Source organism: Mustela lutreola, chromosome 4 (genome assembly GCF_030435805.1).
Source record: "Mustela lutreola isolate mMusLut2 chromosome 4, mMusLut2.pri, whole genome shotgun sequence".
In the NCBI taxonomy this organism is placed as follows: Eukaryota; Metazoa; Chordata; class Mammalia; order Carnivora; family Mustelidae; genus Mustela; species Mustela lutreola.
The window spans coordinates 85,297,241-85,418,317 of NC_081293.1; the positions used below are offsets into that span (position 1 = coordinate 85,297,241).

Sequence of the window (121,077 nt, forward strand, 5' to 3'; positions counted from 1 at the left end):
CTTGCAGGAATGCCAGGGAAGGGGCTGTGGGCTTTGCAACCCTCTGGACTGTTCTGGGTGATTTGGACCCATGCCTCTCCTGACAGGTTGCTTTCTTTTTTTTTTTTTTTTTTAAGATTTTATTTATTTATTTGACAGATGAAGATCACAAGTAGGCAAAGGGGCAGGCAGAGAGAGAGAGAGAGAGGAGGAAGCAGGCTCCCCGCGGAGCAGAGAGCCCGATGTAGGGGTTCGATCCCAGGACCCCGAGATCATGACCTGAGCCGAAGCAGAGGCTTTAACCCACTGAGCCACCCAGGCGCCCCTGACAGGTTGCTTTCTTAACCTGGGATGATGGGGCACCCTGTTCATCCCCTCCCACAGGTCATTAACTTCTTCAAGTCTGCTGGAGAAGTCGCTGTTTTGACAGTCATTGTAACTGTGACTTAATCGGCACGATTTCCATGACTAATTCCACGTGCAGAGGAGGGTGCTGTCACACCTCTGACAGGGTTTCTCCCTCCGCAAGGGAGAGCCACCCTCCCTCTCAGACCTCCCAGGAGGGGTGGGACTGGGGTCCTGGACAGGTGCCTCCTGTTTACACTCTCAGGGGACAGCACAGACCTCCAGGACGGGAGTGGGGAGACGATTTCAGATAGAAGCCCCGTGTGCCCCAGCCAAACCCATCATGCCTCAGCTGCCCGTTGACAACAGGGTGCTAATAAGGGACCCAGCTCACCAGGGGGGTGTGGGTGCTCTTGAGCTGATTTTATGTAGCAGGACACAAGTGCTCAGTATTATTACAATAATAGGAAGAGAGCCACCATTAGCATTTTTAAGCCCTGGGGATACTTGAAAATCAGAAACTCGCAGAGGTGCTGATAACGGCCCGCCTAAGAGCTAGAACACAATCACCAAGCTGCCGGCATTTAACTCATCACTGTGCACAGTAATTTGGATTACATCAGTCTGAAAGGGAGCTGGGAATGCGGAAGGGGTGGTAATTAAAAAAAAAATCCTTTTCTATGTGTTCATTTAATCAACAAATATCGGCAGAGTGTCAGGATTTGTTCCTGGCGGGGGGTGAAGGTACCCTGTGGCGCAGCCCGCCTCGGGGATGGGAGGGAGGGAGGAATTGGAGGTGGGTGGTTATTCGGGAGCCTGGGGAGAGCCAGCAGCAGGATCCTGGGGCAGATGGACAGGGGTCAGGGGTTGGGGAGCCCTAGCACAGGGCCTGGTGCCCTGTGGACCCCCCAGAATGTTCGTGGAATGAATGAACTAAGCAAGTAAGAAGAAGCAACAGTCAGAAAGTCCATAGAGAGCTGGGATAGGTTCCGTCTAGTAAGAGGCAGCAAAACTCAGGAAAATCTTCGCATTCCGGGATGTGCAGCCTCGGAGGAACAGCACGATGGTGGCAGACGAGAAAGGAAGTAGGGCCAGGCCTTGGAAAAGGAGCAGACCCAAGTAGCTCCTCTCAGCCACAGTGCTGAGTCCTCTCTGGTTCAGGCAGGCCTCCTCCCGCTTCCCCAGCAAGTGATGTTCTGAGCTGTTCTTCCAATTCCGTCCTTGCTGTGCGTTTTAATAAATATTTTTCCCACTTCATCCTTCCAGCCGTGATTTGGCCGTTGGCACTGGCCCGGTTTTTCAGATGATGAACCTAGGCTCAGAGAGGTTCAGCTGCTTCCCCGAGGTCACACAGCAGGTGCACATGAGAGCGAGGAGCAGGAACCAGGTCTGTCTGACTTCAAAGCCTGGGTTTGGGGTTTGCTATCCTTCATCAGCGCATTTCATAGACTCATAGAACCTCCAGGCTGGGAGGGATCTAGAAGATCCTACAGAGGAGCCCTCTAAGTGGGGCGGGGGTGGGGGGGATCCTTTTCCAGACTTCAGCATAAATTGCTTATGCTCTTGCTCCGGAAAACTGCAAACAAGGACAAAAAGTGGGGAGAGAAGGAAGACAAGGAAAAAGCGAGGGAGGGAGGGAACGAAAGTCCCCCTTCCACGAACATACTGAGAATCTCATTGGCAGAAAAGCCTGGCATGAAGCTGTTTTGATTTCGGCAAACCTGAACAGTCTGCACGTTATGTTGAGGGTCGTTCTTGCGTCCAGTTACATTTGGAGGGGGAGCCCCGTCGCCTGCTTGGGGCCGGAAGTCTCGGGCGGCCCTGGCCAGGCTAAGCTTTGTCCTGGCCTCTGAGATGTGCTCTCTTGTTCCCAGGCCATGCTTTGCCTCCTCTTGACAAAGGTCCTAACTGGCTGCCCTCCTTGTGGAGCTTTTCTCTCACATCTCCCCAGTTTGACCCCACGTCAGTGGCAGCCTGGGGGACCCCATCCCGCCTGCCCCGGCTTCCTGAGTGAGACCAAACCCAGGGAGAAAGTAGGAAGCGGGCCGCGGGCAGTCTCCCCGACGCTTTAGAGACCACTGTACAGCTTCCCTGGATCTGGCACCTCCGGGAGACACCACTCCGAGAGCCTGGGGTGGAATGGGGTGCAGAAAGGTGACTCAGTTACTTGGCCTAGTGTTTGTGGGGAGACCGCTCTGGGACCTAGAAGAGTAGCAACTCTGTCTAAACCTCGTGGTTTGCACATACGAGGGCTTTTGTTCTGTGTGCCAAGGAGCTTCTCTGGGGTCCCAGAAGGGGTGGGGGGGACATGGCCTGTGGGAACTCCACGGCCTTCAGAAGAGCAGACACGGCTGTGACCGGCCATGGTTGCTGCCAGGCCCCTCCTGATGCCTGAGAACGTGCCCGAGGACGCCAGAATCTAAGGGCGCAAGAAGGAAGGCTTCCTGCCCTCGGGTGGCTTCGAGTCTAGGCCAGGGACAAATGAGAAGACACGGAGGGGCTAAGCTAGGTGTCAATAACGATAAGGACAGTAGAGATTTTAAAAAGGGAGAGACAGGTGTGGACGCGGGTAGCAGGAGCAGCTTCCGGCACGAGGAGGGGCCTGAGGAAGGTCTGGGACGGATCCGGGTGGAGAGTGGGGGAGGCGGACACGGGAGGGCGAGGGCAGAGCTGAGGGTAGAAGAGCCGGAAGGATAGGAAGTCCTCACCAGGATGGGATGGTCACAAGGGACCGTGCTAGTCCTCACCAGGATGGGACGGGTCACAGGTCTCAGAGTAACTCTGTGTCTTGTGTGTCCTGTGACCTCACCACATACCACAATGTGTCAAGCTTTCTTGACACGTTCAGGGAAATATGGCCCCGTTCTCTGAGCACAGCTGATTGGGGTGGGGGCAGGGGCACCGGACCCCAGGTTGGACTTTTGGATTTGGAAACCCAGAGTGGTTCCCATGAGTTTTTCCCCAGTGGCTGAAGCTGTAAGAGGCAATGTTTGGAAGACTGGGAGAGAAGAGGCAGCGGGTCTGAAGCAGGGGCGGGTGAGTGGAAGAAGCTGGTGAACACATTCAGGGGGAGCGGGCCTATGGTTCCCCTTCCTAAGCCACTTAGGTCTCAGGAAAGAATGAGGCTCAGTGAGAAATTTGCCCTGAATCATCGACCAGGAAGTCATGAAACCTGGACTCGGACTCAGATCTGTCTGATTCCAAAGCCCAGGGTCCTTACTCGCGCCCCCCAGAGCGTCCTTTGTTAGTCATCTAGGACTTTCTAACGAAGTTCTACAGACTCGGTGACTTTGACAATGGAAACTTACCGTCTTGTGGTTCTGGAAGCTCCATGTCTGAAATCAAGATGTTGCCAGCACCCTGCTCTCTCTGTAGCCTTTGGAGAATTCTTCCTCACCTCGTGGGGCTTCTGGTAATGGGTGCAACCCTCGCTACATGACGGCCATACTTCTTGGTGGGTGTTTCTCTGTCCCTTCGAAGGACTCCAGTCCTACTGGATCCAAGGCCCACCCTTGTCCAGCAGGAGCTCGTCTTGACTTGACTGCGTCATCAAAGACCCTATTTGCACCTCAAGTCCCATTTGACACATCTTCAGGGACACAGTTCTACCCCATAACCTTCCTCCAGAGGATGAGACGTCATCGCTGGTGAGGGAGCCGAGACCAAGAGATGCAGGGACTGACCCAGGTGACCGGCCGTCGGGCTGCAGGGGCCGGTGCTGGGAACTCTCTCTCCCCTCTTTCATGTCACGGGTAAAGCTGTTCTTGTGGCCACAGAAGAAAAGACACAGAAGATCATGTAAGCTGGGGAGGAAGGAGCCAAAAGCAGATGTTTAAATCCTCGATGATAATGTGAGAAGGTGAGTGGGGGCCAGAGGTAAGGAGAAAAGAGGGGCTGGCAATGAGATCACAGCGACCCACCTGGCTGGACGGCTCGTTTGTTCCGTACTAAGGGGCTCATGCGTGTGCGGTGCACGAGGACGCGTCTGCCACACCGTCTGCTTTTGAGGGGAGGCTCCGCGCTCAAATGCGTCTGAGCCCTCAGACTCCTGCCTGCCGTGGTTTCCTCCTGTCTTCCGTTACATGTCTTCAGGTAGATCGTCTGGAAGATCACTGTGCTTTACAGTCATTCAAGAACCAAGATTTTTGGCCTGCTCCTTGGGTTTGGAGATGGGCAGTACGTTATTAAGACCAACGTCTTTTGGGAAGAACCAGAATTAACCAAGCAAGAGAAGAAAAACGTGACGAATTAGGCTAAACGTGATATGACAATTCAGTTCATTTCTGGAAAGCCCTAGTAAATAGTATCTTTGAAATGGACTTCAAATAGTATTCTGCACTAAGATCTTATTCTTTATATAGAGATATAATATTATATACACCAAAGGCCCTCGGTATGTGTGTATGTGCGAATGTATGTGTGTGTGTATCTTTAAATGTGTGTGTGTATGTAGGTTCTTTTTTTTTTTAAGCTTTTTAAAATTTAATCTATTTATTTGAGAGAGAGAGAGAAAGTGAGAGAGACCATGAGAGGAGAGAAGGTCAGAGGCAGAAGCAGACTCCCCACAGAGCTTGGAGCCCAATGAGGGACTTGATCCTGGGACTCCAGGATCATGATGAGCTGAAGGCAGTTGATTAACCAGCTGAGCCACCCAAGCTCCCAGTAGGTTCTAAGTATGTATTTGTGTGTGTGTGTCTGTGTGTCTGTGTGTGTGTGGGTGTGTATATCGGCCCTAAGTATGTGTGTGTACTTATATACATATAGAATGGTATATGTGTGTGAATTTATTTACAACATTGGGTGTGCGTGTAAATACACACGTACTATATACATACTTCTATATACACTTCAGGTTCTAATTAACAGGCCTTGGTTAAATGTCCGTCACCTTCAAGATCTCCAATGTCACTTTAGTCTCAAGACAACAACATGATAACCAGGAAATGCCCTGGGAACATAGACTATTACACCATCTGGGTTTAGGAGACCAATGATATTTGTAGGGAGCAGAATCGAGGGGAACCCCCCAGAAAGAGGAGGTGTGTGTTGTAGCGTTCTGTATGAAGCACAGTTGGGTGCTTCCCACAAAATGTCTTCCCAGTCCCCCAATTTTCTCCCCGGTTTCTGACACCAGTGTCGTGGTACTTCCCGTTCTCCACCCTCGTAGCCCAGGTCTGCAGCCCAGACACTCTTGCTTTTGGAGGTGCCCCTGCCCCCATTACACCAGGCGTGTTCAAATACCCCCCATCCAGTTATCAATTTAGCTTCTTTTCTTTCCAGATTCTGAGGACAATCAAGTCTCCTCTGGAGTAAACGAGCCCGTCTGGAATTCCGTATTTGGCGTTCACTGACTCGCCTCTCCCAGCGACCTCTCAGTACCGAGGGGGCATCGCAGACCCAGCTGAGCTTTGATTCCTGGATCCCCCTTTCTTCTCTCTCCTGTGACCTTCGCCGCAGGTTTGCTTCAGGACCCAGCAGGACCACGTCCTCTCCTCTTTGAACTTCCCTCATCCTGCTCCAGCCTCCGAAAGAGCCCCCCTCTGAACTCTGAGGGTGCCTCTGGTTTGGCACTTTCTTTTCTATTCCAACTAGATGGGTATGGAGCGAGCCTCTGATCTGGACTACCGCCGCGCTTTTGTGCCTCGCTAAATCTCCTGCCATGACGTTTATTTATAGCTGCGGATACCCAAGCCCAAAGACGCGCAGGGAAAAGTCAGCACTTACCTTCTTTCACTGAATCAAGGTGCACCGGGATTTTAAAAACCTGTCTCTCAGCTTGCCGGCGCTCAAGCCCTCTAGCCCTCTCTCCGCTAACCGAAAGAGCTGAAAGAGTGTTTTAAAACCCCGAAAGAGGACAACCATGAAACGAAGCAGAGCTTTTCAGCACTTCCCATGAAGCAGGCGGCACCTTGAACGTTCAAAACACTCAATTATTTCCTAAAGTGTTTTCTACACGCCGAGTCCTCAGACGGAATATTTATTTTGACTTCCACTAAAGGAAAGGAGAAAATAAGAAATCAGAAAACCACAGCCCCTTCCTTTCTAAGAGACATACCTCCTTCCAGCACACCTAGGTACATTAGTGAGTCTTTCTTTCAGAATATAAAATAATATATAGAGAAAAGAGGCAACTATTAATTCATCGAGGACTGACTACCCCGTCTGGATTTGACCAAGACTTTTGTTTTTCTCCCCCATCCTCGTGGACAGCCAGCTTCAGCCATTGCGCTTCGACATCGTAGTCTGGACTGAATTCCTGCAGGACCCTTGCGTGGTGTTTGTACCTGGTTGTTTTCATTGTTTCCTTGGTGCCCTTGGTCAGACTGGATGGCTTCAGACTCGTTATTCAGAGGCTTTTGATGATTGAAAACAAAACATAACAAAGCACTGTCTGCTTGGCTGTGCCCACGAAAGACACGGTCTCACGTCCTTCCTCTTCCAGCCCCGGGCCCAGAGCGGGGCTCATCTACCACACGCCCTGCCCAGAGACCAGCAATCTTTGGGGACTAGGCAAAGGAGCCAGCTGGTGGCCTGTCCTCCAGGGGGGGCTTTAAGGAGTTCCTAGTTAGTGGGTCTACAGTACCCCAGAAACCGAAATTGTTTCCCCAAATGCTAAACAATAAGACATTGCTTCACAGGGCCTGGGTCCCTTAGTTATTTTACGGGAAATCCAACTCCAGCAGCCTTACCCAGCCATTATCACTTAATTACCAATATAAATCTCACTAGCAACTTCCATAACTTCATTTGCAAATGAATGCGCACACCTCCTAAATCATCCCCTCCTTTTCTCTCCTGAAGAAGGAAGAAGGCTGTTCCTGATGGGAACTGGGAGAAACCCCACGCCGGGCGCACTTCGCGGAGGCTCCCGGGAGCCCTGCGTGCCGTTGGGCCAGCGTGGACCTGGAGCACGGCTGGACGGGCGCCCGGTGCCCACTTTCCGCTCACACCCATAAATCCCCACCGGCCTCAGCTGAGGGGCAGGAGCATGGCAGGAACCTGGCTCCCTCTGCTTCAAAGGTTCACAAGCCACCGTGAACTTCTAAGCGATCTGAGGCCAAGTTTCCGGTATGTAATGAAAACCGAAACCTGGTTTTGGGTTTCCTCCCCAAATTCACACAAAGCTGGTCATGGTGAGAGGCATGTGAAGCAGCGAGGACAAGCAGCCCTGGGGCTCGACGGAGTCGCGCGGCCTCAAGTTCTATTTCGGGCTCTGCCACCAATGTGTGTGGCCTGAGGCCCGTCCCCCACCCTCACTCCCCTTAGGTAACTTTCTCTCGAAGTGAGAGGGTGCTGTTCACTCGACTTCTTCTGGGACCTGTGGGCGACACAGTGCAGAGGACTTGGGGGTAGGAGCTCCCCATCTGAGTCTTACTTACATGAACACACCCACCTTAGGGACGTTGTGACCATCCTGCCCACACCGGTACTTGTCCGTTGCCCTCTGTCTGCAGCCCGAAGCTTTGGTCTCATTTCTTCTAGGCCGCAGCTTGGATTTCAGGCACAACTTCTACTTGTTTGTCCTTCAGCGTCATGGAGACGAACAGAATCATGCGTCCTTCATTTCGAGGGCTCACCTAAATGACCCCCCAGATCATTCCCAACACGGGGGGTCTGCGAGTCTACGAAATGTCATGGTGGAAAGAGCACGAACCCAGGCTTTGAAGGTGGGCATACCCGGTCCCAGCTCTTGGCTCTCGAAGCTGCGAGCTGTGTGACTTCAGGCAAGTTGCTTAACCTCTCTGAGCCCAGTGTCCTCATCTGAAAAACTGGGCCAATGCCAAGTACCAAACTGTTGCCACGAAGATCATTAAAGTGCTTACAAGACACAGAACAGAGTGTCTAGTGTATGGTGGATGCCAATGTCAACGTTCAATTCTGCTTTTCTTTATTCACATGCGTCTCTGATGGGTCAAAAATGTAGGCCACCGTACATTTGAATATTGTTTCTTTCTTCTCATCCAGGGTCCCACTTCGGAAAGAAGGAAAGAAGGAAATAAACAATAACCCTCAGAGGCCTTGCTGAAAGCATTACCCATCCATTGAAATGTACTTTCCATTCAAAACTAGGTTATTAATTATTCATTCCTGTTGGAACCGAAATAAGAACGGAGCTCACTGCCTACGACCCAGAGCTTGACAGGAACAGGCCCCGACCGCTTGATTTCAATCGTTTCCTGTGATCTATGTAATATATCCCAGATCTGAGATTTGCAGTGTTGAGAATCAGGCAGACTTTAGACTGAATGACTGTCAGTAACGTTCAGTAGATGCCCTGGAATGACTGTTCACTTTCCTCTCATTTCCATTCCAGGCAGTGCATTTCTTGGGGATTATTTCGCTGCATGGGTGGCCCACGTCCCTTGGCCTTCAGCCTTTTGGCTCATTCCACTGCTCTGGGCAGGCAATAACCACCCAAAAATGCAAGCTTTTCTTTCATGCCCCAGTGGCATGAGTAACATCATTAACTCTTCGAGGCTGAGGTTTGGGATTACGTAAAGACCTTACACCCTGCTGTGTTAGCAGCCGGAATACCAGAGTAACAAAGTGTTTGCAGTCTGTTTCTCATGCCAGAAATGTGGTGGCCCTAATAAACAGTCCCTGAGATATTTTTTCCCAGCGATCACATTTCATCAGGATTGTGGATTTCAAAATGGAAGCTAAATCCTCCCTACTTGTAGGTCCAGCAAGAAGAAACAAGGCAGGAAGAGCGCGGGCTCTGAAACTCATCGGACTGGGGAAATGCTGCTGACATGTCCCCAGGAGTGAAAGGACAGGAAGAGCACAGCTGTGTGGTATGGTGTTTCACAGGCTCCTCTGTAGATGAGCTTTTGAAAGGGTAAAAACCTTGCAGGACACTCGTGAAAGGAGACACAGTAACACATTTCCTATGGGCCTCAGGCCAGGGCTGGAACAGACCAGAGACGACGCACCTGCACTGTGGATCCCGCGCGCCATCTGGTGGCTCCGTGCTGACATTGCAAGTACCGTCTGGGCTTGTGCCCCACTGAGGCTTCACTTACACAAGGAGCCCTTAAGCAGGTTTCCAGGTTCTGTTGGGAGGTGATCACCTGGGCCCCAAAGGAAGACACCAAGGGCCAGGTGTTCTGAATTCCATTCTTTATTCCACAACAGGACACGGAGGCCCCGGGTTCTCCTGGGAAACAGCCATCCCCTCTGAGCCATCCGGCCCTTCACGTTCTCCTTCCTATGTCATGATCACCCAGGTCTGGGCACAGGAGTCCCCACTTGCCCCTGCCCGGAACACACATATGTCCTCATCCCTGGCCTTCTGGATCTCGCACTTTCCAAGACTCGGTCCACAAGCATCTTTACATTCTCAGAAGACCTGTCTCAGTTTTTGCTCACCCTAGTGTTTCCAAAGCATAGTCCAAGAACACTGGACTTATATCAAGAACTGCAGCTTTGGAGTGCCTGGCTGGTTCAGTCGGAAAACCATGTGACTCTTGATCTTGGGGTTGTGAGTTCGAGCCCGTGATGGTTGTAAAGATTACTTAAAAAATAAATAAATACGCAGTAGTGCAATGGCAGGGTCATAGGGAAGTTCTATTTTTAATTTCTTGAGGAATCTCCATACTGTTCTCCAAAGAGGCTGTATCAATTTGCATTCCCACCAACAGTGTAAGAGGGTTCCCCTTTCTCCACATCCCCTCCAGCACATGTTGTTTCCTGTCTTGCTAATTTTGGCCATTCTGACTGGTGTAAGGTGATATCTCAATGTGGTTTTAATTTGAATCTCCCTGATGGCTAGTGATGATGAACATTTTGTCATGTGTCTGATAGCCATTTGTATGTCTTCATTGGAGAAGTGTCTGTTCATATCTTCTGCCCATTTTTTGATATGATTGCCTGTTTTGTGTGTGTTGAGTTTGAGGAGTTCATTATAGATCCTGGATATCAACTTTTTGTCTGTACTGTCATTTGCAAATATCTTCTCCCATTCCGTGGGTTGCTTCTTTGTTTTCTTGACTGTTTCCTTTGCTGTGCAGAATCTTTTGATTTTGATGAAGTCCCAAAAGTTCATCTTCGCTTTTGTTTCCTTTGCCTTTGGAGACATATCTTGAAAGAAGTTGCTGTGGCTGATATCGAAGAGATTACTGCCTATGTTCTCCTCTAGGATTCTGATGGATTCCTGTCTCACATTGAGGTCTTTTATCCATTTTGAGTTTATCTTTGTGTACAGTGTAAGAGAATGGTCGAGTTTCATTCTTCTTCCCTATGACCCTGCCATTGCACTACTGGGTATTTACCCCAAAGATACAGATGTAGTGAAAAGAAGGGCCATCTGTACCCCAATGTTTATAGCAGCAATGGCCACGGTTGCCAAACTGTGGAAAGAACCAAGATGCCCTTCAACGGACGAATGGATAAGGAAGATGTGGTCCATATAACACTATGGAGTATTATGCCTCCATCAGAAAGGATGAATACCCAACTTTTGTAGCAACATGGACGGGACTGGAAGAGATTATGCTGAGTGAAATAAGTCAAGCAGAGAGAGTCAATGATCATATGGTTTCACTTATTTGTGGAGCATAACAAATAGCATGGAGGACATGGGGAGATAGAGAGAAGAAGGGAGTTGGGGGAAATTGGAAGGGGAGGTGAACCATGAGAGACTATGGACTCTGAAAAACAACCTGAGGGTTTAGAAGGGGCGGGGGTGGGAGGTCGGGGTACCAGGTGGTGGGTATTATAGAGGGCACGGATTGCATGGAGCACTGGGTGTGGTGCAAAAATAATGAATACTGTTATGCTGAAAATAAAAAATAAATAAATAAACAAATAAATAAATAAATAAACTTTAAAAAAAAAAGGAATCATACCCTTAAAAAAAAAAAAAGGCATCCACCTTGGGAAACCAAGTGATTTTCCAACTATTATACCAAGTTTAAAAAGATGTTATTGTGGACATCTGGACATCTCAAGAACTTCAACATTCTGAGATCTTGGCAGATTTTTAAGAAGGAACTACCGTTTGCTATAGTTGCTAAACTTTTTTGATATCAAAACCATTTCCCTGCCTCCACCCTTGAAGTGCTTCTTGACATCCTGCATTTGACACAATAACTTCAGGGAGGAAATGGTCTAACCTACTCACTTGATTAGATACCCATCCTTTCACAACTAAAAGACATCTGTGTGAGTCTCCTCCAGCTGTCATAACAAAAGTACCACACACAGGGGTGGGGTGGGGGCTCACACCACAGAAATTTATTTTCTCACCGTCCCAAAGGCTGGAAGTCTGAGATCAAGGTGTGGGAAGGGTTGGTTTCTCCTAAAGGCCTCTCTCTTTGGCTTGTGGACAGCCATCTTCCCTGTGTGTCTTCACGTGGTCTTCCTTGGGGGTGTGTCCGCGTCCTATTCTCCACTTCTTAGAAGGACACAAGTCCTATTGGATTAGGGTCCAGCTTCACAACCTCATTCTAACTTAATTACTTTTCTTTAAAGATCCTATCTCCAAATACAGTCATATTCTGAGATACTAAGGTTAGGCCTTTAGTATATGAATTTTGAAGGAGGACACAGTTCAACTCATGATAGCATCTTAGTTTTATATCTATTGGAGAAAATTTGTATATTGATGGAAAATTATGCATTTGGAGCAGAGACAGCAAACTAAAGCTAGGTGGCCAGATAGGGACTGCCACCCATCTTTATAAATAAAGTTTTATTGGCACAAGGCTATGCTCATTCCTTCACAAATTGTATATGGTTACTTTCATGTTCAAATACCATATGGCTTGCAAAACCCAAAAATATTGACTATCTGGCCTTTTACAGAAAACACTTACCAACGCCTGGTCTAGAACACATTTCTTGGGGCTATCTAATTCTAATTCTGTAGGGGCTCTCCCTCTTTCCTTGCTCCTGAGCTATTTAACAACTCAGTAAGTTGTAGATAATAGGTAGCAATGCAAAATAATCTTTGCTTTTGGACACAAACAAGCCAGTTCTGCCTCCCCTTGCTCATTCCCTTCAACATCCCTCACCTATAAAAGTGATGGTTCTTTGGATTCTCTTTTGATCTGGTTGTGACATCTTGCAGTGCCCTCATTAATCATGAGTTAAATAAAATTTTAATATATGGCCATTTATATCTGAATGAGCATCATAATTTTACCTTTTTGAAAATTTTCCTTTAACATGTCAATGTGATTACGCTTGGCTGTGATAATAGCATTAGAATTATGAAGGATGATGGTTTTGTTCTCAGAAGATGCATACTGAAACATTTGGGGGGGTTTATGGCACCCACAATTTACTTTCAAATGTTTCCGCATATATGTATGGATAGATACATGTGTGTGTGTACATGCTTACACATGTATAAGGTGTATGGAGGGGAGGACAGAGAGGAAGAGGAAGAAGTTATGATAAAATATTAACAGCTAAGGGAAAGCCACATCATACGCTAGAATGGTATACTACTCATTTAACTCTTCTGTAGATTTGACAATTTTCAAAACAAAAAATTGGAGGGATAAGATTATGTCACATTCTCAGCTCAGCATGGAGTCAAGCTCACGTCCTATACCTGCGGGTGTTTCTCCAGTTCTTCTGAGAGCAGCCGGGTCTGGACCTTTCTTACCTCTCTGACTCTTTGGTGTCTGAGCCACAAAGAATAAGCAAAGGAAACATCGATATTTCAGTTGTCACAGGGCAGGGTTTCTTTAGAGTCCTAATGGTACCAAATGAACAAGATACTAAGGTAGAGTTTTATACCTAGGTTTCTCACATTGCCAAAGAATTCCTTTAAAATAAATAAGTATTAGGGCACCTGGGTGGCTCAGTCGGTTAAGCGTCTGCCTTCAGCTTGGGTCATGATCTTGGGGTCCTGGGATTGAGTCCTGCATGGGGTGGGGTGGGGGGTCTCTGCTCAGCAGGGAGTCTACTTTTGCCCCTCTGCCTCTGTGCTCTCTCTCTTTCTCTCTAAGTAAACAAACAAACAAATAAATATTTTCAGATGAGCTCAGGATCTGAGGACCACTTAGAGGACATTCAAGTTCAAGCTTTGGGTACAACTTTTGGGGGGTGGGAGTTGAGGTTTTTGTCTTTCAATTACTGCACAGAAATTGTATGAGCCACCCCCCTCAGGAATGACATCATGGCCTTAACACAGTTAGGGACCCCATTTATTGTCCTGTGTCCGCTGCTTGAGTCGGGACTGTGAAATTTGGAGCGTCTCGCATACTTAGAGCTCTGAACGGCCAGGTTACAATGAGGAAAGAATGTAAGCGGCATTCTCAAACATTGTGTCATTTAGCATGAAGGTTTGGGATTGAAATTTTCTGCCTGAGGGAAGCAGAAAAAATGAGTTTTTGCAGAATGCTGTCTGTTTCTAAATCTAAAAGGCACACTAAAAATAGCTCACGGGATGGAGCTGCCCAGTGGGAGTTCCTGCTCCGGGAATCTGTCCTTCAAAGCTGCTGCTTCCAACAGCCCCGAGAGGGTGTGTGAGCCACGATGGGGTTCTCCTGGCTGCCTTTCATCCGCCCACAAGGAAGCAGGGGCTGGAGTGGACGGAGATGCTCTGTAATCGAAGGAGCCCTTGGGGAGGAGACTTTCCACCTCTGTCAAATGCTGATGGTCCTTGAGGGAGAGGCACGGTGTGGGCTCAGAGACCCGACCACCATGAAATCCACAAGAGGGAATGGGCTTTGGCCGTACCGACACTCACGGTGAAGAAAACCGCCTTTTCTTTTCTATCCCCACTGAAAACGTAAATTTCCCCTGGGTGGCTCAGTTGGTTAAGCAGCTGCCTTCAGCTCAGGTCATGATCCCAGCGTCCTAGGATCGAGTCCCACATCGGGCTCCCTGCTTGGCAGGGAGCCTGCTTCTCCCTCTGCCTCTGCCTGCCACTCTGTCTGCCTGTGCTCACTCTCGCTCCTTTCTCTCTTACAAATAAATAAATAAAATCTTTAAAAAAAAAAAAAAAAAAGACAAGGATTTCTCTTATCTGGGTTATCACCATATCTGGGTCCTATGGATCTAGTTTTGCCCACGGCAGTGCTTCTTACTTAATGGACTCCGCGGTCCTTCTTCTGTAGGCCGTTTAGATTAGATTGTTCTGTTTTTAAAATTTCCTGTCTGCATCAGGATGGCCAAGGCCACGGTATATTCATTTGTCTAAATCTCCATGTGTTTAGTGTAGTGTCATTCCTGGAAAGGGGATTCAAGAAATAGACTTTGAGGGTATATATCCTCAGAAGAATATTTGAGGGCATGTAGTCCCTTAAAAGCAGGGACTCAAAGAGCTGTCCCCATAGCCATGTTCACAACAGCGTTGTTCACAATGGCCAAGGGGAGGGAGCAATCGGAGTGTTCGTTGACAGACGAATGGACACATAAATGTGGTCTATCCATACAATGGAATACGAATCAGCCTTAAAGAGGAAGGAAATCCTGACCAGGCTACAACCTGGAAGGACCTTGGGACTATTCTGCAGAGGGAAATAAGCCAGTCACGAGGACATACGCTCTATGATTTCACTCCTAGGAGGTTCCGACTTCAAATTCAGAGAGACAGAAGGTGGAATGGTGGCCACCAGGGGCTGGGGGCTGAAAGGTGAGTTATTGTTCAATGGCGACAGAGTTTTGGTTTTGCAAGATGGAAAGGGTCCTGGCGGTGATTTTTTGCACCACAGAGGGAATGCGCTTCATGCCAGTGAAATGGACACTGAGCAAGGGTGAAGATGGTCCATTTTATGTTTGTGGGTTTTGCCCCGATTAAAACAGGAAAAGAAATACTTTGACTGTTAAATGTCGAATTAGCGAGCTCGTGACTTCTGCGGCACCTGTGCGGTCCAGCTGTCTCAACAGCATCACACTCATGCAACGTGCAAATCATTCGACACTCCCTCCTCCCCACAAAAAGCCCTACCATAGCTTCCCACCTGGAATCAAGTCTGAAATTCTGAGCACAACCTTTTGGGCCGCCTGGCCTGGCCTGGTCTTCCTGGCCTGCCTCATGGCACACAGGCGTCCCTCATCCTTCTGTCTTTGCTCCTGCTCTCTGTGGTCCCACGGTTTCCCTGTCGTTTCCCCTGGGGGAAGCTTCCATCAGCTCCTCCCTGGCTAATTCCCCTCATTCTTTCAGTATGGGCTGACATGCCCTTTATCAGGGAAGCCAGTCCTACTCCCCAGGCCAGCTGGGGCCTCTGCCTCTGGGCTTTCTGTGTACTTTTGGCTTGGTCTTGTATCCTACTTATCCTACCCATTGTTAATTGCTGGTAAAATCATTCAGACTGTAAGCACCACGAGGACAGAGATATGGACTGCCCCTGCGGCCTGTCCCCGCGGCCCGTCGCAGGCACCCAGACATTTGCAGGATGAACGAGCCTGAGGTCATGTTGTCCTTTGTGACGTGGAGACTTTCTGCCAGCCCCGTCATCAGGGGTATGACATATGCTAAGACCCCAGGCAAAGTAAATTCATGTCACGTGCAGCCCTCGGGTCATCCCCTAATGCAAAAACGGTCAAAGTCACAAGTGATAGCGAGCTCTGCCATCATTCCTAACCAAAGGGGATCGAAGTTTACAGACAAACAACTGTCGTCAGGTGCTCAGGGCTCGGCCCTGCTTACTCACACGGACGTGAATACTGTTCATAATGTCGGCTCTCGATATACAAAGAACTAGATGTGTAGATTTGCCAATACCTAGATATTCGCACTGATGGCAAACAAGCTCAAGGACTGTGTCTTCCCCCTCCCCCCACCCCCCAGGCAACCCCGGCACCTGCTCTTCTTCCCAAAAGGAACTGGGTGTTTGTGATGGGGTGGAACGTTCTGGAACAACTTACTATTGTTTTGTTCCCACTATTTCTTTGTCCTTTTTACCACTCTGGCTCACACCTCTCCTCTCCCTTCTGCCCCACTCCACCTGCTCCCAAAGTTTTCTTCCTCTTGGATCAGGCTTCCTGAAGTTAGAACATTCAGTCTTTTTCTGTTCTCACCATCTGCTGCTGGATAAGGGGTGGAATGCTGTGTGCGTGCGTGTGTGTGTGCGCGCGCATGCATGTGTGCGTGTGAAGGGTAGAGTGGTCTTCAATTTTTTAAAAAATATTTTATTTATTTATTTGACAGAGAGAGACACAGCAGGAGAGGGAGTACAAGCAGGAGAGTGGGAGAGGGAGAAGCAGGCTTTCCACAGAGCAGGAAGCCGGACACGGGGCTTGATCCCCAGACTCTGGGATCATGATCTGAGCCAAAGACAGACGCTTAACGACTGAGCCACCCAGGCACCGCTGGTCTTCAGTTTTGAGGATGAGGAAAGAAACAGGAAGACAGCCTCCAAAGTCAGGTCTCTGGGTAGAGCATCTTAAAAACAATTCAATCTTTCACGCCGAAAAGATCACCCCTCCTGCTAACATCTCTCCCATATACTCTTGTGTTAAGTGGCTGCCCATCCCCCTCCACCGGTCCCTTGTCTTACAAACACTCTGCTCTTGTAGCCACAGAGAAAAGAGGGGAAGACACACCTGAGAGAGAAACCACACTGACTTTTATAAACTGTTTAAAGGAGTATATAGTGGATAGATGCTGGATAAACTTATCTCAATTGAATGGCTGATTGAGAAAAATAAGTTACATAACACCTATTTCTTATAGACTCAGAAACACTGTAGTATTTATTGGCCAATGAGAGCAATGCAGAACTTAAAAAATAAAACTACCGATCATTAGGAAGACATGAGATTATCAACTTAAAAACACAACAATCTTTAAAATGAAATTCTAACATTCAGCAAATACTTTTTTTTTTTTTTTAAACTTAGCATTGCATTTAGTAGACGATGTTTCCAGAAGTACTTGAGTGTTTGGGAACACTTGTGTATCCATCGGGGGTCTCCAGAGAAACAGAACCAACAGGATATATGTAGAATATATAGAGAGAAAGGAATTTTTTAAAGATTTTGTTTATTTATTTGACAGAGAGCGAGAGAGTAAGAGCACAAGCAGGGCAGAGGGAGAAGCGGTTTCCCTGACAAACAGGGAGCCCGATGTGGGACGTGACCCCAGGACCCCGGGATCATGACCTGAGCTGAAGGCAGACACTTAACTGATGGAGCCACCCAGGCGACCCCAGAGAAAGAGACTTGTAAGTTCTTTCACGTGATTCTGGAAGTTGACAAGTCCAAGTCTGCAGTGTGGGTCAGAAGGTGGGAGACAAGAGGGCCCGTGGTGCAGACATAGTCTGAAGGCTGTCTGCTCCAGTGTTTCTTCCTGCTTAGGGAGACCAGTCTTTTTGTTCTAGTCAGGCCATCAACTGATTGGATGAGGCCCACCCACAATCTGCTTTACTCCAAGTTCGTCCACCTCATATTAATCTCAACCAAAAACAACTTTCATGCTGACACATCAAATTAACCATCACAAGTTGTATGTGCACACTGACAAAGAAAGAGAACCCAGCAGAGGACATATTTCAGTGAAAGAAAAAAAAAGTAGGTGCCCCACTGCCCAAGAACTAGGACCAAAGCTGGGACCTGCAACGTGGAGGTGAGTGACATCTCTGGCATCTGTTTCATGGGCTGTAAACCATTCCTGCCCTAACCAAACAGGAAAAATAAACCCCACAATATCCTTGCCTGAAATCTTGAGGACTGTCTCCGTAGCTCACCTTAAAAGCTTTGTCCCACCCCCAATGAGGAATCAGCAGTATCTGCTTAATGGCCTCTGGCTCTGAGCCCAGGCACCAGCATTTAAATCCATATGCCAAACCCTCTCTAAGGACACCTACTTATCTATCAGGGAAAGGAAATTCCCAGCGTTTTGAGAAAAAGCTCCTTGGGTAGCAGCTACTACTGAGGAGAATTCGATTGGCCTGGTATGTGCAGGTTCAGCTGAATGCAGCCTTTCGATGCTTATCACCAAGCAGCAAAATAAAGTCAGTCCATCAGGGGATCTCACCTCCTTCCTTATTGCACACTCAGCGGTGAAAGCCCCTCCCACGCTCTCATGTTGGCGTTGGCCTTGACGTTGGCCAGAACTCTCTCTGCCTCAGTCTCCCTGCAGTGACGTGCTGCAAATCCTCCTATAACAGGATCCTCAGGTGACGGTAGACCCTGCCACCGCCTCCCCGGGGCACAGCAGCAACAGAGGGAGAGATGCTGACAGCAAGAGCCAAGCTTGAGAATTCTGACTTTTTTTTTTTTTTTAAGATTTTATTTATTTGACAGAGATCACAAGTAGGCAGAGAGGCAGGCAGAGAGAGGAAGGAAAGCAGGCTCCCTGCTGAGCAGAGGGCCCGATGCAGGGCTCGATCCCAGGACCCTGAGATCATGACCCGAGCGAAGGCAGAGGCTTTAACCCACTGAGCCACCCAGGCGCCCCGAGAATTCTGACTTTTGCCTTGGAAAAGGGGTGAGCACACTTTGTCCTGCTCCCTGCGCCTGCGGAACTCCTAGGGATGCCGGCCGGGGAGAAGCGCGGCCTCAGTGGGGCGTTGGGCACTCAGGAGAGCAGGGAAGGGTGCTTCTGTAGAACGCCTTCTGTTTGCAGAAAACCAAAAAGGAAAGGATCTAGCAGTAGGAGCAAAGACAATTGTTTTTCTCTTTTTTTATAAAGCTCTTAGATTGTGTTTAAAAGATAAACTGATGGAAAATTTCACGGCCCTCATAGCATCCCAATGTTCCATTGGGACCTTAGGGGAGACAGACAACACATGGCATACTGGAAGTGAACGTATTCATCCTGGGGACTGCTGTGAATACGGTCACATCTCCTTCCCTCCCCTCAGTGAGGCCAATGACTCTCTCTCTCTCTCTCTCTCTCTCTCTCTCTTTCTCTTGGTTCTTCATGCTTTTCCTTCTCTGCATCTTCAAATGAATGAGGCAGCCTACGGCAGAGGCAAGACAAGGTCTGTCTCTCATCGGTTGATTTGCTAAGTGTCCAAAGGATGGCTTGTCCCCAGATAGTGAAGTTTTCTTTGTCTCCCTTCTTCCCCTAATTTCCTGTGAATATCTACCATGGGAGGTAGGAAGTGCATGAGGGAGCCATTCTCAGCCAGCTTGTGGAGCTTTCCAGAAAAAATATGGACCCTGTGCCCCATGCTCTGAGTTTCTGGTTTGATTGCTCCAGAGTGAGGCCAGGCGTCCTGTGTAAGCAGGCTGCTCTTGGGGTCCAAGACGCCTGGTGATTCTCCTCGGCACCAAGCTGAAAGCCAACAGATTCTGGGGGAGACCCACACTAGGCCCACACTTCCGAGAAAGGCAGAGCTGGAAGGTATGTCTTCATGGGACGCCCAGGGCAGGCCCCTCCTGAACTTCGCCTGGACCATGCACTTGAGTATGAGCTGAGAACAAGGGAGAATGATGCCCAGGATGACCGTGTCATCTCCTTTTGAATGGGGCCATGAGTCCCAGGGCTTAGCACAGTGAATGTGTGGTTGGAGGAAGAAATGACTGTGGCACTTGGTCAGAAAGTCTCAGCCCTGAAAGAGCGAGAGGCTCGGAACTGATAGAGGCAATGACAGGAAATAACATGCAGCCGGGCGGGAGCTCTGCTGCAGGTACGAGTGTTTGACTGCGAGGATGGAGAACTCAATGAGAGATGCTCAAGCAGACAGGGCTCATTATTCTCATATAACAGTAAGTTGAAATAGTTACTTTCCAGCAGTGACTGAACAGCTCCGAGGAAGCCAGGTTCTTCCCAAGCTTTCTCCCCTGCCACCTTTAATGTGGGGTTTGTCACCTCGCACCTGTTCTCTGATGGGCTTGACAGGGCTCCAGTGGTCCCGGGCGCACACTGTGTTCAGGCGAGAAGCAGTAGAGGCAGGCTAGGGCAGTGACAGTCTTTCTTTTTTTTATCAGAAAGCAAAACCTTTGGGACTCCTGGGTGGCTCAGTCAGTGAAGCATCTTCCTTCAGCTCAGGTCATGGTCCCGGGGTCCTGGGATCAAGTCCCGCATGGGGCTCCTTGCTCAGCGGGGAGTCTGCTTCTCCCTCTGCCCACCGCTCCCTCTGCTTGTGTGTTCTCTTTCTCTCTCTCTTTCTCTGACAAATAAATTAATATAATCTTCAAAGAAAGCAAATGCTTTCCCAGACATATAGCTAGTGGACTTCTGCTGAGGTCTCTTTTTCAAGGACAAGGACACAAGCCATTCCCCATTCCCTAACTCTAAGGAAAGAAAAGTAGGGAACAAGATTGCACTGCTGGTTTCCTTAAGCATAAGCTTAAGGGGTGGGCGGGGGGAGGTTAACACACCATCATCCAGAACAAAATCAGGGTTTTGTGAGCAAGGAAGAAGGGAGGATAGATATTATATAAACAGCTAATGGTATCTGCCACAGATCCCCAAAGGGAATTCGAGGCTTCTGGAAATCCCCCTTCACATAATCCTACTCCTGGTCCAGCTACAGCAATTTTCTCCATGGTGATTCTCTGAGGACTTTCATGGGACACATCACAAGGCAAAAAAGTAAAAAAATCTGAGACAGAACCTCTCAAGAAGCTCCCTCCCATTCTGAGACTCTCCGAGGTAAACGGCTAAAGACTCCAGCTGACATCTTGCCAGTGGTGGTTCTCCTTTCCTTCTAGATGTGTCTTCCACTTTGCAACTGTAAACATCAAGGATGCAAAAGCACACCGCCTTGACAACGGGACCGTCTTCTACCGGAGAAACGTCAGCTTCTAACCAGATCTGCCCATCCATCCCAGAGTGTGCGTGCATATGAGATGCAGGCATTTAAAAAAAGACTTTTTCAGTGTGTTGTGAGCCCTGTGTACCTACCTCTGGAAGGCTGTTCATCTTTCTCTGTTTTCCATGGCTGTCTGTCACGCACAGGATTGGGGAGCTCTGGCTCACTGGGTCCAGGAAACACCCGGAAAGACCCAGTTAAGTACCTGCAGGAACTTCAGCAGCAGCAAACAGGGAGTTGGCACCAACACTCCTCTAAGGAAGAGACATTTAAGAAAACATTGACCTGGATGACTTTTCCTAACGGGCACTTTCCCATTCACCTCTCTTCGTTTCTTTCTAAAGAGGAAGCGGTATTCATTAAATTGGAAACAGGAGAAGAGTCAGGATTAAAACTCAGAGGAACTGCCAAACCATCCCATTTATAAGGGCACTATTTCAGCTTAGAAGGGAATCCAGGATATCCATCTTTAGAGAGCTCATGGGAAGATTTAAAATACATGGCATCGGCAACTAATGCCTAAATCTGAATGATTTGTGTGTTGCAGCCCGTTTCGTGAGCGCATAAGCAAGGGGGTCATTGGGCTGTGAGCAGGGAGCACATCCCGGGGCCATCGCCAGACGCTTGCATCCACCAGACAAAGCAGAGACAGAGTCTCTTTCTCAGAAGCAGACACGTTCATCACTTGAGGAAACAGCAGGTGGCAAGCTTTGGGTGTAAAGGATGCAAAACAGAATGCTGAATACGTGAATCTTTGAGCTAAGTAGCTAAGAAAGCAGGAGAGACTGTGACACTTGCCTCCACTGGCACCTGCTTTTGTTCTTAAGATAGCTGCTAGTCATAAACTCTATTCACTTACGGATAAAGCAGGGAAATGGCAAGGATTAGGGACAGCAAAGGATTCTAAACCCCATTCTATCACTCGCAACCGACCATTCACCTTTGCAAGGATGAGGAGGGGTGGGTAGCTAGAGATTCTGGGTCTACTCTACCAGAGCAGCGATTTATTACACGTTGATCCAAGCGACAAGGACGTCAGCTCGCTGAGGCTCATGTTTCAAGAGTAATTGTGTCACTGCGAATTTTCTGACCATTGGATTTATCCGACTTTCACCACAAAATACTGAATTCTTACTTATCCAGCCAGGTTCGAGCACTCACTGCAGGGTTACTATGTTTCTGGTACTTTGTTTGGTGTGTAGGATACAAAATGAATTAAAACGCAGCCCTATTCTTAAGGTGTGCATAGGCTATGGCAGAAACAAACACGTTCATCCATTCACACAATAGTTCACTGAGCAGTTGCTTCAGACACTAGCAGGGGCTGTGAGACAGTTAACCTGACACGTTCATTGTGTACTTTTCTCTCTTGATGTTTTAGAGCAGTGTGCGTGGCTTTGAGCCAGCTCGGCTGCTTTTCTTGTCATGTGACTTTGGGGCAAATTCCTTAACCTCCCCCATTCTTGGTTTCCTCTTTCTTAAAATGAGAAAAATAATAGCACATCATTTATGAGTTGTCTTGAGGGTTAAATGTATTAATACATATAGAAAAATATTACCACGTCTTCTTTATAGTAAATATGATGGGTAACTGTTAGCCACTATTATTGCTACAGTGGAAGGTTTGGAGAATACACAAGTAGAAGCTGGTATAATTCGGGGCATTGGGAGGGGCTTATTGGAAATGCCCTGTGATTTGGGTCTTCATGGAGGAATTAGAGATGGTCAGCCTGTTAGTAAGCATTTCTCTCTTTTCTTAAGGATTTATTTATTTGAGAGAGAGGGAGTGAGAGTGCATGCGTGCGAGTTGGGGTGGGGGGAGCAGAGGGAGAGAGAGAATTGTAAGCAGATTCTCTGGCCAGCGTGCAGCCCTACTTGGGGATCGATCTCATGACCCATGATATCATGACCAGAGCTGAAATCAGGAGTTGTGCCCTTAATTGAGCCACCCAGGTGCCCCTCAATAGCGTTTCTTGAGCGTGAAGTAGGTAGAAGAGCACATGCTGGGATTAGTGTGATTAAAGACAATAACATCATACCTCCTCCCCACCACCCCTGGCCCTCAAATCTCTCACAGTGGGAGGCGGCTGGAAACATAAACCTGCAATTACATCACGACATGACAAAAGCAGTGTTAGTGATATGGGAGGCTGCTCTGGGAATTTGGAAGAGGGTCACCTACCTAAGTTGGGGGTGGGTGTTGGTGGTGGGAGTGAGGTGTTAAGAAACGACTGTTGGGAGAGGTGACATTTGAACAGTGTCCCGAAAGGAACTGTGTCAGTCATGTGGAGTAGAGGTAAGGGCTCTCTGGATGATGGAAGGGCTTTTGAAAGGGCAAAGTGAGAGCACGTGACCTGTTTTAGGGACTTCCAAATCCAGGTGTATATGAGGTATGTGGGAGATGGGGCTGGAGAAGTTGGAAAGGGCCACCTCACAAGGCATCTTGGATGTCACGTTAAAATAGTGAAACATGATTCTGAGGGCTGTGGCCACCAGTGGTTTGGTTTCAGGAAGAGCATCTTGGTAGCAGCATGGAGCGTGTATTGGAGTGGAGAGTGATTTAGGCGGGAGGCTGCTGCTGTTATCTTAGTAAGAAAAGAGAACAGTCGAAAACGAAGGTATTGGTTGGGGACAAAGGAGTGGGGACACTAGAATTTTAGAAATACTTGGGAAGAAGTAAGGATGCTGGGGGGATGAAGGCAATGGCTTAAGTTTGTAAAAGTGTAGAGTCAGACTGATGCCTGGGTATGCCAATGGAGACGTCTGGCAGGGAGGTGGGTAGATAGGTTGAGGGCTCAGGAGAGAGATCTGGGCAGGAGATACAGATTTTTTTCTGATCATTAGCACGTAAATAGTAGCCCAATCTCTAGTTTTAATGAAGTTACTCCAGTAAAATTTATAAAGTGAGAAGAACAGGGGCCTGGAGATGTAACTGTGGAAACACGTCAGGAGGGGGAAGAGGAGTCTTCCTTCAAAGAGGGGGAGAAAAGAAAACAGGAAGAAGTTACGTCATGAGAAAATGAGACCTGAAGGAAGACAGCGCTTCAGGAACAGGAAATCCTCAACCATCAAGGACGGAAAAGGCAGCTCTGTTGTTAGGAGACCACTTGCCCACCATGTTCCGTGTGGCTGGGACACGGGGCACAGTAGGGGGAATTCGGTAGGAGGCTGGTTGGCTTTCAACAGAGGCTGAGAAGCCTTCAGTGCACGTTCTGGAGCCGGGCTTTATTCTGTAGGTAACAGGGCACGAAACATAGGCCAACTTATGAATATGTTTCTAATAAGTCATTTTGAAAAACGGAGGTAAAGCTTACATGCCCTGAAATGCCTAGATCTCAAGGATTCATTTCAAGGAGTTTTGACAAGTGTGAAACCTGTGTGACCGACACCCTAATCGAGAAAAATATTTCCATTACCTCAGAAAGTTCCCTGGTGCCCTGTTCTATTTTAATCTCCACTTCCTGTAGGCAAGTACCATTCTCATTTCTACCCAAAAGATTACTTGTGTCTATTCTTGAACTTCACATACATGGAATCATGCAGTATGTAAACCTTGTTCTCTGGCTTCTTTTGTTCAACATAATGTTTTTGAGATTTACCCATGTTCTTGCACGCATTAGTAATTTGCTATGGCTGAACAGCAAACATTATTATATGGGCAGATCACAACTTATCTGTTCCTCCATCAAGGGACGTTTCAGTTGTGATAAACTTTTGGTTATAATGACTAATGTTGGCAACAACATTCCTGTACAAACATTTCTGTCGTAATATGTTTTCATTTATTTTAAGCAAATCTCCAGGGGTGGAGGTATAAACATCATTAAAGACAACTTCCCAAAGTGAGTCCTTGGCTCTTTCAATCTTTGAAGTTTTAGCTATTCAAAGGGTGTGGAAAGGTATCTTTTTGATGGTTTAATTTGCATTTCTCTAACAACGAATACTGAACACCTTTTCAGAGGTCTGCATTTGCATGTCTTCAATTGATAGTTTTGTCCATTTTTGTTTATTAGAGAATATGAGAATTGTATCTTGAAGGCAATTGATATTTATTCTGAGTGAGTTTACAATAAAAGCATTTGTGCATTCTGTCAATGAAGAAAATGGACAGAAAGATGGGAAAAAATCTTGCATCCATGGTGTTTAGTAACTTTAAATTTAGATAACTTTAAGTAACATAAAATCCAAAATATAAAATGACTTTATGTAAAAGTAACCTTAACTTTAAGTAGCTTTAAATTACACCTTATCAATTATGTTTATTACATGTCAAACTTTTTGAAGGTGGGGTATTATTTTCTCCATTCACTATGGGAGAGATCTCTATGGTTAGAAGGCAAAGAAAACCCAAGTCACAGATTCAGTTTGCCTGGGAACCAAACCAGTAAGATCCATGCTAACCTGAGACTTTTTGTCTGTAGCAGTGGATGCTGTCACAAACACAGAAAATACATGGGTGGTCAGTTTTTGGGATTGCACAGGGGAACACAAGCACTGTGTAGAAACATCTGCATTCTACAGTCAGCTTTGGACACTGACTGCAAAGGCCGCGGGCCTTTTTTTTTCAGCCCTGCCTGTCCCTAACACATAGCTAAAGTACTTTTCAGGGCCAGACCCATTGTGTCAATCTCTTTGGAGGGGCGGGGCGGGGCAACCTGTACCTTTTTGGAAAATAAGCTCTTAAGTGGCTGAGAGCTGCCTCAGGTGTACCTCTGGCCTGAGCTCTCAGGAACACCTGCTTGATTTAGGGTCCCGGCAGACCAATCTTCAATTAGGAACCGGTGGAGCTGGAGGGCGCACTACAGCATCTTTTAACAAGGGGCACCTTCTAAAAAAACAGTGAGGGGGACGCGCTGCAGGCGGTGTAGCTGACACGTGCCCAGGGCGCGCGCGGAGCGGGATGGGGCGGGGCTGCAGACCCCTCCCAGCGGGCGCCCGGGCACCGCGCACGCGCACGCACTCGCGCACGCCCGTCGTTTGGGCGCCGGGTGGCCGCGGCGGGGCGCGCGCGGCAAATGGAGCGGGTCCTCGCAGAAACGCTGCTGTCGCAGAGCCGGGACCCTCGGGGCCTGCTCGGAGCGCTGTGCCGCGGGGAGGCGTCCGCGGAGCGCGTGGAGACGCTGCGCTTCCTGCTGCAGCGCCTCGAGGACGCGGAGGAGCGCGGTGGCGGCGGGGGTGCGGGCGCGCTCCCGGAGGCGGCGCGCGAAGTCGCCGCCGGGTTCCTGGTGCCGCTGCTGCGGGGCCTGCGCGGGCGCCCTGCGGGCGCCCCGGACCCCGACCTGCCGGCCCGGGACCGCCGGCGCGTGCTGAGGGCCGCGACCGCCGCCTTGCGCTCGTGCGCCCGTCTCGCCGGGGGCCCGCAGCTGGCGGCCGCCCTGGCGGAGGAGGCGCTGCGCGACCTTGTGGCCGGGGGGCCCGCGGCCGGCGCGGAGGCGGCGGTGGAGGTGCTGGCGGCGGTCGGGCCCTGCCTGCGGCCCCACGAGGACGGGCCGCTCCTGGAGCGGATGGCGCAGGCCGCCCTCGCCTTGGCGCTGGGCGCCGACGGGGAGCGGGACGAGGCCGGGCCGGCGGAGGACGCGGCGGCGCTGGCGGCCGGGAGGCTGCTGCCGGCGCTGGGCCAGTGCGGCGGGGCGGCGCTGCGGGCCGTCTGGGCCGGGCTGGTCGCGGCCGGAGCGCCTTCGGGGCCGGGGCGCGTCGGGCCGCGGCTGCTGGTGCTGAGCGCCCTGGCCGAGAGGCTGCTGCCCGAGCCCGGCGCCGACCGCGGCCCCCGAGCGGGCGAGGAGGACCCCGACGCGCGGCGCTGCTGGCGCTTCTGGAGGACCGTGCAGGCGGGGCTGACGCAGGCCCCCGACGCGCTGACGCGCAAACGGGCGCGCTACCTGCTGCAGAGGGCGGTGGAGGTGTCGGCGGAGCGCGGCGCGCCCTGCGCCTGCGGCCCCCGGGAAGGAACCGGTACTGCCCTCCCCGCTTCCGTCCCATCCCCTTTGGCCTTCTGGGGAGGTGGGGGGGCTCCTGCTTCCGAAACCAGCTCTCCGCCCTCCGTGCCTGTGTGTGTCCGGTAACCCCAAAGCCTGGAAACCTTGGGAACCTCACCTCGGGGTGGTCTCCAAGCAGCACGAATCTCGGCAGCTGCGAACAGTCCGCGCTTCCTCACCTTTCTGACCCAGAGCGGGGCGCGGCCCTGAGCCGGGGAATGGTGAGGGACGTGGCTGAGTCCGAGCAGGGCTTGACAGCCCCAATCTGAGCCATCTCCGGGTAGGTCCCTGCTCACAGGAAGGAAGGGCTCGTGTCCATCAAGTTGAAAGACCAGTGGGTTGGGTTGTGCACGGTGCAATTCTGCCCTAGGAATCATCACACTCCGGAACTTTCCCTTGGTAGTTCTCTTTGAAAAATGTTTGGTCCTTAAGTAGTCCTTTGGAGGGTGTTTTTGCTATTGATTTAATAGGGTGAGTCCAGTTTTAAGTAATTTTTAAAAATCTTTTGAGACTGCTTCCTACTCCTTGATGACAAAACGAGAGTGGCCCAGCTACCAAGGACTCCCTTCAGTGCGGTACTGTGGATTGGTTTGTTCGCTGAAATGTGGTAAAGTGCCCTTCAGGCATCTTTCTGAGCTGTCCAAAACCAAGATAGAATGATCCAAAATTGTCCCCATAGAGGGGCGCCTGGGTGGCTCAGTGGGTTGAGTCTCTGCCTTCGGCTCAGGTCATGATCTCAGGGTCCTGGGATCGAGCCCCGCATTGGGCTCTCTGCTCGCTGGGGATCCTGCTTGCCCCCTCTCTCTGCCTGCCTCTCTGCCTACTTGTGATCTCTGTCTGTCAAATAAAATCTTTAAAAAAGGAAAAGAAAAAAAGTTGTCCCCATAGATAATTTCTGCCTGCTTAACTGTACCCCCTCTTACTGGTAAGGGGTTTTTTGTTTGGTTGAAGTTGGGAGTAGATCTTCATGTTTGTCTACAACGTTAGTAAATATTTTGGCAGTCCACAAAGTAGTGCTCATCCCAGGAGAGTTTTCACCGGAGAACACTTTTTAAATGACCAAAATTGAAGTCATTTATTTTAGAGTCATTCTACAGAGTTTTAAAGATGAGCAGTGGTCTCTGCTTCTTGCCCCCTCAGAAAGCGACCATTTGTACCTCTTTTAGCTGATTATTTTGGACTTACCTCTGTCTTCCCGTAATCTGGGTAAATCAATATCATTTGCCACAGTTACACTTCAGTTAAATGTAAGTTCAACGTTTACAAAGTTATGACTGAAGATGTTCACAGATGACCCATGTAGTAAATTATGATTTTTTTCCCCTTCCTGCAGGTTTTTTTTTTCTGGAATTAGGTCATTTACAGATTAGTTTGGTTCTCTCTATATTTATCATGAATTCAGCCTTGAAGTGTTAGCTCATCCTCTAAATCTTTCTTATACAAAGTCCAGTCATTTTCTCCAAGACGTCTATCCTAGATTCCCCTTATAAGCTCAGCCTGGTGTGTAGCTGCCAGTTCTCATCTCTGCCCTCACCTGATGCCTGGCTTGGAATTCTTGTTTCCTGGAGTTCAAACTTCTATCTTTTTTGGTTTTCTCACTCGTTTTGGTGTAGGCATCATCCAGAGGTAAAAATTTTTATCAGAGCATGTCTGATATGTTTTTGAAGATTATTTATTTTAGAGAGCGAGAGAGCATGAGAGCTGAGGTTGGGAGAAGGATAAGCAGACTCCCTGCTGAGTGTGCCCCTCCCCCCACCTGACCTGACATGGGGCTCCATTCCAGGACCCCGAGAGATTATGACCAGAGCCTAAACCAAGAGTCAGATGCTTAACCTTCCAAGTCACCCAGGCGCCCCTGATGTGTTTTTCTTTCTTTTATTTCCATCTGACACTTAATTTCCATTCCCTGAAAATCCCCAGCTGTTCACACAGGTTGTCTACCTTCTCCCCTAGATCCTTTAACATGTGAGTCCTAATCCTGTATGAGTCCTCTGCACAAGCCATCTCTGAGTTTTGTTTTGTTTTTTCTTTTATCTCTTATCTGTCACTCTTATCTGTAGAGTGAAATGGATCTCTGTGTCTAGGGATGGGCGCCCTCTTCTCTGAGGCCATTAGTGTTGGGGATTGGGTCACGCGAGTTTATGGTGAAGCTGGGTTTGGGTCTTGCTGCCATGGCCGTGGGGTGTTGCTCCCTTGGGTTTAGTGGGAAGCCAGGAGTCCCTAAAGGATTTTCCTCTGTTTTCTTGTCTTCTGAAGTCTTTGATGCTAACAACACAGTTGGGGTCCTTCCCTCAAGGGTAGACGGCTGATGTCCGTTACTTGGTACAAGGCTTGAGATGGTCGAGGGGGTGGTACTTTTCATCTCTTCCGCTCCATCCTCTACTTAGGCCTGGTGTGCCTGAACCTCAGGCTTCCATCCAGCTCCCTCCTCGGTGGCATATAATCTTGTGTCCTACTTGGTGAAGGGTGTAGAGTTCCCTCACTCTCTCCCATGGTGGCTGCATTCTGCTTCTGCCTGTAGTAGGACTTGACCGCTGGTTCCTTGCCATCCCCCGCGGCAGCAGACCTGCTTCGTATCCCCCGCTCCGCCCCCCCCCCCCCCGCCCCGGGGATTCTGCGCATGAGGGGTTTCCTCCTGTCGGTGCAGGGTTGGGCAAGCAGGTTTTCTCTCCATCTCCCAGGGCAGCCAGTGTTTGCCTGGTGTCGGGACAGGGACAGGCGTGGGGATGTGGCAGGGTTTCCTCCAGGGGCAGACGGCTTTGGTCTCCCGTTTGAGGAGGATCTTGGGGGCAGACGGCTTTGGTCTCCCGTTTGAGGAGGATCCTGGGGGCAGACGGGCCTCAGCCCTTGACCACCACCTTGTACTGGTGTAGGGCTGGGCTGGCGTGTTTCGGTTAGTCCTGCGGTCCTCTCAGACCTGCCCTGCACGCCTGTGCTCCAGTCTCTTGCCTTTCCTGCCGTCTTCCTCAGATCACTTGGGGGGATGCCTAAGGAAGAGAGCTGGTGAGTGGTCGCTGACTCCCTTGGGGTTCCCGGGGTTCTAGGCTGTCAAACTAGCCCACACCACGCCTTGGAAAAAACTCAACAAACCTTCATTGGGTTCTTTTTTTCTTTTTTAAAAAAAGATTTTTAGATTGAGAAAGAGCTTGAGCAGGGGGAGAGGGAGAGAATCAGACTTCGTACTGAGCATGTGGGGCTTGATCCCACGACCCTGAGGTCATGGCCTGAGCGGAACCCAAGAGATAGACACTTAACCAACTGCGCCACCCAGGTGCCCCTGCTTCTTGTTTTTTTCTAAACATTTTTGGTGACCACCTCTTCTTCCTGCTCTTGGCCAGAGATAGATTGAGTTAGAGTGTCTTGTGTATTCTTAGAGAGAGGCCTTCTGCCCTGTGCAGTTCTGATCCCCTGGAAGCATTGCCATCTCAGGTGTCAGGGTTTAGGACTGTGTGTCCAATCTTTTCTCTTTGTCCGTATGGCAGGAATGTTCTTCTGTAAGTGGAAACTGAGACCAAGCTTGTCTAACTGCCTTTGTTTTCCCATCACATTTATTTATGGTTCGATGGAGGTAGGGGTGGAATTCTAGCTTAAAAAACATTTCCATTCAGAATTTCGAAGGCACCGATCTATTATCTTAGGAGCTCGAGCTTCCGGTGTTGCTGTCGAGCTGTCTGAAACGTTCCGAATCGTGTTTGTTTGTACATGTTCCATTTCTTCTGCATGGAAGTTAGTCCCGGGCGCCTTCCTTCTCAAGTGTCACAGTTTTGGTACCTGTCAGTTTTCGTCCTTGCCCTGGGCACTCGGTGGACCTGGTCAGTCCGGAAATCGTGATCTTCAGTTCTGAGAACTTTTCCTGAATTACTTTCTTTGCTCCCTTCCTTTCTGCTTTCGGTTCTCTTGTTGGATATTGAAGCTCCTGGACTGGTTATCAAAGCATCTTTTCTGTCCTGTTTCCTATGATTTTGTCTCTTGGTTCTAGTCCCTGGGTGACCCCCGTGACTTTATTTCCAGTCCTTTCTTTGAGTTTCTGGGTTTTTCCTATCAAATTTTTATTCTCATGTGATCTTTTTTGTTCTTATAATATCCCCTTATTATTCGTATCCTGTTCTTATGACAACATGAGGTCTTCTTCCTTTGGCATATTTTTGTTCTCTCCAAATTTCCTCTGTTTGTTTTGGTCTTGATCTTTATGTGGGTGTTTCCCCAGATGGCTGGTGACCTTAGATACCTGCTTATACTTAAGAATAAGGAACCAGTGGGGGGCCTGTGTGGCTCAATCGGTTGAGCTTCATCTCTTGGTTTCTGCTCAGGTCATGATCTCAGAGTCGTGGGTTTGGACACTGCTTTAGGCTCCATACTTGGCCAGGAGTTGGCTTGAGGATTTCTCTTCTTCTCCCTCTGCCCTTCCTCCTGCTCACTCGTGAGCTCTTTCTTTCTCTCAAATAAATAAATCTTTAATAAAGAAAATGAATAAGGAACCTCAAATCCGAACACATAAGTGATTCTTGCTGACCGTGAATTTCATGGCAAGGTGATCTGGCCGAGCCCCACCGTACTGGGTAATCTCTGACAGTAGTATTTTCACGTCTTCCCTCTTGGACTGGCCAGATTCCACGGATACCTTCCAGTCTGTTGCTGCATAGTGAAGGCCAGACCAGCATCCTGGGACCTGAGGGGCCCTGGTGGTGGAAGGGGCAGGTAGAAGGGGTGGGGGTCTCAGCATCCAAGGTGCGTACATGTTCCCTTACTCTCGACCCTAGTAGGGTCCAATGCATCTCAATCTAGAGACCCACAAGTTTACCTTCTCCAGAGAATAAATTCCAGGCTTTTTCATGCTCCGAGCACAGGAAAGGGCACTGAGGATCTGTTTCTTAACACACCAAACAAAATTCTTTTTAGTTTAGCCTTGCTTTTCCCCTCCACTTATGGAGCAACTTTTGTTCCTTTGGTCGGGAGAGCTGAGTTCAAGTGTAAATTGGGTTTCTTTTTGGCTTTCCATGTGCCACCTTACGTTCACTTTTCCTGAGTACGCTTGGTTTTTCTCTGATCTTCAAACTTAGTTTCACTGGTGTTGGCTTCTGGGTTTTTGCCATTCTTTTGGGTTTTTGCCTTTGAAAAATCCTTGACTATTATTGGAGGTTCTTCAGGAGAGGAAGTGGGGTTTAAGTGTTCAAATCTGTGACTCTTGCTGAGAACTCTGAAACGGTAATCTTAGTTAAAACGAAAACAAAAAACAAAAACCTTTTGAGATTCTTACTAGCCCAAGCCTACTATCTAGGCTTTGATACAGGGATGCCCTCCATTATTAGAGGATACAGTATTGGCTAATGGTGGCATTATTTTAAAAATGTCTTTAAGAAACCTATGAAATCTACAAAAAGAAGGAACTAATTTTCCTCTTTAAACCCTATCAGGCCCAAGTCTGTTTTGGTGGTCTGAGAAGAAGAAAGATGAGCTGCTAAAGTTTTGGGAAAACTATATTTTAATTTTGGAAACTCTAGAAGGAAATCAGGTAAGAGTTTTCGTATTTTATCAGATCCTGTGTAGATGGAGTTTTAATTTTTTTCAAACAGTCTGTAAAAGCAATGCAGAAAGGCTAATTTGGATAAAGCATAATAAGATACAAATGTACTTTGTTTACTGGCATAAATTTAAAGCTGAATGTTAACTCAGGAATTAAAGCATACTTTTAATTGACTTAAATTGTCACTTGAAGAGTTTTAGTCTTACTTGTTCTGCCCTCGACATTTACTTCTGAAGTGAAGTTTTTAGTTTCTCAAACTAAACATAAACTTTGAAAATTATGAGTAATCTTCAAAGAAATACAGACTTAGGAAAATGTTACTTAAGGCAACTTGAGGTAGATCCTTAAGTAATGTGTTGGTATTATCAGGCCTGCCTATTTCCCAGGGCAGTTGAGGATTACATGACATAACGCTTTATGATAACACTGTACAAATGTGACGTTACTGTCACCATATTCTAGGTCCTGCTCATTGCTCATTAGCTTTGCCACACACAGCCTCGTAGCCGGAATTCATAGGATATAAAAAGCGGAAAAATCAGGCACCTTCTGTGTAGTAGGGCTACTGTTGTACAGTAGATGAAAATAAGTTTCATCTGAATTTTTGAAGTTTATCTTAATTTTTAAAGGTTTTTATTTCATATGTTTTTTGTTGTTGTTGGTTTTGTTTTCAGATCCACGTTATAAAGCCAGTTTTACCAAAGCTAAACAGTCTGTTTGAATATGCAGTATCAGAGGAAAATGGTAATGGCTACTTGTATTTTGATTTGTATAACGTTTATAGCTTTTTTCCTCCTTGATTTTGTAATTAATTCAGTGCATTATAGAGAATCTGGAAGAACCTTCAAAGTGTAACAGGAGATATGCATCTGCCGCCACCCAGAGAACAGCTGTTCACATTCCAGATTCGTGCCTTCCGGACTGATGGTTCCTAACGTTCTGGCTTATCGAGCAGTGTGTCCAGATGCGTTTACCTGTATCCTGAAGTAGGCTTTGAGAACATATCTATAAATGCGCAGTTTGCCGTAATTTAGCGATATGGTTAATTTTGTAAACTTCTAATCATGGAGCATTTGAAACACTTACAGAAGGGGAGGAATAAGTAAAGCAAGCCCACCGCCCAGCTTCAGCAGGGACCAGCCCATGGCCGGCCTGTGCCTCCACCCTCTGTACCCTCCCCCACCCCCTCTGCCCGCCATGGAACCTGAAGCACACCCCAACCCTCACAGCAGACTCTGTTGTCTGAAGTCATTTGAGTGTGCACCCTTCACAGATGAGGGCTCTTTAGGAATGTTTTGATGAAGGTATATTCTACATTTTTCGTAATGGCTCTTTGGTATTATATATTAACTTCTCTCCATTCTTACTCTCTCTCTGTTTCATTGTTCATTACTTTCTTGGGATTTCAGTTATTATTCTAGATCTTGGACTTTTAGGAAGATTCCAAGATACAATTTTAAGTGTGGCTGTTAAGCCTTTAATCAGTACTGTGTTTTGGGAGCTTCTTGAGAGAAATAGAAAGAAACTGGAGCTTCCTAACATTATTTCATGAGACTGGGCTTGTATCAACAAAACAGCTAAATGTAGTTTTGTGTGTTTGGTTTGCATATGAATGATGAGCTGCTGCACTATCGTGTTTACCCACGAGAATTAACCTGGGTAAATGGATTTTAGTGCCGACTCCAGATAATTACAGCTTTAATAGTTTGACCCCTCAGGAGCTGAGCTTTCCCCAGTAAGTCCTGTAGTTGTTTTCTGATACAGTGGGATTTTTCATAGACTCTGTCATCCCCTGGGGCTAGAATTTAATTGAATCCTGTTGTGACTTCACTTATGCATTTACTAGTAAAATGATTCTCTTATTACCACGTATTGCCCACGGCTCTTGGCAAACCAAATCAAATAACAGTGACAGGTTTGGAAAAACTGCCATTGCCAAAGCATTGAACAAGCAAGCATGTTGGTGTGAATGACAAATAAAGGACCAGTTCATTTCTAGAATGCCGTGAGTTAAAAATGCTGAGTCAATTTTTTCTAGAAGAATTAAAAGATATTTCAAAAGCGTTAAAAAAAAATACCTCTGGGGTACATATTTATTCCCTTTTGGGTTTTTCCCCACTCATTTATATATTTAGTGAGATTCACTTAGGGTCCAAGATATGCTAAGTGCTAGGGATAAGGGGTGAGATAGTTTTTCAGTAATTTTTGTCTCTTTTCCATGAAAAAAAAAAAAGTGGTAATGATAAGTTTTAGGAAGGTACCGCATGAGGGATGGAAATGGATATATGGGGAGCGGGGCTGTCGGGGCAGGCGCACCTCAGGAGGGAGCGCGGAGCTGAGACTGCAGCGTGTGAGGGAGCCCTGAGCTGGGACAGCTGGGCGAGGCCGAGGACCCGAAGGCCCAGCGTGGCCCAGGGTGGTGGCGTTGGCCTCGTTCTCAAGTCGCTTCATGCCTCATTCAGATTTTTGTTCTGAGAGTATGAGGAGCCAGTCAAGGGTATTAAGCAGAGGAGCGACAGTTTCAGATTCCCACGTGATGTGTCTCCACAGGGTGCTGGCTCTTTCACCCCTCCTGGCACATGTGCATTTATAAAAGAATGTTCGAAAGTGAGAATAAAATCCTGACCAGAGAAGGTGTCATCCATTTTTTGGAGCTGTATGAAACAAGGAGTCTTCCTTTTGCACCAGAGTTTTCTGAGGTAATGACAGCCTTTTTCTTCCCCCTTGCTCCCTGTGTCAAGAGATGAGAGGTGGGGGCACCTGGGTGACTCAGTGGGTTAAGCCTCTGCCTTCAGCTCAGGTCATGATCCCAGGGTCCTGGGATTGAGCCCCGCATCGGGCTCTCTGCTCAGTGGGGAGCCTGCTTTCCTCCCCCTCTCTTTCTTCCTGCCTCTGTGCCTACTTGTGATCTCTTTCGGTCAGGTAAATAAATGGAATCTTTAAAAAAACAAAAAACACATGATCTATATTAAAAAAAAAAAAAAAAAGATGGGAGGTAAAGACATTTGTTGCCTCTCTACGAGGGCGCTCTCAGAGCAAGTGAGCTTTTATAGATGAGCATAATGATGCTGTTTTCCCAGCGCTTTTCACTTGCTTTTTTGACCCAATACCTTGTCATATTTTTGAGGATAGAATTTTTTCCCGTTTTGTTTTCCAGACACAGGGGCTTACGTTTTCTCTTGACTATCTCTTGTTTTTCTGTGTCACTATGCTTATGTTCTTCTGTGTATTTCTCCTTTGGGCTCCTTTCTCCTTGCTGGCCCTCTCTGATCTCTCTTCCTCAGTTTCCATCAGGTGGTTACTTGGTTGTGGCAGTGGAATTAAGGTCCCCTCCACGATGAGCCCCGAGTTAGCCTACAGTGGAAGAGATCAGCTTTGCTCAGAATAGCTCGTCTGCAGTCCTGTTGATATGCAGCTAAAGCAAGCCGACTTCCCAGAGTTGCAGCTGTAACTGAACGTCAATCACATTTTTTTTTGTTTTAGTTTATTATTGGACCATTAATGGATGCACTTTCGGAGAGCTCTCTGTATAGCAGGTAAGCAAACATTGTGTTATCCAGCAGCCATGTAGTAATATGTCCTCGATACAGAAATGTCATGTGTTCATGACAGGCTGTTAATGCATTTGGTACACGACACGTGTACCGAACAGACATTCAGCTTTTTCTTACTATGAAGTCCCTTGTGTGTGTGTTCGTCTTCTTGCTCTCCTTCTATTGCTTGTATCACATGTTCCTTCTTTTTTTGTTCTGGTTTTCTTTCTCACCTTGAATGCTTACACGCTTGGGGTTTATGGAAGGCATACCTCGCCATGGTGTGCTTTCCTCTTCCTCTTGCTCTGATTCACACTCTCTTAGAAATTGTGGTGACTTTGGCTGACCAACGCTCTAAGCGTTTTTTCTTTTTTTTTTTTTTAATAAACTTTTTGTTTTGACTTAAAACTTGTGAGGATAATATTCCTCACATGTATTTCATCCACGTTCCCCCGATGTCACCGTGTCATCGTGTCTGTTTAATCGCTCTTCCTCTCCCTGTGGGTGGACGTTGGTTTCCCAGTTCTGTCTGCTGAACAGACTTACCCACCTGTGTCTGCTGCAGGGTCTGTCTGTCCATCATCCACCTCCATCCACGTGAAAACCCACAGGTTCACCTCTGTGGGTCCGATTCCAGTCCAATGCTGCAGAGCTCACTGACTTCGCGGTTTCCCCACTGACAGGGGCTGCCGTGATTGTAAATATGTCACTTCCTGCCCCTTCTCTGCAGGCAGTTAGACAGTGAGGATGGTTGTGCCACAGCCTCGTTTTCTGAGCCTTCTCCATGCTCTCGAATTACCCCTTCAGGATGGTCCCCTGTCTCTGAACTTCAGGGATCTTTTGGACCCTGATGAACTAAATGTGTATGTGCCAAGTCTTCGGTTCAGTATCTCTAAACAGACAAGCCCCTCTCCCCCCACTGCCAGTTCCTTTAAAACTTTTTAAATTAGTTTGTGCTAAGTTTTACTAATATTTAATCCTATATAATAAATATCAAAAGAGCATAGCAACACTTGATTCACCAATTAGTTTTCAAATAGCTCATTACTATCGAAAAGTTCTGTGAAGCAGTTAGACCGTAAAACCTACTCGGTGCCTCTCAAGGAGGCGACAGACACATTTATTATGAAATGCCTTCAGTTTCCTCACACTCTAATGAATTCAATTAACAGATAATGTTCCTGGTGGAACATATAGCAGGAGAAAATATGACTTGATAGACGTTGACAATTAAATGTTTTTGCAGAATTCATTAATTACTCAGATATGTTTTTCTATGAATGAGATTTCCTTTATTTAATACTTAAAGATTTTAAATCGTTGGATTATGTGTTGCAAACAATAAGATACGTCTGAAAATGATCACTTAGACTTTTTTAAGATGATGCTATTTTAGCAAGATTCACAGTGTGTGTCAGGGAAAGTATCATAAAAAGGAAATCCGCGTCTACTTAGTATGTTATGATATTAATTCATGTCTGTTTTCCTAGAAGATTCTGATGTTTTTGTATTCAGAAGGATCTTCAGAATTTCACTGATAAATAAAATGCAGGTTTAGAAAAAGATGATCTGATTGTTGTTGAAAGACTTTTGAGCCATAGTTTACTTAGTTTCGGTATGCTTACTTGTAAATTTAAAAACTTTTTTTTTTTTTTCCCCTCATTTGTCTATAGGTCCCCAGGCCAGCTGATAGGAAGTGGTTCTCCACTGGGATTGAAATTACAGAAGTTTTTAGTCACTTATGTTTCTCTTCTTCCAGAAGAAATAAAGAGTATGTGTCAGTAAAAAATTTTTTAATTTATTAGCTTTAAAAATTTTAGTATATTGGTGATAAGCACTATCCTATGACTATTATAATCAGTACTTCAAAATAGTTTTCTTTTTCTGGAATATATCTATTTTTTTCAGAATCCTACAGGTGTTCATTGTAGTTGGGTACAACTTTTGCCTTGACACATAACACATATTGCCAGTCTTGGCTCGAGGAGCGCGGACGTCATTTTAGAACGTGTGCTGCTGTTGGCCATCTTTTCTAGTTTTCCCTGTTCGCTTCCCCAAAACTAGTAAAACTGGTTGAAGAAAGAGCGACCTGGGTTCAGGAAAAAGTTGGAAACAGAATATCCATTGTGGCAAAACTGCCCCACTATAGACAGGAACTTGACAGGTAGAAGAAAAATACTCCTGCTTTATGTAGAGCTTTTATCTTAGAAATACCCACTTCTTTGGATTGGTTGGTGATTTATCTTCCTTTCTGGTGAGTTAAGTTGGTAAGCAGAGAGCAACACCAGTGTTACTTTGTTAGTTGAGCAGCAAAAGGACTTAACTCTACTTCCTGGGTCCTTTCTTCACTTGTGGCTTTGTGGCTCATAAAGCGACACTGGGTATGAAACTGACACACATTTCCTTTTGTATTTCGTCTGCAAACAGGGTGAAACAATGACCAACAGTAATGTCTGCTCAGAAGTCAGGGATAAAAAAAGCAAAAAGATGATCTGCGTATCCCAACTTTAGGTTTCTAGAAAATTGGCTCATTCGATTACTTTTTTTAAAAAATTAGTTCGTGGAGAAGATTCTCTCAGAAGTTCTGTAGTTTGCCAGAAGACAGAAGCGTATGCAGTCTGGGGATTGCTTTGCTGAGCATGTTGGCCCATCCCAGGTCAGCAGTGCGGAAAGAGGGAGGGTGCTGGGAGCGCCCCGAGGGTATGGGTGCCTGCTGTCCTTGGCCATGGCCAGCATGCAGTGGACGCTTGTAAGTATGTTGAACAAATGTGAAATGGAAGCATGGCCATCCCCATCTTCCCTGTGCCATGAGTGAGGCGTTAGGCAAAGTGGAACTTAATTAGTCCAACAGAAGAGAAGGCAAGTACAGTGTTTATTCAGTTTTTTACTTAGTAGATTTTTCAGTCAGCAGTTTCCAGTGAGTATCTTAAATGTTTTGTGCTAGGTATTTGGAAGATATAAAATATATTTTATATATAAAATATAATTAGATAATATAAAGTATTGTTTTATAACTATACATAAAATAAAACACAAGCTCCTTTCAGGAGCTTCCAAGGATTTCTTGGGTCATTCTACAGTGATGATCAGAGGAAACAGACATTTCACTAATTATGTGACTTGAGGGTCTTTAAGAAGTCACTTACTAGCAGAGAAGGCAGAACAGAGAACCTTACCTTGGTATCTCAAGATGGAAAATTAGTGACCAGATCCAGGGTGAGTAAGAAATGGCATATGTGATCTAATGTTACTGTACGCAGATATGAGAGGCCATCTATCATCAGTAATTCTTACCCTGTTTTTTTTTTTTTAACCTCTCCCAACAGAGGACTGGTTTCTAACACTAGAAAAAATTGCTCTTACACTTTAAACTTTTTCTTTTTTTCATAGCTGTGTGGTTATAAGAATCTCTGCAATATAGTAGAGTATGTATTTTATGGGGCTGAGATTGAAATAGCACTGATTTTTTTTCCCCCAACAGGTTTGTTGAGCTAGAATTCACAGACCACAAAACTCCTCCTTTTAAAGTGTTTCTTTCATTGGTTTTCCGTGCATTCACTAAGTTCTGTGACCATCACCACTAATTCTAGAATATTTTCATCACTCCCAGAAAGAATACTTTTACCACCCATCACTGATCCCTTTCTGTTCTTTCCCAACAGCTTCTGTCAGCTACTAATCTCCTTCCTCTACAGATTTACTGATTCTAGACATTTCCTGTAAGTGGAATCCTAGGATATGTGGCCTTTTAATTTATGTCTGGTTCATTAGCCGTGAACGAGTCATCCAGTAAGGACCCATGTTTCAGTATTTCGTTCTTTTTTATGGCCAAGTAATACCCTACTGTACAGATATCACACATTTTATTTATCCGTTAGACATCTGGAAAATACTACACTGTGAATATTCATGCACAAGTTTTTGTACGAACACGTGCTTTCCGTTCTCTTGAGTGTATGCCTAGGAGTGCAGTTGTTGGCTCCGATGGTAGTTCTCGGTGTAACTCAGTATAACTGTCTTGGTGTAACCATTTTCTACACTGGCCGTGTCGTCTTGCATTCCACGAGCAGTGTACGAGAGTCTAGTTTCTCTTTCCATGCCAGCACTTGTTAGTGTCTGTGCTTTTGGCGAGAGCTGTCCTCATGGATGTGAAGTTCTATCTCTCCTTTTTTTTTTTTTTTTTTTTTTTTAATTTAAATTCAGTTGGCCAGCATGAGTTCGCCTCATTAGTTTTTGGTGTAGTGTTCAGTGATTCATTAGTAGTGTGTGACACCCAGCACTCATCGCCACACCTGCCCTTCTTAATGCCCATCACCCGGTTACCCCATTCCTCCACCCACCTCCCCTCCAGCAACCCAGTTTGTTTCCCGGAGCCCAGAGTTTCTCCTGGTTTGTCTCCCTCTCTGATTTCTTCCCTTTCCGATTTCCCTCCCTTCCCCGACGATCCTCTGCGCTGTTTCTTAGGTTCCACGCATGGTTTTTGATTTGCATTTCATACCTGCTGACGGTGCCCAGCAGCTTTCCATGAGATTCTTGGCGAGAGTGACATTTTAAAACCTTCTCTTTCAGGTAGTTTCCTACTAAAGTTTATTCAGAAGATGACAAGCAGACATTGGTGTGCCATTCCCATTTTGTTTCTGTCTAAGGCTTTGGCAAATGTCCCAAGATGTAAAGCCCTGGGTATAGAAGGGCTTCTTGCTCTCAGGTAATCTACTCTGTGTTCACACACATTCGTATGTTCACATAGGGTCGTCTGCAGTAACTTTCCGTCAGTAAATTTTGTTTTCCCCTCTGCGTTAGCCTATAGCGAGTCGTTTTAGTTAATATTGGCATTGGGATGTGAGCTTGCTCTTTTGAGCTCGTAATTTGGTATTGAGAAGTAAAAAGTTAACTTACACGGTTGGACTTATTTTGTTTTATGAATTACTAATTTAAATATGTGCCACAATACATGCTATTGGATTTTGATAATTTTAAGACCCGGCCAATAAGGTTTTCTTACATTACATTGATATGCAGAAAACTAGAGATGAAAATATCAATCAGTAATAATGATTGCAAAGATTTTCAAAAAATGTAAAACTCTTATTTTAATAGTATCTTTATTTACAGTTTTTTGGAAGAGATGTATTTCATATTAAAATCAAGCTCTACCAGAGAGACCTTAAGGAAATAATAGCTTTGAAAGTGTACTGACAGTGACTCTCTACATTCGGAGTTGTAGAAACTCTAGATGAGCTTGTCAGTATTTACAGGTTACCAGAACTGTCTTTGGGAACATGGAAATGCACGTTTCTGTTTTCTGACGTCAGGGACGTTCTGCAGTGCACAATGATCACCCACCAGATCCTGCTGAGAGGGGCCGCGCAGTGCTATCTTCTTCAGACAGCCATGAATTTAGTAGATGTGGTAAGTTGGTCTTTTACTCAGGATACTTCAGTTTATGAGTCTTTCTCCGTGAATAAGTGTGCAAAAACGTGTCAATGGAGCCGTGGGTCTGTAACCAACTTCCCTGGTAGACAACAGTTCACACATAGGGACAGCTTATTGCTGGCGGAATTAAACCTGTCTTGGGTGAGTGACTCCCCTGGGACAGGACCCATGGAAGCTTTTGCCTGATTTCCTCTATACTTTTTCTGCACATCTTCCCAAAAATTGATCTTCAAGAAGTCTGTAGTATCTTTTGTTTTTTACAGAGCCCCTTTGCTACTATTGCTGGGAATAGGGGTCAGCAAACTTCTGTGAAGGGCCAGAAAAGTCCTTTTTAAGTTCGTGGTGTCTGTTATAATTACTTAAAAGCTGCCATGGACAGTTTATAAATAAAGTGGCTAAAATAAGTTAAAACTTTATTTACAAAAGAGCTGAGTGGTTTTGCTGACACCTGGCCTAGAGCAAGGTATCTTAAGTCAAGATGTACAGCCTTAAGGGAATGAAAAGACTTCTATGGTTTTCAGAAGGCTGGGGGTTGTTTTCATGGCTTTGAAAGTAAGCTTCACTTTTCGACTTAAGTAACTTCTTATCGAATGTGTTTTGTTTTTGCTTTTAGACTCTGACCATCTTGTCTCTAAGACAGTAATCTTTTTTTTTTTTTTTTATAAGATTTCATTTATCTATTTGACAGAGAGATCACAAGTAGTCAGAGAGGCAGGCAGAGAGAGAGGAGGAAGCAGGCTCCCTGCTGAGCAGAGAACCCAACTCGGGGCTCAATCCCAGAACTTGGGGATCACGAACTGAGCCAAAGGCAGTGGCTCCAACCCACTGAGCGACCCAGGAGCCCCTAAGACAGTAATCTTGATCATAAGGAAGATAGACTTAGAAAATAATCTTTCACTTTATATACTAACATATTGATTGCTTGTAGTCAATATCTTTTCTAAAGTCAAATTTTTTTTTAAAAAGCTTTCTTTTGATTTAACTAATAATATTCTACTTTAAGTGGTATGTTAACTTGCTTTCACAGTGATTTCATTTTATTAAAAATTTTTAAAGGAGTCATTTTTTAAACTGCCCTGACACCGTCCCTCTCTTCCTCCCTTATAGGAGAAGGTGACCCTTTCAGATGTTTCAACTTTTCTCATGTCTCTGAGACAAGAAGAGTCCTTAGGACGAGGAACCTCATTGTGGACAGAGGTGAGATGGAAAATAATAATAATAATGTCTTTGAAAAGTCATAAAAAGTTGTTTTCTAACTGAACTCACTAGTCACTTATGTAAAATATAACCTTTGTTACCTACCAACAGAGGTTTTTAAATATTGTATATTTGCTTTGAGTGAACCTAAGTAATCATGCTGCTGAGACTCTTACAGGGAGACTGGACAGTGTTTGGGATAGAGACAGACTTAGAAGAGAAAGGAAGCGCTCGTGGGCAGATTGCAATTCTGGATGAGATAGATCAGAAGTGAGGAAGACATTAGACTCAAAAGCAACGACACGGACCTCCTCTTGCTGTTTTTTTTTTTCTGTCTGTCCATGGCACTTTATCACCCAGTTGCCTGAGTCTGACATTTTGGTAATTGCTGATTCTTCCCAACTTCCTGCATCAAACCCATCATGAAATCCTACACGTCCTTCCTCTCCTGGAGAGTGGAGACCCTGCGATGGCTCTGCAGGCCCCTGGCCTCACAGGGCTGCTCTTCTGTGTGGGGTCATGTGGGGTCATCAGGGGTCTGTGTCCTTCCCTCTGGAGCTCTGGTCACGCTATTTCTGTTGGCTCTTACCCCTCGCAGAGCTGGTTGGATCCCAGTCTGTGTCCATTGCAGGTTCTGTGGTTTTTGAGGACAGGGAGCTTTTAAAAAAAGAATTCTATTTCTCCACTGCTTAAGAGATCACAGAGGGCATAGATGTGATTATTTCTTTTCGAAGGCAAGTCCGGGGCCGCTGTGTGGCTCAGTGGGTCAGGGCCTCTGCCTGGTCCTGGGATCGAGCCCCGAATCGGGCTTTCTGCTCAGTGGGGAGCCTGCTTCCCTCTCTCTCTCTCTCTCTGCCTGCCTTTCTGCCTGCCTGTGATCGCTGTCTGTCAAATAAATAAATAAAATCTTTAAAAAAACAAAACAAAGTAAAAAAACCCAGAAGGCAAGTCTGGATGCACAGAGGGAAACGAGAAATCAGCTTGAACCGTATTAAGATAATTCAGGTGGGAAATCATAAGGGCATAGAGTAGTAGGGTAATGGAGGGAATGAAGACAAAGAAAATCGGGGTCTTTAAAAATGAGAATTTTAATTTCTTAATCATAATGTGTCAATTAGGTGGAGTCTGAAAAATAGAGAATCATATAAAGAAAATAAAAATCACCTGTGATATCTACAATCAAACTAAGTCCAGATTTTTTTGGCTTAATTATTAAGTTTTTCGGTATACATATTCTCAGTCTTGCTTTCTCACTATATAGGCTTACATTTAAAGTGATAGATTAACATGTATGATTTTCTAAACAAAGCAACCATTAGTTATACTGTTCAGAATTTTATTTTTCATTTTCACATACGTTTGAACATTTTAACGTGTTGCTAACTCTCCACTATGTAATATTTAAAAATTCAGTCGATGAAACATTTTAGAATTTATTTAATCAGTTCCTTTTGTTGGACATTTGTCTCAGATCTTAACATTTCATCTGGAAATACGTGCTGCTAAAAGATAAAGACTTTGAAAGGGCCTAAATAGACTCTTATCACACCTACAAATGTTAACGATCATTTCTCAGTTTCAAATATTTGGTGTTTAACTTGCTCCAGATGTTCAGTATATGTGTTTGTTCTTTGCATTTTGTTCATATATTTGGCTTTAAGTATTCAGATGAGGTCTGTCATTGCATTGATAGGTCTAGTTTGCAAATTGTGGTTAATCTGGTGTGTGGCACAAGCTGTGAGGTATCATTGAGAAAGTGCATGTGGCGATGTTTCAGACGATGGTTGGTCCCCACCAAGTGTAAGCACGCTCTGCCGTTACGGTCTTGCCCCCTCGACCAGCCAGATGTTGTCTTCTTGTTGGTCAGCAGGCAGCCCACTTAGATTTCCTAATTTGCTCTGATTTTCTCTCTTCTCTAATTCAGTAACTTGTCTTCATCTTTTTCCTTCTTTTTAACTTTCTCTTGGTATGTTTGCTTATCTCTTTATGTCTTCCTCGTTTGAAAACTATTTATTGGACGCCTTATACACCACAGTCTCTGAGCTGAGTTTTGGGAATAGAAGGTCAGTGAGATAAACATGGTTGCCGTCTTCAGGAAGCTTATGTCTAGTGGTTCATAGCTGAACCCAAACTTTAATTCTTTGGTTTAAAAATAGAAGCAAATATATATATCCCCTAGTGTGGACTTGGCTATAGAGTCTAACTTGCAATGTAGTAGTGTTCTCATTATTGTGTAAATCTCTATATGTTGAATCATGTAAGATCACTGATATTCAGTCCCTTTTAACCCAAGGAAATGGCAGTTTCATCTAGCTCCACCTAAGTAGGTTTTTAAATTAACAGACTTTATTTTTCAGAGCAGTTTTAGGTTCACAGAAAAATTGAACAGGAAGTACAGAGAGTTCCCACACACCTCCTCACCGCCTCTGTTACTAAAATTTTGTACTAATGATTGATGAGCCAATATTGATACATGATAAGTAATGTCCATAGTTTACATTCGAGTTCGCTCTTTTTGTTGTATATTCGATGGACTTTGACAAACATATAATAACATGTACTCACCATTATAATATCACACTGGTTAGTTTCACTGCCCTAAAAATCCCCTGTGTTCCACCATTTTGTCAGTCTCTTCTCGCATGCCACACCCGCCCCCCAACCCTTGGCAACCCCTGATGTTTTCTCTGTGTCCATGGTTTTGCCTTTTCCAGGATGTGGTATAGTTGGAATCTTACACTATGAAGCGTTTTTGGATTAACTTCTTTCACTAAGAAATATACATTTAAGGTTCTTCCACATTTAAGGTTCTCCCATGGCTTTTCATGGCCTGATAGCTCATGTCTTTTTATCCTTGAATAACATCCTGTTTTCTGATGCACCACTGTTTCTTCATTTACTTCCTGAAGGACATCTTGGTTGTTTTTAAATTCTATCAATTATGAATAAGGCTGCTATAAACATGCACATGTGGATTCTTGTATGGACATAAACTTTCAACTCATTTGAATAAATACTAAGGGGCACAGTTCCTGGATTAGATATTAAGAAAATTTTCAGTTTTTTAAGGAGCTACCAAATTGTCTTCCAAAGTAGGAGGACCATTTTGCATTCCCACAGCACTGAAGGAGTGTTCCTGTTGCCCCATGTCCTTGTCAGCTTTTGGTGCTGTCCGTGGTGTGGACTTTAGCCATCCTGTGAGGTGTGTAGTGGTAGCTTGTTTTAATTTGCAATTCTTAGGGACCTGTGACATTGAGCATCCTTTCATATGCTGTTTTCTCTTTGTATATGTTCTTTGGTGAGGTGTCTGTTTTTATCTTTTGCCCATTTTTAAAAATCAGATTGAATGTTTTCTTAATGTTAAGTTTTAAGAGTTTTTTGTATATTTAGGAGACCAATCCTTTTCCAGATATGTGTCTTTTACAAATAGTTCCCCCCCAGTCTGTGGCATCTTCTCATTGTCTTGGCAGAATGCAAATAAACTTTTGAGATTTGCATTTTAATGGGAAATCAAGGGAACCTGTCTCCCAGAGGCTGCGAGGTAAATGCCATTTTAAACCATAATTCTGACATGAAAACTCTTTGGAGAGAAAACCTTCTGAATCCTGGGACAGATTTGATAGAAGCAGCAAGTATGAATTTGAGTTTACTTGTCAGTTTTGGTATAATAGGACGGTGCTTGTGAGAAATGCAGGATTTGTAAAACCTCATGCGTTTCATAGCAATAGTTAAGAAATGTAGTGTGGCCAGTTTGACAGAAACAACAAAGAAAAGGTCTATTCTGTCGAAAAGGTCTATTCTGTCAGTCTCCTGGCTGACCTCACTGTTAGATTTTACAACTCGGTGAAGACCAACGTGGAGCAGTTTCTTTACTGTTACTGAACTACTCGTTCGTTGGCAGTGATGGGATGTCAGTTTTAGTCTTAACGGATTCGTTTGTTCGTCAGGTTTGTCTCTGGTCAAGTGATGCATTATTGTCTCCTTGAATGTAATTTTGGTGAACCCCAATGCAAGGGATACTTTTTAAAAAAATTCTTACTTTTTAGAAAGACTTACTTCATAGTTATTTGCTTCATATTTAAATTCATATGTTGAATTTGTAAAGTAAGAGATATGCTATAAAAAGAAAACTGAGGGGGCGCCTGGGTGGCTCAGTGGGTTAAAGCCTCTGCCTTCGGCTCAGGTCATGATCTCAGGGTGCTGGGATCAAGTCCCGCATCGGGCTCTCTGCTCAGCAGGGAACCTGCTTCTCCATCTCTCTCTGCCTGCCTCTCTGCCTACTTGTGATCTATGTCAAATAAATAAACAAAATCTTTAAAAAAAAAAAAAAAAGAAAAGAAAACTGTGAACATAATTCGATTTCAAAACAAAATTCACAATTGTGATCAAAGATGAATTCTGTGACTTTTAGATTTGCAAATCTTCTAAAAAAGAACGAAGAAGGACTAGTATTCCTCTTTTAAGTTAATATGTTTTTAAAAAATGCACATGTGATAGAAAGTACACTTGTGAGGAGGGTAGAAACTTTAATTATAACTAATACAAAAGCAAACATACCTTGTTTTAGTACAGGAAGCAGGAATAAATTTCAATTTTATTTTAATTTACAGTTGTAATTTGGTTTACATAATGTGTCATTTTTCACAGAGATGTTCTTTAGAAAATCTTACCAAAATGTGCACTATATATTAGGTATTTTAAAAATTCTTCCCTTTAAATGAAGTTTATATATTCATGTATAGATACGCACACACGTATATATACGGATACACATTTTTTTTTCTGTCTGCACTTTCTGTAGAATTGTCATGACTAAATGTTCTATTACTTTGTTGTGTTGAGCTTTTTTTTTTTTTTTTTTAAAGATTTTATTTATTTGAGGGGGCGGGGCATGAGCAGGGGGAGGGACAGAGGGAAAAGCACACTCCTCACTGAGCGGGAAGCCTGACCAGGGACTCTACCCCAGGACCTTGAGACCATGACCTGAGCTGAAGTCAGATGCTTATGTGACTGAGCCCAGCAGGCGCCCCTGTTGTGTTCACATATTTAAATTCAGTTTATCATGGAGGAAAGAAACTTGGCTTAGGGAAATCAGAAACCCTTTGCTCAGTTAGGTTCTTAAAATAAAGTAATGACTCTTTTCTTTCCTAGCTCTGTGATTGGCTGCGTGTTAATGAAAGCTGTTTTGGGCGAGCCTCAGCCTGTAATCCCACTGGACTTCCAGAGACACCATCTTTAAATGCTTACGTGAAGAACCTAGTTCAAGAGTATATTACGTCACCTGCTGGGGAAAGTAAGTCTGAAGTCATTTATATGATTCACATCACCAAATTACTTCCAAAGAACTTTTGACTAGTTTTTCCAATCCAGATATAAGCTTAACCAAACATGTGCCGACTTACTGATCCCAAACTCGTACTTTCGGCCAAATAATGTAAAGAAACGGAATGTAAAAACACATTTCCTACCTTGTACTTTATCTGGTCTAGGACTTGAGATGTTAAACTACTTCTGTATGTTTTAAGAAACCAGTAAGTTGCCAGAATAGGAATTGGACAGAGACAAACTGATTCTATGATTATTGAATCTTCACGGGCTAGATACCGTGGATGTGTTCTTAAAGCCTCTGTAAGTGGAAGTATTTGTAGATAAATCACTGCATCTTTTGTGTGTTTGTTTTCAGAACATCACATGTAGTATAAACTCATGTGAAAAGTAGTTTTAGAGAAAAATTACATTTGAAAGGATGGTTTTGTTTTTTTCTTTTTACCAGATACTCAGTCAAGATCCATTTTCCAGCTTCTTTAGGGAAATGGGTAAGACTGCACTGAGGGAAGAACTATTAGCAGATTCATTAATTAGGGTTCTTTTTACATTTCTAATGCTGCTTCTTCATTAAAGCCTTTAGTTGATAATTTGCATCTTTGAATTTAACATGTCTTAAATTTCCCAGCTTTGTCTCAGACCGAGTCATTTTCATGTACTGATTTCTCTAACCTGATCCTAGAATAGGCTTTAAATGATCAGATAATTATTCTTCTGAAATACATGAGTTTATCTGTTTTTCCTTCTTAGAACATTTCTCTTTCTTGTTTTATTCCCCTGTAATGAATTCTCTGTGCTGTTACTTGGGAGGATTCTTTTGTTAGGCCTATAAAAGTAAATAAATTTTCATCCCTACTAGACTAAACATAAAGTCCCTAAAATGTCTTCAGAACTTGTTTTGTAATTTAGAGTATATCAGCATCAGAGCTGAGTAAATATTCAAAATCATATGAAACAATATTTTTAGAATTTTTCTGTAATATTTCTAGGGCTTAAAATACACGGTTTAATAGGCTATTCTAAATTTTTTAAAAAATTAAAACTTGATTTTCGGTGCAAAAGAGGTGTTTGTGTGTGTTTTAATATTTTTGTTTGACTTTTAATGCCCTTGGCCAAGTGCCTTTATAAAGTTTAATTACCAATTACTGGGGCAGTTTTCAGAGCAAGTTAATAAGTTCCAAAGCAAACAAAATTCAGCTTGAGTTTCTGAACATAAAAGTACTATTCAGTTTTGTTTTTATATAGGGACTTAGTGGCCAAAACACTATTTTCAGTCAGCTTCTACATCTAAAATAGCTTTTTCTCTGGGTTTTGGCATAGTTGGTGCAGATAGATTTTGCACTGTCGATTCCGCAGACATATATCGAGTATTTTCTAAGAGCTGGGCACGGAGTCACAGAGATAAAAACTGTATCCCCTGCCCTCAGAGAGAGCGTCATCTAGCAAGGAGGTTGATGGGTAAGCAGATAATCTTAGCACAGTGCCTCAAAAGATGTAATAAGCACCAGTCTGGGGAACCTCTGTAAGCAGTGCCTGCTTGACATGGGTAGACCAGCAGAAGTAGAGGGAGGTCACCCAATGGGTGACATCTGACCGCTGGGTAGAAATGAAGGTGAAAAGTGGGAAGGAGTGTCCCACAAGGCTTCCATGAACTTGCATCCAGGGAGCTGAAAGTAGGGAGGCGTCTGTCTGTGTATTTATGTATCTGTCCTCTGTCTGTTGCATGGAGCCCAAGAAGGAATGGTAGGTGGAAAGGGGGATATGGGGCACATACACACACATAAACGTGCATACACACAACCTGTTGGACACCTGGTACCAAAGACAACAGAACAAATGAATAGCAGCAAAACCCACAACACAACCAGCATCACCTGTGAACAAACAGATGCCGAAGACCTTTCGGGGCAGGCTTTCTGAATCACGGAAAGTGAAACACAGTTTGGAAGTAGCCCTGAAGGCTGGTCAGACCTTGGAAGTGCTAAGATTAACCAGAAAGGGAAATACATTTGAAGAAATGTATACTTAAATCAAGCGGTCCCATGGAAAGGACATTTGTAGTTAAATGATATGCCTACTTAAAATGTAACCAAGAGGGTGCCTGGGTGGTGCAGTGGGTTAAAGCCTCTGCCTTTGGCTCAGGTCATGATCTCAGGGTCCTGGGATTAAGCCCCTCATCAGGCTCTCTGTTCAGCAGGGGGCCTGCTTCCTCCTCTCTCTCTGCCTGTTTGTGATCTCTCTCTGTGTGTCAAATGAATAAATAAAATCTTTAGATTTCTTGGTTACATTTTTTTTTAAGAGATACAGACTAGCCCAGAAATAGTATGTTGCAGTTGTACAACACGTTTTAAAAACAGCGTTGAGGTGTGATTGACTTGCATCACACTGTACATGTTTAAGCTGAACGTGTGATGGGTTTGGACCTACGTCTGTCGAAACCCACCAGCATGGTGACGTAACGCGCCTATCCTGTCAGGCTCAAAAGTGTTCTCATGACTTTTCTAATCCTTCCCTCCACTTCACCTTTCCTCCACACCCCAGACAAGCCCTATGTTCTCTAACATCACAGACTAGTTTGCGTTTTCTAGAATTACTCTCAGTGTTTGAACTTCATGGTAGCAAGATTTGACCATGATTTGGGGCTAAAATTCATTCAGGTGATCAGTCATAGCCAATGATTCTTTTGTCTCTTTTAAAACCATTGTTGCCTCCACTTCTCTAGCTTCAGTGAGTGAAATGGGGAATTCTCCCTCAGTGGTTTGCAGACTATGGTTTCCAGACCAGCAACACAAGCATCACCTGCATACTCTTTGGAAAACAAATTCTCCAGCTCTGTGCCAGGCCTGTTGAATCAGACTCAGGGAGGCGGGTGGCGTTTACCCTCTGTACTGGCGAAGCCTCCAGAGGATTCCGCACCAGGCGCAGGTTTGAGAGCCACACTCTGTAAAATGGACTTGCTTCATGTGGTGGCCAGGTCCTCAGGGAGCGCCCTGGGGCAGGTGCACCTGCCGGAGCGTGGCTTACACTGGAGGAGCAAGGTGCTCTGTTGTTCTGGTCTGGACCCGTGGCATCCCTTGACATCAGAAGTCATTAAAATTCCATTAAAACTCCACTCCGCTTCAGATCAATAACCTTCCCTTGCAGTATCCAAGGTGAGCAGTAGCCTAGGATGTCAAGCAGGCTCCGTGTTTCTAGAATGCTGCTGTGCTTTGCTGAAGGAAGTGAGAACCGTCGCGTTAGCCGCGTTGAGGACCCGCTGTGTGTGCTGGTCATTCCCACACGCGTTGTACTTGAGGCTGGGGCTCCCTGCTGCCATGCTGTGGGAACGCGACCGGAGTGGCATGCGCCTCCCACCCCCAGCTCCTGCGATGTCCAGGGTGTCTGCTTGCAGGACAGCCCGTGAATGACAGCATCTTAGTCTGTGCCTATGAAGGACATCGTATAAGTGTGTGGTAGGAAGCGGTAATGTGAGGAAAAATGTTTCCAAGAACAAGTTTCAATAACTCGTCTTTACGACGCTTACAGATTTAGCCTACTCCATTTTCCGGGATAAGACCGACACTGGGATTTAAAAAAAAAATATATGAGCAGATTTTTTTACTGATGGCAACAAAGTGGCTTTTATAGCATTTAAAAAATAATATAAAACATCCTTTTGTTGTGTTTTTTAACTGGGTTTGTCTTCTGTAGTATTCCATTAAATTTATGTTAAAATATATGAAATTACCCCCAAAATATATTAGCATATTTAAGAAAATGGTTCAAGTATTTAAACTACTGAGCTGGAAAACTAGATCTCTTGCCTAAATTTTTCTTGGGAATTGAGGTGAGAAGTGTCATCTTGCTATAATAATAAACCATGAATGAAAAATCCGTTCATGGCTTATTTTTGTTTAATTGGCTTTTAGAGATGGTAAAATACTCATTCTATCTTTTAAACATGTTCTGTTTTCCAAAACTTATTCTAGAAACTTTTGAGCAAATTTAATTTTTATAATAAACCCAAGTTATAGGTTTTATTAGTTTTATTTCACAGAAGATGAGCTAAACTTTCTTTTTTTGTTGTTTTTGAGGTTTTTGTTCTGTTTTATTTCTTTGAGTGTAGCTGCTGCATAGTGTTATGTTAGTTACAGTGCAGACCTGAGAGGATAAACTATTGTCGCAGGGTCCCACAGCAAAGGAGCACAGGACTGGGGCTCAGACACGGGTCCAAGGCTCCAGAGCCTTTGGGCCCGTACCCATTCCATCCTCCTGCTGCTTACATTTTAGGCAATTTTCCTTTCTCAGCTGAAATAACTAGACTTGCCTCTTAATACCTCACCTCGAATCTCCTCTTGCTTCCTGTACAGTCCCTCTTCTGCATTGTACCCGGAGAAGTCTTTTTAAACTACTAATTTGATCTACAGATGTTTCCTTTTCTTCGCTGAGCCTTCACTTTAACCTGAAGTGGCTTCCCCCAGCCTGCAGGGTCAGACAGGAATTCTCTGCATGGCCCGCTGAGTCCCCTGGTCTCTTCCCTGGGTGTCTGTGTCACCTCGACTCTGGCACTCCCTCCCACTCCCGTGCCCTGCTGCACGGGCATCCTTCTGTCCCCTGGAATGTGGCATGCCCCGTTCTCTAGAGGACCTTCGGTGTGTTCTGCCTTCCTTGGGGAAGCCTTGCGGCCCTGCACCTGCTGTACTCCTTGCCAGCCTTCGTGCTCAGCCCAGTTGTCCTTCCTCAGGGGACTTTCTCTTATTCCCCAGACAGATGAGGGCATGGCCTCCTAGTGCGCACCCCCCCGTTGTGCCATTTTATACCGCTCACTACCGCAGCCATCGGAACAGTGAGCTATGCCCGGGAGCGTGCTTCTGCACACCTCCATGCTTCTAATTTGATATTGATAAGGCATACCCATGTAGCTGTTTCCTTCTTGAAACATCATCTTTGAAGGATTTTGTTAATGCCTTATAAACCTCAACTCTTGTTATTTAAGCAGGAGAAGACTGCTTTATGCCTGACTGGTTTGAAGCCAAGCTCGTTGCTATGATGGTCTTGCTGGCTATAGATGTGGAAGGAATGAAGACACAGTACAGGTAAGTGTTTCCAAACTTGGAAAGAAATCTTTTTTTTTTTAAAAAAAGCCTAATCAGATGTATGGTCCCTGTTCAGACTTTTCTATGATGGGTGTGGAATTGACACAGTATATGAAAGGGAGAAACCAGAGCACTGGTGGTAGGCTAGAGAAATGTCTAAAATTAATAATAAATTGGTAAGAATAGGGACTTGTTAATCTTTTGAGGAAGGCTCAACTGTTAGAGAAAAACTATATATACTAATCACTGGTTTTATAAAAGAATATATATATATTTTTTAAAGATTTTATTTATTTATTTGACAGACAGAGATCACAAGTAGGCAGAGAGGCAGGCAGAGAGAGAGAGAGGAAGGGAAGCAGGCTCCTTGCTGAGCAGAGAGCCCGATGTGGGGCTCCATCCCAGGACCCTGAGATCATGACCTGAGTCGAAGGCAGAGGCTTAACCCACTGAGCCACCCAGGCGCCGTGCCCCTTATAAAAGAATATTAAAAGAATAGGTTATAAGATTCTAGCATAAGATTAGGTAAAGAAATTCAGGAATTTGACCCATTTGTAAAATGTATAGTTTTTTTAATGTAATAAAGATAAAATTCATTCATATTTCAAGAATGTGCACAGATCAGTTCTCACCAGAGTATAATTGTTGCAAGAAGCAGCATCATTTACTGGTCTATTTGCATATGTGGTTGGTTTGATTAACATCAAATCTCTTCTGTAGACAGAATTTTAGTATGAAAGTTGGTTATGTTGGTTTTTTATAAACCCTTAATTTCTTTTTATTTTTTATTAGCATCTCATTTCCTTGACTAGTACACGTTTTGGTTTGTTTCTCTTTTTGTTTTGAATTATGATATCAGGGTCTCAGCACTTTAATTTACAAATAAATTGGGTATCGGATTTCCTTCCTACTTGTGCCTGGAGTCGAGTGTGATATGTTCTTCCCTGTGCTTCCTTCGCGAGCGCACGGAGAATCTACCGAGAAAGCCTAGACTGTGAGGTCAGCGAAGAGCTGGAGGGCAGATCAGTCCCAGTAGGCACCAGGTGTCCGCAGCGTCTGTGCTACCGAGTCTGTCCAGTCGCATCCAGTAGCTCCCCAGTTCCACGAGTTAGAGATGGAAAGTAATTTCTTCATGCTTTTGCAATGCTTGATTTGGGCATGTCTTTTAATACCTAGTGAAAAGAGGAGAACACAGAATGTATTAAGGATATTCTTAGACCCTCTCCTGGACTCCCTTCTGAAGTTGGGCACCAATGCCTACATGCCCGTGCTGAGAGCGGACAGATGCCTCCAGTTGCTGTTGAAGCTACTGCACACTTGCATGTTGACAGGTTCCGGTGCCCGAGATGGTGAGGACACGCAGTTTCTGTCGGTGTCTTGCTTGGTGCATGGTTGGTGGTTAGAATGAGGAAATTCCTGACCTTTTAAAACAAAGGATTCCCCCACGCATTCTGCAAACATTGACCAGGTGTCCCCTGGTGGTGCTGGGGAGATCGCGGTACAGGCTCACGGAACTGGCATCTAGTGTGCACTAGTGCTGGTTACTGTTGTGGATTGTGATTTTATTTCCTTTTGTTTGTTTCTTCTTCTTCTTCTTCTTTTTTTTTTCCATTTACGCTCGCTCATTAATTTCCAGACATGAAGCTGCTCCCTGTTTCATGTATGGTTAAGCAGGATCCGTTTCTAATGACCACCCTGCTAGACGTGGCAGAGCGTAAGCTCAAACACGATGGTGTCATTTCCCAATGACTTGTTTTCGAATACGTTCGTCTCTGAGCCCCTCTTAAGTGGCATGTACTTCCTGCAGAAAGTGGAGTGGTGGAAGCATTGAGCTCTTTGTTCTCTCCTTAAACCGAGACTCTTGTGCGACAATAGTGGGAAACCATGGACACTAAAGACACTCTTCAGTGAAGAGACTTGACTCCCAATCCCGTCCCCCCGCTTCCACTTGGAATTCTAGAAAGCTGCTGTTTGAGAACCCTAGGGAAGCATCAGTATTAGGCTCACCCTGAGGATAACACTGATGGGATTCGATTTTAATATAGGCTTAGGAAATGTTCAAGCCAGTTTCCAGATTCTGATATTTTTAAAAATGGCAATGGAACCCAATGCTATACATGTAACAGTCACTTTTCATAAGGTTTTCATCTCCTTAAGGGCACAAATATGGGTTCATTTGACATGCTTTGACTATTTTCACTAGGGTTAGTGCTTTCAGGAGCAGTACTGGGTCATTGGTGCCCTTTGGAAAATTGTGATATTTGACACACACACACCAGTGTGTGATGGTTATACATACGTTATGATGCCAAATAATCAAATACCCATTAACATATTATGCAGCCTAAGAGCAAATTACCTGTTACTCCTCAGTTCCCTCCTTTTGCTTCCTTATTTTGACTTTTGTCTTTTTCATGTCTGTGCACTTTAAATAATGGTTTTGCTTTATCTGTTGATATTCCTCAACAACGTAGAGTCTTGTTTTCCTGCTCTTGAGCTCTGTAGAAAACTTACTTCACTGTGGGAAGTCTGCTTTTCACACTGTCACGTGTTTCTAAGATTCATGCACGTCCTTTCTTCGACTTCCTTATTTTCCCTGTTGTATAATCTTCCTTTGCATGAAGACACCACATTTTCCCTGGTGCTGGACTTGGGATTGTCATTAATTACTGTGACGGAGCGTGCTGCCACGAACACTTGTCTGCATGTCTTCTGGGCCCAGGTGTCCAGCACGTGTGTTGGTTCCTAGGGTCTGCGCGCATTCAGTTTTATAAGGTAATGAAAATTGTTTTTCCATCTTTCAGTTCCAAAGTATGTACACATGTTATTCTTAGCAGCAGCAAAACCCAAGAGTTCCTCTAGCACCTCACGCAGGCCTTTTCATGTCCCCAGATAAGAGCCAAGGGCAGACCTGTTGAATTTTGATAGCCGTTGGTGTCGGTGTGACTGGTAAACCATGTCACGCTTAATTATCTGTAAGAGTTCTCCATCCTGAAAGATGTCTTTGATGAGAGAAGAGGAAAATAGCAACTAGTTATTTCCCTGTTATAAATGAGGAAGCAGTCTGGGAATTAATTACCAGTTCCAAGGTCAGTGAAGACGTACCAGGTAAAGTCAGAAATACATTGAGGTTCGGCAGTATGCAGCTGTTTAGGGCAACTTTGCCTTGTTGTGTTTGAAATTCTTTTAATTTTCGGTATTTTATTATGGAAATCATTAAATATATAGAAAAATGGAGAGATCATAATAAATCCCCCGTTCCCACAGCAGCTTCAACCTCGGTCTTTCCTGTGTCGTGCTGAGAGAGTACAACTGTTGTCATTTCCATTTGTCCTCCTTTTTTTCCTTAACCTATTAACCTTGGAACGGCGTGTGGGCACGTGGGGAGAAGAGCTGTGGGAGGAAGAGGCTGGGTGTGCGGACTGTCTGTCCAGAAGCCTTTTCCCCTTCTCTTCCCCTTAGCCTGCACCAGTTACTGTGCTGATCCTCAAGGTTTGAACTTATTTCCTTCTTAATGGGGGGCAACTGTGGAGAGCTTTTAAGCTGAGGCTGAGGAATGCATTCAGTGAAGAAGTGCAGATGGTCTGTATGTCAGGCATTGTGTTGAGCACTAGGGTGTCTGCGTGGAAAGATAGAGGAGATCCCTGTCCTTGTCGAGATCGCCTGTACTAGGGAGGACAGGCGTGTGGTGGGCAGAGGGTTGCTGAGCAGGGACTGTACAGTATATGGTAGTCGGACAGGTGTTGGGGGAAAACAAGGTAGGGAAGGGGCAGGACGTGCTGGGTGGGATGGGGGTGGAGGGTTACAGGTCCACTGACTGGTGGAGGAAGACTTCACTATGAAGGGAACAGCCCGTCAAGCAAAGACTGTAACTGCTGAGGGACAGAGCCCTGCGCACACCCCCGGGAGAGCTCCCGGCTAGTGAGGCAGTGCCCTCGGGGGAGCTGGCTGCTGGGCAGGAGTCAGGAGGCATCAAGGGAAGAATACTGGGACTTGAACTTTGAGAGGGAAGCGGGGTCAGTTACGTAGGACTCCCTCCCTGGGCCAGTTTAAGGTGCGGCTCTTACTAGGCATTGGAGCTGGGGGTTGCTGATCTCTGAGTTACGTTGAGGACAGTCCCCGGGCCCTGGTGTTGAGAGAGCACCAGCTGGGCGGGGGCTGGGCTGCGGAGACATGCTCCTAGGCCTGCACGACTACTAGCTGTGGGTGCGCTGAATGTTACTAGGACTTTGTGTTTGGACCGTTCGGCCAGCAAGACTTGCTGATGGGTTTGGATGTGGGCTTTGAGGACAAGAGAGAACCCAGAGGTCACTCAGCTTTTGGAGAAGGTGGACAGGTGGGAGTTGCCTTTAATGGAGACGAGAAAGACTGGAGTCAGAGAAGGTTTTGGGGTAAAGATAGGCAGTTCAGCTTCCGGGAGATTAAGTGCGGGGCACCGTTAGGTGTCCTGGTAGAACCGGTGAGCTGGTTTGGGCCTCTGAGTCTGGAACTCGGGGAGAAGCGTGGGTTGGAAATACAGATTTGCGGGTCCTAGCCTAGCAGTGGTATTTAAAGCCACGACTCTGGATGAGAACACCAAGGGGGCCAGTGTAGACGGAGAAGAGGTCCAGGTGCGTGGGGAGCACCCGTGTCTAGGGGGTTGGGTAGGAACTGGTGGAGGACACTTGGGAGGAATTCACTACAGCATGAGAAGAGAAAAACCAGGAGAATGTGCTAGTCTGGAAGCCAGAAGGAAGGAGTGGTAACGGCACCAGACACTACTGGTGAGCCGAGGGTGGTTTTGGCAACATGGAAATGGGGGGTCACCTTGACAGAACGTTTTGCATGGTGGGGGGCAGCTCAGGGGTGGCAAGGAGATTTGGAGTCTGGGCACGTCTTTCAAGGGGTATTGTGTGTGGGGGAGCAGAGACAGGGGACTGCTGCTGTGGAATGGGAGAAGTTTTATTTCCTTTGGGGGAGAAAATAGCGGTGTTTTGTGCTGATATAAACAAATTCGGTAGAGGGGAGTTTTGAAGATATGAGGAGGGGACGTCTGCTTCCAGTGGCTGAGAGGAGGCGAAAGTGCTTGGGGTCCGGGGTACCAGCGGAGGGTCTGGACTTCGATGGGGCGCTGAGGGGGGCCACATGTGGGTGGGTGGGCAGAGGCCGGCACGGCGACCGTCCCTTCCTAACTGGTGTTTTCTGAGCAAAAGAGGGAGCCAAGGGACGGGGGAGCACATTTGCCTGGGAAGGACGATTAGTGGGCAGACTGCGGAGCTGTTGCAGGCTTGTGGGGGAGTCCGAGGGTGCACAGGGAGCCGGGGTGAGAGCGGGCCTGTGGCCGTTCGCCTCCAGCCTGATCTGTCAATCTAATCGGATCGGACTCAGGTTGAGATGCTCCTTTTGGTGCATCCATGAGACGCATGAGCCGAGGAGCTGTCGTGAAATGCTGTGCTAGCTGTCCTTTTTCCAAACCTCGGGGTAACTGTGTGCTGCTTATTTTTACGTTTGTGGTAATGCTCCTCTGGTGGCCTTACCGTGTCCACTTGGCCTTTCCTTCCCGAGGTAGCTTTTATTCTTTTTAATTGTGGCAAAATACATGTAACCTGAAATAGACACTTGTCCCGTTTCTCAGTGTCTAGTTGGTGCCGTTCCCGTTGTACATTCACATCGCCGCCATCGGTCCCCAGAACTTCTTGTCGTGCCAGACTGAGCCCCTGTACCTGCCGGGCGCTGGCTGGGTCCTCATCCCCCGCTTCCCCAGCCTCTGGCAACCGCTTTGAACTTTCTGTCGCTGTGAATCGACTGTTCCAGGGACCTTAGATCCGTGCGATCATGTGTGTTTGTCGCCTCACACTGGGCTTACGTCACAAACTGTCATGTCTTCATGGTTCATCCGCACTGCGTGGTCAGACTTGGCTTCCTTTTGGAGGTGAATAGCCCATGGTACGTGCAAGTTTGTGCAGTCACCGTGGGGGACTCGGGCTGCTTCCACTTTTTGGCCGAGTGAGTAAGGCTGCCTTTTTTTTTTTTTTTTTTTTTTTAAGTATTTATTTTTTACTCATTTGACAGAGATCACAAGGAGGCAGAGAGGCAGGCAAAGAGAGAGGAGGAAGCAGGCTCCCCACTGAGCAGAGAGCCTGATGCGGGGATCATGACCCTGGGATCATGACCTGAGCCGAAGACAGAGGCTTTAACCCACTGAGCCACCCAGGCACCCCAATAAGGCTGCTTTTGAACATCGAATGTACAAATAGCTCCTCACATCCCTGCCTTTAGTTCTCCTTTTGGTTGTGTACCTAGAAGTGGAGTGGCTGGATCCTGTGGTAATTCTGTGTTTAGCGTTTTGAAGAATCGCCATACTGTCTCCTTAGCGGCTGCGTGCTTCCACGTTCCAGTCAGCGTCCAGTCAGTGCGCGGGTCCAGGTCCTCCGCGTGCTCACTCGCTTGTCCGTCTGTTGGTCGTGGCCATCCTGATGGTGCAAGGCGGGATCTCGTTGTGGTTTTGACTGAGGAGACAGCTTTTGACCAATTCTGGTACCACTTTCGGGATTCTGGTTGCTACGGTTGCTTATGGGAGGCAGAGGGTAGGAAGCAAAAACATTTACCTGCTTCTGGTTGAAGCTGTCTGCACAGTCTGTGTGTTATGAGGAGCTGCTCAGTCAGGGGAGGTGGCAGTGACTGCAGGCCTGGGGAAGTCTTCTGGATGGGGCGGCTGACAGGAAGCACCGTGAGAGCGAGGAGGACGGGAACAGCCCCTGCTGTTCCACTGTGTATTTTTTCCTGTTTTGTCGAAGATTATTTGCCCGTAGAGTTGAGAGTTCATATCTGGGCTCTCTACTCTGTTCCACTGGTCTAGGTGTCTGTTTTTATGCCAGTACCATGCTGTCTTGGTGATCACAGCTTTGTAGTGAAGCTTGAAATCAGGTAACGTGATGCCCCTAGTTTTATTTTTGTTTTTCAACATTTCCTTAGCAGTTCGGGGTCTCTTCTGATTCCATACAAACTTTAGGATTATTTGCTCCAGCTCTTTGAAGAATACCGGTGGAATTTTGATCAGAATAGCATTGAAAGTATAGATTGCGCTAGGCAGTATAGACATTTTAACAATTGATCATGAACATAATGTGTCTCTCAGTTTATGTAGGGTGTCTTTGATTTTTTTCATCAGAGCTTTTTAGCTTTCAGCATATAGATCCTGTCAGGTTTTGTTAGATTTGTGCCCAAGTATGTCTTTTGGGGGAAACCACTGGAAGTGATAAATTTTTAAAAATTTTTGGTTTTCAGTTCTGTATGGCCAGTATACAGAAATGTGATTGATTTTCGTGTGTTGACCTTGTATCCTCTGACCTCGCTGAAGCTCTTGTTATGAGGGTTTTTTTGTTTTGTTTGTTTATTGTTTGTTTGTTTTAAATAGAATCCTTGGGGTCTTTCTTTATAGATGGAATATTTAGATTTCTAGAATTGTCCACGGTAATCCCTTCTCCTTTTAATGTGTGCAGCGTCAGGGGTCTGTGATAATTCGTATCCTCTCTATCTCTGCCTCTCTTAAGACCAGCTAGTGGTTTATGAATTTTACTGACCTTTTCAAAACACCAGCTTTTGGTTTTCATTGATTTTTTTTTTTTTCAATTTCATTGATTTTTGTCTTTGTTTGCTTCTGTCTGCTTGCTTTTGGTTTATTTTGCCTTTCTAAGGAAGAAGTTAAGGGAGAAGTTTAGGTTGTTGATTTCAGATCTTCTTTTTGAAAATGACCTGTAGTGCTATACATTTTTTCAAGTTTTGCTTTAATTTAATCCTAAACTTTTGGTATGTTGTATTTCAGTTCAAAGTATTTTCTAACTTTTCTTGAGATACTCGCTTTTACTCTCGAATTGCTTAGAAGTGTGTTTAGAGATTTCCTTATCTTTCTGTTATTTTTCATTCGACTCTAGTCAGCATACTTTGTAGAGTATCCGGTTTTGAAACTTCATTAAGAGTTATTTATGATCATGTGTATAGTGTTCCATGTGTATTCGGAAACACCTTGTACTCTGTGGTTGGGTGGAGTGTCCTATAAATACCAGATCCAAGATTTTCATGGTATTTTTCAGTCTGGTTTCAGTCTTGTTGTCTTTCCTTTTTATGCAGTATCCTTTTTTATTCCGGGTTATTCTTCTATTCTGAAGTCTGGTTTGTCTGGTAGTAACATAACTACTCTCACTTTGTTTTGATTAGAGTTTGCATAGTAGTATTTCCTAGCTTTTTACTTTTATTCTATTTAGATTGTTGTATTTGAAGCAAATTTCTGATAGCATGTAACTGGGTCATGATTTTTTACTATTTGCATTTAATATAATTACGTATATGTTTTGATTCCAGTCTTTTTTTTTTTTTTTTTTTTTTTATTCCGTTTTTCATTTCTGTCTTTCCCTCTCTTGGCTTGTTTTGGGCAGTTTGAACATTATTTTGTATCCCATTTTCTTCAAATAAAGATTTATTTACTTAATTATTTTTCAGAGAGAGAGAGAGACAGAGACAGAGATCACAAGTAGAGAGGCGGGCGGAGATGGGGGGGTGGGGAACAGGCTCCCTGCTGAGCAGAGAGCCCGGTGAGGGGCTTGACCCTGGGACCCTGATCTGAGCCAAAGGCAGAGGCCCAACCCACTGAGCCACCCAGGAGCCCCAGCTGTATTCCATTTAAATTTACCTATTGTGTTTTTTACTAAATATCTAATACTGTGTGTGTGTGTGTGTGTGTGGGTGCGCGCATGTGTGATTGCCTTAGGGACTACAGTATGCACACCTAACTTTCAATCTGTTTGGAATTAATGTTTTACCTCTTGAAATGAACGTAGAAACTTTACCACTGTATGGACTCCTTTACCCTTTACCCCCTGTATTACAGTTGTCTTAAATCTACATTTGTTGAAAACTAGCAATGTTACAAGTTTTACTATCATCAAAGAGATTTTAAAAATCACAAGAGAAGAGCCTATTGTATTTGCCTAGATGTTTGCAGTTTCTTTTGCTTTTCTTTCATCCCGGACACGCCCTGCTTTCCTGGGACACCTATGCCTTACATTTGAAGAGCAGCTTTTACCATTTCTTTTGGAACAGGTTTGCTGACAGTGAATTTTCTTAGTTTTCCTTCATCTGAGAATGGCTTTATTTCCCCTGAGGAGTATTTTCACTGGATATAAAATTCTGGTTTGATGGGTCTTTTCTTTCAGCAATTCAAATCTATTCCATTCGCTTCTGGCTGCCGTGGTTCCTCATTAGAATTGTGTAGTCATTCAGTGTGTTCTCCACCTACGTGATATGCTGTTTTCCTCTGCTTCCAAGACTGTGTCTTTGTGTTTAGTGTTCAGCGGTTTGGTTACACTATGTCATGCTGCATATAATTTATTTTATTTTGTTGATCTGTTTTTAAGTTCACTGACTCCTTTCCTGCTTCTCCTTTCTGTTGCACTTTCGATTTGGTGAGTTTTTAAAATTTCAGTCCTTATAGTTTTTATTTACAAAATTCCCATTTGGTTTTTGTGTGTATCTTACGTTTCTTTGTTTTCCTGTATGTTCCGAGAGGGTGTGTTGATTGATTGCTGACACGTTTTCACCATTAGCTCTTTGGAATCGGGTTTTCCTGGGGTGGGCATCATCTCACTGTTGGCATTGGCCGGCTGTCTTTCCCCTTGTGAGCTAGGAATTTTCTGATGCTCCACGTGCCCGGTTATTTTGGATTGGATCCTAGATATTTTGAATTCTATGTCATGAGACTCTGGGTTGTGTTTAAATCCCGTGGAGAAGTTGATTCTCTAGTGTAACAGATGCTCAGCTTAGGGTTAGGTCTTCATCCCCGAGGTCCCAGCTCCTGTGCATGTTGCTTCCGCCCTCAGTGTGCGGGGCTGTCTTGACCCACACCACCCGTCATCTCTCTGGGGGCCAGTGTGCAGCCCGGGCCGCTGTCTCCCTTCGATCAGTTTGGAAAGTCTTTGGGGCAGGTCCAGGCATAGCGGCTTGCAGGGAGCCAGGTGCTTGACAAACCACGCTCTGGGGCCCTTTTCCCAAGTGTCTGCCCCTCCAGAACCTCTTAAAAGCTCATTGTCTGCTTTTCTGGGGTTCCTCCTTTTCCAGTGTCTGATCAGAAAGTTGGGGCCCATTGTGCTGCCCACTTCCACGCTGCCCTGTGCTGGGTGTCAGTCTGTGGAGGGCCGGGCGGATGCGCTGCTGTTGGGTGTTACGCTCTCTGAACCTGTCGGCTGCTTTGTACCTTTTACGGTCTCCGCGTAGACGCTCGGATCTTCTGTCTAGTTTTATAGGGAGAGGCTGGCTGCCCCTGTGCCATTTCAGCCAGAACTAAAACTCCTAAATGATTTTTAAGGTGGATTATAGATTGCCCTATGGTACTAATGACTGTTCATTATTGGGATTCATTTTTGGTAAGTGATTCACGGCATATGCCTCACAGAGTTCTACTTTTACCAAAAAATCCGGCATATTTTGTACCAGGTAACTTAAATTTCTGTCATTTCAGTTATACACTTTTTCCCCCCATACAGATGAGGTGTTCACGCTTCTCCAGAGCTTTGCCATGTCTGCTACCGAGAGCGTTTCTGATTTTATCCTCCGACGGCTTACCATGAATGAACTTAGTAGTGTAAGTACTGATGGAGTCACTTTCCCTTCTTCTCATCCGTATTTGAGGGATTACCTACTGGCAGGCACTGTATGAAATTGAGAAAATCAATGTGATACTTTCTGGAGAAGCCGCCTTAGGAGTCTCCTCGTTCCATTCCCCCGGGTCACGCCGAGGCCTTGGGAGAGTCAGGCAGCTTTTCTGAGTCTCAGCTTTCTCGTCCACAAAGTGGAGGTAATACATGCACTCCGCAGGCGCCAAGAGGTCTGCGGGGTCTGACCTCACTGGGGTGCTTCAGGCATTCAGGCATTTGGTCCTGGCGTCCAGAGAGTGGGATTTGGCAGGGTTGAGATGGGACCAGGTGTCAGCTCGGGTCTGTTTCTAAAGCTCCGTAAGCGATTCCGAAACACAGAGTAGATAGTAGTCGGTCTGCAGGGAGTGTCCCTTTCTGTCGTCTGTCATCTTTCTGTCGTCTGCACTCTCCATGTGCTTAGTTCCCTCTAGGACAGCTGAGAACACCCAAAACTAATAGAGCACTGCATGTTAACTGCCCTGGAAGTTAAAAAAAAAAAAAAAAAGAATTTTCCTTTTTCTCAAGAATATTTTCAAAATGCTGATCATTATAGAAAAACTTATTCTTAATTTTTTTTTTTTTTTGGTTGAAATCTCTAGGGGCAAATGTTGAAACTTTAGAAATCAGTAGATTGTTAATAAGGTATGAAAATACACTTACTTTAATTTTTTATTAGACTACTCAGTTAAGTACAAGTGTTTGATAGGCTTGTGAGCAGGTGTGAAAACACAAAAAAGGCAAGTTCTGTACTGAAGGCCTTGAGCTGTGGCGGTAGGAAGGCAGGAGCCTATGAAGAAACGGTCCTCTGGCGTGGGGAGTGTCAGCTGTAACAGTTGTTGATCATGGCTTCGCTACCCCTACATTTCCAAGAAGTCGTTTAATAAATAACTCTTCTGGTTTGTTTTGCTTCAACATCACTTTATTATCATCAGTATTATCTTACCTCCTTTTTAGGGAAATTTTCAGACACACACAGAAGAAGTATAATGAACCTCCATATACCCATTATAGAACATAACTGTTTTTGTTTGGAATTTGATGCTAAGAATAGCTTTGAAAAGGGGAAGGGTTCATGTGATTTTGTTTAATAACTGCTCTCAGGGAGGAAAGACCTGGATTGTGGTTTCTGTCCATTTCCATGGCTGATTTCAAGCTACAGACATGAGGCCCCAGCATCGGGGAGCGAGGACGGGCCCTGGTGCTTGCTGCAGGCTACTCTGGGGGCACCTGTCCCCGGCCCCCCAGGGAGCGGCAGCTGCCACACTCTGAACCTGTCTCCTGGCCTCCTTGGGTGCTGCGGGGTGTGGCCTGTGTTCTCTTCCATCTCTCCAGGACTGACTGTTGCCAGTTTCGTTGCCTCCCCCCCCCACCCCCGCTTTCTCTCTCATGTTCTCAGCCTTTCCGTGTCTCCTGGATTTTTTTCGTGAGCCCCAAACCAGCTTTGACAGTCCCTTATCTCGAGGAACCCACTCTCTTATTCCCTGGGCCCTCCAGCTTCTCATTTCCTTCTCCCTGTAAGCTGAATCTATAAACACACCCCCAGCTCCGTTCTCATCTGGTTTCTGCCTCTGGTCAAGCCTGGAAGTGGCTCTCTCTGAAGCTGTCCATGACTCCTTTGTTATAAACCTGATGGATACTTTTCAAACCGTGGTTTGTTTTCTTTCTTTCTTTCTTTCTTTCTTTCTTTCTTTCTTTCTTTCTTTCTTTTTTTTGGTGAGAGAGAGAGCTAGAACGAGAACATGAGCAGGGAGAGGGGCAGAGGCAGAGGGAGAAGCCGGCTCCCCACTGAGCAGGGGGCCCGATGCAGGGCTCGATCCCAGGACCTTGGGATCATGACCTGAGCTTAACCCACTGAGTCAGTCACACGCCCCTCAAACCATGGTTTTTGTGACTCCTCAACCCTAGTGGACACACCAGCTGCTTTGCCCTCAAAACACCAGCCAGCCCGAGTGTCCCTGGGTGGCCCCATCTCTCTGCCATGACCCCCACCTTCCCTTCAAATGTGCATTCTCCACTGGAGAGCCCCAGACAACAGAACTGTAGAAAGCATGGCCTGGGCCCTTCCTCTTTCCTGTTCTTCCCGTGCGAGGCAGTCTGGCTGTACCCCCAGCTTCAGCTGTGCCGGGGACTCCGCATCTGTCTCCACCGCAGGCATCTCTCCTGAGCTCACCATCCCATCAGCCAGGTGCTCTTGGACAACTCCAGTTGCATTTCTCACACTGAAGCCGTTCAGAACTGACCCTCTTACCGTCCCCTTCTCTGGACTATGCCACCGTCCAGCCCCACATTTAGGAGTCTTCTCTTGCACTCAATCCTCGCCTGCACCGCTGGTGGTCCGTCTTCACCAGGCCCCGCGGTTGTTACTCCCCATCTGCGCCGTGTCCTGGCACCTGGCTACGTGCCGAACATGTTGTGATCGCTCAGTAAACACCGATTAAATGCAGGAGTCATGTGCCTCCTGGTGTCCTGAAAGCCTATCGAGGATACAGTAGTTGGTTTACTGATAATCCCCTGCACCACCACTCAAGGCTAGTCTGCTGACCATACTTCGTCTCAGGTCTTTGAAAAACCCCATAGTGGGTGGCTGTTACCCTCTCCGTTTTGTGGATGAGGGATCTGAGGCCTGCAGAGGCTGGGTCACAGAGCTGGCGGGTGGTAGTGCTGGATTGAACCCCACGTCAAGTCCAACTCACAAAGACCTGTGTTTAATTCCGTCTCTCCCACTTACCAGCCCTGAGATGCTGGCAGAGCTGTTGGACCTCTCCCAAACCTAGTCGTCGTTTTGGGAAAATAGGGCCATAACCTTCCTAGTAAAATGGAGAATGCCTAAAGCAAAGGCAGTTGTCTTTGCGCTCATTGTTACTGAGGATCTGTTGGCCCTGGGATGTAAGAGTTGGTAGGACATGGTTTCTGACATCCCGGGTCTCCTGGTCAGAGTGTGAGTCAGATGAGTGATCTGACGTGTGCTACCATTACACTGAATGCAGGGTTGCTCTGAGAAGGGGTTCTTAGCTCTGCGTGGGGAGGTCAGGGAGGGCTTCTTGGAGGAAATGACTTTTTCTCTCAATTCTTATTTTAGTACTTTTAAATAAGGTTATTTATTTCCTATCTGAACTCTCATAGTTCAGTAAAAATTACAGACCCTGCATGTTAAGTGTTATTGTTTGTCTTTAGGTTTCAGATCTGGATCGTTGCCATTTATACCTGATGGTATTAACTGAGCTTATAAATATCCATTTGAAGGTTGGGTGGAAAAGAGGCAACCCCATTTGGAGAGTTATTTCTCCTCTGAAAAATGCATCCATCCGGCATCTTCAAGATACAGACAGTGGACAGGTAATCCTTTATTCAAGGCATAATGAATAAGGCATACATAGAATACAGATTGGATTTATTAACATTCTGATATGAAAAGCATCAGCTGAAATTTAAGATAGTGTTCTTTGTTCATAATATTTGAAGATTCGGACTCCTATGGGATATGACAAAGGTATGGTGACTTAAGTCTTAAAACTGTTCAGATACAGTTAGTGGATTTGCACTGAACTGAGTCTTTGCCCAAATACCAGTAAGGGACACTTTAACATGTCTAAATACATGTATGACCCCTAACATGCATGTGATATGTGACATATAACACATATGCAATATGTAACACATGGTGTGTATTAATACATCCAGCAACCCATATCCTTGACCTTGCTATCTGCCCTGGTCTTCTGCTGCCTCTTCTCTTCTCCCTTTCCTCCCTGCAGTGCCACTGTGCTGCAGTGTGTCCCCAGCCAGACTGTTGTAAATGCAGAGCCGGGGCACAGCCTCGTCCCTGAGGCTCGTGAGGGGCTCCGAGCTGCTGGGCTCTGTCACCTCTCCAGACATGGCGTACAGCTGGCAAAGGAGTTATATACGTGATGCCTGAGCCTTGTTTGTTTTTTCTTAACAAAACTTCACCAAACAGTTAAGGCTCATTCATAGAAATGTATCCAAATGTGCATGTGAGCAAGAAAAAGGCTGAGATGTACAGCTTCCCGTATACGCGGAGGTCCAGTAGGCAGCTGTTGTGTCACAGACCGCTTCCAGGAGCGCACCTGCCCCACTGACACGCTCAAGCGGTCTTCTTAGTCGGAACAGCTGAATTTTTATTACCACTTTAAACTTGGTCACTGCCACGTGAGGTGGTGACGCTGATGGGCTTGGAGTATGGGGTTTCCTTTTGTTGCCTTTGACGTTCGGTAGCAGGCAGGGAGAGGGGAAGGCAGGCAGGAGGTGTTCTTCACCAGGGCACTTGGGTCCCCATGGTTAAGACTGGCTCGCATGAAGTAAGAGACTGGTGCGTTTCCCCTGCAGGAGCCGACCCTTGCCGGGCAGATCCAGAGGGTCGTTAGCATGGCTGCCTTGGCCATGGTGTGTGAGGCTGTTGACCAAAAGCCGGAACTGCAGCTCGACTCCCTGGAGCCGGGACCCACGGAAAGGTTCCTCGCCTCCCTCCCGCTCAATCACACGCTGCAGAAGCCGCACCCGGAGGAGCACAGCAGGTGTGTCCGCCCCGGTGGGCCGCACACGTGGGAACGGCACCTGTTTGCCGACGTTCAAAATTTCATTTTTGTTTTCATCATTGAGATGATGAGTGACTGCCCGGTCGTGTTCACAGGGTGTTGGGAAGTTGAAGGTGATAATGTACTCCAGCATCTCTGTTGCTGGACAGCCGCGGACTTTACCGCGTGCCGTTCTCAGTTAACCACTTACAGGGAAGGGAAGTGCCTACATTGAGAGTAGTTAGGAAGTTGAGATCGTGTGGTCTCCTTGCTTTTTGTGGGACAGGATCTTTAAGAGCAACTGTGACTTTTTTCCTTGTAAGGATCGTTATTCCATGCACAGGGGACTGAGCCCGACTTCAGGGAGCAAGGGATGATAACTGTCTGTTTTGTTTCAGTTTTTCTGAAGACTCGGCAGCTTCCCAAGGATGGGGGAAAGTAGTCGCACAATATATTCATGATCAGTGGGTCTGCCTCTCTTTCTTGTTGAGAAAATACCACACCCATATCCCGTCATCGGAAGGTGACGTTCCGGATCCCGTCCTGCCTGCTGTTCAGATGCCGGCGAGGACCCTGCAGTCCGCGCTGGGAGCCCTCACAGTCCTGCCTTCAGACCAAGTCTTGCCTGTGTTCCACTGCATGAAAGTTCTGGTTCCCAAGGTACGTTTCGGTGAGACGGGAACTGAGGAGTAACTGTAGGACCAGAGATCAGTTTCTGAAATGAAGTCCTTCTTTCATATTTCCTTCCAGCTTTTGACCTCCTCTGAATCACTCTGTGTAGAGTCTATTGACATGGCTTGGAAGATTATATCTGCTTTAAGCAACACTCAGCTGATATTCTGGTCTAATTTAAAAGCTTTTGTTCAGTTTGTTTTTGATACCAAAGTTCTTACCATCGCTGCAAAAATCAAGGGCCAGGCGTACTTCAAGATAAAAGAGGTAACTTTTTTCACAGTGGGGTAAAATGTAAATTTGCCATCTTATCATCTGTAAGTGTGTGATTCAGTAGAGTTGAGAATGTTCATATTGTTGTAACAGGTCTCCAGAACTTAATTAACTTGAACTAAAACTCCGTCCCCATTAAACAACTTCCCTTGCCCCCCTCCCACAGCCCCTGGTAATCACGATTCTCTTTCTGTTTCTATGAATTTGCCTGCTTGAGATTAAAAGGAGATCACTTTTTGTCTTCTTTTTAATTTGTGTGACCTGTGACTATGTATTAGATTTGTTATTGTGTATTCATTCTTTTAGTCCACAAACACTTTGAACCTTCTTCAGGGCTGTGAATGACAATAAGCTCTGTCTGATGAGTGAGCAGCTGGGGGCCACACGGACTCACTGGATGCACATGATGCTTAAGCATTTTAAAATTAATTGCCAACTTTTAAGAATTGGGAAATTTGCAAGCGAATCTGTATTTCCCCTTCTCTTGGAATGTTGGAGAATTGGATGCCTTGGCCACCCTGTCCAGAGAGGGCATGCCCCTCCTAGTTCCTCGCTCAAGGGCAAGTAGGTCCTTGACTCGCGGATACCAAAGGCAGACGGCAGGTGCCGTTTGCCCCCCACATTTGTGCTGTTGCTTTTCTTGTATAGAGAAATATTTCTCCGAACATAACCTTATCAAAAGGTCCTCCTGGTTCCTGGTGGCGTTTGCATTTACAACCGCTGATAGTAGGGAGCCTGGCGCGGTGGATGGCGTCATGGCTAGGAATTCTGTATGCCTCGTTACCCAAAGGGAGAATGGAAGGTAGAGTCCTTTTACTGCACCGCTGACCCTGTGCACAGGGCACGCGAGAGACCCAGGGTCTTGGCTGCCTCGGGGAAGGCAGGGGCGGTGGAGAGCACGGGCAAAATGCAGAGAGGACTGAAAATGTCAAGGGGGAATGTTTTTCCTCCCTTTCATTCTATTACTTTGGGCAGTCGTTTCTCTTGCAAAGTCCTGGAGGGATATCACTATCAGTAAAATTTTATTTAGTTTTATTATTGAAAAATGAAAAAGTAGCATTCTGTGATTATTGACCATCTCACAAAATTTTAACAATCAAGATTTTTAATTTTTTATACTATGTGGTTGTGTCGAAATTGTCATTTGAAGCCATTCAAGTAAGTTTTCAGCAACACTTTTTTTTTCCTTAACTAAATGGGCCAAAGAATAAAATGACCATTGTACTTCATTCCAGATTATGTACAAGATGATTGAAATGTCTGCTATAAAAACCGGAGTCTTCAATACACTGATAAGTTATTGCTGCAAATCTTGGATAGTTTCTGCTTCAGATGTGTCCCAAGTGTCTTTGTCAAGTGCTAAAAATTATACCGAACTTATCCTCGAGGGTTGTGTATTTGGAACTGTGTTTAGGCGTGATCAAAGGTAAAAGATGCCATTATTTCAACCTGTCATAATTCATATTAAGTATCTACTCGGTAGAATTAAGTCTTTATTTTTAGGCTTTCAATTAGAAGCATATAAAATGTTAATTAATTTTAAGTTTGGGACTTTAATTTTTTCCCATCTAAAACCTGTTCTTTATCAAATATTTTTTATGGGAAGACTTACTCAGGATGTGCAGACCTACATAGAAAATCTTGGACACGATTGTGCAGCAAACACGGTTATTGAAAAGTAAGTATGGTAGATTTTCCATATCGATATAAATGGAATATTCAAAATTTAACTTCAGATGAGAGATGTCCTATATTTGTTTAAATTTAATATATGTTTACTAGTGATCTCTATAAGATATTGAAAGAACCTTCAAAAAGCATGTTAGAAATCCTATTCCCCTGCTAATGTTTGATATAAAACTCCTTGCTAAAATTTGATAACCTTAAATAATTCCTTAAAGATGAAAAAAGTGAGAAGAAATTCTAACAGGACATTGGAAGAATTTTTTTTTTTTTTTTTAACATTGTTACTACCTCCTTGATGGAAATAAGTGAAAATTTTCTGGGGGAAGAAGTTTTAGTGCCAAGTCCAGTATAAATAAGAGAATGACAGGGGCACCTGGGTGGCTCAGTCGGTTATGCGTCTGCCTTCCTCTCAGGTCATGGTCCCAGGGTCCTGGGATCGAGTCCTACATCAGGCTCCCTGCTCAGCAGAGAGTCTGCTTCTCCCTCCCCCTCTGCTACTCCCCTTCATGCTGTTTCCCCCTCTTACTCTCTGTCCCCACTGTCAAGCAAATAAAATCTTTAAAAAGAAAAAAAAGATAAAATGACTTTGGGGAAAATAAAACCCCTTTCTTCTCTTTCATTTAGGTGGGGGCTGAGGGTCAGCACACACAGGTCATTCTTTCGGGGGTGTCACAGTTCACCACTCGACAAGTCCGTATACCACACACAGAAGCAAAATTACCCCTACCATGCTTTTAAAGGCTCTTTCAGGATCTTACATTAACGTTTTCATTTCTAGGATAAGACTGTTCTTATGTAACCTCTAAATTAATATTTTCAGAGCTTGTGGAGTAGCTAGTTTTCTTTTTATTTTTCCATGTAATTTTTTAAAATTTTTGTGTTTAGATGTTTATAAAAAAGATATATAAGTGATAATTCTATATAGCTATGTTCATCTGAGAGTCATAGTTGTGTTTTAAATCATTTGCCACTGTTCATTACCTTTATACATTTTTCATTGTTAACTGTTTTGATTTTTTGTTTTCTTGGCAGATTTAGTATAGCAATAAAAGTGAACATTTTTAGTTGATGGTTCCAAAATACTTTGATTTCTACTAGACACACATTTTGTTGTTAGACTGTTATTCACATTTTAGCAGCTGGCATGAACTTTGGGAATACTAAGTTTCACTGAATTGATCTTCCCACATTTGGACACAGAGCGTACCGGGAGGCTCAGAGCCCATGGTGCTCCCAGGTCTGCCCTGCACCTGGAGAAGGTGCCGGTGTCTTGCACAGCAGAGACCTAAGGTGTCAGGTGTCCGTGCTCTTCTGTAAGGAATTGTTCCTGAGCTACGATCATTGTTGCCTACAGAGAAGCACTCACTGGCCTGGGTCTGGCAGAAGTCCAGGGGAATTTACTCTGACTCTGTAAGGCTCTCCTTTTAAGATATTCTTTTGTTATCCTCAGTCATTCTGAATTGAAAAAGCTACTGTCATTAAGGAGGGAACTGCTTTTAAGTTTTGAAATCCTTGGAGGGTTTTGATATTTTGAAACAAATGCTTGACATATTTTTCTGTTTTGAAAATATTAACATAGTATGTCATTTTACATTTTTTTAGTACTAAAAGAGAAGACCACTATGTGAGAATTTGTGCTGTCAAATTCCTGTGTTTATTACATGGCTCAAATATGTCTCATAAGTTGTTTATGGAAGATCTTGCAATCAAGCTATTAGATAAAGTAAATATGCCTTATATTACTTTGTTTCTGTGCAACTAACAAGTCAGAATCCAACATTTGCTCTGTATGTTGACACATTATGTAATCTAAACATATTTTTTTAAAGATTTATTTGACAGAGAGAGAGCACAAGTGGAGAGGAGAGGGAGAAGCAGGCCTCCCACTGAACAGGGAGCCTGATGTGGGGCTCAATCCCAGGACTATGGGATCCTGACCTGAGCCGAAGGTAGATGCTTTACCAAGTGAGCCACTCAGGACCCTAAACAGTTTTTTTAATCAGGAAGAAACATGAGGTTTATGTTCCCTAGTTTTAGTTAAGTTTTGGTTAGTGATTACCCAACTCATTTGATTTTAGAGAAGAATGTTTTCCCTCTGCTTTCTAAGCTTTGCTCGGTGTATATCCTAGGGCCAGTCAAAAGCAGTTGTGTTTAGAGTGATATATCCATACATTATTTTGTGTAAGAAATGGAATAAAAAGACATAGGAAGTGGCATAATGTAAATAATTGATTTTTTTTTTTTTTTTTTTTTTTTGGTCTACCAAATCATTTATAAATCTGGGGAGAAGCTAGGAAGTGGTAAAGTCAAATACATTGCTCTTTTCTGAATTTGAACCTGGGACAGGCGGAGTTCTGGTCTACTTTCTCACCTCTGGGCTCCACTGGGAAGTTAACTAATGACCATAGCCCCCACTTAAGCCACTTGTATTGAAATAACTGTTCATCATGCATTTATTTTCTGAAGGTAGCAGATCAGCTTCAGTTATAAACAATCTGGGAAGTTGTTTTTGGGTTTTTTGGTTTTTTTTTTTTTTTTTTTTTTTTTTTGTTTTGTTTTTTTAATGTAAAAATCTCCCCACCTTTTGCACCACTGGAGTCAGGGGAAAAAAAACATGTCAGGAAATAGTGCTTATGGATTCCCTAAGGATGAATGCTAGAACACAGAGATGTATTATAGTGAATATCGATGCATGTTACAAAATATGAGTGTTTGGAAACAAAGTAAAGCAGAATAAGGAGGGAGACCTATATAGAGGGTCAGGGAGGGCCTCTCTAACCAGTGCCATTGAGTGCACTGCCAGTGAGGTTGGAGAATGTCCGGAAAGGCTGGTGTCCCCAGGCAAATGAGGGAGGTGCTGTCTGGAGGTGTGGAGGGACATGAGGCTGCCCGTTGGCCCTGAGATTTGGCAAGAAGGTGGTGTGTAGTCACCTCTACAAAGACCTTTTCCTGGGATGGTGAGAATGAGGACCTCAGTGGAAGGGCTGAGAGGAGTGTGGCTGGGGAGCCAGGGGAGACCATGAGAACAGGCTTTACTCGGATGAGAGGGAGTGGCTGGGATGGGTCTGCAGGGGACATGTTTGTATGTTGAAGGAAGTGATCCAACAGAAGGGAGAAGGGATGGTTTTAGAGAGGCTGGCAGTGGTCACACAGGTGAAACCCTCGAGTAACCACTTCACATCCACTGGGATGGTTGTTACAGCAAACGGGCTGAAGATAACCAGCGTTGGTGAACATTGAAGTCATTATGCTAGGTGAGAAGACGGCCATCCTCAAGAGCCACATGGTGTGTGATTAGTGGGAAGTGTCCAGGATAGGCAAATCTGTAGAGATCGAATAGATTCGTGCTGCTGGGTCAGGGGCAAGGCGAGATCGGGATGCGATTGCACAGGGTTTCCTTCTCAGAGTGTGGGAATGTTCTGAAATAGATAGTGGCGACGCTTGCACAGCTCTGTGAATATACCAAACCCGCTGAGTAGGACACTTTGAAATGGTGATTTTTATGCTACGTGAATTGTATTTTTTTTAAAAAATCTTTTAATAGTCTAGATTGGCTCCAATGTCCAATAGAAGTTCTGGCTTTCATTAGAAGATAGAAAAGCAAAGACAGAAAAGTTATGTTTTAAACACTGGCTCAGGCCAAGCAGTTGTTTTTAGAAGTTGAAGAAAATCGAGCAGAGCAACTAATGAAAGGGTAATTTGAAAATAAGAAAAATGAAAAAAAAAGAAAGAAAGAAAAATGAAAGAATAATCCTAGAGAAAATGGAAGAGGGTCTCATCCAGAGTGGATGGGTCGGCTCACCGTAGCCAGGAGTGACCTCATCCTCTGAGCTAGAAAAGAGCAAGGTGGGTGGTGGCGAGTTGGTGTGAGGGAGGGATCACTGGGGACCCTTGTGTTCTGAGCCAGGAAGCAGGGTTGTTTCTAGAGGGAAGAGGCAGGAACACCATTGGCACTGAAGACCGAGGGGAAGGTTAAAGTTGTAGCAGTGATCTCAGTTAGAATTAGTATCGGGTAGTGCTTGAAGTCATTCTTTCCCACCGTAGTGCAGAAGCTGTGGGGGTGGGGATTACACACTGCTGTGTCATGGCTTCAGTGCTGTGTGTCTGACGTGTCACCTTGGAGGTTCTGTTTTGAGTCCATGGGTCGACAGCGTGAACCAGGAGGAGGTGGAGATGGTGGCCAGCTGGAGCGACCTTCAAGGACCTCCAGGCGCATGGGGTCTTCCCCACTCTCTGTTCTTTAGGTTTTAGTGAGGCACGGGGTGGAGGGGTAGGTTTTTGTTTGCTTTTTACCGGAAACTTGTTTATAGAAGTTTATAGAAGTAACTTTAAAAGGAATCCATTCCTGGCCCGGCCTCAGCAGCTTCCAGTGACAGACAACCTTGTGAGATCTACCTCTGACATTCCCCCCAACCCACATTATTTTGAAGCCAATCCCAACATCACTTTCATCTATAAATATTTCAGTAGGTATCTCAAAAAGATAAGAATTATTTTGTCCACCATAACTACAATACAACTTTCACACCTGAATTTGTAATTCCTTCATATTATCAAATATCCCATCAATGTTTAAGTTTACCTGATTGTTTTACATTTTTTTCAGTTTCTTTGTTTGAAATGTGACCCAGATAAGGTCCATTCTCTGCCGTTTGGCTGGTTGAGATGTCCCTAAGTTCTCTTAATCTACAGACTCCCCTCATTCTTTTTAAACCTGAAATGTATTTTTTGGAGAAACCAGATTGTTTTCATCTTAGGAACTTCCTCAGTCTGGATTTTGCTGTTTGAATTTCCATGGTGCCCTTTAAGATGTTTCTCTGATCCCCGATTTTAGACAAGATGGTATTGAGATCTAGAGCCTTGATCAGAGGTAGGTTTGCTTTTCCTTTTTGGAGACAGAGGTAGGGCAAAAGTATCCATCCGTCACGAAGTGTAGACGATTTGGCTGTCTCTGAGGAATTGCCTCATTCTGTTAATTCTGTGGGAGCAGCAGAATGGTGATACTCTAATTCTTGTATTCTTTTTTCATTTATTAGCTGAAACTCGTCTGTACCCAAATATGATGTATTTATATACCCCGGGATATGTTTCCTGTAGGAAAGACAGGATCAGTGTTTGCTTCTTTTCCTGTTATTTTTCAGTTTTCAAAATAATGAATTGGCTTCCTAGTATCCTCCAGTTTCTTCTGAAGGTGATCAGTGGTTTTTTTTTTTTTTTTTAAGGTTAAACGTATGGGGTTCAGTCCATTGTAGTTATTATTAGTGTTTGAATTACCCCGGTTTTAGGCAGGTGGAAGAGAAGATCTGAGAACATGACTTGCTGTTGGGCATCATTGTGGAATTGCCCAGGAATGGCAGTTGGAATATATTTAGGAAAGACCTGGAAGCCACCATGCTCGGTGATGAATGTGGACAGGACTCTGGAGGGAGGCCGAGAATGGGGATTTAGGAAACACCAAAAAAGAACAAAAAGAACGGTAGCAAAAAGAACCAGAGGAAGATCAGGAGAAAAAGGTTTGAGAAGCGAGACTAGACCCAGAATCGGATGGTGCTGGACTGGTGTTGTTCTGGGCCATCACTTAGCTCACTGGAGAGTCTTATCTGTGAAAATTCAGCAGCGGAGCCTCTATGAATTTGTCCATGATGATAAAGCTTGATCTCAGAGCCTGCTCTTGCCTCCTCCCCCACAAGCTGTGTCTCAGTGGCTGCTGGCAGTGGTGTTCACTGTGGCCCAGAGCAGGTTGGGCATGGGGGGCAGGAGCTGTGAGGCATTTCTGGGTTTTCAGCAGCACGTCAGGGTCCGGCCAGTGCGCAGTAGAGTGAAGGGGCAGCAGAAGTGCAAGGGAAGAGTGGGACTTCTTAAAAACTGATCTGATGGATATGAGAAAGGGACATAGGACCTTCCTCCCATAGGGGAAGATGGAGGTTGAAGACAGAAGGTTGAATCAGAGAGGTGAAGGAAGATTGTTGAAGTTGGGAGGATCGTGTGGCCAGAGTAAGAGACTGACAGGGTTAAAGCCATGAGAAGAATAGTCAAGATTTCAGATTCTCCTTGTGGAAAGAGGAAGGGGACAAGACCGAGAAGAGCAAAGTGATTGGCACAGTAGCTTGTTCTTTCTTGAGTGTAGTTGACACACACGCTCCGTTGGCTTGAGGTGTCCAACACAGTGGATTGGCAGCTCACCATGGCATAGCTGCCATCTGTCCCCTTACCTCGCTGTCCTAGTTCACTGACTGTTCCCCAGGGCTCTGCTTTTTAACCTGGGGCTTGCTGCTTCCCTAACCGGAAGCCTGCACCTCCGTCCCCTTCATCCATTTCTCCCGTCCTCCTGCCCCTCCCCTCTGTATCGATGGTTCTGATTCTGCTTTGTTTGCCTGTTCATTTTTTTTTAAGATTCCATTTACGAGTGGAATCTTATTCTTAACTTCCGTTTTCTGGACCAGCAGCTGCAGTATCACCCAGGAATGTGTTGGAAATGGAGGTTCCTGGGCCCTCTCCCCAATTCTCCTGGATCAGAAACTCTGGGGGGGGGGGTCAGCAGTCTGTTTTAACGAGCCCTCAAGCTGATTCTGAGCACTACGGAGTCGGAGACCCCTGGTCTAGCGGCGGTGAGGGCCAGCTAAAGCTAGAATGTGTGCTTTTAATGAAGTCCGTGGGGCCCCGTGGTTTCTCTTCAGCGGTCTTGACAGCTTGAAAGGAGGATCCGATTCTTTAAGCTTGAAAGGAGGATCCGATTCTTTAAGACCGATTCTTTAAGGTTGATTCAGAAGAAGGGAATTTGCAACTGGGTTGGAGGCTGTAGTGAAAAGGATGGAAAGTGCTCTGGATGAGATCGTGGAGAACATTCTTGGGGTGCAGGTTGGGTCTGTGAGGTAGATAGGTAGAGAGAAGAAAGATCTTTCTGAACAAGAGAGCACAGTGGGTAGGACAAGTAAAAGGACAGTGGATTTTGAGCTGCAGAGGGGTCAGGACAGTGACTCCGCTGAGGCCCTGAGGGCGGGGGACCGGGGTGCAGATGCTTCCCATGCCTGCTGCCCTTGTGAGGATCCTGTTGGTAGCTGCATCGAGCCCGAGCAGGAGGGGACACCCGAAACACTTGTGTCAAAAGAAAATGTCCCCGAAGAAATAAACGGGAGAGAGGAGGTTGTGAGACTTGAATCATGGTGAGGCTTCATTAAAACTGACGTTAATTTAGCTGTTGTAAAATTTTACACACATGGAAGTGCCTAGAATGGGAGCACAGAAGAAAGATCATAGAATTTCCCAGGTAATGAGGACTCTCCACCTTAGGTGACAGCATTTTTGGAGATGGTGGACGACCTATTCTTCTGCCTTTAGGAACTTTGAATATGATACACCCTTTGGTGCTATCATAACTTAGTGGCTAAGCGCTAGCAGAGAACACAAGTCAGCCTGGCAGTTGGCTGAGTTTAGACGGGACAGACCATCACCACAAGAGAGGGAGCTCTGCTGCTGGGGAGGGCTCTGTGCAGCCGTTGTCTGAGTCTGGTGAAGGTGCTGATCACAGTGTTTCCCACGCTCTTGCCTGAGTGGGCTTCACCTCAAACTGACATCACTGCCACCTTTCCTGGGACACAGGGGCAGCGAGTGAGACATGCCCACGTAGGTGCCTTGCAAAAGCTGTCCCATTTCTCATCTCTTCTTGCCCTGGTGATCTCTTGTCTCCACCTGAAGTGGTCACCAAGATAGAGACGGACATTTCCAAATCCTTTTTGCACCAAATACAGTTTTATGTTTCCTGCACTAATTTTAAAAGCAGATAGAGTAGATAAAAGCAACTGAATTCATTGTTTTGAAAGGACAGTCCATGCTTATAAGAACGTGTCTTTCTTATCCTGGGTTCTGCCTTTGGGAGGGTAATAAGCTCCTGTACTCGGCTTAAAGCTTTTAAATCTGTGGTTGTCATTGGTTTTGCTTTCACGGATCACAGATCCCATAGGTAATTCAGTGCTGCTTCTCTCCCCACCCCAGGATGAGTCGGTGTCCAAGTCCAGGACTCGGTACTATGTGAACTCCCAGCAGCACCGGCTGAAGAACCGGGTGTGGCAGACGCTGCTGGTGCTTTTCCCCAGCTTTGATCAGGTACGACTCTGACTCTGCTGCTCCCTCCGAGCACCGTGCTTTCTACGGAAGAAACGAGCAGAAACTGGCACATGCTGTCTTAAAACTGAGAAAGTAATCTGCTTAAAATGTATACTTTCGCTCTTAAAATTGAAGTTATCTAGGAGTGTTTTTTTAGTAGAAAGAATCCTAAGGCAATTAGGTGTTGCAGAAATAAATTGGAAACTGGTTTACAGGGCACCACTTAATCCTTTTTTTCTTCTTTTCTTTGTGTAATGTAAGTAACATTTTAGCTTTAATGTAAGTAACATTTTAGCTGTGGAATGTCTAGTGTGCCGTTTGGTTAAAATACCCACACGTGAGCTGCTCATTTTGCACAGCTGAGTTATTTCAGAGTGCTTTTGAAATAAAGGTGAGGTTGTCATTTCCCGTAGCTGTTTGTGCCCCCTTAAATTTGTGAGTACCGTGGATGTGTGAACCAGCTAAGCCAAGGCTGAGATCTTGATCTCTTACAACAGGGTCTTTGCCCAGAGTTCCCCTTTCTCCTCCCTGAGGAGCCAAGGAACAGGGGAATGAACTGTCTGATTTCTCTAACCAAGTTTGCTTAATATTCCTGGTAAGAAAATAGATCATTATGTGAATTTCACACAATTTTAAAAAGCATTTTTGACGACAGAAATTTCCCCCGTGGACTTCAGTTTCTTGCTCTTTGAAATGTTTCAGAGAATTTTAAAAACATATCAAACTCTTTTTTAATACAATTCACGAGGCCTTATCTGTAAGAGAGAAACAGTTCAATAACTGCAAGTACAGAAGTATAGCCAGATCAGTTGTTTCGGCAAATGTAAGAAGAAATGGTGGAGCGCGCTCTTCCTGGGGAGGAGTGTTCGTGAGTGTGTGCGGCTGCTGATCTCCGTCAGACGCCTCATCATGCTATCTGATTTTTTAAATCCTGCACATGTCACACTCAGACTCTGAAATGCATTTGAAAGCAGTGCTTTAGGGACGTTTGGCTCAATGACTGACAGCACGTTTTGTCCTGGACTGGGGAGGCCCCGGGGAGAGCGTCGTGTTGGCCGGTGGGGGCCTGCGGCAGCGGCACCTTGTCAGGAAGTTGAGCACCGGCTTGTCCGGCCAAGCCACTGGTGCTGAGAACCTTGTCATATCTGGTGTCTGCATTTCCCCTCCATCACGGCCTTTCAAGGCAGGCACAAGTGGTGCTCTTTTGTCCACGGGCCCCGCAGTCAGGGAGCTGGGGGCCTGCCTGTGACCTAACACGGCCCGCGCAGCTGGAGTTACAAACTGGGCCTCCCTGAGTCCGCGCCACCTCTTACCTTGCTGCCCAGGCCTGTAGGTGAGCTGCTCTGCTCCTTTTCTGCCAGTTAGAAATTGTTAAAAGATAGATTGTTCTTGAAAATAAAGAGTATACCTGGTACTGTTTTTAGATCTTATGTACGTAGTTTTACGGGGTACTTGGATATATGTCCGGTTCCCCAGAACAGGAGCCTGGGGCAAGGAGGGTGACGTGCGCGCCCCGGGTCTTGGGGGCTGTATGGGCGGCGACCACCCACTTCTCCCGGGCCTCGCTGGTCTCCTCGCAGTCTCCTTTTCCAGGTTTAAGCTCGTGACATTTTGGCAGATGGTTGTTAGAATCTGGACTCTGCCACCTGCTAGGTTTTGAGGAAAATACTTAACTTTTCTGAATCTTTCCCCTGTAAAAATACAGAGAGTAATAACCCTCCTCATAGAATTAATGTCCAAGGAAAGTGTAAAGTACCCAGTACCTCACCATTGTATTTCAGTAAACAGATTTTAGGGTTGTTGAGAGAGTTACAGATCTGATAATTACTTACATTAAACTTTAATCTGTCTTGGGGCACCTGGCTGGCTCAGTCGAGCAGGTGACTCTTGATCTCATGGTTGTGAGTTCAAGCCCCAAGCTGGGCATAGAGCTCCCTAAAAACAAAAAAAAAAAAAAAGCAAACAAACAAACACACACAAAAAAAACTAAAACAAAAAGTTTAAAAAAACCCAAAACTTTTGAAAGTTATAATTAGGAACTATTTTCCAAAGTTGCTGCAAGACTAGATCTTTATTGTTCCCACCATAAAAAAGAAATCATCTTGTGATGTGCCCCAGGGGACGCTTTGGTGGGAATCCTCCTGTGATGGGTGAGTGTATCAGATCAACAGGGTGGTCAGCTTAGACTCACACAGTGTTCTATGATGATTTGTAGCTTGATGAAATAGAAGTTATTAACCCTAACCTACCAGTTTAATTTATGAACTTTATTTTTCTCAGAATTTCTTGAATAGAATTATTGACAAGATTTTCCAGGCTGGTTTCATCAATAATCAAGCATCCATAAAATATTTCATAGAATGGATTATTATATTGATTCTTCATAAATTTCCTCAATTTCTGCTGAAGTTCTGGGATTGCTTTTCTTATGTAAGTAAAAGAGATTTTTTGGAATTTTTGGAATTAAAATATTTTGGTTATGCTGGGAGGTTTCATTTTAATAGTTGGTTTTTGATTGGCAGTTGTCCTGTTCCCATGTATTGACTTCCTAAGTTCTGTTGTGCAAGATCCAAGTTAATTTAAAAGGCAGAAATTCCTGGCATTCGTCTTGTGTTATCAGCCTCTATTCCAAGAAAATAAAGATGGAAAGGCTTATGTTAGAAAGTAAGCGGGGAGCCTGGGTGGCTTGGTTGGTTACATGTTTGACTCTTGATTTCAGCTCAGGTCATGATCACGATCTCAAGCTCCATGTTGGGCCTCACAGCCAGCGTGGCGCCTGCTTGGGATTCTCTCTCTCCCTGTGTGTGTGCTCGCTCGCTTGCTCCCTCAAAAAAAGAAAAAGAAAAAGAAACGAGAGCCTTCTCTATCCTTTTTTACCAAGCAATGTCTTTGTTTGATTTTAGAAATAAGAATGATGACAAATTAAATACAATCTTTACATTTCAGAGAGCTTTTTAGTAGGGAAGTTTCAGACAAGCACAGGCGAGAGACTCAAAGGGAGCTCGGATCACCAGCTAAGAACCCGTCTCACTTTGTCTGTACCCTCATCCGCACCCCTAATTGCCCTTTGTCCAACTTTTCTTATATCCTGAAAATCATTTTTAAGGAACAGATAAGCGATAGGGTTTGCAGTTGCAGCTTCCTGGCAAATGGTGAAGTGTTTGTAAACACGTGTTCTGCGTACTTGCCTTGAATGCCTTCTGTTGGTTCCCAGACACACCCTTCCCTTTCTTCACATCAACGACCTCGCCTTCTGCTGCTGTGAGAATGAAGACCCTTCCTTCCTCCAAGTATCTCCTCTTGAATGTCTTCCTTCCTGTTTCATCAGAAGATGTTGTCTTTGTCCCTTCTGTCCTTGTGTCCTTACTTGTATTTTCTTTTGGGGACTTTACTCTCCGCTCTTTACTCTTCTGTTGACTTTTCTTCTGTCCAGCCGTGTCTCGGCGCCACCACAGCGTTTGTGATGGTTTGCTGACCGCGTTCCGGAGACCCTGTGTCCTTGACCAGTGGGAGGTTCGGGGCAGCCCTGAGTCAGGCAAGTCTGTTGGTGCCAGTTTTCCAACAGCATGTGCTCCCCATGTGGCTCTCTGTCACATTTTGGTAGTTCTCACAATATGTCAAACACTTTCATTATTTGTTATGGTGGTCTGTGATCAGTGATTATGATTTGTCAAAAGCTCAGATGATGGTTAGCTTTTCTCATTGCATTCAAGGCATAATTCTGTTGAACACTTAACTGGTCTCCTCCAGTCTAGTAAATGTCACTTTCATGTCCATCATAAAGGCAAGAGTCCTTTGACTCACTTTTAATACTCGCTGTTGGGACGGTTCAGAACTGTATTTCTGAGGTGTGTCGATATTAAACTTCGCAAGGAGTGGTCTTTGCCTTCCTCTCTTACTTTATTTAACCCACTGTGGTCGCTGGTGAGGATGTTATCGCAGCGACACACAGCCTTTTTCTTGGTCTTCCCCTTCCTGACGTTTCACGCTGGCAGCTGATGTGGTGCACGCTGCCATGCCCTTCGCGGCCCCCTCCCCGTCAGGTCGATGACGTCCCTGTCCCTCTCACGGGGTTCCCTTTCCTTTCCCAACCCTCATGCTGGGTTTGATCTTAAGACTCATTCTACACTTGTGGTGAGCACAGCACAGCATATAAACTTGTTGTGGTACCACAAACTAGCATCCCTAAAACTAGTGCAACGTTGTGTGTCAGCTGTACTCAAGTAAGAAAAATTCTAATGAAAAAGAGATCTATCCAAGAATGCCTCTGTCTGTATTGTAGTAGACTCATCTCTATCGGTATGAAAACAAGAAGAATCACCCATTAGCCCCAGTGCTTCTCTTTTTGCAGTCCCCTTGCTTCGGGGACCCTGTCGGGGCTGCCTGCTCCCCTGGCCAGCAGCCCGGCTTTCGCATGCAACCCCTGCAGATCCCCACACGCAGCCGGACTGATGAGGGCAGCTTCCCCTGATGCTGGGCTCCTTTCCGTCGCCCTTTCTCCCAGTCTCCACGCTTGAAACCTGGCTGTCCTGTAAAGCCGTGGCTCCAGCCACCTCCTGGTAATCCTGAACGCCAGATCAGCCCGTTTTTTGTTTTGTTTTATAATTTACTTATGAAGACACTGAGGTTCAGAGACAGGGAGTGATTCGTCACAGTGGTAAGAAATGACATTCGTGTCATTCCCACAGCTGTGTTCTTTTTCACTATTCCAAGATTCCTTATCGGATACCCCTTTCCCCTTCTCGTGTCCATGGAATTAAGAAAAATACTCCTGTTGTTTTTCCTTGACTTGCTCCTATCTGTTCCTTCACTAATGTCATCTGTTTTGTCTGCTCCCCAGTGGGGGATACTGCCCCAGAATGTCTCAGCAACGGCAGGTTGACTCTGGTGTCCTTCTGAGACGTCCTGACTCTCCTGTATCCCCCAGTAATGCCCCTACTCTGTGAAGCTTTTCTACTTAGCTCAGTCTCTCTCTCCTAAAGAGCTTTCAGACCTTGTGTATTGTCTTCAGATCCTTTCTGTAGGCACCTCTCAAGGGTATTCCTTGTAAACAAATGAAACAGCTTCTGAATGAATCAGAAAGGGATCCTTAAAGCAAGCAGTGCAGGAGCGAATGGGGAGGCATGCAGAATGCCCAGATTCGGGGCAGAATCAGGCTTGGGAAATAAAGGAGGTTCAGCGGCTCCCGGGGCTGCAGCTACAGCCCTACTGTGGAGCTGGCCCAGTAGGGATGCTGCTTTACTTCACGGGGGAGGGGGGTACCATCACCATCCGTGTCCACCTGCCGCCTCGGGGGGCTTTGCCCCTCACAGTTTGCGGTTCAGGGTAGATGCCTCCGATCCAAGCATTGGTGCCTTCCCTTCAGCTGCACAAAGACTGGGAACAGGGATGTACCCGGTATCTTCAGCTTCCCACAGACCTCTAAGCGGGGGAGAATTCTCTGAACTTGGAAGGGGTTCAGGATGGATGCCCAAAAAATGGCAAACACTACACCCTTTTCTTCCTTTATCAGAAGTAGATGACCTCGACTTCTACTTTTCTAAGAAAACAAATGTAGGAACACCTCTACCTCCTCCGTAGTGGTCACACGTGTCTGCCCGTGTCCGTATCCGTCCGAGACTTCCTCCCTCCATGTGCCGTAGAGACCTGGGTCCTGTGTCGAAGAGCACTCTCCTGCCTTCCTCCGATTCCTCTGCCTCGGCCTTCTCGGACCCTGTGCTTTCAGCGTCCCTTGTGCCCCGTCTCTCCTCAGCCTGTGGCTTCCACGTGCCCACGTCTCCTCCGCTGCTGCTGGACATGTGCCCCGTGCTTCCCGCCCCGCCCCGTGCCTCGCACGTCATGGCCCTGGTCAGACCTCCTGCTGGAGGCTTCCGCGTCCTCCCACCCACCCTGCCGTCCGCACTGTCCTTCGCGGAGGACACGCTCCGGGGTCCGTGGTCAGGCTGCTTCTCTCGGCCCATCCACACTCTCGATGTCTCGACGACCTGCTTTATCTCGGTTCAGTGACGTGCTCTCTGGGGTCCTCTTGTCCCTCTGTCCCCTCTTCTCCGTGTCCTTCCAGCCTTTTCTCAGCTAGTGAATGTCTGTGCTTCTCCCGGCGAGGCCTCCTCTGTCCTTGTCGTATCACCAGGACTCCTGTCCTCCCTGAAGCAGAGGCTCCCCGACTTCTGCTTCCATTCCGGACATCCTCTCTGCGGGCGAAGTCAGGAGCCGGCAAACTGCGGCGAGACTGGACCTCGTGGTTTGGGTACAGCAGAGCCTGGCCGGCTCGCTCGCCTGGGGTCTGGCCCAGTGTGTGCCGAGCGGCCAAGTTCAGCAGCTGCGACGGAGACTGTGCAGCCTGTAGAGCCACGTTTATATCTACTGTTGGTACTTTCCAGAAGCCAGCTGGCCTGCGGCATACCTCCTCCTGGAATGGCTGTAGAGCATCCAGAACTCCAGGGGCCTTCTTGTCTCCCCAGACGTGGTGCCTCACGTGTGGCGAGCCCCACCGTTTCCCTCACAGCGCACAGCCCGGACATCCTACGGCTTTTCGTGCTTCACATGACCCCCACGTCTGAGGGTTTTTCCCATGCTCTCTCCGGCCCCTGCCTCCCCCTGTGGCCTTCTCCCTCGGGCTACCTGCCTCCACTCCTACTTCCATCTCAGTCCGTTCCCCGCACAGAAGCCAGAGCAGGGTTTTCAGAGTGAACGGCTGGTCAGGTTATCCGCTTGCTTCACACACTGTTCTGGAATAAAGACCCAGGGTCTTCAGAATGGCCTGCCGGTCTCGGGTGATGGTAGGCCTCACCAGCCCCTCTGTGTGCCACCATCCCTGTCTGCACATCTCTCTTGTGCCAGGCTCCACTTTCTGTTGCTCAAACAGTCCAGAACCCGTGAGTGTAGAAAGTGGTGTTCTAATGTTTTTCACGATTCTGGGTTGCATGGGCCCCGCTGGGTGGTTCTGCACTGCGTGGAGCCTGCTGGGGCTACGGTTTCCGCGTTGGTCACCCCAGCGGCAGTTGGGGGAGGAGCAGTGGTGGCCGGGCTCTCTCCCCGTGTGCCCAGCAGGGCGGCTGACCTCTGTGTTGGTGCCTCAGGATCCCCAGCAACAGCATCTCAGGACGACACGTCATGGTATGCACGTGCTTCCTCAGCCTCTGGCTGTGTCCTGCGTGCTGATGTCTCATGGGCCAAAGCAGATGGTGTGACCCAGCTTCCCAAGGTGGGAAGGGCCGGGGTCCCTCGAGGCACAGAGGCCGCAGTGGCAGTCTGACCTTTCCTGAGCCTTCACATTCCTTTAATGTCCTCTGGCTCAGGCCATTTGCACATGCTATACCCTGTACCTAAAATGGCCTTTATCTTCTTCATCTGCAGAATTGTCTCCCTCCCTTTGGATCTCAGTCCACACATCCTTTGTGTCAATTCTTAAAGGAAGGGTGGTTTGGATCCCCTTATTAGAGGTTTTTGTAGCATGTGAATAATAGTGCTTGGTATAATTGGAAATTTAACTTATTGTGGATTTGGTTGCAACCCACTAGAATAAGCTCCTTGGAGGCAGGAACCTTATCTAATTTAGTTTTCAACGATTTCTGACACAGTACTTGGCACGTAGAAGACCTTCAGTAGCTGAATAAATCATCTGATCAGCCTTTGGACTGGTTTCCGGATGATAGTGTCTATAGTCTCTTTCCTTTCTGGTCTGTCTGGGGCTCCTCAGTTGATTGTCACTAGAACGATGTGTTCTTCCAAATCCCTGTAATTGGGAAGGTCTCTGAATCCCAGCTGAAGACCTACATAGCTTTACGTCCTTGGCTCTAAAGTTGTCTGCAAGGTCCGGTCTAACTTCGGAGCCTGTCTCTGCCCTCCCATCCCCTCTCTGTGCATCTTACTCCCTTTCGCCTGTTCTGTTTCCTTCGGGCTCCCCTGGGCCACCCGTGCCTCCTCGGAGTGAGCACACCCTTGGCTGTACCACTTACTCCACAGTTAAATTAATCCTGCCTTGTGGTGTCTGCTGACAGGGGTGTCGGTGTTTGGCCACTGGAAGTTACTTCCCTTCTGTGTCTGCGATCCCAGGTCCCCACCCAGGCCGGGGCTGTGTCACAGCCCGCCTCACGTGGGGCTCTGTCATGGGCCTCACAGCGGCACAGGAAGCCTCGAGTGACTGTTTGATTTATCTGATTTTTTTTTTTCCAGGGTGAAGAAAACCTTAAAACAAGCATTTGTACATTTTTATCCGTTTTGTCACATTTGGACATCATCACTCAAAACATTCCAGAAAAGGTGAGTTCAAATGAGAAGAGTTTAAACCTACAAAATAGAATTGTATGTTTGTACTAATTTTTTTAAAATGTTGAGTATTTCTTACGATTTTTACCTCTTCTTCTCTTCCCTCCTACTACTCACTCACTGTGCACACGCACTTAGACACAAATCCACAGGCCGGCACTAACCCACGTGAACAGCACCCCCCACACACCAAGGTACATGTGCCTCAGCATATCCTGCATCTGTGGACAGACCGGTGGGCAACTTCTAGTGGTAGATTCTTGACTCTCTATAAGTAGTTACATAAGATGATCTAAGTCAGACCTCCTGTGTCTCGTTTAACTGCTCTTTGACTGACGTAGTTATTGAACACGGGCTCGCGCAAAGATGCTGACAGTCTGAGTATTAAGAGATGCGGGGTAATTGGAGGCTGATGTGCTGTGGGCCGCAGTTCTGCCCTCTTTCTCGGGCTTCAAACCATCTCCCTAGTGGTTTACCCCACAGGCAAGTAGAGAGCGTAGCTAATCCTGCTTAATCGCTTTGGCGGAGCTGTTAAGAATTCAGGAAAACCTGCCCATGAGGTTTAGAGCAAGCTTCTTCCTTACTGAGTGTACAGGGGAGAGAGTGCTGAGCTGTGAACTCTGGGAGAGACCCGGATATACGGGATAAGAAGTGCTGTTTGGTGTTGAAAGTAAAAGAAAACTACAGGGGAAGTGAGGTTTCCTAGAGTATGTCCAAGTGTTCTTGTCTTTAAACGGTGGTAATAGTCAAATTTAGTTGTTAACCTATTTCATGAATTCTATGACCAAGATCTTTTTCCCCCACCATAATTTAGCTCCTAAAATCTTGAGGTTTTGAAGTCACAGGGCACCTTACAGCAGCCAGATGGCAGTGTGAGAGTTCCCGTTCCCTGAAGGCGTAAGTTCACAGCTTCTGCTGAAATCCGGCAAACTCTAGCCTCAGGTAACATCACGTGTTACCTTCCTGTCTTAATTACGTGCAGGAAAGAGATCTGCTTGCCATCTGCAGAGAGCAGAGAGGCAAGGAGATAAGGAACTGTCCTCTGTCAGGCTGGCTGAAATAGCTCACAACCATTCAGACAAGTTCTGAAAATGAACTTATCTTAGCAGATGCTTCTACTAGATCCGGAATAAGTAACAGGTTATCATTTATTTATTTATCAGATGGGGAGAGAGCACAAGTGTTCTGGGGGTCTAGGGGAGGGACAGAATCCCAAGGAGGGTCCACACTCAGTGCAGAGCCCGACATGGGGCTAATCCCACAACCCTGAGATCATGACCTTAGCCAAAATCAAGAGTGGGACGCTTAACTGACTGAGCCACCCAGGTGCCCCAATAGCAGGTTATTTTCCCATTCAGCCCTGTTTATACTCACTGTATATCATACATTTTAGATTTATTTATTTTCAAAGCATCCAAAAGAAGGAATGCTGATTAGTGGAATAGAATAATCTCAGTTTCAATATCTTCTGAAAAAAAGAAATCTAAATGGAGAGATCTAAGACCAGACCAGACTAGTATACTTCGTTAGTCTGTCCAAGTCCTTCACAGTGTCTGCTGAAAGTCTGTTGTTACCTGACAAATATGTTTTTGTTTAAAGACTTTATGGAAACAGTCACTCAAGACTTTCCATTTTCCTCAAAGTATGGAAATATTTGCACTTGTACAGGTCCTTGCTAAGTGGTCAGAGAAGATTCAAAACTACCACCAAACAGGACCGAGGGCAGAACACTAAATGTCTATGGAGATTGAAAGCAGAGGGAAAACACTGTTCTCTAGTGTGCTCATGGTTGTGTATTGTCCTGTCATCTTGTTCTGTGTGTCTAGACCTCGTTAGCAGATAGGAGATGGCATCACAGGTTCAGTCCCGAACGGGGTGTCTCAGTCCTGGCCACAGCTTATGAGCGCAGGCAGCACCAGCATATCTGACTATAGGATTCATAAAACAATCATATTTCCTGTTGAGAATTACACTGGATTTTTTATTTTTATTTTTTGTACTTACAAGTAATCTGTACCTAGCTCCCAGATACTGTTTTCTAATACCGTTCTCTCATAAAAGGAACCAGGGCTTCTTGGAAAAAAACAGCTGATTCTAGAAATAGGGCAGAAACTACACAAGGTAAATAGAAAAGAAGTGCCAGGGCGGGGTAGGATGGAGGGTACCGTGGGGCAGATCTGCCAAGGGGCACAGGAGCCCCCGAGAGTCCCCCTAGTGGCTAAAGCTGAGACAAGCAACACAATACAGTAACACTGGGTTACAACCCAATGGAATAAATATTCATGAGTTTATACCGATCTAAGTGAATGATTAAATAAACCAATGGGAAAGTCAACAAACCTGTGCACACTTACAAATAATTTATGTGGTCACTCTGGCCTCAAGGAGGGGGCACATAACCACACAGTCCTAAAATGTGGGCTGCCCTAGTGATGTCCTTCCTCAGAGCAGAGTAAGGAAGGGGAGCCCCTGAGAGCGCTTAGTCATGCCATAGCCCGTGCCCTTGGTAGGACGTGATGGAAATGGCCTCGTGGTTTCCCTCCCCAACACCGTAACCCCAGTCTAGACATGAGAAAAACATCACCCAGATCCCAGCCGACCTGACTACTGCTCCTCAGAACTGACAAGGTCATCGAAAACAAGCCGAGTCTGAGAAACTGTCACAGCCAGGAGGAGGGTGAGGGGACTCGAGAACTAGAGGTAACATGTCCTGGTTGGATTAGGAACAGGACAAGGACATTTGTACAGAATAAGGAAGTCCGAGTAAAGCGTGGAGTGAGGATTAAGGTTATCCGAGAGTGGCGAGAAATTTGAAAGGGAAGGTGGGCGTTTGGATTTGATTCCTCTGGTTTTCCTCTGCTGTAAACCGGACGGGGTACTACCTGCCTCACGGGATCATTGTAAGGACTGAATAACACAGAGGTTACTCTCTCCTGCTCAGAAGCATCCTTCTTCCTTCACTATGCCTGTGCCATTCAGGGACCGAGCCCTCTGTGTCACTCACTCGAGCTGGTGTTAGTGCTTCCTCTACCGAGCACTGCCCTGGACTGCAGAGATCAGGGAAGCAGGACGCAGCTCCATCTGGGGGTGTGCAGTGGGGGAAGTGCAGCGGGCTGCGGGGCACCGGCGAGATCTCAAACCTTGGCCCGCAGGGAGGACTTCGGGTTTAGCACAGAAGCCTCAGGCAGAGGAACAGGGCACGGTGGGAGCGGGGAGACGCTGGAGATGGACGGGAGCTGCAGGGCGGGCAGGGCCCAGTGCAGAAGGGCCTTTACAAAGCAGGTTTAGCCCAGTGTGTGAGTCGGGGGTCCTAGCTCTAAGGGACCTGGGATCCCATCTAAGCGCCCCCTCTTGCTTGCTGTGTGAACTTGGGCAAGTAGCTCCACAGTGGGAAGACATATAGCAAATGCTCCGTGTGAGGAATTTGGACTTTATCCAAAGGGCATGGGGGAGGTGCTGCAGAGGGTGACGTGGTCCGATTTGTGTGCCGTGAGTGTACTGTGTACGATCAGTCATGGGGCACTGGAAGCCGCTGGGGACCTCTCGCGGTGATCTCCGTGCTGTCCCATGAGCCGTGCTGGCATGTGGTGTGAAGGCGGCAGAGGGACGGATGTGACAGCTGTGCGCTAGCAAGGACCGCCAGGGCTCGGTGGATGGCAGTGATGGCGAGAAGGTGGGAAGCAGGGAAGTGACCTGGGCTGCCAGGGTCCGTGGCGCCTCTCACTGGGCGGGAGGCAGTGGGAGGAACAGACGGAGGGCGCGGTGACGAGTGGATGGGTCGTGGGTTTGTCACCCTTGGGGAACCCCAGGGCTCTGGGAGGCAGCAGGTGCACGTAGGGCTCTAGGGCTCAGGAAGAGGGCCAGACGGGAAACATGACTTGAACGTAGGCATCAGTTTGGGGACCACGGCTCTGAAACCTCAAGGGGCAGGTGTGGAGGGTCAGTGCTGCTGCTGTTAGCGTAGCTCAGGGTGCGTGGAGGGACTGCGGATGGGATGAACTGGGGTGCTCTGGTCCCCTCCTGGAGATGCAGGGTTCACCACACCTTCTTGCTGCCGAGCCTGGAGCACAGAAGCCTATTTTGGAAACACCGTGTCGCCAGGGGCTCAGGGTGTCTGCACTCGCTCCGGACCTGGAAGCAGAAGCAGGCCTCTGCTGACAAGCCGGCTTGTTTGTTTTCTCTGGGACCGGGTGGGCTCGGGCCCAGGGTCCTGGCTCTGGGAGCGCAGCTCATCGCTCTGCTTGTGCCAGCCACGGGAGGCATGCATGGAGGAGGCTCCATATGCTGTCGGGGAGAAGAGTGGTGGGTGCGGGCTCCGCGGTGTAGCCCTCAGCCGTGAGCCGAGAGCCCGTCTCTTCGCGCTTCCGGTGACTCTGTGATAAAGACCATTTCTGTTGCACTCCCACCGGGTTCCATGCCCACAGCTCACCTCTGACGGCTTCACAGCACTGCCAGTTGTATAAAAAGTGGCTGCGGGGAGAGGAGTGTGGGAAGGAGGCGGGGGGTGGTGGTTATGAAAGGACAACAGGAGGGTCCTCGGGTGTGGGAACTGTCCAGTTTCGTGATGGCGATGCTGGCTCTGTGAACCCACACATGTGATAGAATGGTCTAGAACTCCGTACAGACACACCTCGTGCTCAAATGGGGTCAAGGAATGCTGGGGAAACCCCAGTTGCACCCGTAGGTTGTGTCCGTGACCGTGCCCCGGTTGGGATGCCCTGCTGTGATTTGCCCCATGCTAGCAGGAGGGACCCTCAATATGACCTCCTACAGCTGTGCAAGTCTGCAGCAAACGCGGCCGCACCTCAGCTGGGAGAAGAGAAGTAGCTGAGGCTCACCCGCTCGGGGGCCCTGACTGGCGGAAGCCGTGAAAGCCTGTGCAGGGAGCGCAGCCGGACAGAAGAGGGAGCCGGGCACAGAGCCCAGAGCAGCGCTGGCATCTATGGCCCAGGAGAGGGGGAGATTGAGGAGGAAAGCAGGAGGGCGAAGGGGACCACCTGAAGAACGGGGTCTCCTGAAGGTCGTGGGAAGAATATTTTCAAGGAGAGAATGGCCAGGAGACCGTAGAGGTCAGGAAAGGGGCTCTATCCATAGTTTCCAGCAGCAGGGAGCCTGCGACCAGGACGAGCTCCATGAGGAGCACAGGAGCGAGACAGGTGGGGGAGGAGTCAGACTGAGGTTGGCGCTTGGGGTCAGAAGTTGGAATACCTGGGGGCGCCTCGGTGACTCAGTCGTTTGACTTTAGCACAGGTCATGATCTCAGGGTCGGGAGATCAAGCTGTGTGTCAGGCTCCTCACTCAGTGGGGAGCCTGCTTGGGATTCTTCCTCTGCCCCTTCCCGTCCCTCTCCAAAACAAATGATAACTTTATTTTTTTACTTTTTTTTAAAGATTTTATTTATTTATTTATTTATTTGACAGTGAGAGAGGGAATACAAGCAGGGGGAGTGGGTGAGGGAGAAGCAGGCTCCCCGCTGAGCAGGGAACCCAATGCAGAGCTCGATCCCAGGACTCGGAGATCATGCCCTTAGCTGAAGGCAGATGACCAAGCCACCCAGGCGTCCCTAAAATAAGTAGATAACTTTTTTAAAAAGTTGGAATACCTGCTTCAAAGGTTTTAGAAAGAACAGTTACGGGTTCTGTGACAAGGGCTGCGCTCTGGCAGACCTATGCGGCCGTCTCTCTGATGGCAGGGAAATGATGACCCAAATCATGCTGGGGATCAGAACGGGCGCAGACCGTCTCCTTGCTTCGCAGGTGGGAGAGAACGGTTAGGGGTTGGAGACCCTCCTGGGAGGAGGGCTCTGAGGCCTCCGTGGAAAGGTTTAGAAAGGCAGGGAGAGCCGCCTGAGCTGCTCAGAAGAGAGGGAAGCACTTGTCCTTGGGGAGATGGGGTGTGGGGTGCAGGTGGTTGAGCACAGGCTCCGCTGGAGGGGTGTCTGAGCAGTCGTCCCTCCTCCTCCCTCCAGTGTAGTCCTGCACCTTCTGTGTGTCTGGGTGGATGGTTCCGGTCCTAGGAATTCTGCAGTGAGCAAAACCGTCACCACCGTCATTCTGGTGTGGGGAGAGATGACAAGCAGACATTACACTGTTAGGTGGTGATGCAGGTTTTTCTTTTAAGATTTTTATTTATTAGAGAGCACAAGCAGCGGGAGAAGCGGGCAGAGGGAAAAGCAGGCTCCCCGCTGAGCAGGGAGCTCAACGTGACTTGATCCCAGGACCCCAGAATCATGACCTGAGTCGAAGGCAGGTGCTTCGTCGCCTAAGCCATCCAGGCATTCGAGGTGGTGACACAGGGTTTGTAGAAAACGCAGAATAAGGAGTTAGAAACGGGGTATTTAGGGCAGGATGGGTATTTTGGGAGGTAGGTTCAGGGCAGACCTTCTCCAGGAGGTGACTCTGAGCACATACCTGAAAGCAGTGAGGAGTGAGCGACCACACATTGGTCCAGGGCACTTTCCAGGCCAAGGGACAGCAGGTGCGGGCCACAGGTGAGTGGGCTCATCCTGCCTGGAAGTCAGCAACTGGCACGGAGTAAGGGCAGGGGGAGGGTCAGGGGAGTGAGTACCCTTCGCTCCCTCCTGGGGGTTATAGGAAAACTCGCGAGTTCCGTTTTGAACGGGTCATGTTTGGGATGGCCATCCTTTCACTGACACTGTCTGGTTTGCCTCCTCTTCACCCAGTCCTTGTGGAGCTGTGTGTATTACAGACAACCTACACGGCACTTGTGGCCTGTGACTAACACTGTCGATGGAATGTATGTTTAGCTGCTCTCACATGTGCCTCATAAAATTGTAAAATATAAAATTAAACTATAAAATATTAGTAATAATACTCTTTGCCTCCTCTTTTTAAATCCTCTTCTCATGGTGTTTCAGGTGTTCTGAATAACCTGTCTTGGTTTCCAGCTTTTAAAATACAAGTAAATACTTACTCGTGTATCACTCAGAAGTTGCACTTTCCTTCGCCACCTGACATTTCTGTCTTCCTTCTGGCCAAGTAAATCCGCATTTTCCCAGCTCCGCATCTGGTATGCCCCTCAGCCTTCCTTGCTTCCTTCTTGAAAGTTGTTCTTCCTCCGTAGCCTTTTTGCTGGCCCTCACCTGCCTAGCTCCTGCCTCTGGCCGAGCTTCGCATGCTCCGGTGTTGGTTCAAGGTTCTCCTTACGCGGGCATGGTCGTGCGTTTGTGACGGTGACACGTGTGTCTCCCCCTGGTGTCCTTGGGATGCTGACAGTGCAGCGACCTTGGATGAATGTTGACTGTATTTTGAATAAAGAACTAAATAGGATCCTGCATGTCTGTATTTTGTCCTCACAGAGGCTTGGGGAGATTGAAATGCGTGCAGAGTATTGGTCAAGTCTTCCATGAGCTCCGTGGGTTTTAGTCAGTAGAAACCGCAGCACTGTCGCAGCCCCTCAGACGTTTGCAGATGGGCCGTTAGGCATGAACATCAAGGGAGCTCCTGACATTTTATTAAGTTTCCATCTGTCTGGTTTGCACGTTGATCTGTGTCACTTCCTTTGCCTTTCACTGTCTGTGGCCTGTGTGGTTCTGGAAGTCAGACCATTGCTGCCTGAAATCTGCAGGCTATGAAGATGGGACAGCCTGTGAATTCACAGGGAAGTTTAAACTATTATTATTTTCCTCCCCATTTTAAATTTTCCTGCCACTGCTCAGCGCTCGGCGGGGCCAAGAGCATCATGAGGGAAACTGTTGTCCACAAAGACCCGGAGGAAAACAGCCCTGTCGGAGGGCCCTGCTTTAGAAGCGGTTGGACGTGCACCAGAAGTGGGGGCTGGGAGAACACTCGTGACGTGTACAGCCTGGGGGGCTGTTCGCACACTGTGGTTGCGTGGTGGCTAGCATGGAGGGGCTCCGTCCACTAGCCCAGGCGCGGCTGTGAGGGGAACGTGGACCACAGCCACCTCGGAAATGGAAGCGAAGGAGCTGGGAGCATCTTTCTTCCTCGAGGAAATCGCTCATGCCAGCGCACCTGGGTCTGAGAAGGAAGGAGGAGCCCTGCTCCTGCAGAGCCCGTGAGAGCAGCTGGGCTCCTGTCCACTCGGTGGCATGGTCCACGTGCCCATGTGAAGACTTTTCCCACTTTCCTTCCAGAAACCAGTCCTGAAGCAAGCCCTTGTCACCGTGCTGCAGTGGTGTTTCAGTCACAACTTCAGCATCCGACTGTATGCCTTGGCTGCCCTGAAGAAGGTCTGGAGCATGTGTAAGGCGCTGCGTGTGGAAGAACTTGAGGCGTTGACGTCTGTCATTGAATCCAGTCTCAACCAAGTGGAAAACATGCCCGGAACAGGGTAAGCAAAGCTCGCACGCTTCCCCTTCCTTCCAGCAGCACACAGAGGGGATGGACAGGGGATGGACAGGGTCCTCGACCTCGTTAGCTTCCCGTTATTCCGTCGTGCTCTGACGGCAGAGCTCGGACCAGGCCCCATGGGAGCAGGGCGCTCTTTGCTGTGTGGTTTCCTGACGGCTCTAATGTGGTCAGCTCCCTCACCACCTTCTTTGCTTTCTTATCCTTGGTCCTTGTTCTGTAAATAATCTTGTACACACCTTCAGATAGCTGTCTTCATATGGCTGACGGTTACCGTCCTCTCTTGTCAAAGAGGTGCCGAGGAGCAGAAGGGTCTGGCTTTAAAGACATGCTCTCAGCCCCACGGCTGGGCTAATTAAGGACGGAAGCTTTTTTCTTTTCCTTTTCTTAGAGACTGTCTTTATTTCCCAGAGCGAGTCCCACACAGATGCTCGCCGTTGAGCAGGTGCGCTGCTGTGCTGCGGACGGAGCAGGGAAGGCTGCTGGGCTCCCTGTGCTCCCCCGGCCCTGCTCCCGCCACACAAGGGCAGGCAGCATCTCCTAGTATCTGCAGGTATCAGCTGATTTCCCCGGCTGTCAGGGAGTTGCTCTTGTTTTACTTTTTTATTATTATTATTGATGACCACTATCCAGGAATGCCCAGATTTTTATAATTTTCAGAGACCCAGACACTGCCCATCAATATAAGAGGTTCCTTTCAGACCCTCAAAGCACTCACTAATTTTTATAAACAGATAAAGGTGAGAAGCAGTGTATGAAGCGTACGAAATAGTGTTTGGGAAACCAGTAACCTAGAGGGTCTCTGCTTGACCATCAAGGTAACAGGTGGCGTAAATGAGACTGTGAATCCTTATGAAGCTTTGTGTGGGGTTGGGATGGAGGATTCCGTGGCCACAACTACTACCTTCTAGCCCTTCTGCCTGCTTCTACTTTGAACACATCAGTTGAAAAGAGGCATTTAGGTGACTGGGTAGTCACCTAAATGAAGAGGTTTTGGTGGTTCAGGAGGAAGAGCCTCAATTCAGCAAATATAGATACTAAAATATAACTACATGGGCTACAACAGAGAAAAATCAAAGAGGAGAGTTAGGTGGGGGACATAGGATAGATTACAGGGAAGGGACACAAGTGCAGAGGAAGGGGCTGGACGCCTCTGATACATTGTGCACGGCTGGGTGTTTAGAAAGCCAACCCAAGCTCTGGCCCCAGCTAATCATTAAAATTAGTTGCTCACCGTGGCAGTGCCTAGAATCCCCACCCTTGCAGGTATGTTCCGGCAGCTGGAGTTCCTGATCTTGTCGGGCAACCCTGAACAACCTCTTGCTCCTTGGTGGGTGGGTGTGTACACACTGCAGCCCCTCAGTGGAAGGACGTATGGGGGAATTGAATCAATTTGACACGCGAAGAGGCGTTGTCAGTTTATGGTTTGCTCGGTGCAAAAACCATGATTTGTTTGGTGTTGCAGTGTTTTGGTTGGTGGTTGATGCTATTCAAAGTTCCTTGGTTGCTCTGTGTTGATTTGTGAAGACAGTTGGTTTGGCTCCTTTTTTATTAAGCAGTAAAACACCCTTTTACGCAATACCATTACTTCTAAAATCCTAGTACCGGGTAGGAGACATACCCAGTAAAAAAAAAAAAAAGGACCCCGGGCATTAGACCATCGCTGCTCTTTGAACACACGGCAGAATCGCTCTGTGCAGGCTGAGTCCTGGGTCCTCGGCGGCAGGCCCCGTGGATGCCCTGGCCTCGTGTGGCTCCCGATCGCTTGAACAGGACAGCACGTAAAAAGTCCCCCAGTAAAGTAACTTAGATCGTGGCAGGTCCTCCAGTGGGAAAGTAAAGATTTTGGTGAGAAAGTGCACACTCTTTTCTAAGTAACAGAACCTGTGAGTACCCTATAAAGGATGGTGGGAAGGAGGCAGACAAGGCGTGGGGACGGTGATCTCTGGGCAGCGCCGAGGCAGGCGTGTGCGACTGAATGGGGCTGGTCTGGCCCGAGAGCCGTGAGTGTGGGCAGTGGGACACCAGGGGGCTTAGGCTCCTGGGGAGCGAATGGTTTAAACTCAGGAATAACCTCACCTGGTTTGCTTTTGCCATTTTTTTAAAGTAAGAGGAGCAGATCAGAGGCTGGCTGTAGATAATGGGAGAAAATCGTGTGTTACATGAGTGGGGTGCAGAGAAACAGATGGGTTTAAGGAAGTGAAATGAGAGCCTAAAAGCACCCACTGGATTTAGCGAGAGCCCAGTCAGCAGCCTCGCTGGTGGGGCCGACACAAATTAACGTGGCTTAGAAGTGGTGGGACGATATGCCACTGTTCAGTCCGGGGATGGCCTCATTGCTGTCTGTTCATGTCTTTTCTGTACCTGAATCTATGAAATACTTCATGTCTTTAGTTTAAAAAAAAAAAAAAAACGCTGATGAAGAAGGTAAAACACAGGCAAGTCATAGATAATTCTCTCCAAACCTCCTCCGAGATGGTCAGCAAGAAGGTTGTGGATGTGTTGTCTGAGGAGGCTTTGCTTTCATTTGATCACATCCGTTGTTTTCCCTCAGGGTTCCCGGCTAGGAAGTCGGGCGGCGCAGAAGGGTGTCAGACCCAGGCCAGACCGTCTCCTGCCCCCGGTCCCCGTCCCTCCTGCGCCCAGAGGGGTTTCTCTCCTGAGGGGTTTTCTTCCGCAGCCGCCTGCTGCTCCCTTGCTCTCCCTCTCACGCCGACCCGAAGGCACTGTCGGGCACTGTTGCACATGGCTTCCTTTGTCAGATGGGACAGATGGCCCTTTGAGCAGGCTCTGGAGCAGCGCCGGGACAGTTCAGGGAGCGGGATCCAGAGCACACGCTGGGTACCGGGTGTGTCCCTTGAACAGAGACCCCTGCGGCAAGGGGACAGGCGGGTAGGTGGTAGGAGGCGCCAGAGGTGAAGGTTCCCTTCCTCACCACAGTGCTGCGGAGGCTCCACGGTCAGGCACAGAGTGGGGGGGCGCTGACGGGTAAGGGAGGCTCAGCGGCCATCATGGGAGAACTGTCTTGTAGGAAAATGCCCCAAAATTGCTACTTCGCTTTGGGCTGTTGATCATGATTTTAAACTGACACCTGCCAGTGGTGCTCTGTAGTTTTCATCCCTACAGCCTTTGCTTTTTAGTGGCAGGTGTGTTGGGACTTCACAGCCTGCTCTGGTTTGGGAATGCTGGTTCAGTTGGGCTGTGTGTCATGGATCTTCGGAGAAGATAGGTGTTTACTGCTGGATGGAGACCTGAAGACTCCATGCCAGATGTCTTACATGTGCCCTTTCAGAATGCTTTCTCCCTGAGCCTGGAAGCCGTCTGTCCCACAGGCCGTCGGTGCCCGCGGATGGCCTGTCTGCTTCCCATCGCCTCTGACAGAGCACCGGCCTCTGCACCGTCTGCTGGAGGGTTTGCTCCTCGTTGTCCAGCTGTGAAACAGTCCTCTCATTGTCTTGGACTTGCATTCAAAATGTCAAATTCAGTGTCCATTTTTAAAGTATGTTGATCTTGGAGGGAAGGGTGTATAAGTCTTCAGATAAAATTCACAAAATTTTCCATTCCTTCCAAACTCTGCAGTACCTTTATGTGATTATCTAGTTGATTCCGCGTCATCTCACTTGTCTGTACCTCATACCATACGTTTCACCCTCAGGAACGCCAAGAAGAATTGGCAGCGCATCCAAGAGCATTTCTTTTTTGCCCGTTTCCACCCAGTTCGGGATTACTGTCTGGAGGTGAGTGGAGCGTCCTTTGTAAATTCTTGACTCTGTCTTTAATCGCAGCGCCTCCTTTCTGCCACAGTTCTTGGAAAATTACAATTAAGCGATTTTTTTTCCTCTTACAACATCACCTTCACGTTGTAAAGTTCTAAGTTTAATTTTGTTCCTTCGTGCGACGACTTGCGTTTCCCTCATAAAGGGTGGAAAATGGGCGAGTCATTGTCACTTTCTGTTTCTCAGGCCGTCTGGCTCGTAAACCCTGGAAGGGGGATATTTAACTCTAAACAGAAATCTGTTCTGACATTAAAAGGGAGTGAATGAGAACATTTGTGCAGGGGAGATTTTGTCGTAATGAAGCCCGTTGCTAACGAAAGCGAAACGATTTGTTCTTTTGATACTGGCAGTGTTTCGGTTCTGGGCGACGAGAAAATCTTGTAGGTCATGGCACACCAGCACCTCATAGCCCAGGGTGTTCGTGTAATTTTAAGAACCATAAACATGTTTAGTACAATTAGCATGAAAATTAATATACCAATTATTAGGATTGTGTGAATCGTATCACTTTCTTTCTTTTTAGATTCTAAATGTAAGGTTCTGCCTTTGCATTTAAAACACATGACCTGGGACCTTTCCACAGGAACTTTAGCCTGCCGTGCAGGCGCGATCCGGGGGGGTCAGTTACTCAGAAACTGGCCTTTTAAAAGAATATCAGTCTTGTATTGTGAGGTATTTGCTACAGAAGGTCCTGCTTTACTGGAAAAATGCAGGATTTTATTTTTCAGGTATTTTAACGCGCTCAGTTGTCTTCTTCTGCACCCGGAATGCATTATTGGGCACCTTTCTGAAGGCCTCAGAATAGGTCTCTAGGGTCAGGTTAGCCCCTCCTGTTCCGTCCTGCAGCAGAACTAAGTCCGTTCTTCCCCTTTGGCTTCATCTCTGTCCCCGACGCCGCACGTCCCCCTTCGGGGTGTTTCCTCCTCCATCAGCGACAGGAGCTGTGGCTGCACGTGGTGGTAGCGTGACGGCCTGGGAGGACCCTGCCTTGCTCTGCATTTGCACCGGGCCGTTCCGGCCCCGTCCGCATCGTGTGCCGGTCGTCACGTGGAGCCCGTGTGCACAAAGCCAGTCTTTACTGCCGAGGCCATTGGGAGGACATGTGCCTCATCACGCGTTTTCTGTGTCATTTTTAAATCGCCTGTTACTTGTGCTTCTGTTCTGTGAGCGCCTTTTCACCTGCGCTGACTTCCTCTCTGGTTCCATTTTGGTTTGTAGGTAAGAAAAGGCCCGGATTGCCTGCATAGTAACTGGGCGTTTACCATGCCCAGCGGCATCACACTCTGGTTTACACAGCCTCAAGGGGCTCTTTAACCTGATCCTATCCTCTTAACCAATGAGGAGGTTGAAGCCAAGGGAGGCTAAGTGGTCTAGCTGACATCACAGCTAATACACAGTTGAGACAACGTTCAGATTCAAATTTGTCTAATGGTAGCCAGAGGAAAGATTTGACATCAGAAGAACTGAACCTTGATTGTCTGTGGAGGAGTTCAGGTTTTCAGCAAAGGGCACTGATAAGTGTTGCCTGATGCTAACATTGATCAGTCCTAAAACACTTCTTGTTTTTCTCAGGAGTGCGGTGGTTTATTACATACGGTGAGAAACACCCAAGTAGATCTGCCTGCCCTCAAGCATTTCCTAAGTTAACCTCCCAATGGCTTAGAAAAGATGAGAAATGTGGACAGACAGCTCCTCCCAGATATAAATGAACGTATATAAGATGGCCACTGTGATAGTTTGGGAGAATAGATCAGTAAGAGTAAATAAGTTGTACTTTAAACATGTTACCATGTATTTCTTTGTTATTTTTAAGGGGAAAAAATTTAAATTTTACAATTCTCTTTTCAGACCATATTTTACAACCTTCCACGCCTTTCAGGCCTGGTTGAAGAAGAATGGATTGCCATTGGTAAATTTACCAGATTCACAGACATCCCCTCAGATGCAGGATTTCAGTGGTACCTTTCACCGACTCACCTCTGTGAATTGAAGCCGGGTGACTGGGCTCAGCAGGACGTAGGTAAAGAAGTGTTTCCTTTTTCTCCCCTTGTTAACTTGGTTAGCCTTACTCGTTTCAGTCCTTGAAAATAGAGAGGTGATCGTACCACTTCTCACTGATGTGCTGAAGTCTGTTCCTCCTCCACTTAGAGGAAAGACTGTGAAAAATGGTGCTATAACTTTGGTATTTTTAATTGCTTGGCTTCACTATAAAAAGCCAAGGAGAGCCTAATCTGCTTTATTACATAAAGCTAGTAACTTTGCTTTTCCTTGAAATATTACTGTTAATTAAAAAGGGTCCGATTATGAAATCTCATGTCTTGGCCCATTTAGGAGTAAAGCAGAGCTTTCGATTCTCGTCCCCCGCGGGTCTGGTGGGACCTGCTCGTCTGTTCGGCCTTCTTTCTCCTGTTTCTGCACCTTCTGTGGCATTGCTCTCCTTCGCCTTTCTGAAGGACCCACATTTCCGTCAGCTGCTCACCTCCTCCCCATCCCCCGCACAATCCAGTGACCCCTGGAAAACCAAGGACCGGGTCTCCCGCCCGTTCTGGAAACCACAACGAGTGTTAATGGTTGTGGAGCAGCGGGCTCCCATTCTCCTCGCCGCGGCCACTCCTTTGGTCCTCGTTCTGGCTCTCCCTGACCCAGAACCACCGAGAATCTTTCAGAAAATCAGAAACGGTCTTTGTCTCCTTCATAGAGCCTAAGTGGGCGCTCTTCTCTAAGCACACCTGCCCTGTATGGCACATTGATCTAGCTTCTTGCTGTCCTGATTTTCCTCCTCCATCTGACCTGTCTCCTCTTTAGGAGTTCGTCTTTGTCCTGTATACTTGTAGTGCTCTAAAATTTTAATGTTTTCAAGAATTCTTTGGACAACTTGTGTAAAGTAGAGATACTTGGTTCCCCCCCTCCCCACACATACTTAGATTTTAATTCAGTGTGTGTAGAGGAATGTTCTGGAAAAGTGCCTTTTTTAAATCAAATACTCCGGATGGCTCACTAATACATTTTAAGACATAATCACCTTAAATTTATTTATTCCTTCAGTCAAGACTTCTTGCCTCTTCTGTGCTGACAGAAGGCCAAGTCCCTGCCCTTAGGCAGCTTATACTCATTTCTGCACAGGAGGTACCATAGACACAAAGCGGGATGGAGGTAGTGACAGAGGATCAAAGAGCACTTTCTCAGGAGCCGACACTGAGTAGGACCTCGGTGAAGCGAGAGCAGTTGAGCGAATATCTGGAGGGAGAGCTTTCCCAAAACAGAGGACCTCAAACAGGGAGATCCGGGGACTGAAGGTGGTGACCAAGCTGCTTCATCAGTGTGGTGGGGACGGCCCCAGTGGGGTGGGCTGAGCAGAGACAGAGGAGAGAGGACGACAGCACACATGGGCAGCTGGTTTGCGTTGGGTTGCAGAGCGGAGCTGAGAAACAGATGTCTCTCGGGTGGGGAAAAGGCTGAGGGGGTCTCTGTTTTGTTTGGTGGAAAAAGGAGGGAGTGTTGCAGTGCTGTCTTTATGGGAAGACTTCAGCGTTAGTATCCCCTGGATGTTTTCACTGGCCTGGTTTCCTCATTCTGTGTGCTGTCCCTGAGCTTTTGTGTTCATTTCCCCAACTTGAAACCACCACCTACATAATGTAACTTCTCATCTTTCTCTCTGGCCTCTTTCCTGAGCCTGCTGGACATTGCACAGATACCCAGAAACTCTTGAAATTCAACATATTCGAACTGGATTTCCCTTGCTGCCCACACTTGCCTCCTCTATAACCCCTTCCGTCAGTGGTGCCACTCGGTCACCAGAGAAGTCATTCTCCTGTGCTGTATTCATGTCACCAAATTGGGGTGATTCTGCCTCCCAGATCTGGCTGCTTCTGCTCTTGCCTGGACTTAATTTCGACTGTCTTTGTCTTTGCTGGGACTGGCACAAAGGCCCCAACTTATCCTCACCTCACTTTGACGAGGGTTTTTCCTAAAACACAAAACCAGCGCTGTTATCCCCCTTTTTAAAGCCCTTTAATGGCTCCTACCTGCAGAGTAAGTTCTTTATCATTCCATACAAGTCTTTTATGATCTTTTTATGTTCTGGACCATCACGTTCCATCCACGGCACACTGTGAGCTACAGCAGAGTTCTGCCACTGCCCGGGTCATGGTCCTCCTATGCCCTGTGCACATGCACACCTGTCCCTACGGTCTGCACTGCCCTCCCACACAAGCTGTTTGCACACTCCTCCCTGAGCCTTCCTGGGTCTCTCTGCCCGTCCCTCCCTCCCACAGACATGGCATCCCTCGCTACAGCCCCGTGTTCTGGTATTTGCATGTCTCGTCTGTCCAGGTAAGCTCTGTGCTCCCCAGCGGCTCAGTCAGCAGTCTGGGGTAGAGCCGTTGAGGAACAGCCTGGAAGGGTAGTCTCGGTCCTATGCTACAGATCAGAATGCTGCATCAGACAGGTTAATAACATTCTGCATACTCGTAGCATTGGTTAAGGGATAATTGCCTCAGAGAGCATCATCATTTTTTTATCAGTTGATCATTTTATTTTTAACATAAAATGTGTTGTTTCAGGGGCACAAGTCTGATTCATCAGTCTTACACATATTACTCATTTGAGGGAAATTCCCCTAAGTACCTGTAAAATAATTTAGGATAAAGACTGTGTATGTTTGTTTTCAGGAATACACTGTTGTGTATAAGATACACCATTACTTTATGGACCTTTAAGAAAAAAATGCTAAAATCATACCAAACTAGGTCTGAGATGCTTCCCGTTTTGGATATGCTAAAATGCAGACAAAAGCACATACTCTGTTTTCATGAAATGTTGTAGTATATTAGTTGTTAGAGTTGAATTTGGAAATTTAAAATTACTATTGAAGGGGCGTTTGCATGGCTCAGTCGGTTGAGTGTCTGCTTTCAGCTCGGGTCATGATTTCAGGGCCCTGGGATCAAGCTCTGCATCAGGCTCCTTGCTTAGTGGGGAGCCTGCTTCTCCCTCTCCCTGCTGCTCCCCCCTGCTCATGCTCTCGCTGTCAAGTGAATAAATAAAATCTTTAAAAAAACATTTTAATTACTTTTGAAAATAGCAGTCATGTCTGAATTCAAGTCCAGTTTTTCTGTTAATGAATCTCATTCTGAACTATCATTTTTAACTCTTAACTCTGTGTGTATGTGAATAAATAAATAGATTTTCATATATGGGATTATTTCCTTTTCCTTCTCAGGTTCTCACTTGGGCAAAGCAGATAGCCAGTCTGAGTGGACGGATGTTCAGAAGAAGATTATCCCCTGGAAAAATAATGCTCCAGATTTAGATCTGGAGCTAGTATTTCAGGATCGAGTTGCCAAGCTTGGAAAGTCAATTAGCAGACTGATTGTAGTGGCCTCGCTCATTGATAAACCAACTAATTTAGGAGGTAAAATTACAGTTTTCCAGGGGGCTTGCTTAAAATCTTTAGATCCTAAAAACTTGTATTGAGTCCATTGCCATTTTGCCCAATTTGCTCGTTTAACCCTGCTGGGGAGCATCAGGGGGATCCGTGGCCAAAGAGAGCCTGGGGGAGGACTGCCACCAGGAACCATTGTCCTTCGCGCGCAGGACTGTGCCGGACCTGCGAAGTGTTCGGGGCCTCGGCCCTCGTGCTGGGCAGCCTGCAGTGCATCAGAGACAAGCAGTTCCAAGGCCTCAGCGTCTCCGCAGAGCAGTGGCTGCCTTTAGTGGAGGTGAGTAGAAAGTAATTTGTTAGTAAAACGCTGATTTGCTGAAATCTTCTGTGGTTCTCTGTCTTCAAGTATTAGTCCTTTTGCACTACTTTATATTGTAGCTTAAACTAACACTCAAAGTAAAATATACCCTCCCTGTTCCCCCATTCCTTTTATTATCTTTCACTTTGTTGTATTTTTGGAATTTTTTTTTTTTAAGATTTTATTTATTTATTTGAGAGAGATTGAAAGAACCAATGGGAGCAAGAGAGGGAGAAGCAGACTCCTCACTGAGCAGGAAGCCCAGAATGGGGCTCCATCCCAGGACCCTGGGATCATGACCTGAGCTGAAGGCAGACGCTTAACCGACTGAGCCACCCAGGCACCCCCAGAATTCTTTTCTGTAAAATATATCCTGTTGCAACTCAGGAATACTTTTAATAAATATATTTGATGTTGGGGAGGTTTTTTCTTCTTAAATTTTTTATTTCTTAAAGATTTTACTTATTTACTTGACAGAGAGAGCAAGGGAGGTAACACAAGCAGGGGGAGTGGGAAAGGGAGAAGCAGGCTTCCTGCTGAGCAGGGAGCCTGATGTCGGGCTTGATCCCAGGACCCTGAGATCATGAGCTGAGCTGAAGGCAGATGCTTAATGACTGAGCCACCCAGCTATAATTATAATTCCTATTCCTTGTAAAAAGACTTAGTCTCATAGAAGTTTTTTTGAAACTGATTTTACTCCAAGTAAGGCTGTAAATGAATAATTTATTATTCTGCTCTTGTTAAACTCACTTTAAGGTAAAACCACCTCAGCTCATCGATTTTCTGCAACAGAAAAAAACAGAAGGTTACACTGTCATTGGTGTAGAACAAACTGCGAAGAGTGTAGACCTGACTCAGTACAGCTTTCCGGAGAGATCTCTGCTCTTGTTGGGGTGAGAAGATTCGTTTGAGTCTCAGCCTAGAAAAAACTTTAGGAAATCTAACAGTTCACCAACACTCCTGACGTTACACCCACCTCAAGGGTTTTGACTTGTAATGTATATGGAAAAACCCCTAGTTTTTGTTTTATTTCACCTCTTTGGGATGATCGGGTGAACCCAGATTGACCCATAAATCTGTGTTACTTATTTCCCCGGTGCCACAGACTTCACTTTTTATTTTGTTAACCTGACTGAGGGACATTCAGGATATCGGAGAGGAAAAAATGTGTTTATTACAAGAAAACTAACCTTTCTTTTTCCATTTTTCTTCACCAGAAATGAACGTGAGGGAATTCCGGCAAATCTAATCCAACAATTGGATGTTTGTGTGGAAATTCCTCAGCAGGGCATTATCCGCTCGCTGAACGTCCACGTGAGTGGGGCTCTGCTCATCTGGGAGTACACCAGACAGCAGCTGCTCCGGCATGGGGGTGCCGAGTCATGAACTTTGTGCCTTATCTGAGATCAGTTATCGGTGCTCTTGAAACCTTGTTTTAAAAACTGTACTAATGAAATCAACTCAAAAATTTACCAGGATAATTTGTATTCCTTTTTCTTGCCAAATTAATGCCAAAACTTTTTCATGTGCCTTAAATATATGACTATGTTTACCCCTTAAATAAATATTTTTAGCTAAATTGCATTGCTTCTTTAATAAAATATTTTAAGCAGTTGTGGAAATAAAACAGTGTATTTTAAGAAGAGAATTTCTTTCAGAAATGTGGACCGTGACAGGAGTAAGGCAGAATTTCAGCAGCTGTCACCTGCCAACACCACACACTTCCCTTTCCAGGAGCCGTGGTGGGGTGGAAGCAGAGGTCCTGCCCAAGGGGAGAGGAGACCCACCTGGCCAGCTGTTGAGCGAGCTTCCCTTTCCATGATGCTCAAATAATAGGTTTGAATTTCCTTTTAAAACCACGGAATAGGCCATTATCATTCATATGAAGTTTTTGGAAAACTTCCCTACACTCTCTTTGCTCAGAGAGTTCAGATAAGGTTAGTAATGGTCTGTATTCTGAAAGACGTCAACATCAACCCAAAGACAGTGAATTATTCTTACGTGTCATCACCAAGAGGAAGAATGGAGCCGAGTCAGTCTAATTTACTATTTCTGTTGTCCTGAGGATGTTTTTGTTTGATATTGAGAAGACTTCAGTATTGAATGGGGACCATTTATCCCCTTCTAGCAATGAACTTCAATCATGTGTGGGTCCTTTTTAATAATACTTGAATTTAAGGGCGCCTGGGTGGCTCAGTTGGTTGGGTGACTGCCTTCGGCTCAGGTCATGATCCTGGAGTCCCAGGATCTGGTCCCGCATCAGGCTCCCTGCTTGGCAGGGAGTCTGCTTCTCCCTCTGACCCTCTCCCTTCCCTTCTCATGTTCTCTCTCTCAAGTGAATAAATGAAATCTTTAAAAAAAATGATAATAATACTTGAATTTCAGAATCTGTTGCCAGTATTTTTTTTCTTCTGTAGCTTTAATAGTTTTTGTTCTGCAGAAGAGTTGCAAAGATAGTGCATAGTCTGCCCCCAAACCCCTCCAGTTAGGATCTTACAGAACCGTGGACCCATAGCAGAACTAGGAAATGAACATTGGTAACGGTGCTGTTCGCTAAGCTGCAGACCACCACTCTGACCTCCACTGGGATTTCTCGTTCTGTTCCAGGACGCTGCATCACGTTAGGTGGTCAGGTCTCCTCAGTCTCTTATGATCTCTGACAGCGTCTCAGTCTTTCCTTGTCTTTGCTGACTTTGACACTTTTGGGAAGTACTGGATAGGTATTTTGTGAACATCTCATGATCTGGGTTTGTCTGGTGTTTTCTCGTTATCGGGATGAGAGCTGGATTTTTGGGAGGACCCCACAGTGCTGACGCGCGCCCTTGTCATCACATCTCAGTGTGAGCTCCTCCCGATTGTCTCAAAGGCACCGTTCACCTCGTTCTTCTCAGTGAAGTTCTGCTTTTCGCTCTCCGTGCTCTGTCTGTGAGAAGCTGGGTCACTACGCCTTGCCCACACTCCAGGTAGAATATAAGCTTCACCTCTTGGAGGGAGAATGACCAGACACGGGGGGCAGCTGTTGAAACTGCAACGGTAATTCTTAAGTATTGTGGGAGAGCGACTTGAAGGCTCTGTGGGAACTTTCTGTTGAGCATGTTGCCCACTCAGTCTAGTCCTCGGCAGTGTGCTCACGGTGACGGTCTGTTTCCCTCACTTCTCCATTTGTGACTCAGGATTCTTCTGTAAGGAACACCAGCCCCGGATTGACTCATTTGTTCAGATCAGTGTGGATGGTTGGCTCGTGTCCTTCCGACCTGCTCCCATTCTTCCATTTCTCTTTTAGAACGTCCTTTCTCTCTGGCAGCTCTGGGTGCTCTAGGCGCTTTCATTTTCCCCACTCCAGTTCTGGAAGCCAACAGTTCTGCAGGGAGCACCGGTGGCCCTTTCAGTGGCTGGAGCTAGGGAATTCAGTGTCTACACCGCGTGTGTGCACACACGGTATCTAGACGTGAAGGTGAATGTTGAGTTCTTAGAGGCCTCGGGCACCAGTCGGCTCTGCAAAGTTAATCCTGACACTCACTTCTTATTTTTAACTGCTTTTTCTGACTTAAACATGCTTCTCATTAGTGTACTTTGAGAGCTGCTAAACCAGAACTATGTGAAATTTAGCAATTTTTGTAAGTTCTTTTTGTCTTCAGCCTGACAGGATCCTGTCAGAACACCATTTTTCAAAGTTATCTAGGTTAGCTCCTTTCTTATCCACCCCTTCTAGTGAAGAATGGCCTATATTTATAATACAGTTAGATTCATTTATCACAGTATACATTCTAAACAGGAATCCCTCCGAAATCCTCGTTGACTTGACTTTAATGTGCATACAGCCCGTCACTCACGTGTCCAGTTTTTGGGGTTTTGGGGAGTGCTTACTCATGAATCACCACCACATTGCCACAGCAGACCATCTCAACACCTAAAAGTCCCTTGGTGTGACCCCTTCGTGGTTGACACCTTTCCCCATTGCCAACCACTGACCTGTTTTCTGTACTAATTTTGCCTTTCCCAGAAACCTGTAAATGGAAGCACAGAATACATCACCTTTTGGGTCTGGCTTCTTACGTGCAGAAAAGCGCACATAAGGTTGCTCCGTGCTGCCACAGGACTCATGAGGTTATTCCCCTCTCAGTGCTCAGTGGTATGCCGTCGCAGAGATGGACCTGCTTTTCCCTCCTCTGTTGTAGGAATCTGGGTTGTTTCCAGTCTTTGGTGATTGTGAGTGAAGCTGCTATCGACACGGGCTTCGTCCACTGCTCATCTGCTGGGATGCCCGGGAACGCGGCTGCTGGGTCGTATGGGAAGCATAAGCTTACCTTTGTAAGAAGTCAGGGTGGATGGTTGGTTCGTGTTCCAAAACAAGTCCTCTTGTTCTGCATTCTCACCAGCAGTGAGTATGTGTTTCTGCTGCTCTGCAGCCCCATCAGCACTTGGTACTGCCAGCTTTTTAAATTAAGCTGGCCTATTTTGGTTTTAAAGATTTTATTTGAGAGAAAGCACGTGTGAGCGTGAGCAGGCGAGGGGGCAGGAGGAGGGGGAGAAGCAGGCTCCCCACTGAGCAGGGAGCCCGATGCGGGGCCTGATCCCAGGACCCTGAGATCACGACCTGACCTGAAGGCAGAGGCTTAACCCACTGAGCCACCCAGGTGCCCCAATTTATCCATTTTCTTAAAGCTGGGGTGATGTACTTTTTTAGAGTTGTAAGAATTCTTTATTCTGGATACAAGTTCTTTATGATAAGTAATTTGTGAATATTTTCTCCCAGTCTGTAATTTATCTTTCCATTTTCTTGATATCTTTCACAGAGAAAATATTTTTAGTTTCTATATGAAGTTCAGCTTTTACAAAACTTTTCCTTTGATGGATTACACTTTTGATGTCATGATCTAAAAGTTAATATTTTCCAACCTAAAATATAGACCTCCTCTGTATTATTTTTCCAGAAGTTTTACAGTTTTATATTTTATTTTTGTTCTATGATCCATTTTGAGTTTGTCTTTAATAAGGTGTGCAGTGTGTTGGGCTTCATTTTGTCACGTATGCACGTGCCCTTCCCAGCACCATGCACCACGGTTGAAAAGAGGATTCTTTCTTCACTAAGTTGCCTTTGCATTTGTTCAAACTCAGTGGACTATTCATGTGGGTGTATTTCTGGACTCTGTTTTCTGTTCCCCTGAATTAGCTATCAGTCCTTTTGCCAATGCTACAGTTTTGATTACTGTTTTTTCAGAATAAGCCTTGAAATCGTATAAGTCTGTTCTTTAAAAGAAAAAAAGAAAAAAAATGTTTTGGCAATTATAGGTCCTTTGCCTTTCCATGCAAATTTTAGAATCAGCCTGACAATAGTGTCTACACAAAAAAGCTTGTTGGGATTTGGGGGTTGTGTTGAACAAACTGGGAGAACTTAACAGTTTATTAAGAATATTAAGGGGTATCTGCATGGCTCAGGTGATAATCTTGGGGTCTAGGGATCACAGCCTGCATCAGGCTCCCCACTGAACGAGAAGCCTGCTTCTCCCTCTGCCTCTCCCCCTGCTTGTGCTTATTATAAATAAATCTTTTTATTAAAAAAAGTGATTTCTCGAATCCTCGACTACAGTATATCTAATTAGATCCTCTCTGACTTTTAAGTATTTTTGGCTTTGTAGTTGTCAGATATAGGTCTTATACATGGACTTACACCAAATATTTATTTTATTTTTTCAGTGCTACTATAAATTTAGTGCATTTCTTATTTTAAGTTCTAATTATTGTTGCTAGAATACAGGAATAGGATTTTCTTTTGTATCCTGACCTTATTTCTTGCCATCTAAGATTCAGTTCTAGGAGCTTTTCGGTTTTTTGGGACCACTGGCTCACCGTGTGTCTGTCTCATAGTTTTCAACAATATTTCAAACATCTACATTATTTTGTAGGTTCATGGTGATCTGTGATCTTTAATGTTACTATTGTGATCATTTTGGGGCACCATGAACTGTGCCCACATAGACGGCAAACCTGCCTGATAAATGCTGTGTGTCTTCTAGACTTTTCCACTAACCAGTACTGTTCCTTCTCTCTCTCCCACTCCTCTGACCTCCCTATTCCCCGAGACAAAACAATAATAAAATTAGGCCAAGTAATAACCCTACAGTGGCCTCCAAGTGAAAGGAAGAGTCCTACATCTCACTTTAGATGAGAAATGATTGGGTTTAGTGAGGCAGACACATCAAAAGCCAAGACAGGCCAAAAGCTAGGTCTCTTTTGCCACACAGCCAAATTCTGTATGCAAAGAAAAATTCTTGAAGGAAATTTAAAATGCTACTCCCATGGGGCACCCGGGTGGCTCAGTCAGGCATCTGCCTACGGCTCAGGTCATGATCCCAGGGTCCTGGGATCTGCCCCATGTTGGGCTCCTGCTCAGCTGGAAGATGCTTTGCCCTCTCCCTCCCTCCACTTGTGCTTTTTTTCTAATAAAAACTTAAAAAAAAAAAAAATACCAGTCCTCTGAACACGTGCATGATAAGAAAGTAAAACAGCCTTATTCCGATAGGGAGAAAATTTTAGTGGTCTGGATAAATCAAACCAGCTACAACATTCCCTGAAGCCAAAGCCTAATCCAGAGTATGGCCCTAATTCTTCAATTTCATGAAGGCTGAAAGAGGTAAGCTACAGCGGAGAAGTCTAAAGCTAGCAGGCATTGGTTCATGAGGCTTAAGGAAAGAAGTCGTCTCCTTAACCTCAAAGTGGAAGGTGAAGCAGCTAATTATCCAGATCTACTAAGCTAGTCAATGAGGGCGGCAAAACTCAACAGATTTTCAATGTAGCAAAGGAAGGAAACAGCCTTATCTTGGAAGAAGACGCCATCTAAGACTTTTACAGCCAGAGACAGAAGTCCCTGTGCGGCCTCAAAGGACAGACTGCCTGTCTGTTGAGGGGCCAAGGCAGCTGGTGACTTTAAATCAGAGCCTCTGCTGTAGAAATGGAACAATGAAGCCTGGGTGATGGCACATCTTACAACATGGTTTACAGAATATTTTAAGCCCACAATTGAGCCCTACTCTTCAAAAAAAATTTTTTTTCCTTTCAAAATACTGTTCGTTGGCGATGTACCTGGTTAGCCACAAGCCCTGGAGATGGACAGCCAGATTGTTGTTTTCATTCCTGCCACCACAACATCGATCTGCAGCCCGTGGATCAGGGACACATTTCGACCTTAAGAAATACATCTTGTAAAACCAGAGTTGTCAGAGACAGTGACGCCTCCGATGCATCTGGGCAAAGCAAGCCCGGAAAGGATTTGCCACTGTAGATGCCATGAAGAACATGCCTGATTTACGGGAAGTGGAAATAATCAACACGAACAGGACTTTGCAAGCCGGGGATTCAGCCCCCCTGCCTGACTTTGAGGAGTTCGGGACTTCAGCGGAGGTGGTCCCTGTGGATGTGGCGAACAGCAAGAGAACCGGAACTAGAAGTGGAGCCTGACAATAGGACTGGGTTGCTGTGATCTTATGACAAAGCTGAAGGGACGAGCTGTTGTTCCTCACGGATGAGCAAAGAAAGCGGTTTCTTGAGATGGAATCTACACCCGGTGAGGACATCGCAAAGACCGCCGAAATGGCAGCAAAGGATTTAGAATATGACATAAGCTTAGTTGGTAAAGCAGCAGCAGGTGTGAGAAGACGGACTCCAGTTCTGAAACAAGTTCTGTGGACAGAATGCTGTCAACGAGCATAAGGTATTAGGAGAAATCGCTTGGGAAAGGAAGAGTCAACCCATGGCAAACGTCATTACTTTAAGGAAAGGCCACAGGCACCTAGTCTGAACAGCCCCCGACATCAAGGCAAGACCCTCCACCAGCACAAGTCCGGCTCGCTGAAAGCACAGATGAGGGGGAGCATTTGTTTTAAGGTATGTACATCATTTTTAGACATAATGCTATTGCACACTTAAGACTTCAGAATAGCACACGTAACTTTTACATACGAAGAGAAATCAGACTCGCTTAATTGTTCTGTTTGCTGTGTCGCTGCAGTCTGGAGCTGAACCTACAGTGCCTCCAAGGTCTGCCTGTAGTTAGATTGTCACCTGTTGCTCCGACCAAAACAAAACAGAACAACAAAAAAAAAACCATAGGTTTTTATAATAGGCTTTAATTTTTCTTAAAATATAGCTTTCTTACGAAATTAAAACAAAGCATTTCGATTCTTCATAGTCTGAATGTTGAGATCTCTGTTATGTGATCATTTTAAAGAGTCGTTTATGTGGAACGAGTTGTGCTATTTACATGATCCAAACCACTACTGTCCCAAAGTCAGGGGAGCATTTTGCAAGTTCAGACAGAATAATGTCAAACCTTCTAGAAAGTTCAGGAGCAGCCTAGGACTGTGCTGTCGTTTTCGAAGGCTGGAACTGTCCTGCTTCAAATTTTTCTTTGAACTTTAAGTAGTCTCTTCTTTTATCAAAATATTTTATCTGTTGAGAAAAAAAGTGTTTGAAATAAGGGCAAGTTTTGCATCTTAAACAAAAGCACATATTTAAAGGTAACAAATTATTCAACCTAAGTTGAGTAAGTGGCCTAAGTGACTGTATTCTAGAATCACTCTGAGTCAAGGCGTACGACGTGTAAGAGTCTCCAGAGAGGAGCAGACCAGTGAGCCCCAGCCCCCTCTGGGTTACAGATCCTGTTGAGAACTCAAGTAACCCATGAGCCTTCTCCTTGAGAAATGTCCCTGGAATTGGACATGTGAATCTTGCCGTGTGGGCTCAGAGTTCGTAGGCCATAAAACTTCATGTTTGAAAGACACTGTGCAAGTTTTTCTTATCAACTGTACATTCAGTAAGTTTTGTAGTTCATCAGCCATGATCAAGTTTATCTCATCCAGAAATACATATTTGTAACAGATGTTTAAAAGTTATATTTAAAAACTATGAATGAGCGGATGATAAAACTTCAATTAAAGACTTCATCTTATTTATATCCTTCTCTTGCCATAAGGAATTTGAGTATCGTAAAGCCCCATATCCTGAAGCAATAAAATTACAGTAGAAAATCAAGGTCACAAACAAAACTGTCACAGTGTCGATATCTGAGCTGCTTTGCAGACAAGGTGAAGGCGGAACCCCACATATTTTCATGGTCAGGATAAAAAAAAAACTAGTTCTTTTGTTAAAAGATTTTTTAGGCTCCACTGCATAACTTAAGAATTAAATCCTAAGTGGAAAGTAGACCGAGAATGTACCCATCTGTCTCCAGCTGGCGTGAGAGGACAGCATTAACACTTCTCCCAGGGATACAACAGCCACGGAATGTCCTTGGTTCCCCCGAGTGACTGCAGCTGTCTTACTGAGCATGAAGCCTTGTCCTCTAAAACCACAGACTATCAGAAATTTTATTAAAGAGGTTATAGCAATAAAAATGAAACATCCTACCTTTTTGCCTGGAGGATCTCAGGCATCTTACAGAGCAGCAGCCTTGATTTCCAGCCCAGGAGCAGCAGCTCAAATAACGTATTTCTGAATGGGACATTCTGAAAATCGGACCCTGGGTCCCCTCTCAGTCCAGAGCCGACGACGATCTGTTTATATGCAGCCCTGCTCTGAGCTCAGCCAAGCACAGAGAGATTTCATTTTACCTAACTTCCACCCTGCCCCCTGCCCCGAATCCTCAGATGACTCCCTTCCTGTACCTGGTGCGATACCCCAGCTCCTCTGGGTCACGGTCTCCATGGTTACCAGACTACAGATTTACCCCGGGTGGGGGGGGTGCTCTGCATAAAAGATACCCAGTGTTACCAGATCTTTGTGACCGACCCTGTCACATCTCCACCTGCCTGCCTGACAATTCGGTGTAGATTTCCTACTAGCAAACCCAAACCAAGCTCCTCTGCAACCGTTTTCTCGTCTAATACTTCCTTCCGTGACCGCACCACTGTCCACCTATCCACTTCAGTCCCACTCCCTCTTCACCACTACACCACAGCTCTCCGTTCTCACCTGAATTACTGCACCAGGACTGGAACTGGCTTCTCTCCCCTCAATCTATCGGTCATGCCGCGGCCAAATACTCTTTCCAAAACCCAAATCTGGTCATGTCCCTGGCTGGAAGATCTTTCCAGGCATCCCTATAGACTGTAAGGTCAACATCCAAACTCCTCAGCGAGACAAACAAGGCCATTCTTGGCTTAATCTCTGCCCATTTGTCTGTCCTCTCTGAATCTGCCACTGGCCCTTGAAATACCGGCCGTCGAGAGCTGCTCCGGGTCCTGGACATGCTTAGTTCTCCAGCACTGTGCCTCCCGGCCTCTGCCTGAACTGCGCTCCAGCCCAGCCTTCCCTCCTGGGGGAGCAGTTGGGGATCCTCAGCACGAGGCACATGCTCTCCCTGTCCAGGCTCAGGAGCCCACGGGCACTCACTGAGGGGGACTGTACTGGGATGCTAGCATCTTCCACCCCCTTACAGGAGACGCAGGACAGGAGTGCAAATGCCACAACGCTGGGATCTGAAACATTGCCACGGTTTATACGAAACACAGCTTCTGAAACTGATACTGGGATCAGTCTCTTGAATGACTCTGGGATGAAGGATGGCTCTCAGCCCCACGCCCTCCGCAGCCATGAGCCAGAAGACTGTTGCAGTCGACCCGTCACACAGGGTACTGCTGGGTACCATAAAAGCAGCAAAGCGCCAAGAAAAGTAACTCATTCCGGTGACACCTGGCATTTTAGTTGTGTGGCATATTTATTACATATCAAATCTGAATTTATTGCTTTACTGCTCAGCTGATCCTGAACAAATTATCTCACCTGAGCCTTAGGTCCCTCTGTGTAAAACAGACACATAAGTACTCCCAAAACTCTAAATTAAAGCTAATAAAGATGCCTCCTACAAATGGACCCAGATGATACCTCCTCTTCTGACCCCCTTCCCCCATGTAGCTCCCCACCTTCTCACATGGCTCTGGAAAAATCTTTCCGTTCCTGGTTGATGGCTACGGTAAGACTTCAAATGCAATCTCTGAGCCAAGCGCACAGGTGAGGAGGGGGCAGGTTGAAGGACGGCACTGCAGAAGGACACAGTGTTGTCAACACTTAGCACAACACTGTCAAATGCTACAGAGGCCAACTGGAATATTCTGCAACTACACCCCCCCCACCACCTTTGCTGGGTCGGCTGGAGCTCTGTAGCCTGTGCCCTTCTCCACCAGGACCCTTCTCCTGATGCTTGGGTGGCTCCCTGAGCTCTTCAGTGAGCTTGTCCTCCAACCAGTCTTACTCCCAGGATCAAAGCAGAATGCCCTTTCCATAATCCCAATTCTGAGAGCCCATTCTCCAAACACCGCACCCCCCGCCTGCCTCTTCCCTTTCTAAGACCCTAATGCTGAAACCCACTGAGCCCACCACCCTTTCAGACTCCCTCTCGTACCTTCACAGCTGTCCTTCCTGCCGAACTCCAAGCTCTCCAGTGGCTTCCCGCAGCCCTCAGTAAAGCCCACTGCCCCAGGCTCCCATTACCTCTCTGACCTGAATGTCCGCTGCTTTCTCCTTGCTAATCCTTAAACACACGGGACCTGCCCCCACTGCAGGGCTGCTGTGCCGTCCCACTTCCCTCCTGAGGATGCTCCTCCAGTGAGTCCCACAGTGAAGGCTGAAGCTCTGGGGCTGTGCTCCTGTTGGTGCCTTTCCCTGGGGTTAGGAGCATGGGAAGAGTTCAGTCTTGCACATGCAGAGGTCAAGGTTGGTCCTGGGACCATCTAAACCTATTGCAACAGCTCATCGGGTGCCTTTGGAGCTGGAGAAATGGCCAAGCTGGAGCTGTGGATGAGGCATCCACACCTGAGACCAGACTGCCTTGGGAGAGTGAACAGCCTAGAAGCACACTGGCATTCATGGCCGCACAGGAAACCTCTCCAACAGGCATGGCTGCTAGACAAGCAGGAGGACAGCCTGGGGCGTGGGGGTCATACGGGCACCCAAGGAGATGGGGCTTTTGTATTGAAATAGACTACAGTTATGACTAAGTTTCTAGAACACCATGAGACTTGTGTAGGCTATTTTCATGGAAGGAGAAAGGAGGATGTGGAGAAGGGCAAAGCATGGGGTCCAGACTTACACTCCCAAGCTCCAATCCTGGCTCTGTCCTTACAGGTGACTTCGTTTCAGTGCACCCATGTCTTTGTCTGCAAAACTAGGTGACAGCCCTCATGAGAACAGTGGAGGTGGAGGGCACGTCTGAAGAGCTCCAAGCATATACTCAGTATATGAGCTGTGAGCAGGACACAGTAACCTGGAGAGAGTGGCATCCAGCCAGGGTCCCGGTGGGAGTGGAAGGGACAGAGAAAAACCCTTTATGATGCAGAGAACAGAAGCTGCGTGAAAGAAGGGGAGTGGGAGGGTCTGCTAGTCACCGGACTGGAGAGAGAGTAGTGGGTCTTCGAGGAGAGGGAAAGAGAGAGGATAAAGCAGGACAGAGGCGTGACTTTCCAAAGGGCCTAAGACGGGATTCCCAACCATGGTTATTGGAATCACCTGTAGAACCAGAGCTGTGTCAAAGGCTCGGGTTCTATTTCCAGACCTTCAGTCAATCTGAGGGGAGGTCTGGGACAGAGCTCTTCAAAAACCTCTCCACATGATTATGACGTGTCACCTGAGTGGAAAATCATGACAAGGCTGTCAAAAGGTCTCACAGGGACAAAATTCTCCTGAGAAAATCCAGGGGTGGGATGAGAAGAGAACCCAACAACACCCCGGCCACCAGAGCTCCTGCCCTGTTCTCAGCTGCACCCTGCTCTCAGTGACCGCAGGGCCGGAGAGCCCAGCGAGAAGGGGACAGCACAGATAGTGAAGGAACCAGAACCCTCATGGACTCAGGTGTGAGACAGACCAAGCTACACATTCTCCACCTACTTCGTAAACCAGTTGTTCTTAGTGCATCAACCCTAATGGGAAAACCAGGATGTCTAACAGTTTTCACCTAAATCATTAAACAATCTGATCACAAAACCCCACATTGATCATGTTTCTATTTATATGTCAAGTTTGACGTGGAGTCTTCATAGGAATCCCGTGAGGAAGGCTGCATTATGCTGGTTTTACAGATGAAACGTTCACCTAGAGCACCCCAGCCCTCCAGCCCAGCCCTCCAGCATGACCCCCACCCTCCTGGCGGTCTCCCACACACCTCCGGCTCCTCATCTGAAACTGTGAGGTGTGACAGGGAGACCCTAAGCCACGTCCTAAGATGAGCTGTTCTCACAGAGACTCTGTCCAGCATGAAGAGTGGAAACGCACAAATTCCGGTTCCCATCTTATACCAGCCAGCCAGGCCTGACTTAGAACTACCATCCTGCCACTTGCTGACCAGTGCTGAGCAAGTTACTTCAATGCCCTGACTCTTCCAGAAAACGAAAGCAAACCACCCTCTGAAAGGACACAGATGCAGGAGTGTCGAGCACGGAGCCCTCACGGTCAGCTCCCTTTTCCAGCCCACCCCCACATCAGGGGCAGGCAGCACACAGCAGGACAGCGGTCAGGGACGCATCCAGGGCAGCACCTATCATAGGAACGTCCTCCTACTTCCTAAACCGCTCATAATAGTTTGGGTACATGAGCGCATGATTTGGGGAGCACAACAGAGAATGCTTCATTTCTGAGAGAGGCTCCAGGCCAGCGAATTTGCCAACCCCTGCCCCACACTGAAGAGTGTTCTTAGGATCCTGGAGGCATCTACCAACTCAGTGAGTTGGAATTTCTGGTCCTCATTTACAGGTTTGTTTTCAGTGACCTTTAAAGGGTCAAGTGACCTTTCCCAGACGCCTGCCTGACCTAAGAACATAAACCAAGTCTGGATGACCAGGCAGGGCCTTCTCTGCTGCTCTACAAACTGGATCCCTCCGTGCCTCCGCCTGCTTCACCCCTCAGCCCACCGCACAGCCTCTCAGCCCGGTGCTGGCTCCCAGTGACCGACACCCGGCGAGTGTGCCTTACCCACTGCTGGGGACACCTGGATTCGAATGCGCTTCTCAACTGCTCGCACTGGGACGCGTCCTCTGCCTTCTCGTCCAAGCACTTCCAGTACTCGTCCCGGGCTCCCCAGCACGCCTGTCTTTCTTTCATGGACGGGGCTGCCATCCCTCGTGGGCCCAGGCTGTTGACCAAAGTAACACCGGGTGTGAACCACGACCTCGTTTCGGAGACAGCAGGGCACTGACACTGTCCATCCTCCCCGCCCAGCCCCCTTCTACAATTCCGCCTTGGGATTTTGATGGCGCCATCGAAGTCACCCAGTTTTAAACGGACACCGGCAGAGCTCATCCCCCACGTGATGACACGGGACCCGCAGGGGGCGGCGCGCTCAGTCCCGTCCCTGGGGCCTCTCGAGCGCGTGTCCCCCCCAACCTGTAAGACGGGAGCAGCCGCGCCCATGTAGAAGGCGGCCTGCACACCAGACGCTCCACAAGGAAGCGCACGCGTCGACGGGACCCGGCAGCGCCCGCGGAGCTACCAGCCGTGCCCAAGGGGAGCCTGAGACGCGCAGAGTCGGAACCACCGGGTCCAGCCTCCAACACGCGCGCCCGCTGGGACCCACCCGCAAGCTGGCCTCTCGCCCGCCTGAGACCCGGTTCCCTTAGGCTCTGACAGGAGGAAAGGGTCATGAAACTCAACAAACTGGGGGAAAGGGGGGTCCGGTGCCGAGTCCTGGCACCCTTAGGGTCGCCTCGCCCGAGGGGGCTCGAGCAGCGGAGAACTCACCACCCCAAGGAAGCACGTCCCGCGGCAAATCCGCCCTCCTGCTCGGAATGACCCTTACGGGAACCCGTTCACTGTTCGAGGAGGGCGGGACTTCCGGCTCCGCTCTCTCACCTGTTGCAGCGACTTCCTTCCGGACCTGCGGGGAGGGGAGAGGAGGCGGGGCCTGGCGGTGTGGCGGTGGGAGAGTGGGCGGGGCTGTGTCGGAGCTTGGAGCGGCTTCAACCTCGAGGGCGGCTCGGAGCCTCTTTCCCTGAGGCTTTCAGCCACGACAAGGGATCCGCTCCTCTCGTGACTCTCTGTTTCCGTGCACATCTCACCCGCGCCGCCTGGAGGGCTTGAGTTTCGAGCCCGGCCCGACCAGGCGGTTTGGGGTGGAAATCTGCAGACAAGGGATGAGCGCTAGACAACCCGCTAACGGTGACAGCTTGGCTGCAGGCTTCCCGGTGGAGATAGTCGGAAGGTGCGGGAGGGGAGGGGAGGGGAGGGGAGTGGGGGCGGGGTGGGGGAGGGGAGGGGAGTGCGGGCAGGGCTGGTGGCGGGCGGAGCGGGCAAGCGATGGAGGACCCGGGAGATCTGGAAAGTAAGCGAAGCGGGCTGTGAACCGAGGCCTTGAGCTCCCGGTCCCGGCCGAGGGTTCGTTCCCGCACGTCGCTCAGCGTCGGGACCGCTAGCCCTGGCGGCTTTGTGGACGCACCTGGATGGGTGCTGGGAGACGCAGTGAGATCGCGGAGCAGAGCCCGCTCGGCCGAGATGCGGCCCTGGAGACGCGAGCCTGGTGAGTTCCCGGACAGACGCCGTGCCCTTGGCTCTGAGATCTGCGGAGGGTAGTTCAGACGAGGAGAACGGAGGAAGATACTTGCTTTTCTGTTTAGTCTTACTCGTGGCTTTCGTGACTTCCCAAACACCAGGGTATTGGGATAAAGGAATGAGAAGAGCTGCTTCGGGTAGGTCTGAAAAGACGGTATTTCTGATACACAAACAAGTTTGTGTCTGAGCCGAATCTGTAAAAGCGCGTTTATGGGTAAAGGTCAGTCATCCGGGGTTTGGTCTCAACAGAGTCCACATGCGCTGTCTGGTCCCGCTGAAGAGCTTCTAACACCCGGAGCTACCTACAGCTCTGCAGTCAGTGCCAGTGTTTGCTCCTGTCCAAATTAAGTACATGCAGGTTTCCAGAGTAGCTGCGTGAAGCCAAGTTCCCCCAGACATATGTTCTACAGTATGGACAGTCCTCCTGGAGGTCAGCGGACTGTGTAAGGCAT

The 121,077-nt window shown here is 46.7% G+C and overlaps 2 protein-coding genes and 2 long non-coding RNA genes across 10 annotated transcripts; 1 reads left to right on the forward strand and 3 right to left on the reverse strand.

The window, feature by feature from the left end:
• Positions 1-998: 998 nt before the first annotated feature.
• LOC131829068 (uncharacterized) lies at positions 999-8,723 on the reverse strand. 3 transcript variants are annotated; one of them, XR_009352707.1, is made up of 4 exons: positions 7,718-8,723; positions 4,245-4,521; positions 3,633-4,127; positions 999-2,453 (listed from the first exon to the last, which is right to left on the reverse strand). It is a non-coding gene; the product is annotated as an uncharacterized LOC131829068 (long non-coding RNA). The 3 variants fall into 3 exon arrangements; XR_009352708.1 differs by having other exon boundaries at positions 999-1,900; positions 7,718-8,722; XR_009352709.1 differs by having other exon boundaries at positions 4,245-4,480; positions 6,049-8,722.
• Positions 8,724-16,947: 8,224 nt separating this feature from the next.
• On the reverse strand, positions 16,948-27,374 carry LOC131829072 (uncharacterized). The gene is made up of 3 exons (XR_009352711.1): positions 27,081-27,374; positions 21,080-21,241; positions 16,948-18,840 (listed from the first exon to the last, which is right to left on the reverse strand). It is a non-coding gene; the product is annotated as an uncharacterized LOC131829072 (long non-coding RNA).
• TARBP1 (TAR (HIV-1) RNA binding protein 1) lies at positions 25,944-106,673 on the forward strand. 4 transcript variants are annotated; one of them, XM_059170424.1, is made up of 30 exons: positions 25,948-26,939; positions 32,377-32,474; positions 33,161-33,230; positions 35,037-35,185; positions 35,970-36,022; positions 37,693-37,790; positions 40,589-40,724; positions 41,275-41,428; positions 42,560-42,649; positions 47,801-47,942; positions 52,950-53,049; positions 54,226-54,398; positions 63,567-63,664; positions 66,891-67,052; positions 68,061-68,248; positions 68,647-68,908; positions 68,999-69,187; positions 70,429-70,619; positions 70,800-70,871; positions 72,482-72,602; positions 78,872-78,982; positions 81,263-81,412; positions 87,158-87,244; positions 95,367-95,563; positions 99,236-99,317; positions 101,205-101,376; positions 104,575-104,766; positions 104,949-105,073; positions 105,851-105,987; positions 106,312-106,673. In XM_059170424.1, the coding sequence occupies exons 1-30, from the start codon at positions 26,003-26,005 to the stop codon at positions 106,478-106,480; spliced, it is 4,905 nt and encodes a 1,634-aa protein (XP_059026407.1). In that variant the 5' UTR covers positions 25,948-26,002; the 3' UTR covers positions 106,481-106,673. The 4 variants fall into 4 exon arrangements, with proteins under 4 accessions (XP_059026410.1, XP_059026407.1, XP_059026408.1 ...); XM_059170425.1 differs by having other exon boundaries at positions 52,953-53,049; XM_059170426.1 differs by having other exon boundaries at positions 25,949-26,939; positions 41,332-41,428.
• Positions 106,674-113,200: 6,527 nt separating this feature from the next.
• Positions 113,201-120,781, reverse strand: LOC131829071 (cytochrome c oxidase assembly factor 6 homolog). 2 transcript variants are annotated; one of them, XM_059170429.1, is made up of 4 exons: positions 120,513-120,781; positions 119,819-119,954; positions 119,054-119,213; positions 113,201-113,542 (listed from the first exon to the last, which is right to left on the reverse strand). In XM_059170429.1, exons 3-4 carry the CDS (start codon positions 119,195-119,197, stop codon positions 113,447-113,449), a joined length of 240 nt encoding a protein of 79 aa, XP_059026412.1. In that variant the 5' UTR covers positions 119,198-119,213; positions 119,819-119,954; positions 120,513-120,781; the 3' UTR covers positions 113,201-113,446. The 2 variants fall into 2 exon arrangements, with proteins under 2 accessions (XP_059026412.1, XP_059026413.1); XM_059170430.1 differs by lacking the exons at positions 119,819-119,954; positions 120,513-120,781 and adding an exon at positions 119,655-119,787.
• Positions 120,782-121,077: the final 296 nt, after the last annotated feature.

What these genes read in the sequence shown, in the direction of transcription:
- LOC131829071 (XM_059170429.1), bottom strand. Translation starts at nt 119,197, where the DNA reads ATGGCAGCCCCGTCCATGAAAGAAAGACAGGCGTGCTGGGGAGCCCGG. An exon ending in CCAGGTGTCCCCAGCAGTGG is followed by an intron (nt 113,543 to 119,053) that starts GTAAGGCACACT and finishes TTTTCTCAACAG; the next exon opens with ATAAAATATTTTGATAAAAG.
- TARBP1 (XM_059170424.1), top strand. Translation starts at nt 26,003, where the DNA reads ATGGAGCGGGTCCTCGCAGAAACGCTGCTGTCGCAGAGCCGGGACCCT. An exon ending in AAGATACAGACAGTGGACAG is followed by an intron (nt 67,053 to 68,060) that starts GTAATCCTTTAT and finishes TTTCCCCTGCAG; the next exon opens with GAGCCGACCCTTGCCGGGCA. An exon ending in GTGTTTAGGCGTGATCAAAG is followed by an intron (nt 70,620 to 70,799) that starts GTAAAAGATGCC and finishes TTTTATGGGAAG; the next exon opens with ACTTACTCAGGATGTGCAGA.